The sequence below is a fragment of the Podarcis pityusensis genome, assembly GCF_964106645.2.
Source record: "Podarcis pityusensis genome assembly, chromosome: Z".
In the NCBI taxonomy this organism is placed as follows: domain Eukaryota; kingdom Metazoa; phylum Chordata; class Lepidosauria; order Squamata; family Lacertidae; genus Podarcis; species Podarcis pityusensis.
This window is the reverse complement of record NC_138044.1, coordinates 1995261-2104104: the sequence shown is the minus strand read 5'-3', so window position 1 is coordinate 2104104 and position 108844 is coordinate 1995261. Positions and strand designations below refer to the sequence as shown.

At 46.9% G+C, this 108844-nt stretch overlaps 3 protein-coding genes across 10 annotated transcripts; 1 reads left to right on the top strand and 2 right to left on the bottom strand.

The window, feature by feature from the left end:
- Positions 1–33943: 33943 nt before the first annotated feature.
- Positions 33944–42627, bottom strand: NDUFA8 (NADH:ubiquinone oxidoreductase subunit A8). 2 transcript variants are annotated; one of them, XM_080991025.1, is made up of 4 exons: positions 42444–42627; positions 37798–37961; positions 36374–36539; positions 33944–34223 (listed from the first exon to the last, which is right to left on the bottom strand). In XM_080991025.1, the coding sequence occupies exons 1-4, from the start codon at positions 42489–42491 to the stop codon at positions 34086–34088; spliced, it is 516 nt and encodes a 171-aa protein (XP_080847151.1). In that variant the 5' UTR covers positions 42492–42627; the 3' UTR covers positions 33944–34085. The 2 variants fall into 2 exon arrangements, with proteins under 2 accessions (XP_080847151.1, XP_080847150.1); XM_080991024.1 differs by lacking the exon at positions 42444–42627 and having other exon boundaries at positions 37798–38216.
- Positions 42567–60988, top strand: MORN5 (MORN repeat containing 5). Of its 3 annotated transcripts, none has more exons than XM_080991032.1 (5): positions 42567–42700; positions 43868–44015; positions 44800–44911; positions 45405–45536; positions 60373–60988. In XM_080991032.1, the coding sequence occupies exons 2-5, from the start codon at positions 43923–43925 to the stop codon at positions 60450–60452; spliced, it is 417 nt and encodes a 138-aa protein (XP_080847158.1). In that variant the 5' UTR covers positions 42567–42700; positions 43868–43922; the 3' UTR covers positions 60453–60988. The 3 variants fall into 3 exon arrangements, with proteins under 3 accessions (XP_080847158.1, XP_080847157.1, XP_080847159.1); XM_080991031.1 differs by lacking the exon at positions 42567–42700 and adding an exon at positions 42780–42988 and having other exon boundaries at positions 59436–60453; XM_080991033.1 differs by lacking the exon at positions 42567–42700 and adding an exon at positions 42823–42988.
- Positions 60989–63735: 2747 nt separating this feature from the next.
- On the bottom strand, positions 63736–101321 carry LHX6 (LIM homeobox 6). Of its 5 annotated transcripts, none has more exons than XM_080990972.1 (10): positions 101207–101320; positions 99347–99532; positions 99079–99200; positions 85581–85801; positions 70885–70985; positions 70685–70780; positions 68357–68531; positions 65928–66031; positions 65100–65226; positions 63736–64546 (listed from the first exon to the last, which is right to left on the bottom strand). In XM_080990972.1, the coding sequence occupies exons 1-9, from the start codon at positions 101264–101266 to the stop codon at positions 65110–65112; spliced, it is 1182 nt and encodes a 393-aa protein (XP_080847098.1). In that variant the 5' UTR covers positions 101267–101320; the 3' UTR covers positions 63736–64546; positions 65100–65109. The 5 variants fall into 5 exon arrangements, 4 of the variants coding, with proteins under 4 accessions (XP_080847098.1, XP_080847099.1, XP_080847100.1 ...); XM_080990973.1 differs by lacking the exon at positions 101207–101320 and adding an exon at positions 99736–100213; XR_013981727.1 differs by lacking the exon at positions 68357–68531 and having other exon boundaries at positions 101207–101321.
- Between the last annotated feature and the right edge of the window lie 7523 nt (positions 101322–108844).

Below are 108844 nucleotides of genomic sequence, written 5' to 3'. Positions count from 1 at the left end.
GAGCTGCCTTGGACTCGGAGGCCCCCTAAGATTCAGAGAGAGGCCTTCCGTGGCGTCAAGCATTCAGGGCCAGCCCAAGACATTCTGCTGCCTGCGGGGAAGGATGAGACGGCAGCCCCCGCTCTCTGCTTTGGTTCATAGACAGCAGCCAGCTGGCCTGCCAGATGAGTCCTCCTTTGGCACTGGCGGCACAGTAGGGTCCTCCACCACATCTGGGGTCTGCAGGCTACCTTAGCAGGCCCAGGAGATGCTTAACAGCAACAGATCATGGAGACCTAAGAATGCAAGAAAAGCCTGCTGGATCAGGCCAGTAGCCCAGCATCCGGTTCTCACAGCAGCCAACCAGGTGTTGTTGTTTAGTCGTGTCCGACTCTTCGTGACCCCCTGGACCAGAGCACGCCAGGCACTCCTGTCTTCCACTGCCTCCCGCAGTTGGGTCAAATTCATGCTGGTAGCTTTGAGAACACCGTCCAACCATCTCGTCCTCTCTCGTCCCCTTCTCCTTGTGCCCTCCATCTTTCCCAACATCAGGGTCTTTTCCAGAGAGTCTTCTCTTCTCATGAGGTGGCCAAAGTCTTGGAGCCTCAGCTTCAGGAGCTGTCCTTCCAGTGAGCACTCAGGGCTGATTTCCTTAAGAATGGATACGTTTGATCTTCTTGCAGTCCATGGGACTCTCAAGAGTCTCCTCCAGCACCAGACTTCAAAAGCATCCATTCTTCGGCGATCAGCCTTCTTTATGGTCCAGCTCTCACTTCCGTACATCACTACTGGGAAAACCATAGCTTTAACTATATGGACCTTTGTTGGCAAGGTGATGTCTCTGCTTTTTAAGATGCTGTCTAGGTTTGCCATCGCCTTTCTCCCAAGAAACAGGCGTCTTTTAATTTCGTGACTGCTGTCACCATCTGCAGTAATCATGGAGCCCAAGAAAGTAAAATCTCTCACTGCCTCCATTTCTTCCCCTTCTATTTGCCAGGAGGTGATGGGACCAGTGGCCATGATCTTTGTTTTTTTGATGTTGAGCTTCAGACCATATTTTGCGCTCTCCTCCTTCACCCTCATTAAAAGGTTCTTTAATTCCTCCTCATTTTCTGCCATCAAGGTTGTGTCATCTGCATATCTGAGGTTGTTGATATTTCTTTGGGCAATCTTAATTCCAGCTTGGGATTCATCCAGCCCAGATACCTCAATGGAAAACCTATGGGCAGGATCCAAGCACAAGCCCTCTCCTCTCCTGTGGTCTCCAGCCACTGGTACGCAGAAGCATCGCAACCTCCAGCTGTGAAGACAGAGCTGAGTCACTGTGGCCAAGAGCCACGGATAGCCTTAACTCCTTGACAAATTTGTTCTGTCCTCTTTTGAAGCCGTCCATGTTTGTGCTCCTCACTGCCCCCTTGGGGAAGGAGTTCCACAGTTTTAACTGTGGGCTGCATAAAGAAGGGCTTTCTTTTGTCTGCCCTGAATAGTCTATTTAGCTTCACTGGAGTTTTAATGAGAGAGGGAGGAAAAAGTCTCTCTCTCCACTTTCCCCACAACACACATCGTTTTGTAAACTACTATCATGCTGTCTCTTATTCACCACGTCTCTAAACTCAGAAGCCCCAAATGCTGCAACTTTTCTTCAAAGGGGAATCAATCCACCCCCTCCATCATTTCAGCTGCCTTTTTCTGAACCTTTTCCAGTTCCGCAATATTCTTTCCTCAGACGAGGCTGCTAGAGCTGAGCCCAGTATCATAGCCGTCAACTTTCAGATTTGAAAATAAGGGATCAGCAGCCTCGAAAATAAGGGATCAGCAGCCTCACTTGTCCCAGGGACAGTCTACGGGATATCTAACAATCTGGCATAGCAGCGGGAAGCAGCGGGAAACAGCGCTGGAATAAGGGAATTTCCCGCAAAAAAGGGAAGGTTGACATCTATGCCCAGTATTCCAAATGCAGTTGCCAGAGAATGGCTTCCTGTGGCGTTGAAGCATCAGGGCCAGGGCCAGGCCTTCTGCTGGCTGAGGTGAAGGAAGAGATGGTGCAAAAGGACTGGAATACGAGTCCTCCTTTGACACTGATGGTGAGATAGCACCCTTCACCCTGCCTGAGGTAAGGAAATACTGAGTGGCACCAGACAGGAATGGTAGCAGTGGGAGGTCTCTGCCCTCCAGCAGCTGCTGCCCATTGCCTGACCTCTGCCTAATAGTGGGCCAGCCCTGTGGCCAATGGATAGCGACTTTCAAGATGGCAGCCTGGAATCCCCTCCCACAACAGACACAAAATGTGGTGCCGTCTGACCTTGGAAGCATAAACCTTCACTGCAAGGAAACCGAATTCTGGGGTTAGAAGAAGAAGAAGAGTTTGGATTTGATATCCCGCTTTATCACTACCCAAAGGAGTCTCAAAGCGGCTAACATTCTCCTTTCCCTTTCTCCCCCAGAACAAACACTCTGTGAGGTGAGTGGGGCTGAGAGACTTCAGAGAAGTGTGACTGGCCCAAGGTCACCCAGCAGCTGCATGAGGAGGAGCAGGGAATCGAACCTGGTTCACCAGATTACGAGTCCACTGCTCTTAACCACTATACCACACTGGTTAGTGAAGGAACCGCCAGATTTCCTCACTGGTCGGAAATTAGGGTGCATGCAGTACTATTATCGCTGTTCAAGGACATGAGTTGGGTGGCCCTGTGGTCTAAACCACTGAATCTCTTGGGCTTGCTGATCAGAAGGTCAGCGGTTCGAATCCCAGCAATGGGGTGAGCTCCTGTTACTCGGTCCCTGCTCCTGCCCACCTAGCAGTTTGAAAGCACATCAAAGTGCAAGTAGATAAATATGTACCGCTCTGGCGGGAAGGTAAACGGCGTTTCTGTGCGCTGCTCTGGTTTCGACAGAAGCGGCTTAGTCATGCTGGCCACATGACCCGGAAAAGCTGTCTGTGGACAAACGCCAGCTCCCTCGGCCTGTAAAGTGAGATGAGCGCCGCAACCCCAGAGTCGTTTGCGACTGGACTTAATGGTCAGGGGTCCTTTACCTTTTTTTAATCTCATGTGAGACGTGCATCCAGCTGTGATCTCACAAGTTTTTGGGCACTGTGCTTTCACCTAAGGGCTTGCCCCCTCTCCGAAACATGATGTCTCAGACAGTTGACAAGTATGTGCCATGGACCCCACAGGTGGGTTAGGCGGACCTCCTGGGGTTGGAAACCACTTGGATAAATTGTCAGGAGGGCTATCAAGATAAGGGGCTGGAAGCCTGCCCCCACCCCCTGTCTGGTTCCTCTCAAAGGCCCACCAGCAACATTTTTTTTCTCGCTGTCCAGAAAGCACCCAGGGAGATCAACTAGGCAGCAGAGGCTGGGTAAAAGCCACCCCCACCCTGACTGAAATATCCCTTGTCTCTGTGCTCCCTGAGAACAAGACGGTGACCTCTCCACTTCTCTGCGGAGGATGCAGACTCAGAGCTGCACTGTGGTCAAGTCCCTGCCAGAGGCGTTTGGTAATAAAGCAAAGCCCAGTGTGTGGAAGGATGTCTGTGTGTGTGACAGAGAAGAGAGAGAGAGGTCCATTAGCTTCCCTTGGAGGGTCCCGGAGGGGCTTGCAAAGACACTGAAAGAATATGTGGATATTGCTTGAGAGCTGGCACTTGGCCACCACGCCAACTGAGACACACCACTGTGCCGTCTGGACCCATCAATCACCGGCCAATGACACCCTCCTCATGACTTTTTCCGAGTGCGGATATTTCGATTCCTGCTGATTACACACCAGCAGGCCTGGGAGGGGGGAGGGGGTTTGAATCTTGCATTTCCAGGAAGGGAGGGGACCACAAAGGAAAAAGCACTGATAAAACCTCCCCACTACCACCACACCGAACCCCATCAGTTTGGCTCATGCAGCGCATCAGGCTATTGTTCCTGCTGGAACTGTCCGCAGAGTTGGGGGGAAGTATTTCCTCAGCTATAAATCTCCTGGGCTCTTTTTCTTGGCACTGGATCCTCCCCAACTTGTTTTCAAAGAAATTGCCTTTTTATTAGGAACCATTCTTTGCAAAATAACAAAACTTTTAACAGTGTACAGGCTGAAAGCTGCCTGTTAGCCACACATTCGCTGAACTGCAATGATGTCATGGCATGGCAAGTTAAGCCAGCATTGCTGTGTGGGAGCCTGTCAGCAACGGAACGCTGACCATCACTTCTGCTTGTGCAAGAGAAGTGAAAGGTTATTTCAGGAGCAGGCCTCGATCTCTGGATAGGAGGAGTTGCAAGGGGCAGAGATGACTGACTGATAGAATCAGAAAGTGGGGGGGGCACCCCAAAGAGGAGTGGTTTAATGCACAGAAGTGGTGGGAGAGTCAGGGCCGTGGGAATCAGGGTCTCCTGGCAAGAGTGGACCAACTAAAAATATTTACATGGGATATAAAACAAGCGCGTGATCTCATTTTTGTGTTACTAATATGACAACATTAGAACCTGTTGAGAATATTCAGATCCTAATGACTGATACCAATAATATAAGCACCCAAACCATCGCTGCTGAACTAACCATACATCTTAAATGTTAAACTGGTTGGAGAAAAGCAAATACATTTCCTTCTTCTGAACGTCTAACTAATGCATGTGTTGTTTTAAACCACACAAGATCATTGTTCGTCTCGTGATCTACTCACCCCCTGCTTGCAGTCTTTATCTAAGTTAACTCTGCCCATCAGAACTCAACCATTTTGTGGAGGTAGAAAAATGTTGTCCCCAGTCCCCATCTTCAAAAAGGGGGGCGGGAGAAGACCCAGGTAACTACTGACTGGTGAGCTTTACCTCGATACCAGGAAAGGTCCTTGAACAGATCATTTAACAGCCGGTCTGTGGGCAGTTAGAACAGGATGCTGTGATTACAGTGGTACCTCGGATTACAGACGCCTCAGGTTACAGACTCCGCTAACCCAGAAATAGTACCTCAGGTTAAGAACTTTACCTCAGGATGAGAACAGAAATCATGCAGTGGCAGCGGGAGGCCCCATTAGCTATAGTGGTGCTTCAGGTTAAGAGCAGTTTCAGGTTAAGAATGGACCTCCAGAACGAATTAAGTTCTTAACCCGAGGTACCACTGTACTAAGACCCAGCATGGGTTTCTCAAAAACAAGCCTTTGCCCAACCTACATACAGGATGAAGGAATTGCCTCAGCTTACAGAATTTGCTCAGTGAAGAGGCAGAAGTCAAAAGGCTGATGATTTTAGGAATAAATGACTCCTCACAACTGAATATACAAAATGGATATAAAGTCTGATGAACTATATCCAGAAGCTTCTCTATTTGGCAAAAAATGATATAGGCCTAATTGCACAACACTTGTTTGGTTATAAAGTCCAAATTGATCATTCTTATGCAGATTTGTGTGTGTGTGTGTGTGTGTGTGTGTGTGTGTGTGAATTGTATAATTGTTGTTAATACGTGCCTGTATTTTATTTATGCAAGACCTTTCTATTTTGCCATTGTAATATTTATATGATTATGCAAATATTTACATGTTTTCTTCAAAATGTTGGTTGTGGGTTTGTTTGTTTTTTAATTGCATTGTAGGGGCAGGAAAACCACCCTAACCTCGTCATTGTGCACATACAACATATCCTCCTTCCCCAACCTGGTGCCCTCCAGATGTTTTGGACTGCGGCTCCCATCAGCCCAGGCAGCACAGATGTTGTGGTGACCTCAGCCTCTTGAGATGAACCCTCAGACATGGATTGACTGTGATGGCATCATAGAAAACTATGGGGTCAAAGTGAACTGTATTCTATGAGGGACAGGGACAATGTCTATCTTGCAAGGGTTCCCATACCGGGACTGGCATCATTTTCTGTTGAGAATGGGGCGGGAAACAGCAACACGGAAGAAAGAGCCTTGGTATCCCTGCCTTGCAATGAGTTGGGTTACATCAGGGGTCAGCAAACTTTTTCAGCAAAGGGCCGGTCCACTGTTCCTCAGACCTTGTAGGGGGCCGGACTATATTTTTTGGGGGAAATGAACTGATTCCTATGCCCCACAAATAAAACAGAGATGCATTTTAAATAAAAGCACACATTCTAAAGGTAAAGGTAAAGGGACCCCTGACCATTAGGTCCAGTCGTGACCGACTCTGGGGTTGCGGCACTCATCTCGCTTTATTGGCTGAGGGAGCCGGCGTACAGCTTCCGGGTCATGTGGCCAGCATGACTAAACTGCTTCTGACGAACCAGAGCAGTGCACGGAAATGCCATTTACCTTCCCTCTGGGGCGGTACCTATTTATCTACTTGCACTTTGATGTGCTTTCAAACTGCTAGGTTGGCAGGAGCTGGGACCGAGCAGCGGGAGCTCACCCCGTCGCGGGGATTCACACCGCCGACCTTCTGATCGGCAAGTCCTAGGCTCTGTGGTTTAACCCACAGTGCCACCCGCATCCCTACACACATTCTACTCATGAAAAAACACCCTGAATCCTGGACCGTCTGTGGGCCACATTGAGAAGGCGATTGGGCCTGATCTGGCCCCCAGGCCGTAGTTTGCCTACCCATGGGTTACATGACCCTGGGGTCCCTCCCAACTCTATGAGTCTGCGTTCTTTAAGAAAACCTTTTGGCGGAGTCTGAGGAGGGGCTGGGGTTTAAGTGGAAAGGGAAAGCTGGCCAAGAGGCAGGAGAGCTGAAGGAATGGGGGCGGGCCAGAACAACCCCCCAAAAGCCTGGGGGCAAAGATGGCTGGTAGCGAGACAAGGCTGAGGACAGGAGGCGCCAAGCACTCGGGCAGAGAGAGGAAGGCAGGAAGGAGTTTTGCAGGGGTGGCTGATGAATTCGGGGAGCTCAAGAAGCCACAAGTTGTTGGTGGGGTGGGGGGAGAGGTTGCACTTGACATATCAGCTAGCCAACATCTTCCAGTCCTCACAAGCTCCGCAGCGCCAAGGGGGGGGGGTGGCGGCTCAGCCAAAGGAAAGGCAAGCTAGGCAGAGAGAACAGACCCCCCCCAAGCCAAAATGGACGACCTTCCTGCACTTCAGCCAGCCAGAGTCAGAGGGATGAAAAATCGTTCCAATTTCCCCCCACCCTGAAGAAATTAGAGGCAATCTGATTTTCATCACCCCCATCATTAGCGGCCTTTGAGGCCACCAGCCGACTCTTTTCTTTCCTAGCTTCTTCTTTAAAAATGACTTTGCTCCCTGTTGCTTTGGAAACTGCTGCAAAAAAAGAGACAAAAATTAGAAAAATAACCCCATCCCCACCACCACCCCCCCTCAAGCAAGCAGCACCAGCACCAACCCACCCAGCACTTCCTTGCGAGGTAACCAGCAACAGATGCAGCTCTGACCTTTGCAACTTCCTGGAAATGTAAATTTGTCAAAATAAAAAATAAAGGAGATTAATGTGAGGAAAAGGCTCTTTAAAACGATGAGGAAATGGCACTCTGGGGCCCAGACATGCAGGCCGCCAAGCCCCAGGTTGCGGTCTAATCCTGAGCCCAGCAAAGAGAAAGAGGTTGTATCATCTAGCAAAATGGGGGGGGGGGGGTTGCTGTTCCTCCCCTCCCTGTGACCCGGGCAGATTCTGACAAGCCATGAACCACTCCTCTTCGGAGGCCTTTGACTAGACCCGCTCGCAAGTGTAGGAACATAGGACGTATATTGCTTGGTATTGTCTACACAGACTGGCAGCTATAGCTCTCTGGCATTTGAGGCAGGGAGTATCTCGCAACCCTGCCAGGAGACGCCATTGGGGATTGAACCAGGAACCTTCTGCTTGAAAGGCAGATTCTCTGCCCCTGAGCTATGGCCCTTCCAGATGATGCAAGGGCCCCTTCCACCATAGTGCTGGAGGCATCAGAGGCTGCTTCACCTTATCCATGCAGAATGGAAACTGAAAACAAAAAGGAGGTTTCTGCCATTAGGTAAGATGGATGTCTTGAAAGACCTACACTGGCTCCCAGTACGTTTCCAAGCACAATTCAAAGTGTTGGTGCTGACCTTTAAAGCCCTAAACGGCCTCAGCCCAGTATACCTGAAGGAGCGTCTCCACCTCCATCGTTCTGCCCAGACACTGAGGCCCAGCTCCGAGGGCTTTCTGGCGCTTCCCTCATTGCGAGAAGCCAAGTAACAGGGAACCAGGCAGAGGGCCTTCTCGGTAGTGGCACCCGCCCTGTGGAACGCCCTCCCACCAGATGTCAAAGAGAAGAACAACTACCAGACTTTTAGAAGACATCTGAAGGCTTTTAGGGAAGTTTTTAATGTTTAATAGGTTAAGTTTTTAATGTTTAATAGCTTATTGTATTTTAATACTCTGTTGGAAGCCGACCAGAGTGGCTGGGGAAACCCAGCCTGATGGGCGGGTATAAATAATAAATTATTATTATATTCTTATTGCAACCGTCTTGCCTGAACATACGGGCATTTCATTGTGTTTTTGTGCAGCTGACTTTCAGATGGTTGGACGGTGTTCTTGAAGCTATGGATATGAGTTTGTCCAAACTGCGGGAGGCAGTGGAAGACAGGAGTGCCTGGCGTGCTCTGGTCCAGGGGGTCACGAAGAGGCGGACACGACTAAATGACTAAACAACAACAACAATATACCTTTGGGGCCTTTCAGTTTAGAGAAAAGGCAAGCAAAGTGAGTAAGAGGAGACATGACAGAAATGTATAAAATTATATGTGATGTGCAGAAAATGGAGAGAGATGGGAGTGTTTTCTTCTTCTTTAAAAATACCGGAACTCGGGGCCATCCAATGAAACTGAATGTTTGCAGGGTCAGGACACACAAAATAAAGTCCTTCTTTACACAACGCAACATTAAACTGTTTAATTATTATTTGCTGATGTTTAATTTTACTGTTTACTGTTAGATTCTGATGGATTGCTAAATGTTGCTTTGTTTGATATAAGTTGTTTATTTTAAAGTTATTGTGACTTTTTATATTGGCTCAGATTATTATTATTAATGCTTGATGTTTTATTGCAGAGCCTCCAAGTGTCTCTGTTTTCCAGGGACAGTCCTGGATTTACAGAAGCCGTCCCGGTTTCTGATTTGATCCTGGAATGTCCCGCTTTTCCTTAGGATGTCCCTATTTTCACTGAAGAAAAGTTGGAGAGTATGGAGTTATGTGACCCCCCAAGCCAAGGAGATAAGTAATGATACAACCTTTAGAAGACATCTGAAGGCAGTTCTGTATAGTTTTATTGTGTTTTTATATATGTTGGAAGCCGCCCAGAGCGACTGGGGCAACCCAGTCAGATCGGGGGGGGGGGGCAATAAATAATAAAAGTATCATCATCATCATCATCATTATCATCATTGAATAGGACATCCCTGTTTTCACTGGAGAAATGTTGGAGGGTATGTTATTGTGTTTTTATATATGTTGGAAGCCACCCAGAGCGACTGGGGCAACCCAGTCAGACGGGCGGGGTATAAATAAAAAAATTGTTGTTGTTGTTGTTAACTAAACTATGGGATTAGGTTTCCATGTGATGTAATGGCCATGAGCTTGGGTGATTTTAAAAGGGCTTGATCCAACTGCAGGAATTGTCTTACGAAGACCTTTCTCCTCTGGCTTCTGAAAATATATTGGACGCCACCCAAAATAAGGGAAGGTTAATTTCCAATATTCCTTCATTAGAACACTGGCCCACACCCATACCCCTCTGGACAATCTTGCTGGTTGGCCAACTGCCCCCTTTGCCCAACGACAGGGACTTTCACAACCTGGCTTCAACCCCTGATTGCTCCCTAGAATCAGCAATGGTGCTCCTCATGACCTCTAGTGGCTTCAGGTTGGGACTGCGACTTGACAAACAGCTGCATCCTGGCTGGCTGACCAACTGACTGACAAACAGCTGCATGAACACCACAGTTTAAAACAGGAATCAAAACTGCATGGCAAGGTGAAGTCAGGGAAAACAGAAAAGGCCTATTTTTATTTTTATTTTGCTGTGGCCTCCTTCTTGGCACACTGGCCCTGCCTTGGAGATAAAGAGCCTTAGCCTCTGCACGTCTTGTCCTCCAAGATGTAGTAGGAAGGGAAAGATTTTCCATGCATGCTCAGGAACACCCTATTTCTTCATTTATTTATGCACAGCCTTCTTCCCTGACAGGGACTCAAGGTGGCTTACATATAAAAACAAAAACTGCTAAAAACAGAGAAAAAACAATAATTGAAAAACTACTAAACATGGGCTATATGCTGGATAGCTCAGTCTGTAGAGCTCTTAATCTCAGGGCTGTGGATTCAAGCTCCACACTGGACGAAAGATTCCTGCATTGCAGGGGGTTGGACTAGATGACCCTCATGGTCCCCTTCCAACTCTACAATTCTATGATTCTATGAAAAATCTATTAACAACATACAGATAATTACAATAAAAACAGCACCACCTTTCAGAGAGCTTGGACCTAAGCCTGATATAACTTGAGCACTGGGCCCAGGGATAAATTTAGTGACTGGGCAGCAGCAGTGGCAAGGAGGCAGTGATGGAGAAGGCTGTCTAGGGCCCTTCAGACCACCTCCCCAAAATCTGGAACAAGCCCTGTGTCATCTTCAGCAGCTCCCCATGCATCTGGGGCACAAGCTGTTTTTGGACCGCAGATCCCTTCAGCCTCAGCCAGAGCAGCCAAGGGAGACTGAGGATGGGAGTTGCCGTCTAAAACTTCTGGAGGCTGCCAGGTTGAGTGAAGCTGATCTGGGACTTCACGAAAGGCTTCCCTCCTTTCAGACATATTTGGGGGTTTGTCTCTTTTGACAAAAGGATGGGCAGACTTACACCACCTGATGCCTTTCCCAAGACCAGCTTTCTTGACACCCAATGCAGCTAATTCATTTCATTTTATTAAATTCCAGACTCCCAATATTTACCGCTTGCACCAAACGCTGTGTGGAGAATCCGCACACCCAGCCTTCTTGGAGACTGTTTATGCTCTCCTAATCCTTGCCAGAGCCAGCCCCCGCCCTCACCAGCCCAAGACCCCTCTCTGGGTCTCTCAGGCTGACTTCATCACAACACTATGCATTTTCGAAAGGCATGTGGAAGGAAGGCTTGCAAAGGCTTTTCCCCCCCTTCCCAGGAACTCGTCCTTTCCTAGCTTAGGAGGTAGCAGGGAATGAGCTGCGGAGGGCTAGGAGTTATTCCTCAGATCAGGAGGCGGTGGGACGGATTGGCCCATATTCCACAACTCCACTCAGGCCAGGCACCAGCATGGAGCACCCTTGGGCAGATGCCAGGTTGCCCTGGGCTCCCGCATGGCCCGCTGGCACAAGACTTGACCTAGAACCCTTTCTTTCCCCAGCACCCTCTGCCCTGCATTCACAGGGCTGGATTCGCCACCTCCCTTGCGATACACAGCTGTGCGTTCATTCAACGTTGCATGGGGGAGTGATGAAAATGGTGCAGGAGTCCAGCTAGAAAGTCTGATTTCACCTGCCAACACCGCAGTTGGAACAGCGGGAAGTCCCTGTCTATTAGAGACCAGGAAAGGTGGCTTCGCTATACTCTTTTTGGCCCCTTACAGAAAACATTTTGGTTGAGGCAAGCCTACCCAGATATGTAAAATGTATTTTAATCAGTTTTTAGTGGCTTTATTTTATTTTTGAACGTTTTACGTGGCTGTTTTTATTTATAGTTTTATACTTTTCTTCTTCTTCTTCTTCTTCTTCTGCAAAATGCTACAAGGGATTCTTTGAACAGTGCATAAATTTTATGAATTAAATAAATAAAATCAAATAATTGTTGTGTGGGGGGATCTTACCTGGCACAGCATACCCGGAGTCGGGGGGGGGGTATCAAAGCAGGCCCCCGCAAACCTAAAAGCAACTGAGTAAGCATCTACTAAATCAGGCATGTCCAAAGAAGTCCGTTTTGGAGGCCTAATCTGGCTTTTTCGGTCGGTTTAATCTGGCCCCTGTGGCAGTTTATTTCCTGAGGTAAAATCCAAAAAAAACCCCTCAACAATAAAAAAACAAACCCCTCACTTCATCACATCTGGCCCTCTTTGAAAAAAGTTTGGACACCACTGTCCTAAATGGACTCAGCGCTCCTTCATATCTGAAGAACCATTTCCTTCCTAGGCAACCAGTTAAACCAGTTTCACATCAGATCAACCTGACAATTCCTGCACCGAAGGGACTGAACTAAAAGACCCTTGGATTCTCTTCCAGCTCTAGGATTCTATGACATGCAAAACATTAATGGGATTAAGTAAAAAAATCCCTCTGTGCCTCTCCCAAAATAGGAAACCCAACGGTGCTGCAGGGAAGGAGGGTATGTAGTTCAACACTAGAGCAAGAGATTTCTGTTGGGATAATCACACTTTCACAAAATGATTGTGCCAGGAGTGCTTGGCCACCTTTACATCTATTTTTAACATATTTTAAATGCAGTGGTGTCAAAGTGCCCTTTGAAAGCAGTCCTCAATGATTTCCACCCCCATCATTCAGCCCAGACACTGATGTCCAGCTCCAAGAGCCTTCTGGCGGTTCCCTCGCTGCAAGAAGTGAGGTTACAGGGAACCAGGCAGAGGGCCTTCTCGGTAGTGGTGCCTGACCTGTGGAACTCCCTCCCAGCAGATGTCAAGGCAATAAACAACTATTTTACTTTTAAAAGACAACTGAAGGTGGTCCTGGTTTAGGGAAGTTTTTAATGTCTGATGTATTGTTTAATGTTTAATGTATTGTTTTTAATATTCGGTTGGAAGCCGCCCAGAGTGCCTGGGGAAACCCAGCCAGATGGGCGAGGTATAAATAAATTATTATTATTATTATTATTATTATTATTATTATTGTTGTTGTTGTTATTATTATTATTATTATTATTATTATTATTATTTCCAGAGACCTGCTCAGTTCCCAGCTTCACCTAAAGAAGACATTCAGGCGAGGCCTCAACAAGCAGGGGTCAGCAACTACATTGGCCAGAGGGCCAGTGGGCCAAGCTCCTCCTATTCTACATAGCTACCTTCATGCAAGGGAGGCTGCAGCGCTGTTTCACCCCAGAGCTGATCTGCTGTGATGTTTACTCTGGGGGGGATAGGCACAGTGTTTTGCTGGGGGGGGGGGTGTCTCCAATGCAGCCAGCACTTCTCCCACAATTCTCAAATAAGAACAGCCCTGATATTAAACGGCCATTAAGTTCCACATCCTATTTCCAGTGATGGCTAAGAAGCTCACAAGACAGGCCACGAAGGTAACAGCCAGCCTTCCTCCAGTTTTGTGTCCCTAACACCTTGCATTCTGAGGTAGACTGCCTCCTGGCATGGAAGTTCCATTCCTAGCTATCATGGCTAGCAAGAATATCAGCGGGGGACTGCTGGGACACACCAAAAGCCCACCTAACCCAGTATCCTCTTTTCCCACATTGGCCAACCAGGGAAACCAGAAGCTGGGGGGTGACAGCATGAGCCCTCTCCTGTTGTCTTCCTAGCAACTGGTAGAGTGCCTACAAACATGGAGGTTCCATCAAGCTGTTGCAAGGATCGTAGGAGCTGAACTGACCAATTTTTATTTTTTTATGAATTTTTTTCATTTTTATAAACCTATGAAGCAAGTCCTTTTGCAAACCAAATTTATCAATTAGAATGAGTCCTACTAGATAATAATAATAATAAATGTATAAAATGTACAAGATGTTGTTAAAACAGCAAACAAAAGATGAACTGGTGAAATCACTGATGAAGCACTGGGCAATGGATATGAGGCATAACATGGAAATGACAGCATGGGAAAGATTGTGGAATGTAGATTTGAAACTGACTATATTATATTGTTAAAAGAAAATTATATGAAAATGATGTATGGATTATATCTGACCCCTAAACCACAGAGCCTAGGACTTGCCAATCAGAAGGTTGGGTGTTCAAATCCCCGCAACGGGGTGAGCTCCCGTTGTTTGGTCCCTGCTCCTGCCAACCTAGCAGTTCAAAAGCAAGTGCAAGTAGATAAATAGGTACCACTCCGGAGGGAAGATAAACGGCGTTTCCGTGCGCTGCTCTGGTTCGCCAGAAGCAGCTTAGTCATGCTGGCCACATGACCCGGAAGCTGTACGCCGGCTCCCTCGGCCAATAAAGCGAGATGAGCGCCACAACCCCAGAGTCGGTCATGACTGGACCTAATGGTCAGGGGTCCCTTTACCTTTACCTTTACCTTTAGTAAATTGGCAAAAATGTATAAGCCAGAATCAGATATCTGCTGGAAATGCAAAGAAAAAGAGGGTACCTTTTTCCATATGTGGTGGTCATGTAAGGTAGCAAAGGCTTTCTGGGAAATGATGTATAATGAGTTGGGGGAAATGTTGAAGATAACGTTTGTTAAAAATCCAGAAGCTTTTCTTTTAGGAATAATTGGTTCAAAGGGACCCAAGGAGCAGGAAAAAGAAAGTTTATTTATGCTACAACAGCTGCCTCAATGATGTATGCCCAGAGATGGAAAGAAGAAACAGCTCCAGTTAAGGAGGACTGGCAGCTAAAACTGATGGAGTATGCAGAAATGGCAAAACTTACCAGAAGAAAAAGAAACCAAGAAGAAACACTTTTTAATTCAGAATTGGGAATATTTGGGGGCTATTTGAGGAATTATTGCAAACAACTTAAAACATTAGCAGGATTGATGTAAAAATGTGCAGTAAGGATAACTTAAGGGGAAAGGAGAATTAGTAAATAGGATTTGAATTGGATATGGAGTGATAAAAGTTATAACATAAGCAACCACAGAAGGGAGGAGGGAGGTTGAAAGGAGGATTTGATACGTAAGACTGATGTGTGAAACTCCCCACCCCACCCCGTTAAAATATCTGTAAAATGGAAAATAAAATTATAAAAACCCTATAAAGCAAGTATTTCCACCCCACAGCATATATTAATTATAACTATCACATTTATTACTTGCCATTTGCCTGCAGGTCTCAGGTCAGGTTACTACAACCATTTAAAATTCAGAAATAAAAACAGCCAAACATATTACATTCCCAAGAATGTGATTTTTTGAGAATATTAAACGAGAGCCAGTGTGGCGCAGTAGTTAGAGTGTTGGGTGAAAACCTGGGAGACACGGGTTCAAATCCCCCCAACTCAGCCATGATGTTAACTCTGGCTAGTCACTGCCTACTCTCAGCAGCCTGACTTACAGAATTGGTTTGTTTGTCAGACCACCTTATGGTCTGAAGCTCAACATCAAAAAAACGAAGATCATGGCCCCTGGTCCCATCACCTCCTGGCAAATAGAAGGGGAAGAAATGGAGGCAGTGAGAGATTTTACTTTCTTGGGCTCCATGATCACTGCAGATGGTGACAGCAGTCACGAAACTAAAAGACGCCTGCTTCTTGGGAGAAAAGCAATTTCAAACCTAGACAGCATCTTAAAAAGCAGAGACATCACCTTGCCAACAAAGGTCCATATAGTTAAAGCTATTGTTTTCCCAGTAGTGATGTATGGAAGTGAGAGCTGGACCATAAAGAAGGCTGATCGCCAAAGAATTGATGCTTTTGAATTATGGGGCTGGAGGAGACTCTTGAGAGTCCCATGGACTGCAAGAAGATCAAACGTATCCATTCTTAAGGAAATCAGCCCTAAGTGCTCACTGGAAGGACAGATCCTGAAGCTGAGGCTCCAGTACTTTGGCTACCTCATGAGAAGAGAAGACTCCCTGGAAAAGACCCTGATGTTGGGAAAGATGGAGGGCACAAGGAGAAGGGGACGACAGCGGACGAGATGGTGGGACAGTGTTCTCGAAGCTACCAGCATGATAGAAAAAATCCTTCCAGTAGCACCTTTAAGACCAACTAAGTTAGTTCTTGGTATGAGCTTTCGTGTGCAAGCACACTTCTTCAGATACACTGAAACAGAAGTTGCCAGATCCTTCTATATAGTGAGAAGGTGGGGAGGGGTATTACTCAGAAGGGTGGTGGGAATGGGAGATAGGCAGATAGCTGGGATGAGCCTGCTGACGACTCTTAACGACTGTAATGGGTCTTACAGGAAAAGGCAAGGGGTGAGAAGGTGAGAAATGGCTTAGTCATGTATAATGGGATAAGAATCCAATGTCTTTGTTCAAACCAGGTTTCTCCATGGTTTTAAGTTTGGTAATGAGTTGCAATTCAGCAGCTTCTCTTTCCAGTCTATTTCTGAAATTCCTTTGTAGTAAAACAGCTACTTTGAGATCTTGTATAGAATGTCCTGGGAGATTAAAGTGTTCTCCTACTGGTTTCTCTGTTTTGTGATTCTTGATGTCAGATTTATGTCCATTTATTCTTTGGCGTAAGGTTTGGCCTGTTTGTCCAATATAGAGAGCTGAAGGACACTGTTGGCATTTGATGCCATACACAATGTTAGATGATGAGCAATTGAATAGTCCCGAGATGGTATGTGTGATGTTGTTGGGGCCAGTAATGGTGTTGTCCGGGTGTATGTGGCAGCAAAGTTGGCATCTGGGTTTATTGCAGGCTCTGGTGCCCGTGTCCGTGTTAAGTCTGGTTGAAGTATTATTGTGGGTTAGGAGTTGTTTAAGATTGGGTGGCTGTCTGTAGGCAATGAAAGGTCTTCCTCCCAGAGCTTGAGAAAGAGAACTGTCATTGTCCAGGAGAGGTTGTAGATCTCTGATGATGCGTTGTACTGTTTTAACTTGGGAGCTGTATGTGATGACTAGAGGTGTTCTGTTATTTTCTTTTTTGGGTCTGTCTTGCAGCAAGTTCTCTCTGGGTATCAGTCTGGCTCTGTTGATCTGTTGTCTAACTTCATCTGCTGGGTATTTTAGTTCTGAAAAGGTTTGCTGTAGATCTCTTAGGTGAGAGTCTCTGTCTGTAGAATTGGAACAGATGCGGCTGTAACGTAGTGCCTGGCTATATACAATGGACTGTTTGGTATGTTTGGGATGGTAGCTAGAGGCATGTAGATATGTTTGTCGGTCAGTTGGTTTACGGTATAAGGTGGTGTCCATGCGCCCATCCTGTATTTTTATAGTAGTGTCCAAAAAATGTATTTCTTGCATAGATTGATTCATTGTAAGGTTGATTGTGTATCTGAAGAAGTGTGCTTGCACACGAAAGCTCATACCAAGAACTAACTTAGTTGGTCTTAAAGGTGCTACTGGAAGGATTTTTTCTATTTTGACTATGGCAGACCAACACGGCTACCTATCTGTAACTGCTACCAGCATGAGTTTGACCAAACTGCGGGAGGCAGTGGAAGACAGAAGTGCCTGGCGTGTCTGGTCCATGGGGTCATGAAGAGTCAGACACAACTAAACAACTAAACAACAACAACAGCATACCCCACCTGTTCCCTCCCAAGGAGCTAAAGGTGATGTACATACTTCTCCTCTTCCTCATTTCACCGTTGTTGTTGTTGTTGTTGTTGTTGTTGTTGTGAGGATAAAATGGGGAGGAAGTTTGCACTCTACCCTGAGCTCCTTAGAGGAAAGATGGGGTGTAACTGTCCTAAGTCAGTAAGTAAGAATAGGGCGGATCCTGAGAACATACATTTCAGGTGCCAAAGAACAAAGCAGAGGAGCAGCGGCATTCACTGGAGGCTGTACAGTCAAGGGGGCAGGGCATCTCCGTGGGGAGGGAGACCCACATCTTAGGCGTCGGGAGGAAACAGGCATCTCCATCTGATGCTGAAAGGGTATCACTGTTGGCACCAGGCATGGCTGTTGGGGAAGAGCATTCTGTAAAGCAGGGGTCAGCAAACTTTTTCAGCAGGGGGCCGGTCCATTGTCCCTCAGACCTTGGGGGGGCAGACTATATTTGGGGGGGGGGGGGATATGAATGAATTCCTATGCCCCACAAATAATCCAGAGATGCATTTTAAATAAAAGCACACATTCTACTAATGTAAAAACATGCTGATTCCCGGTCTGTCCGCGGGCCAAATTTAGAAGGCGATTGGGCCAGATCCGGCCCCCAGGCCTTAGTTTGCCTACGCATGCTGTAAAGCAACACTACAGAAAAGGGAGCCAAGCCAAGATGGAGATTGCTCTCAGAGGAGACAAAGATGTCCAATGGCTCCAGGAAGGCTCACCTGGGGGAAAGCATTCAGCAAGGTACTGGGGTACAGCAGTATCTGGCAGCTACCTATTTAAGACTATAGAATCACAGAACCGCATAGTTGGAAGGGATCCCCAAGCGTCATCTAGAAGAGCCCTGAAACCTGCTTGTAGAATATATGGTGCTTTGAAGAAATGCAGTCTGAATTCTGAAGTACTTCAATTGGGGTGGGGGTGGGGTTACTTTATCTGAATTTTTTTAAGACAGTGGTACCTCAGGTTAAATACGCTTTATGTTGCATACGCTTCAGGTTACAGACTCTGCTAACCCAGAAATATTACCTTGGGTTAAGAACTTTGCTTCAGGATGAGAACAGAAATCGTGCTCTGGCAGTGCGGTAGCAGCAGGAGGCCCCATTGGCTAAAGTGGTACCTCAGGTTAAGAACAGTTTCAGGTTAAGAACGGACCTCCGGAACGAATTAAGTACGTAACCAGAGGTACCGCTGTATTTTAATCACTACAGTTTTGTATGGAAAATAAAATAAAATAAATCCTGTAAAAACTTAAGAGCAGCTACATCTTAGAAGTGATTAGGCAGATTGGCAAAGACTTATAGGCATTATTCCTCCATGGCGGGGGGCGGGTTGTACTAGATGGCCTTTGGGGTCCCTTCCCCAACCATACAATTCCATGACAACGCCAGCTTCCTAGATGGAACATTGGTCCCACTCAGGATCATAGGCGGATGTCCCCCTCTCCCATTTATGGAATCATAAAGTCAGAACAGAGCAGTTCTCAACAAAGACTGAACAGAGAGATACCCAACATAATTCCTTTTAATGATGACTTTGGGACTGTTTTGCAAGCAATAAGATCCAAAGATGTGGTCTGTTTCCGGTGATTACTGGACTTTCTTCTTGCAGAAATGCACTAATTTTGGAGGCACTGTCTAGCATTTGCATATTACAGTGATGGTACTCCTGGCAGCTTCCTACCACATCCATTTGGCATATAGCACCCTGTTTTTTACCTGCCTTTTAAGTGAAGAACGTCACCAGGTGTTGTTTTTAGAAAGTGAAGAATATCACCAAGCCTCGTGTTAATGACAAGACCAAGTTGGCAACACTGGTAATAAAGATCCTAAGCATTAAAAAAAAAAAGTCAGAACGGATCCTCAAGGGCCATCTAGTCCAACCCCATGCAATCCAGCTAAATAATTTCTGACAGAAGGCTTTCCACCCTCCGTTTAAAAACCTCCAGCAAATGAGACTCCACAACCTTCCAAGAAGGTCCATTTCACTGTTGAATGGCTCTTACTTTCAGAAAGTTCTTCATAAGGTTTAGTCAAAATTTCCTTTCTTGTAACTTGAAGCCATTGGTTTGAGTCCAGCCCTCCATCGTCCATGTGACAGCCCTTGAGATATTTGAAGATGGATATCGTATCTCCTCTCAGGCTAAACATATCCAGCTTCTTCAATCGTTCCTCATAAAGCCTGGTTTCCAGACCCTTGATCATCATAGTTGCCCTTCTCTGCACACCTTCCAGTTTGCCAAATATCCTTCTTAAATGGTGCTGCGGGGACAAAGAGTGAGCGCGTGCAGAGTGCCATAGACGGAGCGCAGCCTGTCTGGAATCTGGACTTGCAAATCCAACACCACTTTGGTTACAGAAACACACAATATATTTTGTCTGCAAGAAGTTTTTGGCATGGATTTTTGAGCAACGGGCAAGGAAAAACCAGATATACTCTGATCAGAAAAGTTTGGCAGAAAGAAAGAAAGAAAGAAAGAAAGACCAGTGATTTTTTCCCCCAATGAGTAAAAAATGCAGATTTCTTTAAAAATAATAATGATAAAATCCCTGTGGATTACAGTTCCCGGTTTAGCAAATGAAAACAGCAAATTATGTCAAAAGAACTGGCAAAGAGTTGTCTTGGATGGCCCTGTGATTAAGTGGAAGAATATGTAAATGTACGTGGCAGTTGCCATGGTTACTACATGAATTACTGCTAGTGCTCGGCAGTTTTAAAAAAAGGAGAAGCAGCCCCCCAGAAGGGTCAAGATTTGCATTCCCAATGATGCTTCTGGGCTCCTCAAACGAGGCTGCCAAGGAGAGAGGCACCGACACCCAGAATCTCGGGAAATGGGCCAAACCATCCTTCCCAAAAAGAACACACACACACTGTAAACACCAATAACATAAGAACGTAAGGATCACCCATTGGGCCAGGCCAATGCCCATCTAGTCCAACATCCTGTCTCACAGTGGCCAACCACTAGTGGACATAGGCAGCCCTCTCCTCCATTAATTTAGCTAATTCTTTTAAAAAGCCATCCAAACTGGTGGTCAGCCTGTGGTACAATAGTTTAACTCTGCACTGCACTGCACTGCATGATAAGTCTTTTCTGTCCTGAATCTTTCAACATCATATTTCTAACATTATTGGGGGGGGGGGCTCATTTCTCTGTCCCTTTTATCCCTGTCATGCATAATTTGGCAAAACTTCCAACATGTTTCCCAGAGACATCTGGTTGGAAAGAGGGTGCAAGACTAGGTGGGCCTTTGTTCTTCTTAAATTCTCATTAGCCATTAGAGGAATGGAACCTCCATGTCCACACACAGTCTACCTCAGGGAGCCATATACGGAGAAGTGCTGCTGATTTCCAAGTCTACTTGGGGGTTTCCCAGAGGCATTTGTCTCTTATTAGACAGTCAGTAGAAGGACATCTTCCATGTTCCAAGAGAGTCTCCCCTCAGGAGCACAGTGTGGTGTAGTGGTCAGAGTAAATCCCACAAGCGAACAAATGGAACAAGGTACCAGTGGAGGGCCATTGCCTTTGTGGCCTGTGGGTGGGCTTTGGGCAGGCACCTGTGAGAAGGAGAACATGGGGGCTTTACTCTGATCCAGCAGGGCTCTCATTCTTCTCCCTCTCGCCTCCAAGTCCATCTGAAAGGAAGACCCTGCCGGGTGTGGCCCAGCCAGGCGTTTGGCCATCAGGAAGCCACTGACAGGAGGTCTTGACCCCAGTCCTGCACACCGCAGCCAAGGCACTGTGCCTGAGCCTGGGTGCAGCTGTGGGGGCTCATGGCCCCCCCGCCCTCCCAGCCAAACACAGGAAGGGAAGGGTCAGCAGAGGCCAGCAAGGAACCAAACCTCAGGAAGCTGACCTTGGCAGAGGGAAGGAATGCGAGCGACACATGGCCCTGAGCGGGAGCACGCCCTTCTTGCCTTCCTCTCCCCTTACGGCTGGATAGGCATAGGACAAGAGAAAGACCAGCAGCAGTGGGGTTTTGCTGTGGGCCAGTGAGCAGGACCCACAGAACACAAAGGGCAAAAATAGGCATGGAAAAAGCTTGCCCTCTGGAGGTTCTTAATTTACTTACCTGTTGCATTTATGTCCCAAGCTTTCCTCCAAGCAGCTCAAAGCAGCATACATAGTTCTCTTCTTCCCACACCATTTTAATCCTGACAACAACCCCGTGGAGTAGGTTAGGCTGAGAGTTAGCAACTGGCCTCCAAGGTCACACCCAGTGAGTGTTGTGGCCAAGTGGGTACTTGAAACCTGGTCTCCCAATCCCAGGTCTGAGTTCAACACTCTACAGTTTCATCCTCCTTGTGGATGAAAAATGCTACAGGGAACCAGGCGGAGGGCCTTCTTGGTAGTGTGGAACACAGCCAAGTCCCTTTTCTCAAGTCAACTATCGGTGGTCCATCAAACCAACTATTGTCAACTCTTAAAGGCAGAAGCTGTCTATGGGGTCATGCAGGGAAAAGCCTTTTGTCAGCGCACCAAACTGAGAACCCTTACACTGGAGGTGCCAGAGGCTGGACCTGGGACCTTTACACAAAAGGCTCAAAGACTGAGAAAACACACACACACACACACACACACACACACACACACACTGCAACTGGTGGAGGGCTTTTTGTGGTTAAATTTTGCAGCACAGCAGTGATGCGATAGCAGTAGATTCACGTTGGGTTGTCCACACACAATTCTGTGTCATTAGTTGTTCTGTGTTGCTTCCCCAGTGTTAGAATATGCCTGCTTCCTGGAGCAGCAGTCATGAGCAGATAGAGCAGCTTAAGTGGGACAAAAGAAAGAAAAAGAAAGAAGATTCGGGGTAGGAAAAGTTGGAGTATTTCTGCAGAAAGTTATGGATACTGACCAACCCCCTAAAAGCTTTGCAGGGACAAATGAGATTGAGAACGCCCTGAGACCGTCCTGAACACAAACAATCATGAATGCACAATAATTAGGGCATCTTAACAAGCCACTTTATTTTGGATAATTTTGGGGGGGATAGTAAGTTTAATGATAGTGTTCATCCTTATGCTGCCTTCAAACTGCTCTAATATTTATGAGTATTCTATTTTTTATTTGTTTACTTTACTGAATCTATTTTTTAAAAAAATTACTGTATTTCTTTTTAAAGCCACCTTTTACAGTTCCATCCAGCGTTGTATTGCCTGCCCAGGCTGGCAAAGGTCTTGGGCAGAGAACAGTCTCCCCAGCACACCTGGTACCTGCTGCTTTTCAACAGGAGATGCCAGAGGCTGACTTTGGCGGACCTTTTGGATGCAATGCAAGCGCTGAGCTTTAGAGTTATGTATTTTGCGGGGCGCACACAATTTCCCGTGTGTGTGTGCGCGCGCGCATGTAGCCAAAGGGTAAAAGTGGCTTTTGACAGAATGATAGGCGTTCCCAACCCGTTCTGCTGTGGCTGCTGTACCCATTTCGCTCCAACCTGTTGAATTTGCAGATATTTATTTATTGCGTTTAATATACATTTAAACACCGCGTGCAACATCCGGTCCTCCAAAGGATGGTGACCCCGCCGGGGCAGCCTTCAACTTTCCACACGCTGCGAGGAGCGAGCAGATGAAAGGCGACTATAGCGCTTAACGTAATTGTTATTTCAGATCTGTTCCCGGGGATTGGCGGGAGACGTGGGTGGCTGGATAGTTGTGCAGAAGGCCAGCGATTCTGAGAAGGGGGCGGGGGAGAGAGAGAGAGAAGAAGATGATGATGATCATGACTGGAAACAATCTCAGTTTCCTGTTGCTGTTATTCCTTCTTCCCGCGTTTCCCCAAACTGAGGAGCCTCCCCTCCCCACCCCAATCGCCACTCTTGTTATAAAACATGCCTACTAATAGCAGCGAAGTGGTGCATGAAGTCTAAACAACCAAGAGCATCTCCGAGCCCGCAAGGACATAAAAAGAAACTTGAGGTTTTCAGCGCAGAGAGCCATGCGCCCGAGATTCTAAGCCAGCGTTTGAGAGCCATGGCTGGAGACATGGGCGTAGTCAAAGGGGGGCAGGGAGGGGCAGTTGCCCCAACCTTAATCAATAAAAATTCATAAAAAGACACAGCAAACTGAGGTTCGCCCCCCCCCCCAACAAAAGCCCACTTGGCTTCTTGGTGACCACTGGCCAGTCGATGCCTCTCTCGACCTTGCCAACCCCTCAGGGTCGTTGTGGTGGTGAAATGAGGAGGGGGTGATTAATAATAATTGTTTCCATTGGAAAGAACTTTCATTGGCCCCGAGCTAGCAAAAGGGCAGTGGGGGCGGGAGAGCGAAACTCAGACCTAAAATACCTGGACTCCAATTCCCATGATCCTCTGGCTATTGGCTGGAGTCCCATAAGCCTCCGGCAGGGTCCCCCTTTTCTATGGCAGTGGGTGAAAGGAAAGGCCTTCTGAAAATGTGGAGGGCCAGCCTGTACCTGTCGAGGAAGACAATACAGTGGTACCTCAGGTTAAGTACTTAATTCGTTCCGGAGGTCCGTTCTTAACCCGAAACTGTTCTTAACCTGAAGCACCACTTTAGCTATTGGGGCCTCCTGCCCCCACTGCGCCGCCGGAGCACGATTTCTGTTCTCATCCTGAAGCAAAGTTCTTAACCCGAGGTACTATTTCTGGGTTAGCAGAGTCTGTAACCTGAAGCGTCTGTAACCTGAAGCGTATGTAACCTGAGGTACCACTGTAATGTTAGATATTTCACCCTGGAGAAGACTGAGCTGTGATATGATAGCCATCTTCAAAGATCTCAAGGGCTTGTTTTCTTCTGCTCCAGCGAGTAAAACTCAAAACAAGGGCTTCAGTTGACAAGAAATTTGATTCTGACTAAACACTAGGATTACCGTATTTTTCGTCCCATAGGACGCTCCGTCCCATAGGACGCACCTAGTTTTTTGGGGGGGAAATAAAGGAATTCCCCCCCCTTTATTTCCCCCCAAAAACCAGGTTGGGGAAACCAAACCAGGTCGGGGAACAGCGGTATGGCGGCGCTGCGCCTCCCCGCTGTCCCCCGAGCTTGTGGGGCTGGCTGATGTCTGCCCGAAGCGCGGGGCGCTCTGCTTCAGCGCGCTCCGCGCTCCGTGCAGCAGGCTGCTATCCGCAGCCTAGGGAGCCCTGCGGGAACTCCCGCAGGGTTCCCCAGGCTGCGGATATCTGCCTGGCGCGAGGGGCGCTCTGCTTCAGGGCGCCCGCGCACTGGACGGCTGGCTGCTATCCGCAGCCTAGGGAGCCCTGCGGGAACTCCCGTAGGCTCCCCAGGCTTGCTGATAGCTTCCTGAAGCCTGGAGAGCGAGAGGGGTCGGTGCGCACCAACCCCTCTCGCTCTCCAAGCTTCAGCGAAAGCCTGTATTCGCCCCATAGGACGCACACAGATTTCCCCTTCATTTTTGGAGGGGGAAAAAGTGTGTCCTATAGGGCGAAAAATACGGTAACTTTCTGAGGGGGAGAGCCATTTGGCAGTAGAATGGACCACCTTGAGAGGTGGTGGGCTCTCCTCTAACAGAGGTTGGGTGGCCACCTGTTGGGGATTCTTCATCTATGATAGCAGGGGGTTGGACTGCTTTGAAAGTACTGTACCTCCCAACTCTACAATTCTATAATTCAAGGAAGGCAGCTCTGGGCTAGGTGGAGTAATGGACAAAGTAGTTTGGGGCCTTGCGCTGTGATGTGGCTTTCCTCAAAGGCAGCTCGAGGTAGAGCTGGGAGAGTTCACATCTGAAAACACAGAAAGCTGCTGCCAGCCCGTGTTAGGCAATAAAAAGTGAAATGGACCAAAGGCTTTGACCCTACATAAGGCAGCTGTTCCTAAAGTGTCCACAAGGGGAGCCTCTTAGCATTCAACAAGGTTCAGCCACTGAAACCTTGTGGGTCCTTTAAAGGTAAAGGTAAAGGACCCCTGACAGTTAAGTCCAGTTGCGGACGACTCTGGGGTTGCGGCGCTCATCTCGCTTTACTGGCCAAGGGAGCTGATGTTTGTCCGCAGACAATTTTTCTGGGTCATGTGGCCAGTATGACAAAGCCACTTCTGGCGCAACGGAACGCTGACACCAGAGCAGCACATGGAAACGCCGTTTACCTTCCCACCGGAGCGGTACCTATTTATCTACTGTGTGCTTTCGAACTGCTAGGTTGGCAGGAGCAGGGACCGAGCAACGGGAGCTCACCCCGTCACGGGGATTCGAACCGCTGACCTTCTGGTCAGCAAGCCCAAAGCTCAGTGGCTTACCACCCATGTCCTTTACGCACTTATAATATCACCAGTAGACACCTGTGGCCTGCAGGAGAACACTCTGTGTTTATCGAAGTTGTCCTTGCTAGTGGCTCAAAATTCCTACGTGGTATAAGAGATGCAAACTTACTCTCAAGGAGAGGAAAAACAGACCTTGATGCACAGCTGGGAAACGGGCCAGAGGAGGGGGAAATGTTTAGGAGGAGAAGGAAACAGTGCTAATGGCAGACTCACCAGGCTGTGCGACTGGTGTACAGAGAGCACTGGACCCAGCCTTCCTCAATCAGGTGGTCCAAAGCACCCAGAGGTCCCACCGCTCCAGAGGAAGGCTGGTCTAACCCATTACAGCATGTTAGCCAAAGGTTCAGCAACTCATGGCTTGTCAGGGGATGGGCTCTATGTGTTCTGGATTATTTCCTTCATATTAGAGTAGCAGTGGATCCTGTGGGGAGCAGAAAAAGGTGTGCTTGGTCAGTGCCTGAGAGGGTCCTAGGTGAGCCAGAACTGCTTAATTTATTTTTCCACATGATCCGTCACTTTTGACACCACCTAGCAAACACAAGGCAACTGTTGCCTGACTTGAATTTTCGAACTGCCAATTTTATTCCCATTAAATTTATTCCCAGCATTTGTGTTCTTGGTTGGAGGAACCAACTGGGGAGCCACCAAGGGAAGAAGACTCAGGAGCCTGGGGAGTGGCGGGGGGGGGGAAACAATGACGAGTGGTCACAGGGAGAAGACTGGGATGAGGAAGTGTTAGAAGCTGAAGTGGTAACAGGGTTTAGTGAGAAGGGGCAATCTGTGGCAGCGAGAAGTCCAGAATCAGGCAGAAGCAGAAGCAGAGGGTGAGGGAGGGAGGCCAAGAGGACTTAAGCTGACTGTGGGAAGCTGAGGACTTTCAGTCTCAGCAACTGATACAAGGGGGCAACACCTGCCAGAGAGGAGTTGCCGTGCTCACTAAGCCAGACACTCCTGTGCAGATTGTGTTTTTGCTAATAAAGGGTTAACTCCAATTTGCATGGTGTGATTTACTGCTGGCTCACTCCTGACAGGGTTTTTTAAAATGATGACCTGCTGTATGTGTTGTTTATTGGTGTAAAGGAGTGTTTTTTCAAGCAGTGTGCTGTGGCCCCCTGGGGTGCCTTGAATGATGGTTGGGGTGCCTCTGGCAACCCTGGCCTCTGTCCCTCTTCCCTTCCCTCCCTCCTCGGACGCCTTTTCACGTCTCTGCCTCCTCAAAAGCTTGCACAGCTGTTTGTTGCACACAAGACATAACTGGTCCATATGCATAAGGTCCAGCAGCTACCACGCTCTAAGATCCACTGTCCTGTGATATCATATATGAGTTTGTATCACTGATGAAGCCCAAGACGGCAAAACAAGGCTAACATTCCAGAAATCCTTGTCTTAGTCTCTGTGAAAGGATTCTGTGGAACTGCAACAACCTTTCATGTGGACTGTTGGACTCTATGAACAGACAGGTGGAATAGACACTTTCACATATATGGACCTTATGCATAAACTGATTAGAGAATGAACTGATCCACTGGGTCTTCTACTTTTTTCGCTGAACTTTATGAGCTACTTTTGTTGAAATCTACTATTCAATACAATGAATAGTATATATTATTTTTTCAAATGTACAGCCAGTTACGTCTTGTGTGCTTATTGAATATGTTTCACGTAACCAGAGGTTTGTTGTTGTTTTGCAGCTGTTTGTTGCAGCAGCCCTGGCTACGAATTCCGCGAGTGAGTGGTGCCTCTGGGGCTGGCCACATGGGGTGCTGGTTGCCAGGAGCTGAGGCTGTCTTGGAGTAAACGAGTAAGTGGACAATGGAGTCCAGCCAGCCAGTCCACCAGCACTTGCTGTTGGGAATGGACAGACAAGTGGGAGGCCAGGCAGGCAGGCAGGCAGGCAGGCAGACAGGCAGGCAGGGGCTGCACTGGTCTTTCTTGTGCTTGCTGTGTGCATGGCCTGCCCGGTGCTGAAGGAGAGCCTTTCTGCCATGCAAACCCGGCAGTGCCTGCTTCTGCCACTGCTGCCTTCCAAAGTGCTGTCCTCACTTTCACCTTTGGCCAGTCTCCATCGGGCCACTAAGGCAGGGGGCACACAAGAAAAGGAGGAAAACAAGAAAATAAATATTCTGAATGAAACAGTGGATGTTTGATTTTTGTGGTTCATGCTGTGGCCACAGACATGATATGTGATTTGACAGTGAATTTGTGGTGACCCAATGCAAAAATCCTGAGGATCCATGTGGATCCGTGCTTTGTAACCACATTTTTGCACCATTGCGGCCCCACGAAACAGTGATTTTTTTGGTACAGGCTGTAGCCATGGACATGCTATGTGATCTGATGGTGAATTTGGCTCCAGGGACCACGCATTCGCTCCATAAGACGCACAGATATTTCCTCTTACTTTTTAGGAGGAAAAAAGTGCATCTTATGGATCAAAAATATGTTACTTCTTTTTTCTGTCCTGGATCTTCCAATTTTCAGTTTCATTTGATGTCCATGAGTTCTAGTATTATGAGAGAGAGAAACATTTCTTTGTCCCCTCTCTCTATGCGATGCATGATTTTATCAACTTCTATAGTGTCTCCTCTTCTCCAAACTAAGTCCATACTCTGGAACCTTTCACCATAGGGAAGTCGCTCCACCCCCTCAATCATTTTGGCTGCCCTTTTCTGGAACCTTTTCCAACTCAATGATATCCTTTTTGCGGTGAGGCAGCCAGAGCGGCACTCGAAAAGAGAGAGTGCAGGGAGGGGGAGCAGGGGGATAACAACCACCACCACCACCACCACCGTTTTTAAGCAAAGCTGCTTGGCTGCACTTTTTATCTCAGGTGCCATTTCCTCTACTGCCAAGTGAAGTTCATAGCCAGATATGCAAGAGGCCTCAGTGCGAGATCGTGTGTGCACAAGAGAGGATACGCATTCAGCGTAACTAGGTAGCACAGCCCCAGCACGAAACTCTCTGCCATAAACAGTTAGCTTCAGGCCCAGCATGATGAGTTTTGGCAAAGGTTACGGCCTACACCCCAAGCACAAGTGGAGTTCTTCCACGCTGAAGGTAAAAAAATAATAATTTTTTAAACACTCCCATGTCGAATTCGCCTGGGTCTCCTCTCTCTCTGCCAAGGAAATGTCCTGGTAAATTCGTGCAAGATGGCTTTATGTTCTTAACACAGTCTTGATGTTTGATTGCTCAAAGGTTTTCTAAGAAACCATTAGGGTTCTGCGGGCAGCAGGGAAGGGGGGGGGCACCAATGATTGACAAAAGCATTAAGGGTAATGCTGAACAGACGCTGCTCTGAGCAGACAGCAGACCCCTAGAGGCAGCTTCTAGGACAGCCTCTCAAGCTTTAAAAGAGGGAAATCAGCCAGCAGAGAGGCAATGAGCCTTTCCCAGCCATGAGGCTTTGCTGGGCAAGAGAAGAGGTTTTGCAGGCAGTCTCGATTCTTGCCAAGAGGCTGAGGAATTGCCCCCTGCCAGTGGTGTAGTGTGGGTTGCCAGCACCCGGGGCCACGTGGGGGATGGGGAGACAGACAAGAGTATGCATGTGCATTCAACTGCCTAATGGCATCCACATCACTCAGGTGATTGCAGCCACAAAGAAGAGTTGTTCAGTTATCTGGAGACTTCCCGGTTCTCATGGAGAAGCCGTTTTTCAATGGAACTCAGTGACAGAAGTGCACAGCTGTATTGAGGCAGCACCAAAGGTTGAAATTATGCACTCCCTAACAATTTTGCACCAGGGGGCAACTGCCTTGTGGGGCCCCCACAAACACACTACATCACTGCCTCCCCCCATGTGAAGATAAGCAAACTCCTGTTCAGAGAGAGAGACGCACACATGCAGAGCGTGCATTTCAGGAGAAGCTATGTGCTTGTGTTTGAGAGATAGAATGATTCCCAGTGAGATCCACACAAGGGGATCTGTTGGACTCAGAATCCCAGTCTAGACAGGCTTGTGGTTTGTTCCAGCAAAGCAAATCACCCCTCCTTCTAACAGCAAGCTCAGGCAGTGAGTGATGACAGCTCTGAGGCCAAAATGAGGGCAGTGAAAAACAAGAGGGCAGTATCAGCATCTGTGGGGAAAACTACAGCAGTGCTTAAAATAATAAAAAAACAACAACTGGGAAGTGGCAAACAATTCGAAGAGGATTAAGCATGCTCAGAAGCCACAGTCTATTGAGAAAGCTGAGGTGGAGGCCAGGAACAGAGGTTTGCATGGTTTGCTGGCTGGAACCCTGGTTAGAAGGGGAGGATACAACAAGGAAGGGTGTTTATTAGTTTCTGGTGGCAAAGAGCTAACCATTCATTGAAACCTCTTTCTGAGCCAGAGTTATCCATCCCCAATCTGTGGAACTGATTCAGAAATCCAATTCTTCTCCTTCACACAGAAGGTGGCAAGAGTGTGAAGTTTCTAGCCCCTGTGCTTGTGTGACATACAAGGAACTCTCAGAGCCCGAGAGGACAGCAAGCAGCACCTCCAGAAGGTCAGGAAGGGGCAAGAGGACCTTCTCAAACTGGGATTCAACCAGGAATATTAACAAGGTGCACTTACTACTATATGCATAGTTTTAGGCTGCGTAAATGAAGGATCAGAGGGTTCCCCAAAACATGGGGCAGCAACTGCATTGGGATTGCCCCATAGGGAGTTGTTGACTGTGACCTTTTGCTACTGCCCCAACAGTACCAGATTCAGGGTGGTGCAGGTGGTCCCCCACATAGGAAGCTGAGCCAAGGGGACACAAAATAGTAGCAGTAGCAGCAGCAGTTTTAACAATAATAACAATAATAATAATAATGCCTAAATTTATATGGGCACCTACTGAGAAGCTCCATTAAAAGCAACTGTACCAAACTGAATTATTGAAATTGAAGTACTTTATTGTCACGTGTACAACTTGTATACAGTGAGATTACATGAGCACCCCCCACTCAGCTCTCTTAGTCTTAATTCCCCTCGTTTACTGACACACACCCACCAAAGCCGAAAGTCAGTTGCCCTGTTGTTATCTTTTCATTCAGCAGCCTAACAGCCCACGAATAGCACTGTTGGTGCAACTAATCATGCTTCTATATCTTCTGCCTGAGATCAAGAAAGTGCCGGCCAGGGTGTGAATCATCCCTGAGAATTTTCCTCCCTCTCCTGAGGCAACCTTCTTCCGCTGTTTCAGCCAGCGGATTCACAGGACAGCCCATAATATCTTGTGCTGTATTCACCACCCTCTGTAGGCACTTCCTATCCATTGATGTCAAACCAGCGTGCCACACCGTGATGCAGTATGAAAGGACACTTTCTATTGTGGACCGGTAGAAGGAGATCATCAAATGTTGATTGACATCCTTCTTCAGCAATACTCTGAGGAGATGGAGCCTCTGTTGGGCTTTCTTAACCACCTGGGTTGTATTGATTTTCCAAGTAAGGTCTTCACTGAGATAAACTCCCAGGAATTTAAAGGAAGAGACTCTCTCCGCACAGCCCTCCCTGATGTACAGCGGGGCTAATTCTCCTCTCTTCCTCCGAAAGAAAATTATCGTGGGAATAAGAAATATTTGTGGGAAGGGGTCATCAGTTTTTGTCCAAAGTCTTCCCCTGTGCCACAGGCCCACGTACCTTGAGCAGATGAAGTGGCACAGAAAGTGGGCATGGGTGATATCAGAGTTGGGCAGTGGCACAGAGTGAGAGGGAGCCCAGCAGCCACACAGGTGAATAATTCCAGGTGCATAGCAGCAGTTATGCCCATGACTGAAGTTTCTGGAAGGCTGATGTGATGCCATCAAGCTTGAAGGGAAAACGTAACACCTTCAGTCCTTGCTTCTTCTTCTTTTGTCCCACCTAAGGGAACATAAAAAGCTGAGCTCTGTATAGACCAGTGTTGCCTACACTGAGTGACATTATCTTAGAATCAGTCAGAAGGCACCATGAGGAGCATCCAGCCCAACTCTCTGCAATGTAGGAATATGCAGCTGTCCCATACAGGGACTGAACCTGCAACCTTGGCATCAACAGCACCATGCGCTAACCAACGGAGCCATCCAATTAGTGCAGCCACAGCTCTCCAGGATTTCAGGCAGATGCCACTGGGGATTCAACTTGGGGCTGCCTGGATGCAAAGTCAGTGTTTGACCACTGAGCTAGGAGTTGACACTTCTTGATGCAGAGGCGAATGTTTTTAGAAAAGCAAGCTTGGGGAGGGGGTACACTCCCAAAGCATTTCAGTGAGGACAGAGGGTGCTGTGGACACAGAATGCTGTAGTGGGGTATGGCGAAGGTGTGGGGAGTGAATGGAGTAGCATGGCACGCGTGGCTGGCTGGCACCCTGGCACTTCAGGCTGCAACATTCTATCACAGGTTACACCTGTATAGGCAGCAACCAATTAAGGCGCGCCAGACTGATGCACGATCACAAACGCATGGTTCCCTTTGGACCCAGAAGAGGGCAGAACATGATGGGACATGCTTATGCACACTCTGCCAATGCGTGTAGGGACCAGGAACAGAACCTGCATGCAAAATGGTCACCACCTGTATATATTTATGTATAAACACACACACACACACACACATATTTACACACCTCACCGTGGCTCAGTGTTGGGCCATTTGCTTTGCATGCAGAACCCAGCTCCAGGTTCAATCCCTGGCAACTCCAGACAGGGCAGGGAGAGATTTCCTGCCCGAAATCCTGGAGATGCTGCTAGTCAGTGTAGACAATATTAAAACAGATGGACCAGTGGTCTCACTTGGTATAAGGCAGCTTCCAAGTGTCCATTAAAATACCCAAGGCAGTTTACAGTGGTTAACTGAAATAAACCAGGATATGGATGAGAAGCAGCAGGGCTTTTTTTCAGCCAGAACTCACTGGAACTCAGTTCCAGCATCTCTCAAGTGGGCACCATTGCTATGTTCAGAGAACAATACAGTGGTACCTCTGCTTACGTTCACCTCCGGTTACGTATCCTTCGGGATACGTAAGTGGCAAACACAGAAGTATTTTTCCGGGTGTCGCCCCGCGCGCATGCACAGAAGTGCTCCACATGCCATGCACATGCGCAGAAGTCCTAAACCGCGGCGCATGCATGCGCAGAAGCAGCACCTCCAGTTGCAAATTTCTCAGGATCCAACCGGAGCTCCAGAATGGATCCCATTCACAACTGGAGGTACCACTGCAATTCCTTTTGGAGCAGTTTTTTTAGTGGATCTTCTCAGTAGGCATCCATATAAATGTTGTTGTTGTTGTTGTTGTTTTGCACCCCTTCAGCTCAGCACCCTGTGCAGGGAAACCAATCACACCACCCTAAATTCAGCACTGCAGGGTGGCGAAGGCAGAAGAATCAGCACCTGATGTTACGGAAGATGAAAAGGTCACCCACAAAATGTGCAGCACCTTCTTTGACGAGGACCGTACCTTAACCCAGCTCCATTCAATTCAGCTGGATGCAGTTTAGCCATCAGGTACACTTGGTACACACACATGGGAAGGCAATCTTCCAAGGAAATGGGTTTCAACCTACCTGGAGAAGCATTCTTGTGCTGAAGACTCAACGCTGCTGAGCCATTACAAGGAGACATTGAAAGCAGCAAGTGTCCTAGCACAAGAGGGGGGGAGAAACAGGGCAAGAGGGACCAGAAATACCTAATGAAAGCTTTTGCCCTCCAGGTGCCCACCAGATGGTTCAGACTATGTTGGCCAAGGCTGATTTGAGCTGTAGTCCAATACATCTGGAGGGAACTCAGGATGCCAAGGGTTTGACAAGTGAGCTCAGTTTGAAAACCAGGAAAGGAAAATTCAGTAAAAAGTAATTTTAAAAGAAAACTTTAAAAAAAAAGAGCCAACCCCAGAGTCCAAAGAAGTATAAACTGTACATGACCATTTGCTTTTGGGATTTAACAGCTCAAACACTTATAAATCTTTCCCAAAGACAGGACTCTTATTGAAAAAGCAGTCCCGTTGGCAGCAGAACCAGAAGGATCTAAACAAACAAAATTATACGGACACCCACCTGGCAGATTCTTTTAAGGGTATCCGGCTGTTTCAAAAACATTTGCATGTTGTATAGTCTGATTTGTAAACATGTCTGTAATTACCTGTTTTTTATTTATGTTTTCTTGATGTGGCGCTGATCTGTGTATACTTTGTTGACCTATGATCAAGGCAATTAAATATATTCTAACAATATTTCTGTAATTGATATGCCTAACATAAAGAAGTGATGCTATGTCAAACACTGAAAACCAGCCTTCCCCAACTGGGTGCCCTCCAGATGTGGAGGCTGGAGCTGGCTGGCTGCTCAAAACATCTTCCTTAAGTATAACCAATTGCATCCTGAGCCAATGGGGGATTTTCTTGGAATTGTTTAAGGGATGTTATTCCAGACTTAGAACTTTCTTGCACTTTTACTTTTCAGAAACAAAACCTACACATACAAGAAAATGCATTAGGCAAACTACACCATTTGAAGTTTATTATCCTTAATGACTACCAAATACAGAGGGCGTTCAAAATACACCAGGAAAGAGTTATTTACAGTCATTAAGAATTCAGGTGTTGTTTTGAAGGAGGCAAGCTAGCCAGTTTAAAAATCAAAGAAGGACAACTTGCTTCCATATTTGGATGTCTGCAACTCGCCTTCAGTTGGTGGGTTTGGTTGTGGTCTTTGCCTAGAATGATAGGGATTCTCAGGCAGTGGCCGGTCAGTCTTCACTTTGGTGACCTGGAAGAAAAAGAATCACATTGAAATGTGTGGTGAGCAGCAAACAGCCTGGAAAGTGTGACAAACAGGAAGCTTTGCAAAAGGAAGCCAGTCCATCCAAATGGTGCTTAGTGCACACAAACCTATATCAAGGAATCCGAGTATAGAAAGGTGCCTTATTATGTACCAGAAATGGCAAAGCTGGTGCCCAGATGCTGGACTGTTATTTATTTAACTCTATAGTCACTTAGTACAAAAGTCTCTAAGTGACTTTTAAAAGCTTAAGAGCCTATAACGCCCCCAATAAGTAATGTTTCAGTAAAATCACTGCAGTAACCCAGCAGAAAAAAAAGTCAACAAACTAGAAAAACAAGCTATCAGCCTTGTTGTCAAATGTCTGGGAGAAGAGGTAAGTCTTACCCTGGCACAGATGGGAGCCAAAACAGAAAAGACCCTCTGCCATGCTGTCATCCTCCAAAGTTTCTCTGAAGGGGCACCCAAAGGAGGGCCTCAAATAAAAACCAAAAGGTCTGGGAGAGAGGTGACCTGAAAAATATTGGGGTCCCGAGCCGTGTGTGAGGTTAAAACCAACACTTTGATTTGGGCCTAGGCTGAGCTGTGTCAGAATTGGTGTTCCAAAATCAGCTCATCTTGAGCCTGGCAGCTGCACTCTACTGAAGTTTCTGAACAGCTTTCAAAGGCAGCTTCACAGAAATTGCACCACAATGACCCAATCCTGAGTCTACCAAAGTAGACTACTTCAGCCAGATTACTGCAGCCCAGACAGCGTCATGGTTAGGCCACCAGCCTAAGCTGGTGGAAGGCAACTTGCACCACTGAGGCCACCTGTGCCCCAAGTAACAGCAGTACAGTGGTGCCTCGCAAGACGAAAAACTCGCTAGACGAAAGGGTTTTTGGTTTTTTGAGTTGCTTTGCAAGACGATTTTCCCTATGGGCTTGCTTCGCAAGACGGAAACGTCTTGCAAGTTTGTTTCCTTTTTCTTAAAACCATTAATACAGTTGCGACTTGACTTCGAGGAGCAACTCATAGCACGCGGTGTGGTAGCCTTTTTTGAGGTTTTTTGAAGACTTTGGTGATTTTTGAAGCTTTTCCAAAACTTTTCCGACACCGTGCTTCGCAAGACGAAAAAAACCGCAAGACGAAAAAACTCGCGGAACGAATTAATTTCGTCTTGCGAGACACCACTGTAGATAAAGGAAGAAGCCTGAACCATGGGCCAGGATTGAAGCTGAGAGCCTTTTGTATGCAAAGCATATATCCTACTGCTAAGCTGGAGTCCTTCGACTCCATGGCACACACACCCCTCCATGTCCTTCAGTGATTTTCCCCAACAGGAATTAGAAAGTGGTTATTCTAAGGCTCACTCTGACCTGCAGGGAACACACATGGGTGCTCCAACACATCAGATTATGGTTTAAAATAAACCATGGTTTAATGTGGGCAAGCTCCTTCCCCTCTCCTGACTGTGCTACACAGGACAGCAAACCAGCCCTAAACAAGAGAGTATGGTTTGTTGTTATGTGCAAATTCAGGTTCCTGCAGACTTGCAGTGTGGAGGTAAACAAGCTACAAGCGGGAAGCCAAAAACAGACTTTGGTTTCTGCTTTTGGTTTGGAGACAAACTATGAGCCTGTATGAACGTGGGTTTGCACATGAGGGCAAGCTAGACTCCAGTTTCCTTCATCCCTGTATGGCACAGTCAGAAACAGGAGATAAGAAAAGCACTTCTCTGCATTAAACCACAGCTTATTTTAAACAATGGCATTGAACACTGCTTGTGAACTGGGGTCAGAGACACAATTTGAAACCCAGAAACCAGCTACCTTGAGAGCCAAATTTTCCATCTTGGCTGAGCCAAAAACAATCTGAAGATGACTAAAGAGAGCCCCCCAGTGTGGATGCTCATCACAATTCTCTACAAGGCAAAACTGCTGAAAAGGCTGGAATTTCTAGATACCGGCCTCAATGCTTGGGGAGCTAGCCCTGAGGAAAGACTGGCCAAGTTTGCAAATTCCTCCTGGGCCGAAGTGCAGGATCAGGTGACAACACTACCATTCAGATGAGAGGCAAAATGAAAAACGCCTTGCAAGGAGTGATTAGGTTAACACCCAGTGCACGTAAGAAAGAGCCAGCAAACACATTCAGTTACCTTTGACAGCTGTCCCAGATCAGGTCTCACCCAGCCCAACTTATCCAGGACGCAGTCATCAAAGACCTGCTGCTGCTTGCGGCACTTGCGAAGTTCTAGCAGGTTATTATAGTCAATGCAAGTCCAGTATTGGGTGAATGGCTCTGCACAATGCAGCTTAAGCTGCCTAGAAACACAAAGATGCTGCATTAATGTTTCCTGAAGTGAAAATGTAGGCAGAGTGATTCTTAAAAGGCACCTTTTTATTTTGCTCACACATGGGTTTGAAGACCACAGCAAGCTATGTGTTCTCTCTGGTTACAGCTGGAGTACCACAAAACTAAGTCATAGTGAAAACAGAAGAACTCTGGCCTGTAATGCCAACTCAGACTGCAAATATTTTCTACATTCGTGCTCCCATCCCCATACCATGCAAAATCCCTTTGGCAAATAACACAAATACGTTTGTCAATCCAAAACTGAGAACAACAACAGGGTAGCATCCGATCAAAAAAAGTAAACAGTGTTAGTATTATTGCCTTTCAGTTTTTCTACAAAACTGAAGGAAGCATAGTGGATTCATAAAACTGTATTTCAAGTTCTTACAGCATCTGATACACGACATTTTGGCAATTTAAAATCCAAGTCAGATGTGACCTATCACTGACAGGAACTTTTCAAAATTAGGAAGTTGTTCCCATCATGGAGGGGAAAGGAGCTGCAGGGCACGAATGAGTCATCAATTAAAGACAATAATGGGTAACCATTTGAACTCACTATAGAATTAGAGGGAAGTTAAAACAGAAGATATCTGAGAAGAAACGTGTGTGTGTGCGTGTTTTAAAGAACACAGCAGTTGTCACAGGCACGATAATTGCCCTAGCAGATTGTAAAAGAAATCTGGATTCAGATCCCTTGCCTTGGATGAACCTGTGTGTCTTTCAGGGTCACTTCAGAGATATGATTTTCCTACAGAGTTAATCTTGGAGCTGGAGAAGCAAGTAGGTTATGAAAAAAGAATAGTTAAAACAGCATCATGTCACTTGCTTATTTTGACATAAGCAAAATTACTTACTCATTTACCGGTTACATTTATACCCTGCCTTTCCCTTAAAAAAACCTGTAGGTACCTAACAGCAACAACATTCACAAGATAATTTAACCAATGTCTAATAAGACATGAGCAAAATTTGCTGTAGGGGAAGAGATTCAGTTTTCTTTTGCAATATGAACCTGCAAAGCCTTTGGGAGGCGGGATCTCAAATACTAAAAATGTATTTCTGGCCAAAGGAAGAAGGCAAAATTACTAGAAGGGCATGGGAGTAGTTTTATTTATTTGAAGGATTTTCTTTAGCCCTGCCCTTCAGGCAAAAATAAGCCCCCAAAGATCAGTAATAATAGATGGGCCTTTGGTACGACTCACCAAGACTCTTCAAATGGCATACCTGAAGAAGTCCAATGCACACTTGTTCACTTCCTTGCCTTCGTTTAAACATTTCCGTGGGTCCTTCTCTTCCCAGCGGCAAAGCATGAACTCCTTGTTGGGCTTGTCACACTGTGAGCCATAATGATGAGCTGCTGCTTTCAGTACGGCTGAGGTTACATTTACCTGAGGAGCAAGCCAGGGAGTTAGCAACAGGCTGAGGGTGTGTGTCTGGGAATGCATAGGACTCTTACAAGCTCCACGAGAGCCAATTGAATGAAGAATAGCCAAACTGCAGGCATGCATTCTCCTTCTCATATATGTAAAATGGGAGTAAGGTCCTGCACTCACAAGAATGCCAAGGGGCAGCACACAATGAAACTTGTGTACTATACACAAACATTACAACACAATATATTTCATTTATTTAACAGAATTTGTATACCACTTAACTGTAAATAAAACCTCAACATGGTTTGCAAAGAATATGAAATATGGATTGAAGTTGTCCATAAAAGTTGAGCGCAAAACAGGTTTTTTAAAAGCAAGACATAAATAAAAACAACCAGTTAAATATATTAAATATGTATGTTGCAAACTAAGATTAGATATTAAATTACATATCAGCTTTACATCTCTGGGTACGCTTGCCTAAACAAAGAAATTTCAGCAGGTGTAGAAGAGAGCACAGTGAAAGTTCTAGCTTAGTCAAGGCACAGGGAGTTCCAGAGTGTAGGAGCTACCACAAGATAATTAATTAAAAAACAGATTTTTCAAATGATATATAGAAGTAATAACAGGAAATGTTTTATGTAGGATGACACTAATTATTAAGACAATGAGAATCTTTTAATCTTTTTACTTCAAATGATTCCAATACTGGGCGAAGCAGGTTGTCTCAAGATATGGCAAAGAGAAATTTCCAAATTCCTGTGGGAAGGGAAGAAACCTAGGATTAAACACCTGATCTTAATAGACATAAAAGAGAGAGGAGGCTTTTCTCTACCCGACCTAAAACTTTACTGCGAGGCAGCCTGTTTCACCTGGCTAAAAGATTGGTGCACGTTGCAGGATCCGGACCTCCTGGACCTGGAAGGTTTTGACAACCGTTGGGGATGGCACGCCTACCTGATATATGGAAAAGCAAAAATTCATAAAAATTTTACCAACCATATAATAACAAAGTCACTCTTTGCTGTATGGGAAAAATATAAAGACCTGATGGAGCCTAAAGTCCTGTGGTGGACTTCTCCAATAGAAGCCATAGCAGTAAAACGGAAAAATACTCAGGAAAGCTGGCCAACATATAAAACACTTCTAAAAAATGAAGATAACCAAATAAAATTTAAAAACTTTGAGGAAATAAGAGAACACATCTCAGACTGGTTCCAATACCATCAGTTATTTGAAAGATTTAAATCTGACAAACAAAAGGGGTTCTCAACAGAAATTTCCCGATTCAAATCTGATCTTGTAAATTCTAAAAGAAAAACTCTTTCCAAAACTTATCGACTCCTCCTCGACTGGACAGTCAAGGAGGAGGTGGTAACAGTGGCAATGGTGAGGTGGTCCCAGGATTTTGGCCATTCAATAACCATGGCCCAATGGGAAAATTTACGGAAGATCAATTGGAAATTCACAAATTGTTACACGATTAGAGAGAACTTTCAAAAAATGCAACATCGATGGTATCTAACACCATGGAAGCTTTCAAAAATGTATAAACATGTGTCAAGTAATTGTTGGAGATGTGGAGACTCAGGAGCATTCTACCATATGTGGTGGATATGTAGGAAAACACATACTGGCAGAGTATCCATGTAGAAATGCAAAAAATGCTAAAGATGTCTTTCAATAAAAAACCAGAGGCCTACCTCCTGGGAATAACAGATTTGGATATTCCACAAAAGAGGAAGGGTATCTTTTTATATGCGATGGCGGCAGCAAGAGTTTTGATCGCAGCAAAATGGAAGGGTAATGAAATCCCCTCTATACAAGATTGGATCCAAAAGCTGACAGAATATGCCAAATTAGATGGTTTATCAGAAAAAATAAAGAATAAATCAAAACAGGAATTTGTTTCAAAATGGGAGGTTTTCAAAGAATATCTGAAAAATAAATATAGTAGTTTAAATTCTGTTGCAGCATTTGAGGAACTTCAGTAATAGTTGCAAGGTAGATATATATGAAATTAGATTTATTAAGAATAAGTTTAATTATGATAAAAGTGTGTATTGGCAATGAGTAATATGAATTTGAAATATGGAATAGATGGGAGGTTGGGTCTTTAGTGTTAAGACCAATAGATGTTTTAATGTTTGCTAAGAAAATTATGTGTCTATAGTTATTCTTGTGTGAAATTTGGTATTTGTGTTTTTTTTCTTTTTTCTTGTTGTATCAATAAAAAACTTTATTAAAACAAAAAAATAAAAAAGAGAATCTGAACGTTCACTTTTAAACATTTTGTGAGAACAAGGGTTAGTATGAATGTGGTAGGAGGGAAAAGATACACATATATGTGTAATATCAAGGTATTTAATGAGTGGAGTGTATTATCCCCCCAGGGGCTTATGATAAGCAATACAATACTCTTAATAAATCATACCCCTCTCTACACAAATGTTTTGCACAAAATTGTACATCTTATTGGTTATCAATGACATCAGCGGCCAAAGTAGCGGGAGGAGAGAAGATTGTCAATCAAGAATATGTAATTTGAATTAAAAAACAAAAGCCAGTTGACAGCAAGGTAGGAGTTTTCATACAATATAACCCTTCACAGATAAGAATCTATATTCTGCCATAGAAATCTACGAGACCCTTTGTTGTCCCTCTGAAAATTATTATTGCATTTTTATACAGTAAACTTGCAGTTGACACAGGAGTTAAATCCAGGGATTTTTGCGCCTAAAGCCAAAATTGTGTATAGTCAAAGCACACTAGGCTGAATGGTGGGTGGGGTTGCCAAAGTCTTTTTTCCTGGATTCCCACCCCTTTTATTTTGTTTTTATCACTTTTTTGACAATCATTGCAGGCGTTGAACTAGATGGCCTTTGGGTTCCTTCCAACTCGTAAGATTCTATGATTCAGTGAAGCACATAAAGCTGAATGTGCTCAAGTTAAATGTAAATTGTGGGCTCGCTGTACCTTTTCCTCTGAGGAGCTCAAGGTGGTCCCCCCCCCCCATTATATCCTCACAACAACCCTGTAAGGTAGGTCGGGTTGGGAGATGGCTGCTGGCCCCAAAGGTCACCCAGTGAACTTCACGGCTCAGTGCGGATTTGAACCACACACACTCCGCCATGAGGCTTGGGGCTAGTCCTTGGGAGAGCCAGCATGGGACAGCGGTTCGTGTCAGAGTAGGACCTGGGAGAGGACCAGAGTTCGAATCCCTGCTCTGCCATGACGCTCACTGGGTGACCTTGAGGGTCAGAGGCTGCCACTCAGCCTGGCCTACCCCACAGGGTGGTTGCTGTGGCCAGAAAGCTGTCTGCGGACAAACGCCGGCTCCCTCGGCCTGGAAAGTGAGATGAGCGCTGCGCCCCACAGTCGCCTTTGGCTGGACTTAACCGTCCAGGGGATCCTTTACCGTTTACGTTACCTGTGGGGATCAAAGAAGGAGCAGGAGAGAACCACGTACACCAACCTTCAGGGGGAAAAGCGGGGTACAAATGCCATAAATAAATAAATAAATAAATAAATGGCAACACCTGCTGCAAAGGGTTTGAATTCCTGTTGCCGTCCTCCTTGAGGGCTTTTATTTAGAAGAGATATTTACTTAGCTTTCATCTATTTTATTTAGAATGGGTGGAATGGGCAAAACCTGGCCCAAAGGGGGGGCCACGAGTCACTTTGGGGTTGGTGTATGTGTACGTTTGTGAAATGACTTTTCTCTGACATTTTGGGTCTTAAATGGGGGGGGGAGGGAGAGGAAGCCCTTTAACAGCGAGGGGAGGGGAAAGAGGGGAGAGTCGACCCTGCCTGCAAATTGGGGGGAGGGGGCTACCTCACAGGGTTGCTGTTGTGGTGTAGCCTTATTGCAATGCAACGCAATTCACTGCATTGGGCTTGAAAGACGCCTTCTTTTGCTGCCGGCTAGCTGAGGAAAGCCAAAATTTATTCGCCTTTCAGTGGATGGACCCAGAGACCGGGGCTAAAACACAGTACACGTGGACACGACTCCCACAAGGGTTTTAAAATTCGCCCGCACTTTTCGGGGTGGCTTTAGCCACGGACCTAGCTAGCTTCCCCACCTCCCCCGACCGCGTTCTTCTTCAGTATGTAGATGGCCTTCTAACTGCATGCAAAGATGAAGACACGTGTCTGCAAGAGACCAAAGATCTCCTGAATCACCTGGCAGCAGCTGGCTTACCGGGTGTCTAAGGCCAAAGCCCAAATCTGCCAGCCAATTGTCAAGTACCTTGAATTTGACATGTCCCACCAGCAGCGTAATTTAATAATTGGGGGGGGGGGGGGTTATGGAGAATACCGCGTATGACTCCTCATGGAGCAAAAAGGGCGAGACAGAAACGTAACGAACAGATGCGGGGGTGGGGGACTGAGGGGGGGGAGGGGAAACTGAGGTGGGGGTCCCCCTCATACATTTGTGAGGGGTGGGATAAATACCACCTCTTCCCCTGCCCCCCCCGCGCCATTTCTCACGCTCACCTCATCCACTTCTAGCTCCTCCAGCGCGGGCACCTCCAACGTGGGCATAGCTGCGAGCGAGCTGGCGCGGCGTATCCCGACCAGGTCTCTCCCCTTGGACTCTCCTTCGCCACCGGTCCTCACGAACCAGGCCAGACGCCAAGGCAGAAACTGCGCATGCGCTTCCTCGCCGGCCGAGGGCACGTTATATCTGAGATACGCGCATGCGCCTAGCACCCGCCACCTCCTTCCCGTTACCGCCACTCTTCTCCGTCTGTGTATGAATGCGAATAGGAGGAGGATTTGGGCATGCGCATTTAGCCTTCCCGCCTCAGAGGAGGGACCCAGAGGGCGTGGCTAAAAAAGAGCTCCTTCTCGCGGAGGGTTGAGCCGCTTGCCGCTCTTCTCGCTCCTCACCCCGCCCGCCTGCCCGGCGGCTCGTTGCTGTGGCAACCGCAGTTTGCCCGGGCCTGCGCTCCAACAGCCGGGCCGGGCCTACCTGAGCGCGGGTGGCCGGGCATGGAGTACACCGGCAGCTACTACCGAGGGGAGCGCGTCAACGGCAGGTCGGGAGGGAGGCAGGGCGGGCGAGGAAGCGGGGCGCAAGGTGGGGAGCCTTTTCCCCACCCCCACTCGAGAAATGACTCCCGTGCTGGGGGGGAAACACTACGTGTGAAGGGTTTTTTCGCGTGTCCATGCTAAAAAAAGTACTATATGCGAACGGTTTTTCCTGTGTGTTAAAAAAAACAACAACTACATTTGAACGGTTTCCCCACTTGTGTTTGTTTTAAAAACAAGTGAACGGGTTTTTCCCTGTGTCCGTGTTAAAAACAACATGTGAGCGGACCACCCCCCCCATGACCGTGTTAAAAAAAACTGTCTGAACGGGTTCCCGTGTCTCTTAAGCAAAATACCTTACGTGAATGAGCCCCCCTCCTGTGCTAATCAAAATTTTACATACATGTAAACGGTTTCATCCTGTTTTTAAAATGCCATGTGTGAACGATATCCAGTATTAGTCATTCTCAGAGCAGACCCATTGATATCCATGCATTTCCATAGATAACTTTTCTGAGTATGACTAATACTAGTTTCACTCAAAAAATGGCAATTCTTTTAACGACATCAGTGGGTCTACTCTGAGTATGACTGAGTTAGATATCACCCAATATTATTTATACTTCTTTGACAGTTGGTTTCATCTGCTCAGACTTCTTGCTGCTGCTTCTTTTATTTTTTATTTACTGTTTTATGATTATCTCCCCCACACTTTTTTTTTAAAAAGCTGAAAAACACTCTGGATGTTTTGATAGAAAAGTGGTGCAGAATGAACAATCTTATTACCACCACCCCCTTAGGTGTGCATGTTGGGACTCCTAATCTAAACAGGCTGAACCCTTTGTTGGTTGTGTTAAATTGTATTCTCCCTGTGGACTTTTCTGCAGGTTGGAGGGCAAGGGCTCTTACACCCTCCCAACAGAAACGAAGTATGTAGGTGAAATGAAAGATGGGATGTTTCACGGCAAAGGTGTTTTGCACTTCCCTGGAGGAAGCAAATATGAAGGGACTTGGGAAAATGGAATATCTATAGAGGTATACAGCACATGCATGTACATCTGAAGCACTCTTCCCTATCGTGGTGCCCCTCAGCCTCAGTCACCACCAGAGGAGCCAACTCCTAGCGGCCAAGGTCCCTTCGCCTCCCCCCCCCCCAAAAAAAAATATTGGAGGCCTCCCCCAAATTGATGGGCATTTCCATTCAAACGGTATGCATGTGCCACATCATGTGATCAGTTATGTGGGACAGGGCTTACCTGCCCCCCCCATATTTTATTCAATTTGGACCCCTGGCCACCACAGCGGGGGTTGATGGGTGCTGCAGGTCAAAACAACTTCATTGGTTCCTCAGACTGGGGAAGGCAACCCTGCCTTTCAACTGGGATCCGTTTCAGAGGCCATACTGCAGCTGCTCCTCTCTTCAGAGGCTTGGCCAGCTAGGCCAGCATCCATTTGCTGGTTTGTTTTAATTTGCTGTTTTATTATGTTATTTCAAGCTCCCATTTCGATTATTTTTTATTGCCTTCCCCTCACCCTAAGGCCCAGGGGTAGGCACTAAAATAAACATTAAAAGCAATTTAAAACAACTTCTAATCAATCTGATCTGATCCGGGAGGTATACTCTAACATTCCTAGGTACCTGTATCAGCACCCCATTACCCTTGAGAGCAAAACAGAGTCTCCATGTTCTCTGGTGTGTTCATAGACCATCCGCTGTTTGTGGGCTTCCCAGTGGCATCTGGTTGATCACAGTGGGGAAGCAACATGCTCTGTTCTTTATCCAACAGAGCTGTCCTTAACCCCAAACTTTCCATTGCAGGGGAAATATACTTTTGCAGATGGACTGGAGTATGAAGACAACAAATGGCATTATTGTGATGGCTATGACAGAAGGTTTTATACAGAAATCTGCAGAGGCCTGAAGCCAGCAGGTACTGCCTTGTTTAAGCTTTTTGATGTAACAGACCAACTGCATTAATTGAGAGGGACTACTTTCTAAGAAGAAGCAGCCTCAATAGGTGGGCCCTGGGCCACTTCAGGCCCACCCCCCAACCTGCTGGGGTTGGCAGCAGCTAACCAAATAAATAGCTGCTGCTTCCTTCCTCTTCGTTGCTATTTGCTCCCATACCTGGTTCCACTGCCCACCTTGGCTGCTGTCACCTACTGCTGTGTTTTCATTGGCTATTGTGCCCTGATCCCACAGATCTGATGCCTAGGTGGGATGCAGAGGGCTTTTCTTCAGTATTAAAATGAATGCATAGCTTTGCTCAAAAGGCATGTACATGGGAGTCCCTTGAAGCTTTGGATCAAGATGATATCATATCCCCCAATATAAGTGATTATTTATTGGCTATTCTCCTTAAAGACCTGGATACTTTAAGTGACTTCTTCATATGCTGATATCAGCCTGTTTTCAATTTTAAGGCATTTCCCAGCTTACAAACCTGGATCCTCCTCGGGTCATCCCAGCAGGCTGCTATGACTGTGGTGACGGCTTCTATAACCCAAAAACCAGAGTGGTTGTTGATTACCACCTCCGGTTTCTGAGGAATGCAGGTATGGCTTTGTCAATCAGATCAGCAATACAATATTTGTGTGCTTACTATGTACTTCTAATGGTCTAGTTATTGAATCCTAAACCTTCACCATCAGATGCAATTTCAGTTACAAGGATTCAGGACTTGCAACAAAGATGTCAGCTATGGAAATGGGGGAGGGGGTGACCTTGGGAGCATGCAATATATAATTTGGGGTTCAATTATTTCTTTCTTAGAAATTTAGAGGAAATTGCAAAATAGAATTCTGCTATTTTATGATCAGATCATGTGTCCAGGAATATCAGACTCAGTAGAAGGCAAGGCTGGCCCAAAACATTTTGGCACCTGATGCAAACCCCCCACCAGGGAAGAAGGGGTGAGTGAGGATCTGCATCAGGAACAAGGCGATCAACCTTATCTGGCAGTTGAGATGGGAATCACAGGCTGTTGCAGGGCAGAAAGGGGCCTGCTCAGAATCACGCTTGGCAGGTGCAAAGTCCAGGAGACCCCAGAGGGCAGCTCCCACCATTTCTTCCCTCGGGGTGGGAGGAGACCAACAGCGCCTCCTGTTCACTGGGCTGCTGCAGAGGCAGCATTGAAGACGGGTGTGCTGCTAAGGAGGTAGCAGATCCGGCCTGCAAGGAGTGTGTGGTAGCAGGTGATGTGTTCCTTGAAGGCCAGATCTGCCGCACCTATGGGTCCTGACACCCAAGGCAGTTGCCCCACCTTGCCTCGTGGGTGAGCTGGCCCTGGTGGAAGGCTCATACAAGAACAAACTGAATTTGAGAAACTAATAATGAAATATAAAAGGCATATAAAAGCAAAAAAAAATAAAAATCAGTTAAATTTGATATAGAGTAAAGAGCAGGTAAAGGAACATAAGGTTTGTTGGACGTTTGAGCACATGGGTTTTAAGACAGCCGGCTCTACATCTCTTCTTGTTAGACCAATGTGTCTTAGGTTGCACTCTACTTTACAGCTTCCTGCTGCTCCTCACACTTCTTTCTTGAACTTCAAGATAAGAGGTCAGGCTGGAACTACAAAGGCATGGTGGCCATGTCTTCCTGTAGTCTAGTTGGTTAGGGAAGGGGAGGGAATTAGAAGTAAAAAATTATTGAAATTTTAGGATATGAAATTCCCCATCATCCTGTTCTGCTTTTATTAAATTATGTAAGAGTCAGGAAGGCCACAACAGAAGGAATTTGTTTTATATATGTTAACAGCATATACAGTAATTTATGCAAAGAAGTGAAGACAATCATCTATACCCCCAGTAACTGATTGGCATGAAAAAGTCTGGGAATATGCTCTTATGGCAAAATTGGCTTGTTATTTAAGGAGTAAGCAAGCACAAATACAATATTTATTTATGAAGAAACAGATAAGCTTCATTCAGTATTGCCAGTCTAGAGGATGCATCCCTAATACATTATTTTGTAAATCTCTTTGGGTTACCACTTATAAAGAAAACAACTAATAAGAGCAATACATTAATAAATAATAAGTAATGTATGTTATAGTTTTTCAATCTCCTGTTCAATGTTATGGTTGAGTTTGAATTAATAATTTGGAGAGTGAGTAAAGGATTGTTTTTCTGATAAGGCTGAGGAGAAGAATACTGTTAAATTTTCCAGATAAGGCATAATGGTACAGGGTAAAAAAAAAAAAGTTGTATGCAGTGTTAATATATTTAGGATTTCCTGCTATCTTTCAATTCCTTTTGAATTAGGGAACAAAACCAAGGTCTACAGTTTTAAAACACCCACACCCTTACACCCCCATAGTTTAACCATTCTGACATTTTGTCAAGCTGTAGTTTGCCACAAACCAGGAAACACTCACGGCAGGATTTTATTTTTTAACTTTTGCATCTTGCCCCCCACCAGTTGCTTAAAGGTAAAGGTAAAGGGACCCCTGATAATTAAGTCCAGTCGCGAATGACTCTGGGGTTGCGGCACTCATCTCGCTTTACAGGCTGAGGGAGCTGGCGTTTGTCCGCTTCCGCAGACAGTTTTTCTGGGTCATGTGGCCAGCATGACTAAGCTGCTTCTGGCACAATGGAACACCAAAACCAGAGCAGCGCACGTAAATGCCGTTTACCTTCCTGCTGGAGCGGTACCTATTTATCTACTTGCACTTTGCCGTGCTTTCGAACTGCTAGGTTGGCAGGAGACCAGTTGCTTAGGAAACCATATAAGGGGTCCCCATTATTTTCTCAACAGCCTCCCAGACGCTAGGCTTGTCTTAAAGGGTTTCCCTCAATTAGCTTCATGGCTAAGCAAAGGTTTGAGCCTGGGTCTCTACTCACTACACCACACGGCTGTTAGTGTAAGGTTACCAGATGTCCCCGTTTCCTGGGGGCAGTCCCTGGATTTACAAATCAGTCCCCATACAAAATCCTGTCATTCCTATTGAGGTTGAAAAGTGTCCCCGGATTCATTGAAAAAATCTGGTAACCTTAACTTAGTGGCCTTTGTAGTGGGTGAGGCAGGGAGCAGGGAATAAGTGTGGAGTTTGTGGCGTAATCTCTACTTCCAGCTGCTAAGCACGAGCAGATCTAAATGGCTCCTGGTGGCACTAGCCCAAAATACTGGAATGCGGTGGCTCTGCTGATGCATATGATAAGCACACGCTTTCCAAAAACACAGGAACCTAGACAGATCAACCCAGGCGGGAACGCCTAGGAATTCCTTTTTTTTTTAAATCTCCGCTTTGAACTCTCCTTTGTTACACTTTATTACTATAAACTTACAACAGTATCAGCCCCGATTAAATGGCCCATTGTATATGTCCCGTTTTGCAAAGCAATTGTCTGCCGAGTGTCCAGGAGGGCCCCCAGGCTCTTTTTGCTTTGAGGACATGGGTGTGAAGATGGGATGCAGCTCAGGAGTCCATCCCTTCCTTTAAGGGCACCAACACAATTGAAAGAGCCAGGGCTTGCCTGACATCAGAGGAACTCCAGTAGCCCCAAGAGAAGTCGTTCAAGGCTCAAGGCCACAGAGGTGACAAAATAGGCGGGTAAATAGCCAGGCTGTGTGCGAAAGAAGCCAAGGAAGTGGTCGGGAGCGAGAGGGAACAGATCCAGGACTGCTTCTTTACAGGAAAGGCAGGAAAACCCCGTCAGGCTGCTGGCCAGGTCTTGGAAGCATCAAAAGCAGATGGCAGGAAACATTCAGAAACCTTTGGCAAAACCCTGGTGGGCTTGCTTAAATTATGCCGTTTTCCTAAAGAGCTGGGCTCGAGATCAGATCAGCTTTTTCTTAGCCTCATGCTTTCTTCCTCTTTCCTCTGCCAACTTGAGATCACAAACGTTGGGATAGGAGACCCTTCAAAGGTGAGAAGTGAGATTCTAAAGAGGGGGAAACAAGTCCTGAATGGGTCTTCACTGCTGCTCAGTACCATCATATATAGGTAGATAGATGGGTTTCATTATTTGCTATATTTTTGTTCTGCTTTTCAATCCATTGCTGTCTCCCAAAGCAGGTCACATCACTAAAACAAAGGCAGGGAGAAGGGAAAGACAAGCCCTGCCATAAGGCTTACAAACCAGAAAAACAAGGAAAGGCAAATGGAGAGGAGCAGGAAGCAGTTTCCCTATAGCTGCTCCTTTGGCTGATTGGCAAGGCCAGGCTTTGCTCCATTCCTTGATGTTTTTCCTGGGAGGCAGCACGTGCAGCCTCCCAGTGGCCTTAGGTCCCTTTGCAAATGGCAGAAGCCAGAGTGTGATAAATACTTTGAGGTCACAGAATGTTCACAAATATTCTAACAGCTGGGGAAGAACGTTCAGTATTTTGACTGCTGACCAAGCAATGCAGCTCAGCTCCTACGAGAGCCGTAGGAGGTTTGTTAGGTCAGGATGAAAAACAAAGTTGCAGAGGAATTCAGGACAGAAGGATCTGGGTATTGGTGTCAGGAAGGAGGGCAGAGTCAGAAAATTGAGAGGTTGTTGGTAACAGGATGCAGCTAAGTGGCAATGCAGAACATGCTGGGATAGTGGCTGAGGAAGCCTTGTACTTGAGAAACGGGAGCCTGTGAAGGTGATACGTGGAAGAATCAGAGGCTGAGGTAAAGAGGCTTTTTGGATTGAAGAGTGTATGAGAATCTCAGAGCCTACATACCTGAAAGGCTGAAAGAAGAATGGGAAGCTGCCTCGTACACGGTCAGACCACCAGTCCATCTGTTGCTAACTGACTAGAAGCTGATTTCCAAGGTGCCCAGGAGGTCCCATTCCCAGCCGTACCCGAAGAGTAGCTGGGGGGCTGAACCGGGGACCTTCTCCAGGCAAAGCTCTGCAGCTTAAATATGACCCTTCTTGTAAAAAGAGCACCTGCTGTTGCAATGGCTCCAACCAAGGTCATGTGTGAATGTCCTTCCATCATGCTACTTTCTCTCACCCTCCCATGTTGGTCCAGTTTGCACGTAACCGCAAACCGTACACCACAGGCCTTTCAGTCCCATGCACGGGCAGCACGAAGGCTGAGCCCCTGTTCCTGCCTTGCCTGCGCTGGCACATGCCTCCCCTCCCTCCGGCGGCTCCTGAGAGCACACCTGTGCCTTTAGAAAGCAGAGCGTGCGCGAAGTGGCCCTTGAAACACAGGACAATTTAGTCATTTATATGCCAGTTGCCTTTTTTCTTCATTGCTGTTCCAAATTCAGAGGAGGTCCGACTCCTGCAAATGTGAACTCCTTTGACAGCTCTCCAGGAATGAAAAAAAGGAATGCATTAAAAAACAAAAAAATAAATATAGTTATTTAGACACTTTGCAAATGAAATACACTGGGTTTTTGATCAATCACCTCAAGTTCTTCACTGCTTATTTTTATTTGATTTTTTTTTTAAAAAAACATGCTATACTATAACTCTTACTTGCTTTTGTATATATAATCATTGTGAATTACAAGCCGTGTGAAAGATTTTAGCTCTGGGGCATTTGCCAGATGGTTGATTTTGCTTTTTTTTTTCACATGACAAAAGACATAATGTTTGTGGCAGGCCCTGAGAAATTGTTGGTAATCAGTGTATTCTTCAAAGGAACGGGCGCCAGACCTGTTTGCAAGAATGTTCAGCTTTTGCAGAAATTAATTGTGAGCACTTTTAGTCTCTGCTCCTGAGCATGGAACAAAACCAAATTGTGCCAATTGTTTTGCTGGTTTTCCATCACATAGCTACGTGAGCAGAGGAGAGGTAGATGGGACGTGGGTTGTTCTTGTTTTTAACATGCTATAGTTTGCTGCCCATTTATTGATCATTTTTCTGCTTGGGCTGGGAATGTCAAAAATATTGCCATACAGTTCAATGCATAAACCTAATGCTTGGAAGCGCCGCTTGGTGGTTTTGGGATGTGGGCAGCTGCTTTATTGCCCATTGCTGTGACTGGCAGTGGCTCTCTAGAGCCTCAGGCAGATAAAGGTCTCTCCCATTTCTTACTGCTGATCCTGTATTTATTTATTATTAGATTTATATCCCACCCTTTCTCCAAAGACTTCAAGGTGGCATAAACACCACACTCTTCTAAGTACCCTCCCTATTTTATCCCCACAATGACCCTGTGAGGTAGCTTAGGCTGAGAGTGTGTGCCTGGCCAAGTGGGAATTCGAACCCTCGTCTTCCAGGCCCTAGTCCAGCACTCTAACCATTGTGTTGCACTGGCTTTCATTGGAGATGCTGGAGATTGAACCTGGGACTACAGGTTTTGGACTACAGCTCCCAGCAGGCCCAGCCAGGTTGGGCATCTTGGACTACAAGTTTAAAGTCCAAAGCAGCTGAGGGGCACCAGTTTGGTGAAAGGTGCTGCTGAACACCCTGCATCCTGGGCCATACTGCCCAGTCACTACATGAGAGATTAATGGCTGACCTTATAGCAATGACAAGAGCTTCAGACCTTCCACACAGAACTCCCTGCTCCAACTGCCAGCATTTCTCCAAGGCTCAGCAGGGGTAACTTGAAACCCTTTAACCAGAAATGGAACCTTTTTTGTAATTTTTCTAAATGCAGAGCATTTTATATAAGAAACAAAGCAATATTTAAGATCACAGCCCATATCTAAGCATGCTGATGAATCATCTCCTGAGTTTTAAAAAATGACCATGGAGTTGTACCATATAAATATATGAATGCAAAAAATCTATCTACTCCTAGGATTTAAAGAAAGTTTCATTAGTAGGAAGAACTCCCTTTACTTTGTCTTGGCCCGTTGTCAGAGCTCACTGCTGAAGCAACAGTTCTCTCTAAGCTCCCGCCTTCCTGAACTGGGGGAACAGAAACCCCGTATTTGATCTCCTCTTGTCTTGCCTTAAAATACATCTTTGGGAGCTGTCTCTTAGCAACAGCCAGCAAGGGAAGGCTAGTCTCCATTGTGGGCTGAGCACCACTCCATTGCCCCAGAGGACCTTAGTGCTGCTAGTAGGCACAGACTGAAGGACAAGCTCAGTGATGAGGGCAGGCAATGCCACCTGAATAATCCTGGCACCAGCATATCAGTTCCTGATATCAGACTTAACAGTGATTTTTATTGTTAGAACCTTTTGTGAGGCACTTCTAAGAGATTCCTGGGGATAGAAAGTCAGATACAAGTATTCTAAATAAATAACAGCACCTGTAACAGCACCTCTCCTGGCCATCTTTTCTACTCATCTCCTATGGCAATGTTGCTGAACTGACTCCCAACACATGTGGCCACTGAATATGCATTCAGGAGCTGATAGAAATTGTAATTCAGCAACATCTGGAAGGCCAGAGGCTCCCCATCCCTGCCCTCTGGGCTCATCTTCCTGGCAATACATATATTTGAGCCATTTTCAAAGCAGGCCTCCCTGGGGAGATGTGAAGGGGAGGAATTTAAGCATCTCCCCACCACACTTACATTGTGTATCATGGAGGTGATAGCCACCCACCATTTCCCAAAAAAATCCATAGAGATCTCTTCGAAGCAGGCACCTTCTAGGTTAAGGGGTTCCACAGAGGATGCTTTGTCTGAGAGCCCCCAAAATTCTGGTGCTGGTTTTATGTTTTAAATCACATGAGTGGGGACCTGTGGACTCCCAACCTGTTGTTGGACTCTCATCCACCCCAGTCAAGATGGCCAGTGCTCAGAATTCCACCCATTCTCTGGAACACCCATGTGCTGTTCATGAAGCAGAAACAGTGGCAAGCTTTACACACCTCCTGAAGACACATCTGTTTAAACAAGCATTCCCGGGCCTATAAAATTCATCACATTGTTCTGTTCTATTATTTATCAGTATTTAACTCAATGTTTTATTGATAGCTTCTCTGGTTTAATGATGTATTCCTTTGTACCTTTGGCTTTAAATGTTGTACATACATTCTTCTTTTAATTATCTTTCTGCGTTTCATGTAAACTGCTTGGGGAGTTTGCATATTAAGTAGTTTGTAAATGATGATGATAATGTTGACGAAGATACTGGGTAACAGGGCTGGGAACAACCTCAGCCTGACACCGTGGGGAGCGGCTGCCAATCACAGTTGACCAAGAGTCTGTCCTGGGCAAGATGGCAAGATCTGAATTCTCCCAGTTTCCGGACCTTAAAACAATTGCTGCTATGAAACCTGCAAAGGTTTAAGTTCCAATCCTCGGCTTGCCAAGAATAACAGGGAGTGTTTGGGTTTTAGCTCTCCCAGTGCAGATGCTGAGAAGATTGTGATGCATGCTGCTTTACAGCTTGTGGGCAACTGCGCCGTGTAACATTAACAAGTGTAAAAAATGTCATCCAGGCTGGGAATTTCCTTTTAATGGGCAATTTGGAATTGTATGAGTTAAATGGAAATGAGAGAGTAAAGCATTATAGGGTGAAGGTTAATTGAGTATTTTAAAGTTTCCGCTTGTCAGCCAAGTTGCAGTGGAGTATAGTGGGTGGGGGGGTTCCATGAGTAGGCATGGCCCTGGGCTGGAGAAGTGTCTTCATGCTTCTCCAGTGTGAAGAAGTTTCACAGGACATTTCCCAAAATCACTATTTAAAAATGCACTATTTTGATTTTGCTTTTAAATGCTTTCTGGGACAGGGAAGTTCCTGGATTTTTAAAGGTTCGTACAGATCGCATTTACCCCATTTCTCTTATAAAAGCAAGCCGCAGATGGGGCCCCACCATTTCTTAATAGTGCAAGGACCTATTTGGGTAGCTTAGGGAAGAGGTAGAGTTCTGCAGACGTCTTAATTAAGAAAAAACCCAAGTAGTGTTAAGGGGGAGGGGACATGATTGAGGTTTGTAAATTAATACGTGGAGCAGAGAAATGTATATTTTCCATCCTTCCCCCTATAACAGTATAGCTTAGGAAGTCACTCAGTTGAATTGATTGCCATTCAGTTCAGGAGAGACAGCCACAACAAAAGAACTTCTTCATAAAGTGCATCATTAACTTACAAACTTTACAGCCACAAGGTGTGGTAATGACCCCAAGCTTAAATGGTTTTGAAAGGGAATTTGACAGACTCATGGAGGTCTGACCACAGAATTTGGAAATGATGGCTAGATAAAACCCCCAGTTTCAGAGGCAGTGTACCACTCCAAATCAGCTCATAGACTCATAGAACTGGAAGGGAACCTGAGGGTTATCTAGTCCAATCCCCTGCAATGCAGAATCTCAACTAAAGCACCCATGACAGATAGCATCCAATCTCTGCTTAAAAACCTCCAAGGAAAAGAGAGTCCACCCCCTCCTGAGAGAGTCTGTTCCACTGTTGAACAGCTCTTAAACTGTCAAAAGGTCTTCCTGCTGTTTAGTCAGAATCTCCTTTCTTGTAACTTAAATCCATTTGTTTGGGTGTCACGCTCCAGAGTAAGAGAAAACAAACTTGCTCCATCTTACTTGACAACTCTTTAGGTATTTAAAGATGGCTACCTACCCTCAGTCTGCTCTTATTCAGGCTAAACATACCCAACTCCCTCCACCATTCCTCATAAGGCCTGAATTCCTTGATCAACTTGGTCACCCGCCTCTTCACGTGTTCCAGTTTGTCAATATCCTCCTTACATTGTGGTGCCCAGAACTGGACACAGGACTGCAGGTGTGGTCAGACTCTGACCAAGGCAGAATAGAGCAGCTCTATTACTTCCCTTGATCTGGACAATATACAGTACTTCTGTTGATGTAGTCTAGAATAGCGTTAGCTTTCTTCCTTTTTTTTTTTTTTTTTTTTTTTTTTGCTGCTGCATCACATTGTGATCCTTTTCACATGTACTGATGACAAGCCAGCATTTGCCATCTTATATTTGTACAGCTAGTTCTAGATGCCTAAGTGCAGAATGTGGCAGTTGTCCCCGTTGAAATTCATTTTGTTAGCTTGTGCCCAGTTCTCCAGTCCGTTAAAGTCATCTTGAATCCTAATTCTGTCTTCTGCGGCATTAGCTATCCCTCCCAGTACGATGTCACCTGCAAGTCGGATGAGCATCCCCTCAGTTCCTTCATCCAAGTCATTTATAAAGACACTGAGCAACAGCAGGCCCAGGACAGAACCCTGCAGCGCCCGACTTGTCACTTTCTCCCAGGATGACTAGGAACCATTAGTGAGCACTATTTAGAGTCAGTCAGTCAATCATACAATCATATCATAGATTTATATCATATATATTATTCAATCATATACCCTACAACCATAGCATATATAATATCATATCACAGATATTATCCTATAATGCAGTCATATATCATACTGTAAGGTAAAGTTACCCCTGACCGTTAGGTCCAGTCGCGGATGACTCTGGGGTTGCGCGCTCATCTCGCTCTATAGGCCGAGGGAGCCGGTGTTTGTCCACAGACAGCTTCCGGGTCATGTGGCCAGCATGACTAAGCCGCTTCTGGCAAACCAGAGCAACGCCATTTACCTTCCCTCCAGAGCGGCACCTATTTATCTACTTGCACTTTGACGTGCTTTCAAACTGCTAGGTTAGCAGGATATCATTCTGTACTACCATATAACAGAATATCATACAATCATATCATATCATACATTCATATCACACAGTCACATAATCATATCATACAAGCGATCATATACAATCATACCATAGCATATCATATGATCGTTCAATCATACATTTTCATTCCTAGCTTGTGAACTTCCTGGAGGATCTGGTTGGTGACTGTGGAAAGCAAGATGCTGGACTAAATGAACCTTTGGTCCTGCCTAGGAGGGCTGTTCTTATGCACGTGAGAACTGATTCAGAGCAAGTGCTCTGCTGCAAAGATCGCCCTAGCATGGGGCCTTCTTTTTATCCCCAAGGTTAGCCTGAGCTCCTCTGGGGGCCAGATGTCCAGGCCCAAGGGTGGAAAAGTACTGCAGGCAGCAAGCGACCAAGGTAAAAATTGAGTTTTGGATTGGCGAGGAAGTTGGAGACTGGTACCATGGTCTGTGGTGTAGGAGAGAGAATATAAGGAGATATGAACCTACCTTATTTCAAGTCAGGCCATTGCTCCATCTGGCTCAGTATTGTCAATGCTGAGTGGCGGCAGCTCTCCAGGGTATTAGGCAGGGGACATTTCTGCCCTACTTGCAAAATTGTGCTTTGACCCCATGGCTTGATTTTGGGAAACAAAACTGACCCAGAGAGAAGCTGGTGCTTTGATGCACCTTCCAGGGATTCTGGGCAGATCTTCACCTGGCCTGCTGACACCTGTCATACTTCCTGGGCTAGTGTAGAACGCCTTGGAACATCCACCATTGCTTTATCTTTTTATTGCTAAGTGTTCCTGGGTGGCCCATTTCTCCTTTCTACAGAGAGCAACTTTCTTTTGTTGCTTCACGCGCTGCAGTCCTTCCCTGCCCCCCACCCATCCCCATCTAAGGGATTTCTACTTCACCATGAACTGGGGCCACCAAAAAGGGGACAATGGAGAAAGAAAGAACTTTTAAAAGATGAAACGAGCAAGCGTGGATTTGATTCTCACCCACAATGTGGAGAGCTGCCTAATTGCGCCGGGGTGATAATTTCCAGTTGATTAAAGAGTATTTGTATTCTTTCTCTCCCCACCCCGACTCCCTACCACCACATTTAAGAAACCCCCCTCAAAAAAAAACCCCAGAATAAATCACATATGAAGGTGAAGATGTGCTTTGGTGTTCGCATTAATATAACCCAACAATTGCCTTTGCAAAAAGAAAAAAAAAGTAATTACAACTTGCTGTCTGGGGAGCACTAATCAAACTCCAGGCTTTAATTCTGCTTTAAATATGGATGAAACACAACTCTCCATGCTCACCCTGGTGTTGTGGGGTTATGGAAGCCACCGGGGATGGCACGAGGGGATCTGCGTGGTTAACAAGCAGCTGCTGCCAAGCCAGATCGGCATCTGTGATTTAAATTGTTAGCTGCACAGTCAGGTAAAGTGTAAAAAGGGTGGTCGAGAGGCTGTTAAGTCCCTGGCCGCCAATTACGAACAATCAAGGAGGAGCCTGAACATTCGCTTAGTACAATAAACCCAGTTTGTCTTGTTTCAGGGGTGACTGCTGAAGAGGCTGCAGCTGCACTGATTCAAATACCCAGCAACTACAGTGATTATCAGGCAGCCTCCTCCTTTTAGGGTGGCAGAAGTAGTATGCTCAGCCCATCTCTTTTAACTCTTTAGTTTCCAACAGGTTTGAGCCTCTTCTCATGCTGCCAGGGCCCTGCAGACCTGTGGTATCATGGTCCCAAGTCATTCAGCACAGATTTGGTCAAGGATTCTCTTCCAAATACATGGGCATTGGAACTTAAAGGTGTATGTGATAATAACTTTATGACAGTGGGAGCTGTTCAACAGTGGAACAGACTCCCCTGGAAGGTCTTGGACTCTCCTTCCTTGGAGGTTTTTAAGCAGAGGTTGGCTGGCCATCTGTCATGGATGGTTTAGTTGAGATTCCTGCCTTGCAAGGGGGTTAGACTAGATGAGCCTCAGGGTCTCTTCCAACTCTACAATTCTGTGATTCTAAGAAGAGACCCCCAAAGGCCCATTTGGTCCAGCATTCTGTTTTGCACAGTGGCTAGTCAGGTGCCTGCAGGAGGACAAAGGCACAAGCCCTACCTCGTTGACTTCCTCAGCTGGTATTCTAACTGGGACTGAACATGGACATTTTTTATAGATCCTCACCACAACTCTTGGATTGAGAGAGGCCAGACTTATCCTACCACAAGAACAGAGGAGCTTGGAAAATGCCTTGTGTTCCATCATTTTGGCTAGTCAAGAACCATTCCCATTCGTGGTGACTGAAACAGCTCCCCAGGCTTTAAATGTGACACATCTTTGCCTTCCAGGTTCTACCAAATCTGAAGCATGTCTCTGGTTTGCGATACCCCACATCTTACAGATAAACACCAGTGCACACAAGCTGTCTGGAAAGCAGTTGAAAGACAAGCTTAACCTCAGTTGTGATTTGCAGCCCTTGGGTGATTGAGTAATCCAGTGTTTCTCAACCTTGGTTCCCCAGCTGTTGCTGGACTGCAGCTCCTATCATCCCTGACCACGAGTCCTGCTAGCTAGGTCTTGAGCAGAGACTTTTTCCACTCAATATCTTCTAACTGGGAGCATCAGGTCTTATGCCTGCAAATAACGCCTTCAAGCATGGAGGCCAGAGCAGGTACCTTACTTGAAAAGAAAGCAATGCTATGTTTCACCCAACTTAATAATTGAGCCATTTTGGAGGAAGCTGTATTATACTGAGTCCAACCATTCATTCATCTTAGCTCTGTATTATCTACAATGACTGGTATAGCATGAGACTCTTAATCTCAGGATCATGGATTCGAGCCCCACATTGGGCTAAAAGTTGCCTGCATTGCAGGAATTGGACTAGATAGCCCTTGTGGTTCCTTCCAACTCCACAATTCTGTGGTTCTATGATCGGCAATGGCTTGCCAGGATTTCGGATGGAGGTCTTTCCCAGTCCTCCCTGGAGATGCCAGGGATTGAACTTGGGGCTTTTGCAGGCAAAGTGGGTGCTTTGTCACTGAGGTTTTGAAGGAGTGTGGTTCAGTGGATTGATTGTTAGCAGCACCCGCAGAAGCCTGGCTTCAGATCCCTGGCTCGGCTGCAAAGCTCACGGGGTGACCTTGAGCCAGTCATTCGCTCCCAGCCTGGCCTTCCTCACTGGGCTGTAGGAGAGAGAAGAAAAGGAGAGGCCTCCATATGCATAGCCCTGAGCCTCCTGGCAGGAAGGGCAGGATGCTGACGTGGCAAATAGTGCCGTAATTTAAGACGATTCGGCTTGCTGTGGTATGGGGTTTACTTAAACAAGGGGGTATGGAGCAAGGGTTTGGATAGGGAAATGTAATCTCCAATGCCAACTTTTAAAGGGTGCATTCTGCTGGGCAATTATGCTGATTGAGCCTGCTAAAATGAATAGGGGCTGCAAGAGAGCACCATTATTTCCATTAATTTCAACCGAACTTGCATTTAATAACTTTTTGCCCCAAAGGTGGTTAGGCTGCAGTGCTACACATGCTTATTTGAAAACAAATCCTGTTGAAATTGATGGAACAGAAAAAAACATTTTGAGCTGAAGCGTTAGCATTGCGTTTGGCTGCAGCTGCACACAAATATGAGAATAAGGTCTGCTTATAACTGGATGAAACAAGGAGTGAGGTCACACATATTGTCTCTAGCATTCTTAGAGGAGGAGGGGAAGAATAAAGCCCTGATTTCAACAAGACCTACGTGCCAGTAGATCTGGGATGGTGGTATAATTTTATGCTAACAGTAGGGCTTTAACCTTTAATGGGTTAAACAGATCAGTCAACTAACACTTTGGTCAGTGGGGTCATCCACACTTCTACTTGACTCAGTATTTGTGTACCATTTAATTCCTGCCCACCCCCCACCCACCCTGGTCCAAGAGCTTTTCTTGTTATTCTGCAACTGTTCCTTGCTAAAATCTGATCTTACCCGCTGAATTGAAGCTTGGTTAAGCAAAATCTCTTTTCAGGTTTTCCGTGCATCTAAGAAGATCTGAATCACCAGGTAAGATCTGATTTTCATAAGGCACAGCTACAAAATGACAAGAAAAGCTCTCGAACTCAGAGGAATTAATCAGTACATAGTACTATCAAAATACGGGCCAAGCAAAAATGTAGATGAGCCCAATTAATCTGTGTGTAACAATCCCAATTGGTGTGTTGAAGACACTAGTTTCTTTTTTGAAACCTTTCCAATTTAAAATTCTTGAATGAAAATAATTAAAATATTCCTTCTGACAATGTGTGGTAGATCTCAATGATTTAATCCAGTCTTTGCCAACCTGGTGTCTTCCAGGTGTTTTGGACTACAACTCTCATCAGCCCCTGCCAACATGCCTGTATAATGCTGGGGCTAATGGGACTTGTAGTCCAAAACATCTGGGGGCACCAGGTTGGTGAAAGCCAATTTAATCAAATTATCTTGCACTTGCTTGAGGATGCCAAACAAAGGCACCTGTGTCAAAATTTTGGCACTCTGCAAAATGATTTAAATTAATGAATTGAGCAGTTTAAAAAGATTATATCAAATCGACAAACCTTGTAAATGTGAGCTATTTTTACATGCCACCCAAAATACTGGTTTTGTTTTTATTGTAACAAGAGTCACAAAGGTTTGGTGATAACCTGAAATTGTTTTCTTCTGTGTTTTTCCTTCCTGTACCTTCAGAAGTTTCAGGGACTGTTGTGGCTCTGATCTGTGCTCATTTTTATTGCTTACCAGCATCTAACATGAACTGTTCCCCCCATATGACAGGAATACAATGAACATCTTTGATTGGAACACCTTTTAAATGCACCTTTGTCCATTTGGCAAAAAGGGGCATCCAATAAGGCAAGGAGGGCAGTCTGAATTGACTCATTATTGATGCTTCTTTTGTTTCTCACCCCCCCATCCCACCCCCTCAGATGATGATGAACATGACTGGATTGTTAGGACCTGTCGGAAAGGTTGGGACGAGATCACTGGTTTCAAGCCAAAGGAGTAAACCTCATTAAGGAAAACAGAGAAACAGACTTCCCGTTGAAGCCTTCTGCTTCCCTGCTCAAGGACTCTGCACCTATAATTTCTCCATTAGGGTAGTTTTTTGTTACCTTTGCTAACCAAATAAGATGTAAACCCCTCACTTCATCAGTGGCATTAAGAGGAAATTGTGCAAATAATCACCCTATATTTACTATAATAAATATATACCTGGTAGGCTTTTTATAGTCTATATTGTGAGCACAAAAGAATTAACTCAAAAGGCTGCCTTGCCGTCTCTCAACACCATATTATATACCAGTTGCACACCCACCCACAAGCTACAGTGGATCTTTCCCCTGCACTTGGATATTAATTGGCTGTTGTAACGGCGAGCTCAGAAGCGACGGTTTTTAATAACTGGTTTGGCAAAGGGGGAGAATGAAACCCATTTGCCACGAGCATCGGTGTTCTCAACAAAGGTGATGGGGCGGGTTGCCTTTGGAATTCTAGGGCTGCAGAAGCATTTCTGAAATAAAAGAAAAATGGAATTGCACCGTTTCCTTTGATGTAAGTGCCAGCACTTCGACTTGCGTTAACTTTATTTATTACACAAATAAGACATTTACAAAGCACAACAGTAAAAGTAGGTAACAAAACAGACATTGGTTTTACAATTTAAAAAGTGCTTTACATCCCCCCCCCAATTTTCCCTCTCTTCTTAAATAAATATTGATCTTGACTGCCTGCTCTTTAGAAGGGTATTTTTAGCCAAGACATGCACAATTGCAACATGCTACAAACAAAACAATCTGCTTCTTTTTCAAGAAAAACTTGGCTGAGTTTCTGCAGCTGGCATCACCTTCCGAGACCTCCCTTTTATCTGGTATCACTGGTGTCCGAAGCCCCTGTTGCCCAGTTTACACCACAGTCCTAGGCACTCCTTGTTCTGGAGTGTGAAGCTAATCAAAGCAAGAAAGAGAGAAAGAAGAAGGGAGGGAGGGAGGGGACATAGCTCTGGCTTCTGAAGAAGCCATGTCAGGTTCAACCTGCATCAGTTATGCAAATCAAGCATAATTTGCCTGATTCATTCTGGTTTTGCCAAGGAGGGGGACGGGGAGGGCTATGCATGAAAGTCTTGCCTTCCTTACTTCCTGGGAAGCATTCCTAATATGTGCCCTGCCTTCTAACGTTCTGCCAGATATCCACATTTCTAGCCTTAAGGGCTAGAAACCTTATATATCATTTTTAAAAAAAACAAAGCTGAGTTCCATGCCCAATACCAAGTTTTGTCTTTGTATGAAGTGCATCCAGCCCCATCTAGGCCACTGTCCGTTGTTGCAGCCTTGCGTTAAAATAGGATCGTTGGCCTATCTAGTGGGGACTCAAGTCACTGACTCTGGGGTAGGCAAGAAAGTACATGACATTTTAGCACCGATGCTTCAAATTCAAGTATTTCAAAAGACTTCCAATTAATTTTAGCCCAAAAGATTTGACAGAGGAGAGGCACAGTCAGGAACAGTTTTGTAAATACCTTACAAAAGTGTAGCTGCCCATAGTCCAAGATGCCAGAGGGTTTCCAGTGATCATGTCGAGTTCCATGGGAGCAGAGGGCTTGCCTGTTCAGTTCAGTGTGACAGTCAAACAAATGGAGCAGCTGCAGCTTACATGGAGCTTCATCTGCAAGCATCAAAGCCACTGCATGCGTATCATAACCGTTGGATCAGGGTGAACATTGGCTTTCTTGCCCTGTAAAACTGTTTCGACAACTACAGAGTCAGCAAACTGAATGCAAAGAGCGTCTTTGCTCAGATTTGTTTGTTTGGACCTGGCATAAGACTTTCCCCACCCCATCAGTCAGTGTAAACACATTGGCTAACGAGAGTCAGTGGACTAAAATAATTAGGGGATGTGTTGCATTCTCAGGACAGTCGTTTATTTTCCATAGGCATCGTTTAACTAATTATGAATTGTTTCCAGTTTTTGCACGGCAGAGCCAAAAAGATTTCTCAAGTTTAAGAAGCTGGTCCTGGCCGCTTCCTGAGATTTGCAAGGAACACAGCCTAAGGCTTCCTGCAGAGATGAGGAATAGGATTGGCGGGGGGGGCGGGGGGAGAGAAAGATTACAATACTCACTTTAGATATAACAGTTGACTGCAACTGTCTATTCTTCTGCACTGGGCTAGTCCTCACCTCTTAGCCACTCGTACATAGTGTGCCTGCATGTTTTCTACTATAAGCAAAAGCAGCTTTGGGGGAGGGGCAATTTAAATTGAGAAAATGCAGGCTGTTGTGTTTTTTTAATGGGGGAAAAAAGCTCGCCCAGCACCAGACTGGCCCTGATCCAGTCTGCATCTTTGCAGTTGCTTTTACGTTTAAGAATAGTTATGGGAAATCCTAGGAAGGCCTGATGTGTGTGCCTGGTCTGCATCCATTCTTAAGATTGCAACTCTCTGCACACTTACTGGAGAGTGTGGAGCTCTGTTGAGCTTCTGAGGAAGGCTGCTTAGGACTGAGTTGCACAGTCAGTCTCTTCCCTCAGTTACCAAGTGCTACCACATTCAGCAATGTGTTCATGTTTGGTTTCAAAGGCGCATGAGCAGTCCTAAGTGGCAATATGTCCTCCCAGCAGAGGGGACAAAGATCTTGTGCATTCCTGCATCCCCAACAGCAGATCTGCTGCTGGGTGCAAGGCAGCCACAGAGACAGCTGCTTCAGCCATGCCCAAATAGGACTGCAGTCCTCAACCAGAAACTCAGGAACCATTCCGGAAAAGGAGGACACGTCCCTACCCCACACCCGGGCACCCTCATTTTTACCTTTAAGATGCTAGTCTGAGCTGGCCCCTGCTCCAAACTCCCACTGGTAAAAGCCTCAACCACAGAGATCAAAACCACTGAAATGGTGGACCAACCCAGCTTGGCAACACTGCAGTGACAGCGAAACCTGTGCCTTTGCCTTTTGAGCCAGCAGCCCAGGAGAAGCCCAGCCTCAGGGAAGGAGGCTAAGGGAACAATCAATTCTAACTGGGAGGGGTGGTAAGTAATTGCTCATGGACTTGTTCCCAAGGAGTGGCTCTGGCACTGCATACATTTTGGATGGATGATAAAAGAGGGAGGGAAATGGATCTACGGGAGGGCAATGAATTTTTTTGACAGAGGGCTAGTTTGCACTGGCACCAATGTATCATCCAGCAGCCATCTATTTATGGTGAAGCAGAGCTTGAGACTTTGGCGAGCTCCTGCCAATCAGAGTAAGACAGTACTGTGCTTTGTATAGGGGAGGAGATATCAAGCTGAAATTCCAGGTTTCATCATCACCAGAATTATCCATTTATTTCTGTAGTATAATACACTTTAGCCAAGGCCCCCCAAGTGGTAAACAAATAGTTTTTGCAACACTAAGAATCCCAGGCACCTGTTCATTGCACAGCTGTTAAAAAGTTTGGTGCTGACACCAAGGAATAGTCAAATATTTTCTCAGTTCTGTGCTGGGACCTAGACCCTGACAACTTGATTGTGGCTCCTAGGAATTGGGAAGGTTTTGATTCCACAAACGCACACACCCCCTGATGTTGGGTGGTGACTGGGTTGGAAGTGTGTGTGGCGCTTGGATAGAACTCTCCTGACACAGATAGCCTACGTTGGTGTTCAGAGCTGCAGACCCCCTGCCTGTCAAAGGAGTAGGTGGGCGTGTTCCCTACAGGGAAGGTCAAAGACCAGGTGGTTGTAAAGCATTTGATGACAAGCATTGAAAGATACAAGTCCAAAAGCATTGAAAGAAACAAGTCCACAGTGCATGCTGTTGAAACTCTACTGAACTGAAGTCCTTGGTTTCTTCTGCCAGGGAGATGCGCTGCCTTGGAGTCTTTGAAAGCCAAACGGTTCCACAAGGGAAGTCACGGGCTCAGCGGTCATCGGGATTGTGCTGCAGAGCCGTAGAGATTCAGGTGCCGGATTCGTGGAAGGGGATCAGGAGTGCCACCACGGGTGGGTTACCGCAGCATGAGGGTCTGCAGTTGCTGTGGATTGGCTGGTGTGTATGATTCAGTGCCACCACCACCAAGTATCCCTGGGACGTCAGGAGGAGCAGGAGCAGTCAGTACTGGAAGAGGATGACCTGTCGGGAAAGCCATACAGAGGGACTCAGCAACACACAATTGGAGAACCCAGAGCTATGGTGGGGGCCTGTGCAACAACACAAAAGGGAAAGCTTCTCCACACCCCAGTCTACAGTGCCTCTTTCACCAACAGAGGGTCACTTTGTGCCCCTGAGCCACTCAAGACTTCTAGGGACCTCCCCAATGTCACCCTGAGCCCTCTAGGCTGCTTGTCAGCAATGCCTCCCCCCGCGACATCTCTTCCTCTTAAAGAAAGTGCCAAACTGGTTGAGGGCCTCCAAGTGAATATACTGTGCTGTCCAACCACTCCTCTGTTAAGCAAGTTGTGGAATAGTAGCCCAGGATGGTAGCAGGGAGATGGTTGGGAATACAGTATATATGAGATTGACTGTGCGTGGGAAAGGTGACACCACGCCAGCTTGCAGGGGGAAGCCCAGCCACAAGGCAGGAGGCAGCAGTGGCCTCGGGCAATGATGGGTTGGAGGGCAGAGCCGTGTGCTTCATGCCTGCCCTTTCCCCCTCTCCTCTCCTCTCCTCTCCCCTTCCCAGTACCTTGCTGCACTTAGTGTGGCAGTGCTGTCTCATCACCAGTGTTGAAGAAAGCTGCAGTCTGGTAGGCTGTCAAATATAGAAGGGGTTGGAATAGATGACCCCCGGGGGTCCCTTCCAACTTACAATTCTATGAAATGTGGAAAGAAATATGCCGTGAGCCACACGTGTGTCTGTGTGTAGAGGCAACAAGAAGCAAAGCTTAGAGCTTGTTGAAGGCTGCAGGGGTGGGGGTGGGGTTCAAGGTCTCTGCCCTTGGGGATTTTATGCAAGGAAGCTGATCTGCCACATTGCAGGAGGCACCAGCTGTTGGCCTCCACTTGTGCTCTGCTTGCGTATCTGAAAACAAAGCAAGAGTTGCAAATATTCCATAAGTCTTGGAATATTTGGTGTTGTCTCTTGGAGCTTCTCACCCCTTGGGCAAGGAGGTGAGCAGCTCAGAACAAACCACTGCTCCACCAAGCCCAGGACCTCTTATTCCAATTGACAACCACTCTCCCAAGGCTTCAGCTAATGAGGTCCTTTCCCAGTCCTGCTACCCAATATCTTAGAGATTGAACCAGTGGCCTCCTGCATACAAAGCATAATCCCCAGCACCAAGCTATGGATTCATCCCCATACACAAAGAAATCATACCAGTGGTCAGGGATGATGGGAATTGTAGTCCAAAAACAGCTGGAGGGCCAAGTTTGGCCATCACTGCTCTAGCTAGACTGGGTGGCTCTTTTGCATCGGATTGTGGGAATAGCGTTGCGGAATTGTGGAGGTGGGGCAGTGGGATGGGAGGTATGGAAGCAGCACTGGTTATTGCAGAAGTGAGACCACCTTTACCTTCTCCCCCCTACTCGACAGGGGTCCTTCCATGTCAGCTTTGAGATGCACAGGAGGGGCAGCATAAGGGAGGCGGCAGTGCATCTGTCCACACTGTACCTGACCTGTGAATGAGAAGGCAGCTTCGAGCCTTATTCTTTTGTGATCAAACAAAAAGCATTGCTGATGTGCTTTTGAGATTTCCATGCCCCTTGGCTTCACAAGTGGAGGGCAAGGAGAGGAAGCCACAGGGCATGAGAAACACCAGCTACAAAAATATTGGTTTTAAGGAGAAAGCATGACGCTGTGAAGTATTCTGTTCTCGGAAGGTTGGTATCCCAATTCTCCCAAAATATTTATCTCAAAGTACAGGGTGAGTCTTTTAAAGGACTCGCCCTGTATTTGTTCACCAAATAGGGTTACAGTAGCCAAACATGAGTTTTTCCAAGTGATTTTTCCCACCCACCTCAATACCTCGTTCTGCTGCATGTTCTGGTAACTGGTACTCCAGTCCCAGCTGTTGCTATCTCCCCATGCCATTGTGCACATGTGTGCATAGCTGTCAACATTTACCTTTTTTTAAGGGAAATCCCCTTATTCCAAATAGGATTCCTCGCAAGAAAAGGGAAAAGTTGACAACTATGCATGTGCAGTGCCCAAAAGACACAGTGATGGTCCCGCACATGTGAGAGGTCATGAAAGGCAGGCAGCAGAGGGCACCTTGAGTTGCACCTGGCTTAGTTGTGTGAGATAGGAGCAGGATTTCAGATCCCTGTGAGGAGCAACGCAAGCCTTATGGAAACCCAATAAGCAAACGGGGGGGGGGTTCATCCTCATCAAAGGCACCTCCCTCCACATTTAAATTCCATCCTTTTGACAGGGTCAGTTGGTTTGTTTCATGGAGAGATTCTTGGTCACTCAACACCTTGGATCACAATAATCCTCTGTACCCTTCTTCACAACTTCATCCCAATTTATCCAGTGGAGCTCCTTACCTAGTCTAGGGGTGGGTAATCTTTTTCTCTCTCAAGATCCACACTCTCTTTGGAGTGAGCTCGGCAGGTTGAGGAGACCCTCTTTGCCAAGAGGTGTGAGAGCCATGAGTGAGAGCCAAGAGGCTCAGAGTTCTTGAAGGGCAAGGTGTGTCGGAAGAAGGAGCTACAGTACGGATACCACCATGAATGAACCTAAGAAGAGCCCCGATGGATCAGGCCAAAGGGGGCCCTTCTAGTCCGGCCTCCTGTTCTCACAGTGGCCACCCAGATGCCTATGGGAAGTCTGCAAGCAGGGCCCGAGCACACGAGTACTTTCTATCCTCCTGTGGAGGCCGAGCCAAGCCATGACGGCTTGTAATCATGGACAGTCCTCTCCTCCTCCACAAATCTGCCTGATTCTCTTTTAAAGCCCTCTAAGTTAGTGGCCATCACTGCCTCCTGTGGGAGGAAAGTTCCGCAGTTGGACTATGCGCTGTGCAAAGGAGTCCTTTCTTTTATCCATCCTGAATCTTCCAGCATCTTAGAGATATTTTATGTATTAAGTACAGTGGTACCTCTGGTTGCAAACGGGATCCGTTCCGGAGGCCCGTTCGCAACCTGAAAAGAACGCAACCCTCATCTACGGGTTGCAATTCGATGCTTCTGCGCATGCATGTGATGTCATTTTGCGCATCTGCGCATGCGTGCATGGCAAAACCCGGAAGTAACCCGTTCCGTTACTTCCGGATCGCCGCGGGACACAACCTGAAAATGCGCAACCTGAAGCAAACGTAACATGAGGTATGACTGTAGTATAGATATATGGGCTAAAATAAATCAATCTGTTGAGGGTTGTGGACCATAGGCTGGCACTGGTGAGGACCTAGGTCAGGCATAGGCAAACTCCAGCCCTCCAGATGTTTAGGACTACAATTCCCATCATCCCTGACCACTGGTCCTGTTAGCTAGGGATGATGGGAATTGTAGTCCCAAACATCTGGAGGGCTGGAGTTTGCCTATGCCTGACCTAGGGTCACTGGTGGCTGGGGTCAGAGGCCGAAGGGGACAGTTCTTCTCTCTCTCTCTCTCTCTCTCTCTCTCTCTCTCTCCCTCTCTCCCTCTCTCTCCCTCTCTCCCTCCCTCCCTTTTTCCGTACTTGCCACCCATATGAAATGAATCTGAGCGCCCTGTGAAATAAGGCCAAGGCTAACAGGGGCTGGAGGTTGCCCACTCCTAGCACCTGTGTTTAGGATTGCAGCCCTGATATTTAAGGTGTGTCACCTGCACCACCTTGCAGCATAGGTCAGTACTGATACCCCCATCATGCAAACTAGAGGATTGAGGCTAAGAGAGAGAAAAAGAGAGAGAGAGAGGTTTGTCTGGCTATTCCTGCAGTGATGAGACTTGAACCTAATGCATGCTACGTCAGCTTTCTCAGCCGCTACGCTGTTTTTAAGCGCGGCTGTCAACACTTACTTTCTATGTAGCTGTGCAAGGTCACCATCCTTGCACGTTCAGGATTGCTGAAGGGGGAATAGTGGATGTCGTCAGGCAACACCGAAGGGATGCGGGACTGGGAGCCTCCAGATGGGGGCACTGTGTGTTGGGGCGTGTGCTTTTTATGGCGCGCTCTGCAGTTCTGAAACCAAACCTGGAATGCAAGAGGCGTTTTGAGAGGGAGGCACAGCTGTGTTGATTTTGTAAAAAAAAAAAAAAAAAAAACTTGCTAGGTTTTACTCAAGAGTAAGGATAAAGGTAAAGGGACCCCTGACCATTAGGTCCAGTCGCGGATGACTCTGGGGTTGCGACGCTCATCCCGCTCTATAGGCCGAGGGAGCCGGCACACAGCTTCCGGGTCATGTGGCCAGCATGACTAAGCCGCTGCTGGCGAACCAGATCAGCGCACGGAAACGCTGTTTACCTTCCCGCCGGAGCGGTACCTATTTATCTACTTGCACTTTGACATGCTTTCGAACTGCTAGGTTGGCAGGAGCAGGGACCGAGCAACAGGAGCTCACCCCGTCGTGGGGACTCAAACCTCCGACCTTCTGATCAGCAAGCCCAAGGCTGTGTGGTTTAGACCACAGCGCCACCCGCGTCCCTAGTACTCAAGAGTAGATCTATTGAATTCAATGAACATGGCCCATTAAGTTCAGTAGGTCTGCTCTGAGTAAGACTTAGTTGAATACCGCTCCTGGTGCTTCTGTTTCACCCTGGTTGAGAATACATCAGAGGAAAATAGAAGCACAAAAATATATACCATTGATGGGCAAAAGAGGGGTCTTGGGGAGAAGTCAGGTTGATAGCAAAAAGGATGTCTGCAAGATGGAATCATAGATGTGTAGAGTTGGAAGGGGTCCAAAGTCAAAGTGTCATCTAGCCCAACTCCCTGGAGTGTCACATGACAGCAAGGCTACTGGAGAAAGTAACCCAAGCGGTCTGTTCCTCTTTCTCTGATATATCGGCTTCAGAATGGATGAGCTGGGCTCATCATCCTCTGTCACCACAGCCATTGCCAGAGTGTCTTACTACAGACCCACCTCAGGTCAATTAAACATTATTTTATGAGTAATAAATCAGACATTTTAGCATCTCATTCCTCCACCACCACCCTTTGTCTTTGTTTATTGAGTAGAGCATCCCGTGGACATTTTACAGTCTCCCCTACCTCCCCCTTCAAGCTAATTCAGAATTTTGGGAAAGCTTGCAGTACAGCTTACCTGGAATGGCATAATTCCTACTGCTGGAGAGGGTCATGTTTTTTGAATGCACCCTTGCTGTTTAAAATACATGCACATACCCTGCATTTGGAAAGTTAGCTCTTTAGGGGGAAAGGTTCCCCCCCCCCCCCGCCATGCTGGAATCCTCTGCAGTTCTTGCCACTGGGAAGCATTAAAATATTTCCCAGTCCTGAGAGTTTGTGATTATGATTATAAACGTCCTCGGCCCAGTATCCTTGAAGGAGCGTCTCCACCTCCATCGTTCTACCCGGACACTGAGGTCCAGTTCCGAGGGCCTTCTGGCGGTTCCCTCCCTGTGAGAAGCCAAGTTACAGGGAACCAGGCAGAGGGCCTTCTCGGTAGTGGCGCCTTCCCTGTGGAACACCCTCCCACCAGATGTCAAAGAGGAAAACAACTGCCTGACATTTAGAAGACATCTGAAGGCAGCCCTGTTTAGGGAAGTTTTTATTGTGTGACATTTTGATGTATTTTTAATCTTTGTTGGAAGCCGCCCAGAGTGGCTGGGGAAGCCCAGCCAGTTGGGTGGGGTACAAATATTATTATTATTATTATTATTATTATTATTATTATTATTAAGAAAGCACTCCATGCTTTTCCTTACCATTTGCACTAGCTCTTCCTCAAACCTGCATTGCAAGAGGTTGGACTAGATGAGCTTTTGGGTTCCTTCCAACTCTAAGATCCTATGAAACTGCTAGCTTCCCTGTACCTTTTCCTTCCACAATCCTTTGCACGGGCCATTTCCTCCACCCCACCCTGCTCCTTTCGGTTCCCTTACAGCATCTCCGGTTTCTGGGTAATACTCTGAGACTGTCACCTCCGTGGAATGTTGGCAAACCCCCCACCCCCGCCCCGCCCCACCCACAATTCAGGGAACCAAACGAAAACAGGGTCCGAGATGCCCATAGCACCTGGTTGCAAAGCTTCCGTAGGCATCCTGCGGGTTGGCGTAAGAGACCAAGGAGCTCGGCTAGATGGATCTTTTGGTCTGATGCAGACGGGTGGTTTTGGTGGCCCACAGGGCAAGTCCTTTTGGCCACCAGCGCTGCGCTCAGAGCCTCACCTGTATCACTCTCCTGCTCAGCCCTGTCATGTCTGCCAGCTTTTGAAGGGTCTGTGCGTCTGGGTTGTTGTCCTGAGCGAATTGTGCTTGCATGACCTAAGAGGAGGACAATACTCAAGAGTAACCCAGGCATGTCGCCAGCATTCCTCCTCGTCCTGCATCCCACTACCACTCTTGAGAGAGCCCACCCGGCTCTCTACCTGTAGCTGCTCTGCGGTGAAGGAGGTCCGGGCTCTCTTTGCTGGTTTTGGCTGGCTGTCTTGCTCAGACGGGACCGCCCCTTCCAGTGTGATGCCATTACCTGCAAGAGAACAAAGGGTGACTCTGGTGCGTATTGGCCGAACGCTGATCTTCAGCTGGTGGGTCAGGACCTACGAGTACAGGAGTTCCCAAACTTTTTCAGGCTGCTGCCCCCCTGGTTCCACAAGCTCATCCTCAGTGCCCCCCTTCTGCACCCTGCCAAAAACATTTTTCAGAACAGCCGTTTGCACAATCCAAGTAAGGAGGAGAATAACACAATAAAAGTAAAAACAGTAATGATTAATTGCACATTTATTCAAAATCATTTGGCAAAATGGATGAACTTGATCCGGTGACGTCAGCTTTTCAAAGTCTGATCATCATTTACACCCCCAGTGCCCCCTGCCACCCCCTTGCCTCTTAACACACACACACACACACACACACACACAATTGCACTAGTGGGCTGAGGCTTGATACAAAGCAGGTAGCAACAGGAGCACTACCGCGGTGCAATTATATGGTGAAATGTTAAGAAATGGATCCCAAAATGCATGTTTGGGTTAAAAGTGGGTCCTGGGTCTGAAAAGCTTCAAGGTACCTGGACAAAGCTATATGTGTGTGCTTTGGGCACTTGTTCAGCCTGAGCTTGTTCATGAGGACTAGGCCCTTGACTGGGAAACTTGTGCATCTTTACCAACTCCTACACTGCTAACTGTTCTGGGCACAAGTACTGGTGATCCATTGTGGTTTTATTATTTGGGGTTTTTTTCCTTCTTATATTTTATTGCATTTATATTCTACCTTTTTCCTCCAAGGAGATTAAGGTGGTGTACATGGTCCCGACCTTCTCATTTAATCCCCACAACAACCCTGTGAGGGAGGTTGGGCTGAGACACAGTGACTGGTCCCCAAGGTCACCCAGTGAGCTCAATGGCTGAGTGGGGATTTGAACCCTGTTTTCTCAGGTCTTAGTGCAACACACTTAACCACAGCCCTAAATGGGTATATATAGATGGAATATCTACCTACCATATATTCTCACCCAAATTTGCCAGTCATCACCAGATCCTACCACCACCTAAAAGACCTAGCTTATTAGACGATCCAGTTCCTTCCCCTCCACCACCAGCACCCCGCCAGTCATTTATTTGGGCATTTCCTCCTCATATTTCCCTATCAGCAGCTACAACAGCTTTAATGAGAGAAACAGAAGTGGAGAAAGGATATCCTTGCTGCTCCGGTCTGCATGGGTGATCCTTTTCCACCCAGCGTCAGTTTGCTAATGAAAGCCAGGTCCATCTCATTGTTGGCCCGTTTCCCAATGTTCAAGACAAGATGGTGGGTTGCCGAGAACACAGCACTCCCACATCAGCTGCTATCAAGCACAAGCTCTCCTCAACTTTTTGCTTTCTCCGGGATCCTAGTCACTAAGCTCCTCTTTTACATCCAGCAGCTTACAATCCCTTGCAGGCTCTGTATGGTTCCCCCACCTTCACCAGTCAGATTGACCTTTCACTTTCCTCACAGAAGCTGCACTGTTGATCAACATTCCACAACTGCCCCAGCCACACATAGGATGCTCAAGAATATTCTGTGCAAAGATACCCACACAAAGAGAGAGAAAGCCACTGCTTCAGAACCCACAGGCATAAGTCGCATTGGGGGTTGTAACAACAACAACAACAACAACATTTTCCTACCACCCTTTATCCAATGATCACAGGGCGGTTTACAATATAAAAACACAAAAATACACAACATAGTAACAAGCAAAAACAATACTTCTAGACACACACTGTTTAAAAGGCTATAGATTGTTTAATTAGCCAAAAGTCTGGGAGAAGAGGAATGTTTTTGCCTGGCAACTAAAAATATGTAACAAAGGAGCCAGGCAAACCTTCCTGGGGAGAGCATTCCACAAACGGGGAGCCACTGCAGAAAAGGCCCTGTTCTCATGTTGCCACCCTCCAGACCTCTCATGGAGGAGGCACACAAAGAAGAGTCTCAGATGATGATCGTAGGGTCTGGGTCAGTTCATATGTGGAGAAGCGGTTCTTGAGGTATTGTGGTCCTGAGCTGTTTAAGGCTTTGTAGGTCAAAACCAGCACTTTGGATTGGGCCCAGAAACTGATTGGCAGCCAGTGCAGTCAGGGCAGGATCGGCGTTCTGTGCTCAAACCACCTTGCACGGGTGAGCCCATTTATTCAGTGGCTCTTGCAGCCACCGACTCCAGGGTCACAATGGTTAATTCCTGTGTTTAGCCATATCTTCTGAGTGATGACAGGGACTCGAGTCTTAACGCAGACGGAGACTCTAGCAACTGTGGGAACCCTTTTGCAGCTTTGGTTAGGCTCCTCACCCTCCGAGATATTCAGTTTGGAGGCAAGATTTGGGATGTGATTATCTTGGCCCCAGTTGAAGGAATTTTCTTCTTTTTTAACAGTTTGACTCGTTGTTGCAGGATGATTAATGGGGCTCAGCTTCAGCAACATGTGTTTATTTTCCCTTCTCCAGAAAAGCCTTGCAACACAGGCGAAATCGCTTTGCGATTCCCAGAGGAAACGTACATGCCAAATGGAATTGCCGCTTGTGCTTTTCGTGTCCCCTCCCTGGAGCAAGCAGGAAGGCACACCCCACCCACAGCTGCCACCTGGCCTCTGCCCACCATCTGCCCTCCAAGCTGACATCTCCCTCTTCGGGGAATCAGCATCCTGAGCCACAGGAAGGGCTGGCAGGGCAGGGCCGGGCCTATCCTGGGCCGTGATGCAGACAGCGGGAGCCACAAACTACACCTTGAAACTGGGACGGCTTTGCTTCAGATGTCTAGAGACAGAATGCCGAAGCAGTGACTGCATCAGCTGGGACTTTGGTTGAGCCAGGCTGAAGCCCCACACAAATTCAGCCAGCAGAGGAGCAGGGAGGGGAGTGTGACGCAGGCAGGGCTTTATACAAATCTGTGGCGCAACAAAACTTGGAATCATCTTCTTCTTTGGCGATCACTCGTAGCCGAGTAAGATTGTCTTCCATAAACCCAGTTTATGAGTTCTGCTTGCCAGAACTCAAAAAAGTCCATTGTAGAGCTGGACAACAAAGGGGGGGGGGCAACAAAAATTATCTAGGGACTGGAAGAGGAATTCGTCACGATGACGAAAGGAAGGAACATTTGAGGCTTGTGTACAAAGTCATGCACAGGGTGGGGAAAATGGACTGAGACGGGCATTTTGTCCCTCTCTCAGATTACTAGAAACAAGCTGGATGGCCCATCCCGTAGAATTCTAAGTGTTGGTGCTAACTTTTAAAGCCCTAAACGGCCTCGATCCTATATATCTGAAGGAGCATCTCCACCGCCATCATTCAGCCCGGACACTGAGATCCAGCACCAAGGGCCTTCTGGCGGTTCCCTCACTGCGAGAAGTGAGGTTGCAGGGAACCAGGCACAGGGCCTTCTCAGTAGTGGCACCCGCCCTGTGGAACGCCCTCGCATCAGACGTAAGGCAATAAACAACTATTTTACTTTTAAACAACACCTGAAGACGGCCATGTTTAGGGAAGTTTTTAGTGTCTGACGCTGTATTGTTTTTAATATTTGGTTGGAAGCTGCCCAGAGTGGCTGGGTAGATCCAGTCAGATGGGCGGGGTATAAATAAATTATTATTATTATTATTATTATTATTATTATTATTATTATGCAATGCTGGGCATTTTAGGGCAGAAAGTGCTTTTTCGCGTAGCACACAGTTAAACTATGGAACTGGCTGATGGCCACACAACTTGGATTGCTTAAAAAGAGGATTAGACAAATTAGTGGGGAGACACAAGCCAGACACAAATGCATTAACCCCCCTCCCCCCGTTGCTGCCCAGCCACTAGTATTCAGAGGCAGACTGCGTCAGGACATGGAGGCTCAATTTAGCCGCCATACCTAATAATAGCCACTGGCAGATCTGTCCTCCGTGATTTCTTGAATCCCCTTTTGAAGCAAAGAGGGAGTTCCTTTCCAGCTCCCAGATGAAATTACCCATTAGTCCTTGAGCAGGAGTAAAAACAACCAACCAACTCCACCCCCCAATCCCCAAAACAAAACAACAATATATATTTCAAGTGGGGGGGGGTATCCCAAAGATCATTAGTGTCTAAGAAGACAGAGTTCACTAGATATGGGGGCCAGCAAAACCTTTGTCATTTCTACACCACCAGGCATTTCGGCATTTCGGGCAAAACACGACAGAAGACAAAAAGAGGAAAAACCCAAACAGAACACGTGCACGCACACCCCACTCCATGGCAGTGAAATGAACTGAATTTTTGCCATTGTGCTGCTCTTAAACCACCACAAAATTCACGTGGAATGCCTCACCTTGGCCCTGTATGTGACTCTCATCATGTCTGAACCTGGCAACCTCTAAGGACAAGACGCCTGCAGCTTTGTTGCTTGCTATGGCGCAGCCCTTTCTAGAGGAGATGGGAGAGCTGCCTGCCTTTGTACAGCCACGGCCTGATACTGACCTGTGTGCCAAACCTATTTGATCCCCAAAACTCAGGGGAATGGCACCACCCTCTCATTATTAGGGTGTGTTCAAATTGATGGCTTAGAGCGCAGAGAATTTGTGTGTCCCATAGTGCTCTTTCTCCCCTCAGCTGTTCACACCAGCATGGCTTCCTTAGTGTCAGTTTCATTACTGTTCGTGTACATTCCAGCGGGGGGGGTGTTGACAGGGGGGGGATGCCTTTGCCCTATGCAGGGGCGTTCACGCCTTGGCTAGAGATCGATTAGAAACAGCTTCAGGACTCCAGTTGGTGTGAAGCTCATTTACATAATCATAGAACTATATACCGTATTTTTCGCTCTATAACACGCACCCAACCATAACACGCACGTAGTTTTTAGAGGAGGGAAATCCGTAGGCATGCCACCCGTAGGCATTCCCTCCATAACACGCACAGACATTTCCCCTTACTTTCTAGGAGGAAAAAAGTGAGTGTTACGGTGCAAAAAATACGGTAGTTAGAAGGGGTCCCCGAGGGCCAGCTAGCTCAGGGGTCAGCAAACTTTTTCAGCAGAGGGCCGGTCCACTGTCCCTCAGACCTTGTGGGGGGCCAGACTATATTTTGGAGAGAGAAAATGAACGAATTCCTATGCCCCACAAATAACCCAGAGATGCATTTTAAATAAAAGGACACATTTTACTCATGTAAAAACACGCTGATTCCCGGACTGTCCGCAGGCTGGATTTAGAAGGCGATTGGGCTGGATCCAGCCCCTGGGCCTTAGTTTGCCTACCCATGATCTAGCTCAGGAGTCCCCAAACTAAGGCCCGTGGGCCGGATAAGGCCCGAGGGACTCATTTATCTGACCCACGGCGACCCCACTGCCGCTGCCCACTCTTACCGGCGCTGTGTGGCTGCCCGCTTCCAGGTCAGAGGAGCACCGGAAATAGCTTGTGCGCATGCGCAAGCATTATTTGTGCATGCGCAAGCATTATTTCCGGTGCACATCCGAGTCGGAGGAGGCCCGTGCACATGCCCACAAGCTATTTCCGGTGCTCCTCTGACTCAGAATGCGCCAGAAATAGCCTGTGCGCACACGTATGGGCACGCGACCCCCCGCCCTCCAGCCTGCCACACGATCGACGCTGGAGACACCGGCCCGAGGCACAGTTTGCTGACCCCTGATCTAGCTCAATCCTCTGCATGCAGGAATCACACCTAAAGAATCCATGGCAGACAGTCATCCAACCTTTGCTTAGAAACCTCCAATGAAGGAGAGTCCCCACTTTCCGAGGGAGTCTGTTCCACTATTGAACAGCTCTAATCTTCCTACTGTTAATCAGAATCTCCTTTCCTGCTGTTTCAATCCATTGGTTCGGATCATACCCTCCAGAGCAGCAGAAAACAAGCTTGCTCCATCTTCCATATGGCAGCCCTTCACATATTTGAGACCCAACCACATCAAATACTGTCATACCTCGGGTTACAGATGCTTCAGGTCGTGTTTTTTCAGGTTGTGGACCGCCAAAACCCAGAAGTACAAGAACGGGTTACTTCCGGGTTTCGGCGGTCACGCATGCACAGAAGTGCTAAATTGTGCTTTGTGCATGGGCAGACATGCTGAATCGCAACCCGTACATGCACAGACACACCGCTGCAGGTTGCGGACGCTGCGGGTTGCGGACGTGCCTCTTGCACAGATCTCGTTCGCAACCCGAGCATCCACTGTAGCAGCATCTCATAACAAAGTGCAGGCTACAGATGCATTTATTATAATGTCGTGTGAAGGCAGATTAAAAACCCAGTTGAGTGCCCAGTAACCAGGAGTGTGAGCACAGCCTTACTCTTTGTTTCTTGACCTGTAAGGTAAGTCACTCAGATCCCCCTTCTGCAAACAAGAGGCTGAAGGTCAAGGGAGATCCCTGTTTGCTTGAGCAAGGCCACCCAGCAAGCTTCCCTAGCCCAGAAAGCGCCTGAACCCGGGTCCAAGTCTAAGCCGCTAACAAGCCGCTGGACCACACCAGCCCAGGACACGCCACAAATGAGCGCCTCAGACGCCCACCCCCTTCCCAGCTCACTCCTGCATCTTGGTTTGATTTTGTTTTCATCTCCTCGCTTAAACCTTGTAAACAGAAACACGGATTATTTTCATTTTGAGATCTCTCCCCTTCTCTGAAATCGTTTCCATCTGCAGCCCAAGATGGCCTGTTACATACGCCTCTCCCCCCCAGTCTCACATTTTCTCAGAAAAGAAAAATCAGACAACTTCTTAGCACTTGGGCAAAGTTTTATCTCTTGGGAATCACACACACATTAATTTGGAGGAGGAGGAGGAAAGCACCCGGTCTGAAGAGGACCACATGGGACCCTCGTTTGAGTGCTGTTCTCTTTCCTCCTTTGTTCAAAGGCCTGAAAATCCACTGTCTTGAAGAAGGGAAATGTGGGGGTCCTGAAAAACCCATGTGCATTTTCCCAAAACAACTGGTCCCACACATAAGCACGGAATCTTGTATCCAGCACAGAACCTCCTATAAGAATGATTTAAGAACAAACAGAACACAGGCTCTATGTTCGTATTATCAATATGCAAAGTTGATGATGCAGAACTACTTTGTAAAACTCTTATTATATGATTGTTGGTTGTGGATATATTGATTGTTACCCAGCGATGGAGAAATACGTCACACTTTCCCCTTCATATTTGGTTTCAGAAGACCCTACATATTTCACTTTCAGAAAAGTTGACTCATTCAATGCATATTTCACCTGCCAAGCCAATTGACTGTGCTGCCATGTGGTGGATGTTTTTGATGTACATTAAGAAACAAAGTCATGACTGGCAGGTTCCCACCAAATTTGGCTTTATTTGGTACTGATTACATACTGATATGCATTATTACTAGCCCTCTCCATTCTGCAAGAACAATAATCTTATTTTCTTGTCTTACTTTAGATTGAACCTCTTCATGTTCTACTGTCATATCTAACCATGTACTGTGGATCTATAATAGCAAGTCACCACCTGCCTCTGTGTTTTGTTGTAAAATATCTTGATTACTTAATGAAGTTCACACACACACACACACACACACACACACACAGGAAATGGCTACATAAACAGGTTCTGTGCAGCCACAGATTCACAGGCAGTTCTGCACAATCCACAAGCACACCATCTCATGTTTTCTCTTTGTTGTGAGACAATCATCCATGGATATTGTTGTCAATCACAAGGCATACCCAAGACTTGTGTGAGATGCTTTGTTGAAAAACATTGCTCTCTCTAACTAGATCATAAATGTTAAGATTTGTTAAAAGGAAGAGGCAAGGAGGTCATGGTGGTTATTTAAAACCACCGTGATAGAAGCTTGAATGAAATGTGCACCATGGATTAAGAAAGATGGGACCAATCCAAAAGAATGCTAGAGTGGTTAAAAAGCAGTGTCAAGAAAGCTATAAAAGGCAAATGAGCTTGCTTTAGGAAGTGTGAGTCCTGTCCAAATAGGGAGAAGCACATACTTTGGTGATACAAATGAACGTTGAGATAGTAAGGCAACTTCTGAGAAGTGGGAAAGCTAGAAAATCCATTGCATTGAGCACAAGTCTCTGTACATACACAGATATCAGCTGCGTGTACTTCAGATACCTACAGATCTAGTGCCCAAGCACAGAATCCAGATCTAAAGAGTATATTGCTAAAAACAGTAAAAAATGTATGCAAATCAGAGGCAGGAGAGCATCTGGGAAGACTGTTTACAAAGATGTGAAAGGCTTACTGACAGAGAATAAGGAGTTGACAGATGAGTGAATTTACATTTATCTCCACTGTAGAAGAAGGGCAAGCAGGCTTTAGGCTTGTCAGACTTACTTTGCATTTTTCTTTACTAGAAACTCAAGATCTAGTAGAAAAGACATATTAGTTAGAATGAAAGAGCAGGATGCCTCGGGACATACTTTAAGCCTAGCAATTTGTTTTCAACACTGGAACTAAACTGAGTGCACAATCCATTCACAAAAGAATTATGACAAAAGTTATGACAATTTGCTCCTTAAGGAGGATAGAGACACTTAGTTGTTGCTACACATTAAACAATTGGGAGCCAGAAACAGCTCAATTGGTAGAGCATGAAACTCAATCTCAGGGTTCCAGCCCCATGTTGGGCAAAAAGAATATAAGAAGAACTTGCCAGATCAGGCCACAGGGGCCCCATCTAGTCAAGCACCCTGTTCTCACAGTGGCCAAGCAGATGCCCCAGTGCAAAACCAGGACCTGAGCACGAGCCACACTCTTCCCCTCCTGTGGTTTCTAGCATCTGGTATTCAGAAGCAGTGCTGCCTCCCTCTGTAGAGGCAGAGCCAAGCCGTGGTGACTGCCAGCCATCAATAGCCCTCTCCTCATCCATTAACCTGTCCAATCCTCTTTCAAAGCCATCACTGCCTCCTGGGGTAGCAGGTTCCTTAGTTTGTGCTGCATGAAGGAGGACACTATTTTATCCTTCCTGAATCTTCAAACTGCCCACCTTCATTAGATGTCTACAGTTCTACAGTGGATAAGAGTACAGGTCCTCTTCTGGTTGGGTGGCTAATTAAAGAACAGAGGAGAAGAAGAGAGGAGAGATAGATGGGTAATTCTCAGTTGCAGTGGAGGATGGCAAGCGGTGGAGTTCCCCAAAGATCTGCATGGAGCGCCAAAAGAACATCTCCACACTGAGTGGGTGGGCAAAGAAAGGGGAAAGAGTTCAATGTAAGTTCAAACAGCAGCTGATGCACAAACCCTAACTTCGCATATCATGCACCAACAGAGTCTGAGTCACTGAGGTGACTGGGAACCTCAGTAGTGGGGTCCCCTTCATTGGAGGTTTTTAAGCAGAGGTTGGATGGACATCTGCCAGGGATTCTTGAACTGTGATTCCTGCATTGCAGGGGGTTGGACTAGATGGCCCTTAGGGTCCCTTCACAATCTGCAGTTCTATGATTCTACGGTAGCTTGATGAAAATGTTGACTTGGTGTGTGGCAAGCAACTGTGAAACGGTGACTCCCCTCCGAGGAGCCAGTCAGAAAGGAGGTTGAAAATAAAATTTCAAATGCTGAAATATTGCGCTGTGGCTTATTTCGGAATGCCATGTTTCTGCTGCCTGTCTCAAAACGGTTTTGTAAAGCTCTCAGAGGGCAACTAAAATGATCAAGGGGCTGGAGCCACTCTCCTATGAGGAAGGGATACCAGGACGGGGTATTTTAATTTAGCGGGGAATTGAAAGGAAGTGCATAAGAGAGGTGAATAAAATTATTAATAGTGTAGAAAGATATTCATTCCCCTTGACCTTTTATAGAACATAGGAAGCTCTCTTATACTGCGTCAAACAATCTAGTTCAGTACAGTCATACCTCAGGTTGCGAACATGATCCGTGCGGGAGGCACGTTCGCAACCCGCAGCGTTTGCAACCTGCAGCGCCGCATCTGCTCATGTGCATGACGCAACTCAGCACTTCTGAGCATGTGCGTGATGTCATTTTGTGCTTCCGGGTTTGGCGTGATCCGCAACCCACAGCGTTCGTAACCTGAGGTATGACTGTATTGTCTACACCCTACAGCAGCCTTTCTCAACCTGTGGGTCCCCAGATGTTGTTGAACTACAACTCCCATCACCCCTAGCTAGCAAGGCCAGAGCTCAGGGATGGTGGGAGTTGTAGTCCAACAACCTCTGTGAACCCACAGGTTGAGAACCGCTGCATCTACAGGTTGGCAGTGGTTATTCAGACAGGTAACTGTCAAGCCCTATCTGGAGACACCCGCTACCACCCTAAACTCAGAGGTGTCTACTGAAATGGGTTGGCCAAAAAAAAAAAAAAATTATCAGAACACCCTAAATAAACCCACACTGTGAATAATTAACCTGTGGAAATTACTGCCACAATATTAGATTGTGGTCATTGCCTTAGATGGCTTTATAAGTGGGCCAGAGAAGTTCATGGAAGAGGTCTATCAATGGCTGCTAGCCATTGCAGGTAAACGTGCTCCAGGTACAGCACTGAAAGCCAGCTGGTGGGAGGGAAACAGTAGGGAGGGTTGCAGCCTTTGTGCCCCACTTCTGGGCTTCCTGAATGCACATCTGTTTGGCCACTGTTGGAAACTTGATGGCGGACCAGATGGGCTTTTGGTCTGATGCCACAAATGGCTCTTCTGACAAGCATATAAAGATCGTGCTATGTTTATGCTGCGCTTTTAAAAGTGTGGCATGAATTAGCAGCAACCGTCCTACGGCAGGAGTAGCTGAGGCTCCAGGCATGTATCCGAATTCTGACACTTTGTGAGTTTGCAACTCAGAGCTGTTGAGAAGGATGGCTCCTCTGCAGCGTTCACCAGAGCGTCTCAGATATGCTTCCTCAGGGCTCGTGTGAAGGACTTCCCTTGGAAAGCCTTGCTGCGGGTCAGGAGAGGTTGCCTGCAGTTTGCCAGAGACTGATTTGACTGGTCGCAGCGCAGGTGGGACTCACTGGTAGGCTCAGGGCCGGATTTAGGTTTGATGAGGCCCTGAGCTACTGAAGGTAATGGGGCCCTTTATATGTCCAGCTGTCCTTTGTCAACAACAAATTGTCGCTGTTTTTGGTGTTGAATATATGCTAATTTATGGACCTAATAGGTATCTAAAGCCATTTGCACATAACAAAATATGCATTTTATCAAAGTGCCATATTTTTCACTCCATAAGACACACCTTGTTTGTAGAGGAGGAAAACAAGAAAAAAAATATTCTGAACGAAACAGTGGATGTATGATTTTTGTGGTTCATGCTGTGGCCACAGACATCTGCTTTGACGGTGAGTTTGGGGTTGTTGTTCAGTCGTTTAGTCATGTCCGATTCTTTGTGGCCCCATGGACCAGAGCACGCCAGGCACTCCTGTCTTCCACTGCCTCCCGCAGTTTGGTCAAAGAGTTTAGGGTAGCCCAATGCAAAAATCCTGAGAACAGTGGGTGCGTGATTTTTTTGGTGCAGGCTGTAGCCATGGACATGCTATGTGATCAGGTGGTGAATTTGGGGTGACGCAATGCAAAAATCCTGAGGATCCATGTGGATCCATGCTTTGTAACCACGTTTTTGCGCCATTGCGGCCTCACACAACAGTGGGTGCATGGTTTTTTTGGCGCAGGCTGTAGTCATGGACATGCTATGTGATCTGATGGTGAATTTGGGGTGACCCAATGCAAAAATCCTGAGGATCCATTGGCTTTTACCTCCCCCCGCCCGGCAGCCTCCTTTATCGCTCGCGTCCCTTATCTCCCTCCTGATCGCTTGCCAATTAGCTGCTTCCTTTCAACACTCCCTTCCCTCTTGTTTGCCTTGGTGTCTTTTCCTTAGCTGGAGTGGTTTTTTTGCTCCTCCTTTTCTTCTAATTTCTCTCCTCATTGCTTTAACCTTCCTGTCTCCTCTCCTTGCAAGTTCATTGTCTTTACCTCCCCCCGCCCCCAGGCAGCCTCCTTTATTGCTAGCGTCCCTTATCTCCCTCCCCGATCGCTTGCCCATCAGCAGCTTTGTTTCAACACCCATTTCCCTCTTTCAAAAAAAAACACATGATCTGCTTTTCACTCCTGGGCAATTTAGCTCCAGGGACCACGCATTCGCTCCATAAGATGCACAGACATTTCCCCTTACTTTTTAGGAAGAAAAAAGTGTGTCTTATGGAGTGAAAAACACGGTAATTGTTGAACTGAAATACAGTTAAGAATAAGTATATTAATAGTGAAATAATTATTATGCTCTAACTGTATGTAGGTTTTATTTTATTTGTTTTTTATCTCATATTTTGGAAATGTGCATCCAGGTGTTTTTTCCTTTAAATTTTTAGGGGCCTCCCAAGAGAGTGGGGCCCTAAGCTATAGCTTGTTTAGCTTATATCCGGCACTGGGTAGGCTTCAGGCACGCAGACAGCATGTAAGTGTGAGCTCCAGGGAGGAAGAAGACTTCTCCTTCCATCTCAAAAGAACACTGGCTCTGGAAGCAGATTAGAAATCCCACCTACAGTTGCAGCTGAAATTCTTCAACTCCAAATCAGGTTTCTGATCAAAATCTACAGACTTTCCACTGTCTGCAAGGAGCAAATCCCACCAAAGCCATGCAGATAGCTCCGTACAACGGATGCTTCAAATGGTTTCCCCAAATTCCACTGAAAATGCAACTTATAGTAAGGCTGGAGAAGCAAGGTGAAGTGGACTTTTTGGCTGAATTTCACCTGATTTGCAATGGGAGTTGAATAATTTCAATTGCAGCTTTATTTCCAAGGGGATGTCTGTCACAGACACACGCAGTTCCTCTGGCAGTAGCAGAAGGTGGTACCAACTTTTGCCAGGCAGGTTTTCAATTGTGTGTTCCTAGTTCCAACTCGGGAATGGCTATTCACCAGTCTTCTAAAACTGTCGGACTTAACCATTTCCGTATCATTCTGCCTGCCTCTGTAGGTCAGGATGAATTGGGCTGTTGGTCCCATTTGCTTAGTATCATCTTGGCAGCGGCAGATTCCACGGAGGAAGATGCTTGCTCTCTTCCCCCTCCCTCTCCCTTGCCCTCCTTTTACAGGAGCACTCGTGATATTGCTGGTTTCCCCAAGAGCCGAGTTTGTTGGAAGGAAGCCATTCCTCCCATCTTGTCCTCTGCCTCAGATGGCAAAATGTTTTGAGCCGGGCCTTACATTGGAATCGCTCAACCAGTAGAGGGGTCAGCAAACTTTTTCAGCAGGGGGCTGATCCACTGTCCCTCAGACCTTGTGGGGGGCCGGACTATATTTTTGGGGGGAGGAATGAATGAATTCCTATGCCCCACAAAGGACACATTCTACTCATATAAAAACATGCTGATTCCCATGCTGATGTCCGTGGGCTGGGTTTAGAAAGTGATTGGGCTGGATTTGGCCCCCGGACCTTGGTTTGCCTACCCATGCAGTAGAGCATGAGACTGTTAACCTCAGGGTCATGAGTTGAAACCCCACAATGGGTAACAAGATTTCCTGCATTGCCAGGGGTTGGACTAGATGACCCTTGTGGTCCCTTCCAACTCTGCAATTCTATGATTCTATGACCCTTCCAAGGAAAACTTCCCACTAGTTACATTTTAAAAAGCTATACTAAGTCAGATCCCTGGTCCCACTAGCCCACTATAGTCCACCTTAGCTCATCAGGGCTTCAGGCAGAAGTCTTTGGCCACATCCCAACCACACATTTAAAGCTTTCTCATACCCCTTTTACAACCATGGGGAGAACCTTCCCCAAAGAACCTTGGGAACAGTAGTTGTTAAGCGTGTTGGGAACTGTAGGTCTGTGGGGCCAGCACCCTTCTCAAAATGACAGTCCGCAGGATTCCCCATGACAGTGAGAGAGGCCTAAGAGTTCCCAACTCTCCCTAGGAATTCCAGGAACTGGTCTTGAGACCTTCTGCACGAAGGACAGGTGCGCTGCCCGCTAAGCTGCAAGCCTTCCTCTCTGAAAGTGGCCGGCTGGCATCTCTTTGTGACTTGGGTTTTGGAGAGGCAGTGTGGTGCAGTGGTTAGAGTGCCAGAGTCGGACCTAGGTTCAAATCCCCACTTGGCCATGAAGGACACGGGGTGTGACCTTGGAGTGAGTCGCTGCCTCTCTCAGCCTAACCTACCTTGCAGGGCTATGGTGGGGATTACATGAAGAATGGGGGGGACGGGACCATGTGACCACCTTGAGACCCTTGGAAGAAAAGGGGGTGGGGGTATAAATGCAATAAATAAATAATGAATAGTAAGCGCCAAATGGGAAATGGCAACCCTTGTCAGATACTGAATGCCATTGCATGCTGCCCACCAGATATCGTCGAGCAAGAAATAACGGAACAACAACAACAACAACAAAAAATAGTTTGCAAATATAGAGATCAAGTATTTGGTAGACTTCTGGCAAATATCTAGCACGTATCTGGAGCATATTCAACACCTAGAAACACATGGAGGCCAATTTTCGGAAGCCGACACATTTCCGCTCTGCTTAGTTATCCTTTGTGAGCTGCTTGGAGGGCATTGCATCTCTGCGCTTTTCTGTCGAGAGACATCAACCAGGATAAGTCCAGGGTTGAGGGGAAGGGATCACACCTCCTACCGTCTCACAGAGGGGGTAAGCAGGCATCCCGGGGGGGGGGCGTGTCCACCTACCATTCTCTGCTGCACGCTTGAGGTTCTCAATCATGGTGTCATAGTGAATCCGGCACAGGACTTTCTCCTCCACCAGGCCAAACTCCTCTCCAGTTGACAGCTGACGTTTGCAGGAGAAGCAGGCAAAGCAGGCCAGGTGGTAAGCGTTGCCGCGGGCTCTCCTGACCCAGTCGCTGGCATAGATCTGCCTCCGGCAACGGGCGCATTTTGTACCAAACTGACTGCAAGGAGAGAGAAACACAGAGTGAAGAAGCTGGCAGTGATTTGGGTGCCTCCTGCTCACTCTTATGGCAAAAGCTGGCGCAACTTCTCGTACAAGACCACCAACACTAATCTCAGCCCAGTAGGTCACACTACCTTTCAGACTGAAATGCTGAAACAGTAGTCTCAGGAAAGTGAATCCCCTGGGACAGTGAATCAAAAGCCAGTGTGGTGTAGTGGTAAGAGTACCAGATGAGGACCTGGGAGACCAGGGTTCGAATCTCTACTTCACCACCCTAGCTCACTGGGTGTGATCTTGGGCCAGCCACTGCCTCTCAGCCTAGCCTACCCCACAGGGTTGCTGTGGCCATTAAGTGAGAAGCAACAGAACCCGATGGACACTACCTTGAGCTCCTTGGAGAAAAAGGCGGGCTACAAATGCGACAAATAAGTAAATAAATAAATGTAGCAACAAAACCTTGGTCCAACAAAGAGATATAGCACACCTGTTCCTCCAGCTGACACCCACCTGGAGGAACCAGAGGGTATAGCTGGTCCTCAGAAAGCAGTCATGCTACATCGCCTGAAACTGTTTCACTGCCATTGGGAAAGAGCATTGGGAAACATAGCTTTTTGAAATGCTACAATTCCCAAGGTTCCATGGGGTGAAAGGTGGGTAGTGTTGATGCTTAAAGCAGCTCTCATTTATACCGTAGACCAGGGAAGGGGAACAGGTGGCTGCCCAAATGTTGACAAGCCACAGCTCCCATTATTCCTGATCCTTGACCATGCTGGTCAGGGCTGACATTGTGAAATGAAATCCAACAATAATAGGATACAGGTTTGCCACAGGTTGTGCATTGCTTCTGGTGACGTGCACTGGTGATCATTCTCCACTGTGCAGCGGAAATACACCTGTCCCTCCTCCCAGCCGAAACATGGCAGGAGTTCAATATTCCACTTGAGGGAACCTAACTCCTAACCTAGTGCAGACAATTGCTCCCCTTCAGTTCCATACTAAGGACTGAAAACATTCTACTGGCAGAGAAATCTACCTCCCTTTGCAAAGTAAGGGGGCATTCCACCATGACCCATCCATGTCTTGCTCATTCTTTGAGTCATCCTGGTAGCTGCCTTCCTTCTTCCTTGCAGATGAACATGAGTACATAAGAAGTGCCAGCCCAGCATCCTGATCTCACAGTGGCCAACCAGATGCTGGTGGGAAACCAGGGAGCAGGACCTGAGCACATGAGCCCCCTTGTTCTTCCCAGAAACTGGTATTCAGAAGCACTGCTGCCTCCAACTGTGGAAGCAGAGCATGGCCATACTGGCTTATCAATCGCCTTTTCCTCCTCCATGAATTTGTCCAATCCTCTTTTAAAGCCATCCAAGCCCTCCCTGCCTCCTGGGGGAGGGAGTTTCAGGGTTTAACTCCTGCATGAAGGAGGACTTTCCTTTATCTCCCTGAACCTTCCAACATTCCATTTCATTGGATGCTCACAAGTTCTAGTGTTGTAAGAGAGGGATAAAAACTTTTCTCTTTCTACTTTCTCCCTTCCATGCATAATTTTATAAACTTCTGTCATGTCACCTCTTACTTGCATTTTCTCTAAACTAAAAATTCCCAAATGCTGCAACCTATCCCCATGGGAGAATCCCTCCACACACACACACACACAGGGTCATTTTGGTTGCCCTTTTCTGAATCTTTTCCAATCCTACACTATCCTTTTTGAGGTGAGGTGACCAGAACTGAACACAATATTCCAAATGTGCTCACAAAATATATTTGTATAATAGCATTATGGTATCAACAGTTTTATTTTCAATTCCTTTCCTAATAATCCCTAGCATATAATTTGTGTTTTTCATAGCTGCCACACACTGGACGGACCTCTTTGTTGAGCTATCCACAGCAAGCCCATGTTCCTGGTCCATCACCACCAGTTCATACCCCATGAGCATATATGTGAAATTAAGGTGGTTTTGTACCAACGTATATCACTTTACACATTTTTACAGTGAATTGCATTTCCTGTTTTACTGCCCATTCCTTTCAGAGCTCTGTTTTATTGACCCTGAACAATTTAGTGTCATCAGTGAACTTGACCACCTCACTGCTCACACCTAACGCTAGATGGTTTATGAACAAGTTAATACGCACAGATTCCAATATTGATACTTGGGGGACTCCATGTTCTTTGATTTGCAGAAGAGAGGGAAAAGGTTTAAGGCAGTGATAATGAAACTAAGCCCTCCAGCTGTTTTGGGACTACAATTCCCATCATCCCTGACCACTGGTCCTGTTAGCTAGGGATGGTGGGAGTTGTTGTCCCAAAACAGCTGGAGGGCTGAGTTTGGCCATCACTGGCTTAAGTGGTCTATTGAGACCTCCAACCATTTTCAAGTGGTCCACAGGCAACAGAAGTTTGAGAACCACTGTAATAGATACCTGCCCTGTGAGGAGGGAGGAAGAATGGGGCAGAGGTGAGGGCCCGTCTCCTCAGCATGGCCCTTGCCTCATTTGCTCGAATTATTGCAGGCTCTTTGCACCCACTTTGCACCAACAGAATTGTGCCATTCCCAGCTCTGGAATGTGGCAGTGGTGCTGAGAGCAGACTTTGCAGGTTAACTGCTTCTCCTCCTGCAGCTTTGTAGAGCTAAAGCAGTACTCAGCATGTTAAGGATAAAGCCCTTTAGGAGGAAAAGGACATTTGACTATCAAGCTCCTAAGAGCCAGGTCCAATGATTTTATCCAACTTTTGGCACAATCAGCTCACTCGTCTTCATATCCAACACAGAGATGGACCCCGTGCAAAACCTGAGCCAATCTCACGACCACCGTTGGCCACAAAGCAGATAAAGTGGGTCCCAGAGCACATCACCCACGTTGGCACTGACCCCGTCCCCCATTGCTCTTATGCAGCCTGGGACAACCGAAGCAGAACTGCATCTGAAAAACGCAAGTGAGGAGTTGTATCTGAACAGTCCCAAAGCCAATTTGGAAAGAGGGGGGAGCAGGGAAAGCGACGGAGGAACAACCAAGACTGTGCTAATTTCTTGCATATGGGGAATGCAGCAAGCTGGCTGTGAGATGCTCTGTTTGCATGGTTGTACAAACAAAGGAATGGTATTAATTAATTTTTCATTGCTGCAACAGGCTCGGGGAAAGCTTGGGTCCCCACCAGCAGCACCAGAAAGAAGAAAAAGGATTTTTGAATAGACCTGCAACATTTATCACTTCAAGTAGTGACCACTACACAACCACTTCAAGTAGTGACTGAAAGTGTTTTCTGACTTACTTGGTAGATTAATTTGGAGAGGCACATTTTAATCAGGGAGGGCAGGTTTACATACATTATTTTAACGCTAGTTTTTCTGTCCCCTATTCCAGTAATACGTCAGACCTTTAAAAATGATATTCTTTCAATGAACAAGAGCTTTCGGAACATGCTTTTAGTAGTTAAGTTAAAACTGTATTTTTATAAGATCACCTGCCCATTGAGACAAAGAAATGTACAACTTTGTGTAGGAAAAGCAGGATGTAATAATAAAACAAATAATAAGAAACCCTCTTTTGAAAAATGTTTAAGTTAAATTTGAGGTGTAAGTAAATACCGTAAGGACTAAATTGGTGGATGCTACAGAAGAAAGGTAATTAAAAGCAAAGTTATCAAGGCAACAAAGTAACATTTAGAATCACACATAAAACGTGAGCTGTATCAACATTTGCCTCAGCTCAGATCTGTATTGAATTCTCAGCAAGACCTGAGATCACTTCCCTGAGCCACAGCAAGCTTCAGACACACACACTTGCAACCGTGTTCTCAGGATAGGCCTTTGGGGAAGCAGCCTGGGAGCCCCACACAGCAGAATGAACAGCAGGCCAGCCTCGCTTGCCACACGTGGAAGAAGAGGACTAAGACTCTCCCGGTCTGCCCCACGGAGGACCTTAAGGTCCATAAATAGCAACACCCTAGAGGTCCCAGGCCCTAAGGAAGTCAGATTAGCCTCAACCAGAGGCAGGGCCTTTTCAACACTGGCTCCGACCTGGTGGAGTGCTCTGTCTCATGAGACCAGGGCCCTGCGGGATCTGATTTCTTTCCTCAGGGCCTGCAAGATGGAGTTGTTCCGCCTGGCCTTTGGCTTGGAGTCAGCCTGATCCCCTTCCCCTCTTTCCTTTCTCCTTCTGTGATGGAACTCCTCTAAGTTGTATTTCAATCAATTGTTTTATATCTGGTGTTAGCCGCCCTGAGCCGGTCTTGGCTGGGGAGGGCGGGGTATAAAAAAAATTTATTATTATTATTAAGCTCAAGTCCAAAATGACCTGACTGCACAGCACTTGTGTGAAGACACAAAGGCTGCCGTGCTTGTGCAGCCAAATAAAAACCATCCGAACAGCAACCCTGCAGTGCGTACTGTGCTCCCTACTGAACCCCAGTGGGGAGGCCTTCCTACTTCCAGGTTTAAATTGCAGTCTGCATTCAGGCTTCAAATCCCAGTGGAATGTGCTTAATTTAAACCACTCATATTTAAGTCAAGTGCTGAGAGCCTCGTTGCATGTTGTGAGTGTCAGGCCTTACAAAAGGGATGGGGAATCTGTGGCCCGTCGTATGTTGTTGGACTTCCAACGACCTCAGTCAACATGTGGCTGATGGCTAGGAGTGATGGCATTTGGAGTCCAGCAACATCTGGAAGGCCACATAGCCGCCGCCCCCCCCTTAAGCATGGGCCGAAACGCATTTCATTCCCCACTGAGAAACTGACAGCAGCCCACACCACGGAAAGGATTTCTCAAGCTGAGGTGCAGGGATTTTTATGCCAGCCTACTTAACAGGGCTGTGGTGCATGAATAGTCAAATCCATATAATTAAGGCATATTTTTAATCAGACGGCAACTGATGCCTCCGCCCTCATAACGCATGCCTTCAATATGAGTTTGTATTCCACTCTGCATACATGGGTGCATCTAATCTGGTCCAAACACTCCTGCCGTCACATCTATTTGTGGCTGTTTTCTAAAACATGGTGCTTTGTTCCGTGCGCGCACAGAGACTCACATTTCCCACATCTGCATTATGTACCTAAAGTATGTACCTAACATTGTATAGGTACATGTATCTTCCCATTCAATATTCTCCTCCTTTGCTTTCTGTGTCTCGCTAGCACAATTCATCTGTGCCCAGAATAGTCCTAAAATTAACATTTTCTCCTCTGATTACAGGCTTTCTCAGAAAGAGAGAGAGAGAGAGAGAGAGAGAGAGAGAGAGAGAGAGAGCGCACGCCTTTCACCTCTTTGCCAGGCTCAGTTTGTGTCTAAAGCCACAACAACCCAAGGATCTGCCTGATAGAAGGAAGGACACAGTGTTTTTTGTTTTAAAGGACAAAGTAAAAAAGCAACAGTGGCAACCTTTTAAGAACATATTAAAAGCCTCCTCAATCAGACCTATAGTCCAGTTAGTCCAACTTCCCGTTCTCACAAGGACGCATCAGATGCCTGTGGGAAACCAACAGAATTCGAGCACAAGAACAGCACTCTGCCCTCCCACTGGTATTCAGAAGCATCACTGCCTCTGACCATGGAGGCAGAGCAGAGCCATCATGCCTAGTAGCTACAAGTAGCCTTCTCCTCCATGAATTTGTCTAATCCTCCTGTGGGAGTGAGTTCCATAGATTAACTACGCACTTTACAGGTGGAAGTTCCGCAACACTGATGGGACTTGAACTTGCTTATTTTCAAGCTAACAAGTAGCTTACCAGCACAAACTTTTAAATGTCTACCCAGAAGCAAGTCCTCAGGAGTTCAGTGGGGCTTATTCTCATGTAAACTTGCACCTTAATTGTGGCCCTGGTAGGTGCAAGTATGCTCTCTGCCTGCTTGTATTATCTCCATCATCAGTTGTTGTTGTTGTTGTTGTTAATTGAATTTATATACAGTGGTACCTCAGGTTACAAACACTTCGGGTTACAAACACTTCGGGTTACAAACTCCGCTAACCTGGAAGTAGTACCTCGGGTTAAGAACTTTGCTCCAGGATGAGAACGGAAATTGTGTGCCGGCGGCACAGCAGTAGCAGGAGGCCCCATCAGCAAAAGCACACCTCAGGTTAAGAACTGTTTTGGGTTAAGAACGGACCTCCTGAACGAATTACGTTCGTAACCCAAGGCACCACTGTACCGCCCTATACCCGAAGGCCTCAGGGCGGTTCAACTTGGGTTCTGCTTTTCAAAAACAAAGATCCTTCCGAAGCAGCTTATTCTCATAAGATTTCAAACCCCCAAAATATGGTAAAAGAACCACCACAAAATCTCATAAACAAAATCACATAAAATTAGAAATGTTAAACACCTAAAACAAACAGAACAGCATCATTATCTATTTGTCTTTTAAATGTAACCACCAGCCTAACATCTTTAAATCTCAATTGCAGCTCCATTTTGCCCTCCGCAAATGGATGCAGCCTCCGGCGTATGTCAGACCCCCTAAGATAAGGGATCTTCGAGCAAACAAAAACCACTTATAATAATGTCTTGGCCCTCTGCACATGCAAAGCACCCTAGAGAACAATAGTACCATTCTATATGTGTCTACACAGAAGTAAGTTCTGTTATTGTCAGTGGGGCTCAGCTTGTAGACTGGGAGGGGTACAAATAAATTATTATTATTATTATTATTATTATTATTATTATTATTATTGACTACCCACCTGCAATAGGTGGCAGCCATGCTGAACCCTCTGGGACACCAAAAAGCCTTGAGGAAAGTCAAGGTAAAAACATTTGTGGGGTTGCATGCTTTCGAGTGTTAGACTACCCATACTGGAAATAGAATTGAAATAAACTCAGAGGTCGCTTAGCCCAACCCACTTCTCAGAGCAGGAACTGCAATGGAAGGTGCAACCTTGCAGCATCTCCGGCAGCTGTCCACCCAGCTTCTGTTCGGATACCTCCAATGACAGACCGCCCACTCTGCTCCCAAGGCAGATGGTCCCACTACAACATCTCCTTCCATCTCTCAAGGCTTCCTCATCCTCTGCTTGACTGACTGTTCTTCAGCTCTCCCCTCTCCCTCCCTTGCAGCTCTTTCAAGGAAGGGCCTTCGCTCAGTGGCAGAGCCCCTGCCTCGCATGCAGAAGGTCCCAATCCCCAATGGCATCTCCCCATGGGAATGAGGGAGAACCCTACCTGAAACCCTGGGGAGCAGCTGCCAGTCAGTGCAGACAAAGCTGAGCAAGATAGACCAAGAGTGAAATAATAAATTAATAATAATAATAATAATAATAATAATAATAATAATAATATATTATTTGTACCCCGCCCATCTGGCTGAGTTTCCCCAGCCACTCTGGGCGGTTTCCAATCAAGTGTTAAAAACAATACAGCATTAAATATTAAAAACTTCCCTAAACAGGGCTGCCTTCAGATGTCTTTTAAAGAGAAGAGAGTTGCTTATTTCCTTCACAGGGCGGGCACCACTACCGAGAAGGCCCTCTGTCTGGTTCCCTGTAACCTCACTTCTCGCAATGAGGGAACCGCCAGAAGGCCCTCAGCACTGGACCTCAGTGTCCGGGCTGGATGATTGGGATGGAGACGCTCCTTCAGGTATACTGGACTGAGGCCGTTTAGAGCTTTAAAGGTCAGCACCAACACTTTGAATTGTGCTCGGAAACATACTGGGAGCCAATGCAGATCTCTCAGGACTGGTGTTATGTGGTTAAGGCAGTTTGCTGTGACTTGCTTTCCTCACCATCCCAGTCATCCACCTAGGCGATGCTCAGTGCTCTTTCTACTTCAAATGTGGCATCTGGTAACACTGGTGGGATACCTTTTGCGTTATTGCATCCTCTTGCCATCAGACATGAATTATTTGCCTCACTTCTGCATTTTAAAATGATCTAGCAGGGAGGAGATGCAAGCCATGCCCCAACCCCCAGAAGGGGAATTTGCAATGAACGTTGGCTCCATTTGGGAGCCTGGCTGAGCAGGAAAGTGACAGATTAAAACTGCTTTGAAATAACTTCGCCAGTTGACAGTGGAATGCAACATTTTAAATGTCTGGGAAGCATAGAGAAAATACTAGATTAGGTTAGATGGGGGAGGTGTATTGCTGGAAAGTAACCATCTCTTGGATTTGCTCTGATACCAATAGTCAAGGAAGAGAAAACATCTACCCCGAAGTAGGCTCATCTTCAAGTTGCCACAAGGTTGCTTTTCACCTTTTTAAAAAATGTAGTTTATGTATGTGTGGGTGTTCAAGATAATATATCAAGATAATAATATATTGTTATGTATAAATGTAAAAACAAAGTGTGCAGCACATTCCATGCAGCATCTTAACTCAGAAATGTGCATATTCAAACGGGGAAAATAACAAGTATTAATACTTGCTCAGATTAATTATAAGTAGGTATATATATATATATATATATATATGGCCATTAGGTCTTAGTAAGTATGTGTGTAAATAAATGAATGGTCATTTTAATTCAGTGTTTCAATTTTTAACTTATTTGATAACACAGCAAGAATTTCAAATTATACTTATGAACATAATTATTCTGGATATCACCAGTAGATGTGGATCTCTCGGTTTATTGCGGGGAAAGTGAGGAACGGCAGCAGGAGGAAATAACAGTTCCTTTGGCTGCTAAAAGTAAAAATAAATAATGGATTAAATAACTGGAAAATAAGTGCTGTGGGCTTAACTGACTTTTGTTCTGTCTTTGAAGTTTCAATCAAAGTTCCAAAAAATAGCCCCCTCTCCTGCGAATCTGATCGCGACCCTCCCTTTGCAATCTCCATTCAGAGACACCCGGCAAGAGCCTCAATCAGAGGTTGCTTCAGAAGGATGTCTTTTTCGGGGGGCGGGGCGGGTGTTTAGCGTCCAATTAATACCCCCCCCCAAACTTGCCAAGACCTCGATTTTGATTTACACCTTTTCTTTCGGGATGGTGAGGAGGGGACACATTTAGTCAAGATGTGGCGTGGATTTTGGTGTCCCGGAAAATGTCAGATGATGAAGGCGAAGCCCAAGACCGGAGCGGAGTTGGTGGAGCATCACCTGAATTTTTCAAACCTGCTCGACGCCCTCTGATGCGCAGTGTTTTAAAGAACAAAGGCAGGGTTTTCAACTTTTATCAAATCTCTCCGCTTCCTCTATTGCAATTTATGTATTTGTTCTCTTCAAGAGCAAATCTCTTTCCGCATACCGCTTGAATTTAGGAATGTTCCGTTTTCCGCAGCGCGATTCTCGGTGCGGTTGCTCGGGAGCAAGAGCCGCTGCGCTCCATGGAGCATTTTCCCCGCTCTCCACCCCGAGAATTTGCAGCCTTACAGGCAAATCCCGCGCAGGTTTTTACTTATAGGCGACTCCCCCGTGCCCCAGTGAGATTTTCTCCCAGGTAGAGGGAGTGAACCTTGCAAGATCTCAGCCTTAAGATCTTCTCTGTCTCTCATAAAATCCCTGGCCGGGACAGCGGCGCAAGTATCTAGAGATAAGGAAAGAGCCAGATTGGAACCGAGAGCCGACCTCCGCCCCGAAGAGGCTGCTTGCCCCGCAGCTCTCAGAACCAAGATCCAGCCGCGACCCTCATTTGCAAGTTCCTTTGCTGGGAGGGAGAGGGGATTCATGGTAGGCTACCCCACACAGCTGGTGGGCAGACATTGTCCCAGCCAGGCGGGCAAGCGGGGCGGCGGGAGATGTCTTGCAATGGGACGCATTTATTCAGGTTCCTTAAATCACTCCAAACATTTTAGCACCATCTTCCCGCCGCCGCCGCCGCCTTGGCTTGGGGAGATCTCCTAAACCCTAAACCATCACACGCTCCCCATTATTTTTCACCCTAGCTAGTATGAGTTTTAAAAACCGAAAGCACTTGCGCTGCGTAACTAGCAAACCGGACTCGCTTCGAATCCATTTCGGCTCGAAATATTGCCACGACAGTGCTTGTTTGCAAACACAAAACCGTAACGATTCCTAGTTTCCTCTTTCTTGTTTTTTCTTCCTTTTTCCTTCTGGTTCTCCTTACCCCGTTTTCGGGCATCTTTGGTTTGCGGGGTTCTTTTTCGTTTTTTCAGTCCGGGGCAATGCTATAACGCGGGCGGCTGTCCAGTGGCGTAGATTCCAGACACGCGACAGCGGAGGGCGGTGGGGGGTGGCAAATGCCAAAGACTGAGAAGGACGTTGGGATGAAGACCCCGATCCACCCACTCGTGAGGAAGTAAGCCCCAGGAAACTCGACTAGGCTTTATTTTAGGAAACGCAGCTGGAAGGATAACTTCGAAAACCCGAGAATTTGTCTAGATGTTGGTGTTGTATTATTAATAGTAACAGATAAGTTGCCATCGGTCCTAGTCACCCTCAGAGTAGACCCACTGATATGAATGGACTCAGCGGTTGCATTTTGAATAGAAATTCGTTGAATAAAAAATAATGGTAACAGGAAAAACAACTGCATATAAGTTCTTCTACTCCGCTCGAACAACTGAGACCCGTTAGCCGCGTCCATTCATTTCAGTGGATATAACTACTGTGGGAACAACAATAAAACAAAACAACTATTACTACTACTACTACTATTTTCGGTTAGGTGGCATGGTAAGGAAAGGTTTAAAAATCGGGCAGCTCCGCAGCGCTGTGATTTCAGCAACGCGCTCCGCAACAGAGCTCCCTGCTTCGTTTTTCCCCTTCTGGAAAAGGTGACCCCCACGCGCGCCGTCCAGGGCGCCTTGGTCCCTCGAGGAAGCCTGGCGCTGCGCGGCCGCCTCAAGGCGCATTAGGGGGGCAGCGCCTGGCGAGAGGGCGACCTCTCCCCCTTTTCCGAAGCATCTGCCCCCAGAAAGGGTTTGCCCACCTCGGACCTCCTTGACGGCAGGCCGGGAGGGCGCTGAGGAGAGAACGGGGTCCCAAGCCAAGGAATGGACAAAGAAGGACTTTCTTTTAGGAGGGCCGGATTCCATGGGAAGAGCCTTCCCCTCGGGAGCTAGGGCAAGCGCCCGCCCGCAATCCCAGGTTCCTTTTTTGATCCAGCGCCTTTAAACCCCGGAGTTCGGATTTGCTTGGGTGGGTCCGCTTCCAGCTCCTGGAGTAAGTCACAAAATTCGCCGACCATTATTTGGAAAAAGCAAAGCAAAGCAAACTACAATAGTTTGCAGCACTCCCTGGCTACCTTGAAGCGGCGCGCAAAATTGGGTCGGCTAGAAGACTTTATTCCGTTTTATTTGAAAGGCATTTGAAAGATATCAGATGGGCCATTGGCCTGATCCAGCGGGCACTACTTCTGTTCTTCTTATGCTTACTTGAAATATATCCCGCTTTATAGGTGTTATAATATTATTATTATTATTATTATTATTATTATTATTATTATTATTAATCTCAGCAAGTGCCATCGAAGGGTTCGGGATTCAGAGCATTCTGGGCCACTCAGACGGCGTCTCCCTTCCTCTATTTAGCACGGCGGGTCCCGGGCGCCGAAGCAAAGGCGCCGGCCGTTTTTTCTTTACTCCAGAAGGGCGCCCGTTTCCCTGCCGAACATCGCCCAGCCCTCCTGATCTCATTTATCCTCTCAAAAACCGTAGTATTATAAAGCAAACCCACTGTGCGGAAGGGTAGGTCAGTTTGAGAAAGCGGGCGGGCTGGGGGGCAAAGGCCGTTCCAAACCCGCCGCGCAACCCGTCAAATCCAAACTAAGTAAAAGCGCGCGTAGGTTGTTTTTTTAATAAAAAAACAAAAAACCACACATACACAAACAAAACAAAACCTCACAAAAACTATTTGAGCGGGTCCTTCTCTCAGCTACAGAAAACGGTCGAGGCGGGGGGGGGGGGAGGAAACGAGGCGTTGTTGTCCTTTGGCCTTGGCTGGCTTCACCGCTGCAGGAGATTTCCTGCTCCGCCCCTCGCCCCAGAGGCCTGTCCAGTCTAGCACTGGACTGAGAGGCACCGGATCAACTTCGCTGGAAGTCTCTTCCGCAGTCCTTAGAAAGGGGGCTTCGTCCACCGAGCAAGGGGTGGCCCTGACCCAGAGACCCGGCGCCCACCCCACCCCCGCCCCTTGATTCTTCACAGCATCCTCAGTAAATTTCTGCGAAAGGGAGAGAAACCCCGTCAACGAATCTGGACGCACCGCACCCCCAGTGCTCGCCTCTCGGGGGTCAGCCTGTTCACAGAACAGCCCTGGGAAGCGCCCTATGTATAATTCGAATTCCCCCCCCCCCATTGCCCAGAATAACCTACCCTTATTCAACCTCTTGGAGGGGTGTCTCTCCGCTTTTATCTATTTTTAGAAAGTTCCCCCCCATAAAACCCTTCAAGAAAGACGGATTCGGATTTAGCTGCCCCCCCTTTTTTTTTTCCTACAGTAAAGTGCAGCTGCCCGCTTCGCTCACCCCAAACTCCAAATCTCTGGCCCGGGCGGACAACGAGACACCTGGAGACAATCCGAGATAAGGCCAAAAAGTGGACGTTTCTGCCTCCGCTGTCAAAGCGCACCCGCTTCCGACCTGCAGAGTTGCCCCCTCAGAAAAAGGATGTTGGAGGCGGGCAGCGCCAAACCAAAACCAGCGCCCGCCTCCGCTCCGGAGTTCCGCCTAGCCAGGAATCCGAGCGGGACTTCGTTTTCATTACCAAATCCTAATCTTAGAGGAAGGAACTGGTTTGAGATTGGGACGCCTGTTTTAAAGTTTAAATTTTTTAATTCCGGATTAATTAATCAGGATTAAGAACCAGTATAAATTAAAATCAAGCAAATTCGGAATCCTGCCTAACTGGGTGCGCGCGCCTATATATATATATATATATATATATATATGTATGTATGTATATAGGGGTCAGCCTCCCCACACTTTTTTGGCCAAGATTTGGTGAGCAAAGACCCGAAGACTGAACAATTTGCACCTGAGTTAATGCTTTGTTCACACGTTCAGTTCGAGTCCTTCTTTAGGTACCAGTGACTGCATCATTAGCCGCATCCCGCAAATCGAGTATGAACGCTACGGGGCAAAACACCACAAGAAACCCAAGACTCCCAGTCTCTTCCAGTCTCCAAAGCTGAGATAATTTCTATCTGAAAGCTCCAGGCCCACCTCGAGTTCCTCCCAAGTAAACTTCGCTGCGCTGCATATGAAACCATCACTTTAAAAGTGATCCAGAGCAAATCTGCCCGGGCGTACAGGAGACCTTTCCAGAACATGCTGATCCAGCAACCAGGAAATTCCAAAGCAAGCGGAATCGCTCCGGATTCGCCCTCCCTCAGTCCCACAGTTCCGTCCATACCCCGCGGCCTCCTGGAACCTACCTGAAATAGTCCCTTTTGCAATAGATTTCTTTGTTCTTGACGTAGCAGGTGTGCTGCCGGCGAAGCGAGGTCCGGCACACTGAGCATTCCAGGCAACGCATGTGCCAAGTGAGGTCGTTCACCTGCGAGGAGTGGGGGGGGGGGAGAGGCAAAGGGACCTGAGATGAGGGCTGAGGGGTCTGGCTGTGAAAACCCCTGTCCGTCCACTGCCGCTACCCCGCAACACACCTGCCCACCAACCATTCCCCCCTACGCGGCTGCCCTTTACCTGGAGCAGGTACCGGTCCACAATCTCCATGCCGCAACTGAAGCAGACGTTCTTGGCCCCCGACGGCAAAGAGGAGGAGGCGGAGGACGGTGGGGAGCAGACGGAGGGTGTGGAGGGCGTGCTGGCGCCCGAGCGCGCCTCTTCTTTATCCAGGGCGCTCGGGAGCGCTTCCCCGTCCGGCTGGGCCTGCGGAGAGCGAGAGAAAACCAAGAGGCGTTAGACGGGCGGCACAGCTCCGCGGGAGCCCGACAGCACCCAGCAGCCCAGGGCTCCCCTGAGAGGCGGAGGACCAGCCTTCTCCCTTCTCCTTCCTTCCTTCCTTCTCTTCCCTTCCTTCCCCCATTTCTCAGTCAGCTGCGCTTCGTCCTCCCCGTCGGAAGCAGGCTTACCATTCGTCAAGGCGCGCGGTGGAGACGTTCCTCGCTGCTGATGCTGCTGCTTCTGAAACTGGCGGAAAGGCTCTAGCTGCGGGGCTCCATGCCCCCCCCCCTCTATATAAGCCCGCTCCAGACAATAAACCTCAACTTTGTAGTGGCCATAGAAACGGCGTCGATCAAAAAAGAGGGAGAGGGAGAGAGGGAGAGAGAGAGAGAGAGGGAGAGAGAAGGAAAAGAAGAAAGGTAGAGGCGGTAGGGCTTGTTAATGGAGCAATTTGCGAGGGGGGGGGAGAGGAAAGGAAAGAAGGGGGGGTGGCTTTGAAAAGCGGCTCTCGAGGTAATCGCTGCGCTCCAGGCTCGCTTTGCCTCGCCAAAGCTGCTGCTGCAGCCACGTCCGCGTCGTCGTCCTCCCTACGCCGCCCCGAAGCGCCTGCAATTAGCGCCGATGCCCAGCCAGAAAGGCAGCGTTTTTCAATCAGCCTCGCCGTCGGGTGGGCTGCGCAATAGCAGCGCCTGCCTGCCCCTTTCCTGCTCTTCTCTCCCCCCCCCCACCGCAGTCGCACTTTCTCCTCCCTCTCCCCCCGAGCACCAAAGAACTGAGACCCCCACCCGCGCTCAGCAGAAAGAGGGAGGAGGCGACCTCGACCTCCCCACCACAAACAAACCCGTGAGAAGACTCTCCTTCCTCTCCCGCTACCCGAAATTTACCACCAACATTTTCCAACCAACACTCTCGTCCACAATACGCCGCCGCCGCCGCCGCCGCCGCCGCCGCCGCCGCCAAGGAAGCTTCCAGAGAGCATTTTATACTATTTTATTTACTCCTAAGGAGGCCCCTTTTGCTCTCGAGGAGACCATCCTCCCCAAGGCACTAAAAGCAGAAGGAATATCTCGAAACATGCCCCCCAGGAAAAGAGATGCAGGAGATGGGAAGATAGAGTCACCTGGGAGATCAGCGAGGGGATCTCACAATCTCTCTCCCCACCCCCGCAAAAGGCAAAGAAGGGATTAGGGTGGCACATTCATTCGGGGGGGGGGTTGAGGTCACATCTGTCCTCCTCTATAGAAGCTGAGGAGTTTTCCCTCCTCTGTCAAAGACGTGGAAGGCGGGGCGGGGGGATTTCAGTGAGGCCTCTTTTATCATTGTATGCTCCTTTTTGTGGGGGGGGGGGGACAATCTCTTAGTCCTCCCCATCCCAAGCGAGCCTATGTGTCATCCAGCTCAGGTGTGTGTGGGGGGGGACGACTGGCTCCTTCTTGCTTGAGGGATTGGGGACCAGGTTCTCAAAACTACGACCCCACCTCCAAATCAGGGTGACACGTTTTTTCTCCCCCACTTCAGGACATTCATTTGCCCCCCCCCCGCAACTCTCCTCTCTAGAGTTTGCACGGGGCACAGGAGGCCCTCTGTTCCCCTCCCTCCACACGCACAGAAGGGCTCTTCTCCGCTTTTTCTGCCCCTCCCCACAATGTCATGCCTCACCTCGGTCCGCGACTGCTGGCCCTCGAACTGGGGGGTGGAGGTCTCATTCTTCCAGAACATGGACGGGGGCGGGTAGTTGGGGAGCACACGAGGAGGGGAGCTCCCCTCCGCAGCGGCCGCCCAGACGTGACTCACCCGAGGCGGCTGCTGGAAACAACTTTAAATGTTCCTTCTTAAAAAAAACAAAACAAAAAACTAGGGCGCTCCCCCCTCCTGTTCCTCCTTCCTTTCTTTCCTGAAGCTAGACGGGGTGGCGAGAGCAGCAGAGAAGGAGAGAGAGAAGGACCGGGATGGTGGATATTCCCGCAGGGCTCGGATCTTGCACGTCGTTGAATGAAGAGGCGCGCGCGGAAGACAGTGCCTCTGAGAATGTGCAGCGTTCTTCCGTCTCTCACCATGAAGGGAGCTCGCATGGAGGAGGGCAGTGAGAGAGAGGCTGAGCCCCCTCTGTCCCCTTCTAATAATTTAGGATCACACACAAATATAAGTGAAAGTACTAGGATGAGCTACTCAGAATGCGTGGACCAGAAGTTGTGGCTTGGGAATGCGGAGAGGGTTAGGGGGCTAGTGGGTGGCAAAGGATTTGGAGCTATGTTTTTATTTACTATTTGATTAATTATTTTAAGTGCCAACTTGAATAAACTATTGGGGGACCCGGCGGTGGCAAGTAAGCTAATGCTATTCTTGGATGCATCAACAGAAGTAATAGCACCACTCTATTCTGCCTCTGTCAGACCACATCTGGAATACTGTGTGTCTAATTCTGGGCACCACCATTTAGGAAGGATGTTGACAAGCTGGAAGGTGTGCAGAGGGCAACTAGGATGATCAAGAGCAGGGGTCAGCAAACTTTTTCAGCAAGGGGCCGGTCCACTGTCCCTCAGAGCTTGTGGTGGGGCGGACTATATTTTTTGGGGGGGAAATATGAACGAATTCCTATGCCCCACAAATAACCCAGAGGTGAATTTTAAATAAAATGACACATTCTACTCAAGTAAAAACACGCTGATTCCTGGACCATCTGTGGGCCGGATTTAGAAGGCGATTGGGTCGGATCCGGCCCCTGGGCCTTAGTTTGCCTACCCATGATCAAGAGTCTAGAAGCCAAGCCTTATGAGGAACAGTTGAAGGAACTAGTTACAGATAGGTAGCCGTGTTGGTCTGCCATAGTCAAAACAAAAAAACAAAACAAAAACAAAACAAAACAAAACAAAACAAAAAAATTCCTTCCAGTAGCACCTTAAAGACCAACTAAGTTAGTTCTTGGTATGAGCTTTCGTGTGCAAGCACACTTCTTCAGATTCAGTATCTGAAGAAGTGTGCTTGCACACGAAAGCTCATACCAAGAACTAACTTAGTTGGTCTTTAAGGTGCTACTGGAAGGAATTTTTTTGAGTTGAAGGAACTGTGTATGTTTAGCCTGGAAAAGAGGAGACTGAGAGGAGAATTGATAGCCATCTTCAAATATCTCAAGGGCTGTCACATGGAAGAGGGAGCGTGCTTGTTTTCTCCTGCTCTGGGAGGTAGGACCCAAATCAGTGACTTCAAATTACAAGAAAGGAGATTCAAATTAAACATCAGGAAAAACTTTTCCATGGTAAGAGGTGTTGGACAGTGGAACTGTCTCCCTTGGGAGGTGGTGGACTCTCCTTCCTTGGCAGGTGGGTTGGACGGCCATCGAAGGTTGGACTAGATGACCTTTGGTATCCCTACCAACCCTATGATTCTATAAGCCCTGCCCCACATAAATGATCAAAAGATCCAGCGCGCACACACCATTTGAATGACGATGCCCATCAACTTGAGGAGGCCTGACGCCCTCAAGTATTTTGTGGTGTGTGTGTGTGAAGTGACCTCGGTCCAACTCTCACTCTCACCCAACGAAGCTGAATGTTAGATGATTCAGGAGAGATAAAATTGAGTCCCTCTTTGTGCAGCACAGAGTTAACCTAAGGAACTCCTTCCCACAGGACGCAGTGATGGCCACCAACTGAGACCATGGCTTCAAAAGAGGGAAAGAAAAGAAGAACAGAGCAGAAGGCTATGAATGGCTACCAGCCATGATGGCTCTGCTCTGCTTCTGGGGTCAGGGGCAGCGAATGCTTCCGAACGCCAGTTCCTGGAAACCACGGGAGGGGAGAGGGCTTCTCATGCTCAAATTCTGCACGTGGGTTTCCCATAGACATCTGGTTGGCCACTGTGAGAACAGGATGCTGGCCTAGATGGGCCATTGGCCTGACCAACGACTCTTCTTATGTTCTTATGTCATCTTCGGTTAACTATCATGCTCCATCATGCAAATAACATGCTAATGTTTACTATGCGGGAATCAAATGTGTTTGGGGTTGTTTGTGCGTGTGTTACATTATGCTTTTAACCACCAAGGCATATTACATGTCCTCATGTAGATACTTAATGCACATGCACAACAGGTGTGTAAGAGAGAGCACTCTCAACGGGATCGTTGCCCCAAGTGATATGAGAGATGGACCAAATATGGTTGGGCTTGTCATGGCCAGACCATGGTCTTGTTGAGTTTGGAGTGACAATGGCACTTCCTCCCTGCAAAGGGGGTGAGCCCTCAGAGAATGAGGCAGCCTGATGTGTTCCTGAACTCTCTGGGGGATCTTTCAGTGGAGAAAGCAGGTGGTCCTGTCAAAGACCCCAGCTTGCTATGGGACGGCAAGATGAAATGGTGTGTGTGTGTGACTGCTGACACCATTCCTTCCAAGTGAAAGTTGGGAACCCAAAAGGCAATGAGCGCCATCAGTTTTTTTGCAGAAGCTAGGCCCTGAGTGCTGTGAGTATTTGCAGGAGCTGGGCCCTGAGTGGTGTGAGTCTTCGCAGGGACCGGGCCCTGGCCATGCTTGCTTTGGAGGAAAGAAGTACAGGCTGGCAGGGGTCAAATGAGGTGATGTGCTGGACAGGCTGTGGAAGAAAGGGATCAAGTTCACTCAATGTACTCTGTTAAAGGAAAATATAATGGAAATGATGTATAGATGGTATTTGTCTCCAGTAAAACTAGCAAAGATTTACCTTAACAATGATAATTGATGCTGGAAATGTACAGAAAAAGAAGGTACCTTTTATCATATGTGGTGAACCTGTCCCAAGGTGTAAGACTTCTGGGAGAAGATTTATAATGAATTGAAAAAAATGTTGAAATATACATTTATCAAGAAACCAGAGGCCTTTCTTCTTGGAATAATAGGTTTGGAATTGCCCAGGAAAGATGTTAAACTATTTTTGTATGCCACAACTGCTGCTCCAATTTTATTAGCTAAGAATTAGAAAACACAAGAAGTACCAACCGTGGAAGATTGGCAGATGAAGATGATGGATTTTTTGGAGGTAGCCGACCTGACCGGAAGAGTCCGTGACCAGAAGGAGGAAGACTACCAGGAAGAATGGATGAAATTTAAAGATTATTTAGTTAAATATGTTAAGTTAAATTAATTGGAGATGCTAAACTAGAAAGTAAAAAAAAATATGTTAAGTGAATAAGTTAATTTTATAAGAATACTGGTTTTGAAAACCGTTAAAATGATATACACTGAAATTCAACCAGGGGGATACGAGGAAGTCACTTAACAATGTTACTAAGTTTGGTTTAAATACGGTTGAGATTTATGTTTGTTTGTATATTTGTTTGTTTGTTTGTTTTTTTGGAAAAACAATAAAAAAAATTTGGGGGGAAAAAACCACAAATGAGGTGATGTGCTGCACCCGGAGGCAAACTCAGGAGGACTAAGGTCAAAAATCAAATATCTTTAATACGGTCAATGACCAGCAAGGGAGGACTAAGGTCTCCACTTCACCCTGGGTTGTCGCCACAGCAATGTGATTTCATGCCATGCTGTAACCAGTTCCTGTTCCAGTTTGATGCAGTTATCCTGCATCCTGGCTTCCTCTGGTCCCTGACCTGTGATGGACTTGCTCCTGACTTTGGGCCCACCAGCTAGAAGGCTACCAGCGTCACTGCCCACACCTTGGTCCTAGCGTACCAGTCCTGGACTCTTGCTGCCCATGCGCCAGATTGTGACACAAACAGCCCCTTGGTCCTCTGAGGAGCTCCACACTATGAAGCAAGCCGGACAAGGTGGCACAGGTCTCACTCTGAAGCCAACCAAACACTGGTCAGAACATATAATTGTGCCTGCCGTGTGGCAGTGCACCCTCTAGCAGCCAAACAGTGGAGATGTTTTGGTTGGTTCAGAGGTTACTGACTTCCAACATGGGGGAGGGACTTTTGGAGCACTTGAATACCTGCTGTGACCAACTTGCTATGAGCTTTGAGTCACTCCCCTGCAGAGTGATCTTGACTCTACACCAGGGGTCAGCAAGGTTTACCTCGCCTTGGCCAGTTCACTCTAGCGAAGATCCCTCTGTGGGCTGGATTGCGTGCACATGCGCAGCCGCAATTTTCGGCGTCTGCATCTGCATAGACATGATTTCCGGTGTCTCTGACTGTGCAGACATGATTTCCAGCGTCTGTGTCTGCACAGACACGATTTCTGAGCATGTGCAGAAGTGATTTCCGGCACCACGGACGCAAGTCCCTGTGCCATGCTGTACCAGTTTAGCGTGCAGGGACTCGCCGAGCGGGGCAGCTCATGGGCCGGTTAAACGACCCCTGTGGGTCACTTGCGGCCCATGGGCCTTCGGTTGCCTACCCCTGCTCTACACTGTTGCAGCTCCAGTTGAAGTACCCAGTGCCACTTTTGAGGATATTTTGTAGAATCAGTTTCACCTTATGCAGTCAACTGATTTGGAAAAGATATTGGTAGCAATGTATCTGACCACATGCCCCCTTGCTCTTGTCCCACCTGGCTTATTAAATCTAGCTGGGGGGACGCTATCTGGTTGGGTGGATGGATGTCCTCTGCATTTTATACCATTGACCATGGTATCCTCCTGGACTTACACTTTGGAACTCACTGCCCATTGATATCAGGCAGATGATGCCTTTGCTGTATTTGTGTGTTTGTGTGTGTGCCTGCTAAAGACATTCTTATTTAAAGACTACCCAGATGTTTAAAAAGCTTGTATGCGTTTTAATTTATTTTAATCTAGTCTACTGTGGGTGTCCCCCCCTTATAATTTATTTTTTAAATTATTTTTAATAATCATAAATAAATAAGAATAAAAATATGCACCCCACCATCGAGACCATTCCAATGTAACTATCCAACCTCCCAAAATTTCAACACCTCTTGTGATGGTTTGACCCTTTTCTGTTTTAACAGTACAAATTCTACAAACACCTTCCATATCTCCTCAACATCATTTCTCCTGCATATACCCCGTCATACCTTAATGGCACATGTTAGTTTATTGTTAATAGCTATACAGTCATACCTTGGGTTACAGATGCTTCAGGTTGCGCGTTTTCGGGTTACAGACACATCAAAACCCGGATGTACTGGAATGGGTTATTTCTGGGGTTTAGCACTTTGTGCATGCACAGAAGTGCTGAATCGCAACCCGTGCATGGGCAGACACGGCACTGTGGGTTGCGGACGCTGGAGGTTGCGGACGTGCCTCCCGCACGGATCATGTTTGCAACCCGAGCGTCCACTGTATCCCACACCTTCTTACCATTCATACCATTCTTCCATTTTATATTCTTCTTGCCCCTTCCACTTCCTGGCTATAATAATTCGTGCAGCTATCAATAAATGTGAACAGGTCCTTCATAGCCTGCATACCTTCCACCCCATCATAAACTGATAACAATGCTGCCTCTGGACTTTCGGTCAGCTTTAACCCTGTGATTTCTGTTATCTCCTTAAACACCCTTTGCCAAAAAAAGTTGTACATATTTACACCCCCACCATATGTACTGTGGTTTTAACTTTTTTGTATGTTTTAAATTATGGTTGTAAATTATTAAATAATTTTATTGTTTTATCATTTCACCAAGTTTCTACCGTCATGACTAGAATCTTGTTCTTTTTGCAACAAACTCAAATTCTCAGGATGCTGAATTCTGGGACAAACCCAAAATGCCAGCAGAGAACCTGAAGTACTGTGTCCTTGGCTAATGAATGAAGATGCATGGCAAGATTTGCACATGGCCCTCAAAGGGACTTGGGTAGTCAGTGAAGTTGAGCCCCATCAACTGTGCAGAGGGAGGGAGGGAGGGAGGGAGGGAGAGCTGGCTGTTGACTGCTCTCTTGCCTAGACTTGGCACCCATCTCTGCTTTGGGCACCAGCCCATCTGAGCCTGCCTGGCAGCATGAAAGCAAATTATCCCATCCGCCCGTCACCTTGGCCTCTTGGCAGCAGCATCCAAAGAGGGCCTGCTTAGAAATTTGATCACCTCTGTGGCGCAAGGACCTCGCTGGGGCTTCTCTGTAGAGTCAGGCCCAGGGAAGTAACATGAGAAGATGGAGCGCCAGCGATGGATAATCACCCTGATTGAGCTTGACATCCAAATTGGCCAGTGCAAGAGAGAGGAAGTGATTTTGGGGGCTGCTCCAGAGGCTGACGCTGCACCAAAAACCTCAAAAACACATTAGGCTGGCAACAACAAAAGAGAAACTGAGACCCACCAGCTGCCCACCTTCCTCCATGGCTGCTTCTTTGTGCAGACAGAGTCTGGCCACTGGTCTGCTCTTGCCTCTTCTGACTTGTCATGGTGCTGCAAGATCTCAGACGGAGGTCTGCCTCTCCACTCCTGCTTCCTGATACAGTGGTACCTCGATTTAAGAACTTAATTCATTCTGGAGGTCCGTTCTTAACCTGAAACTGTTCTTAACCTGAGACACCACTTTAGCTAATGGGGCTTCCCACTGCCGTGCGATTTCTGTTCTCATCCTGAAGCAAAGTTCTTAACCCAATGTACTATTTCTGGGTTAGTGGAATCTGTAACCTGAAGCATATGTAACCCAAGGTGCCACTGTACTTTTTAAATTGGAGGCCCTTGATCTCACTCCACCTTTATCTACTGAGCATTTATTTGCCGCCTTTTGGTCTTTGGGACCTCAAAGCAGGTCACAAAACAAGTTTAAAAAATCACGACATTCTCTTGCAAGCAGGACAGTTCCTAGTTCCTCAGGTGCAATTTGGGTTTCTGGAGGTGTTCAAGGGCATTCTACCAATGGCTACAAGGTCATGGGGTAGGAATGTTGCACCCCCTTCTCCCCATTACCTGACTCTACTCTACCTAATCAGAAAGCCCCATTGTGGAACTTTCCCCCCCCCCTGGATGGGAACCCTGGGGCTCTCAAGATGCTCTTGCACCAAAGCTCTCCTCTCTGACCATTTGACATGTTGGTTAGGACTAATGGGTGTTGGAGGGCTACAGTGTGTGTGTGTGTGTGTGTGTGTGTGTGTGTGTGTGTGTGTCCCTCCCTCCAGCATCCTTTGTGGGAGGTTGTGAAATAAATGTAACAACAACAACAACAATAAAAAGCTCACACCCTCCCCTTGGATGCTGGCGTATTCAGCTTTGAAGGAAAATGAAAGTGGATGGATCTCCCTGCCTCTCTGTATGTTCCTGTTGCTCACGTGACAAAGATGCCTCAACCCTTAGAGCCAGGGTTGGTACCTGCGGCCCTCCAAGTGAGGGAAGGACCCCTAGCTCAGTGGTGGGACATCCATTTTGCATGACATTCAACTCTAGAATTTCCATTT

What these genes read in the sequence shown, in the direction of transcription:
- LHX6 (XM_080990972.1), bottom strand. Translation starts at nt 101,266, where the DNA reads ATGTTCTGGAAGAATGAGACCTCCACCCCCCAGTTCGAGGGCCAGCAG. An exon ending in TCACCGCAGAGCAGCTACAG is followed by an intron (nt 70,781 to 70,884) that starts GTAGAGAGCCGG and finishes TCCTCCTCTTAG; the next exon opens with GTCATGCAAGCACAATTCGC. An exon ending in CTTGCACAGCTACATAGAAA is followed by an intron (nt 66,032 to 68,356) that starts GTAAGTGTTGAC and finishes TCTCATTCACAG; the next exon opens with GTCAGGTACAGTGTGGACAG.
- MORN5 (XM_080991033.1), top strand. Translation starts at nt 42,942, where the DNA reads ATGGAGTACACCGGCAGCTACTACCGAGGGGAGCGCGTCAACGGCAG. An exon ending in GGGGAGCGCGTCAACGGCAG is followed by an intron (nt 42,989 to 43,867) that starts GTCGGGAGGGAG and finishes ACTTTTCTGCAG; the next exon opens with GTTGGAGGGCAAGGGCTCTT. An exon ending in CAGAGGCCTGAAGCCAGCAG is followed by an intron (nt 44,912 to 45,404) that starts GTACTGCCTTGT and finishes TTCAATTTTAAG; the next exon opens with GCATTTCCCAGCTTACAAAC.
- NDUFA8 (XM_080991024.1), bottom strand. Translation starts at nt 38,093, where the DNA reads ATGAGAAGGAGAATGCATGCCTGCAGTTTGGCTATTCTTCATTCAATT. An exon ending in TGTGCATTGGACTTCTTCAG is followed by an intron (nt 36,540 to 37,797) that starts GTATGCCATTTG and finishes TTGTGTTTCTAG; the next exon opens with GCAGCTTAAGCTGCATTGTG. An exon ending in ATCTGGGACAGCTGTCAAAG is followed by an intron (nt 34,224 to 36,373) that starts GTAACTGAATGT and finishes TTTTTCTTCCAG; the next exon opens with GTCACCAAAGTGAAGACTGA.